General features: G+C 49.0%; 1 protein-coding gene across 4 annotated transcripts; it reads left to right on the plus strand.

Moving 5' to 3' along the window:
• Positions 1–18215: 18215 nt before the first annotated feature.
• On the plus strand, positions 18216–101423 carry CPLX2 (complexin 2). Of its 4 annotated transcripts, XM_060635074.3 has the most exons (5): positions 18216–18453; positions 29825–29905; positions 96586–96705; positions 96842–97017; positions 97779–101423. In XM_060635074.3, exons 3-5 carry the CDS (start codon positions 96675–96677, stop codon positions 97974–97976), a joined length of 405 nt encoding a protein of 134 aa, XP_060491057.1. In that variant the 5' UTR covers positions 18216–18453; positions 29825–29905; positions 96586–96674; the 3' UTR covers positions 97977–101423. The 4 variants fall into 4 exon arrangements, with proteins under 4 accessions (XP_060491057.1, XP_060491058.1, XP_060491056.1 ...); XM_060635075.3 differs by lacking the exons at positions 18216–18453; positions 29825–29905 and adding an exon at positions 88885–88988; XM_060635073.3 differs by lacking the exons at positions 18216–18453; positions 29825–29905 and adding an exon at positions 89393–89680.
• Positions 101424–144179: the final 42756 nt, after the last annotated feature.

The following is a 144179-nucleotide window of genomic DNA, read 5'->3' on the forward strand; positions in this document are numbered from 1 at the left end:
TGGAACAGGGCCCTTGGTGATTAAAGCGCCTCGGGACAGAAAAGCTGAGCTGAAACATTCATGAAAATACAGAAAGGAAAACAAAGCAACAGCATCAACAGAGACACCCAGGCGGGAGTACAGGAGCGCGGCTGAGGACACAAACTCATCCCAGTGCCCAGGAGGGCCCCCTTCTGTATTTCCGGTACCCCAGGACCAGCCCGTTGGCCATCATTATCAACAGTAGTAGCATCATCCCTAGAGTCTTGGGGTCGGGCATCCCTGGTCTATAGCCCAGCTCTGCGAGTTCTGGCTGTGTGACCTTGGACAGGTAACCAGCCCCTCTGAGCTGCAGTGTGCCGGGCTCTGGTTTCCCAGGGCCACTGGGGATGGGGAGTTTATGGGATGATGTATGTGAAACCACAGCAGAAGACCCTGCCTGTTACAGCCCTACGAAGCAATAGATTTCTGTTCTTCCTTGACATTCGAAAAGCCCTTCTTACATGCACTACAGGCCAGGGTGAGCATTTGGGCTCTGAGTAGACTGTCGGCAACACGGCCCAGCTCCAACTGTGACTACCTATGATTGGGGAGAAAGTTATATGACACTCTAAATCCTCATCTCCATGTCTTTTAGATGGGGCTAACAATAACTCCTACCCCTAGGTGGGTGTGAAGTTTAAATGGGAAAATACACGCAGGGACGTATCACAGTTACTGATATGGGACAAGTGTTCCATAACTGTCATTGTTAATATTTGTCATCTTTCCAACATGCCTGCTTGGTAGTCAGGATAGGTACCTTTGCCCTCATTTTACAGATGACAGAACTGAGGCTCAGGGATGTAAAATGACTAGGCCAAGGTCACACGGCCTGACAATGGCAGGGCTGGGACCTCTGCACTGGGCTCCTGACTCGGTCAGTGCTCTATTATAAGAGTGCTAAGGTTGTTCCATTCAACAGGACACTGTGGTCTTGGTCAGCTCTGCCCAAACAGAGGGACTGGAAAACATCTTGGGGGGGGGGGGGGAGGGGGGAAGCCTCGTTCACAGCTTCACACTGATCTGGTTTCAAACCTTCTGCCTTGCTGTGTGACCTTGGCTGGAATTGAGCCTCTCTGGGCTTCAGGTTCTCCTATTTAATTTGGCAGTCTAATTACTGCCTTAGTCCTTGGGGTCACTGTGAGCAGGAAATGAGGATGGGTGTAAAAGTGCCCAACACCGTGCCAAAAGCACAGCGAGAGCTCCGACAATGCCACCGTTCCCTCCCCTGCCCCATCGGTGCATCTGTCATTGCCTCCCCTAGGGAGCCTGGCACCAGCTTCATTCCCTGCCGGAGGGACCTGCGTGACTGACGGCCCCTGACATCCTGGCTGACAGAGCAGTCTCTTCTCCACAGTCCTGCCCCAGCCTCCCCAACACGGAGACCTAATAAGGCCACTGGGGGGTGGGACGGGCCCAGCCCAGACCCACCATGTCCTGCCTTTTTCTCTTTCTCTCCCCCATCCTTCTCTCAACTCTGATTCCTCTCTCCTACCTCTCACCACCCCTGACACTTTCAAGGAAGCAGCCCCAAGGCATCTGACCATGATCCAAAAGTTACCTACATCAGAAAAGTACAAGATGATTTAACTTCACAAACTCTTAATGCATTCTTACTCTGATCCAGGGGTGCTGAGAATACAAAGTTGAACAAGGCGTGGTCCTGCCCTGGGGGATCTCCAGAGGAAAATGCAGCACCAACGGAAATATGCAAAATAATAAGATGTTGCATAATAAAGAAGGATTATAACAGCTGCCATTTATTTGTTCTGAGTTTCATATGTGTTCCTGTTGAAGGTCATAGCTCAGGTGCAGAGAGGTCATGAGTATTGGACCCACTTCCTGATTCGTGGTCAGCACTTTCACTCTGTGTCCTCACTTGGCGAAAGGGGGCAGAGGAGCTCTCTGGGGTCTCTTTTATAGGAACACAAATCCCACTGATGAGGGCTCCACCACCATGACTTAACATTCCCCCAAAGGCCCCATCTTCTAAAAGCATCACATTAGGCATTAGGATTTCAACATATGAATCTGGTATCTGGTAGAGACACAATATTTGGTAGGGACACAAATATTCAGAACATAGCACTACCTAAACATCCTATTCTAACATAAAGCATGTAAATGTGCGCGAATCTGAGCAATATTTGGATGGAAGCCTTCGAGGCCTTTAAGAGGAAGTCTGTTGATGGAGTTCTGCATTCTCTTTTTTTCCCAACAAAACACAGCCACAAGACATCTAACATTTACACTTCAGACATCCTCAAAGTAGAACAAGAAAATGCAGCCTGAGTGCAGAATCCTTCTGGATTTTTATGCTCATTTCCCTAATGCTTCACGGGTCTTTCATCCACACGTAATTCGACAGAAGTTTTTTTAACGCTGACCTTTATGGAGTGTCTTCAAAGCATTCAACTTAGTTCTCATAGAAATAGAGCTTTCTTTCCTATATTTTACTTGTATTGAACGCATGATTGTAATTATGTTATTTAGTTAAGTATGATGTGAACCGATGGAACATGAGCACAAAAAAAGAGAAGGTGGTTGTTCTGAAGAAAGCTCAGCTGAGTGCTTTGGAAATACTCCATAAATATGAGTTATTGCAAGGCAACAAATATAACTGATTCCTGTAAACTGCAGCTCAGGTGGCAGAGCATAAAGACGTGTGTCACCTCCGCTGGAGAGCAACCTACCAGCCTTTGTCTTCCACCTGCTCCCAGCATCAGGGGATAAGGAAGTGTCATTTATCGAGACAGGCAGGTAAGTAGAGGCCACAAAGAGACAATTTTCTATTTCCGAGCCCCCTCCCACAGTGTCCATGAGGGGTGGGGACCTCTCCCAAAAGGTTCTCCCAAAAGGAAGGGAGGAATTAACTAGCAAGATCCTATGACGCTGAACTTACTAAGTTTCCTAGTGGGCTGGGTCACTGTGCCAGAAAGGGACAGCTCGTTGTCACGGCTCTCTCTCTCCTTTCCCTTCCCGTGATCTTCGCTCTTGTCTCATGTCTCGTACTGGTGACAGGAAGTCATAAGAGCATCTGCTGCAAGGAGATGGCAAGAGAGGAGGTCCCGGTGGAAGATGCAGGTATAAAGTGGGCAAGCATCAGTCTGTGAAGATCTTGGACACCGGGCTAAGGCATCCGGACTTGATCCTACAGGCAATGAGGAGTGACTGAGGTTGAATCTGTGCTATAGAAAGGGTCACTCGGACAGTCGATATGGAGAATGGAGGCAGGGAGACCATCAAGGAGGCTGCTACAGTCACCTGGGCCTAAACTAATACGGGGAGCCCAGGTGGAGGTGGGAGGCAGGTGGCGGCCAGACCTCACAATGGATTAGACATGAGGAATGAGGAAGAAAAAGACTCTGACGAGGCTTAGGTGTGTGTCTTGGCCAACTGGCCCCACCCAGAGAGACGGAGAGGACAGGAATTCGAGCAAGATGAAGCCCTCAGTGTTGGCCATTTGGGCATGTGTTGTTTGAGAGGCTGCCAGAAGGAGAATTCCAGGAGCCCAGAGACACTCAGACCTACTGAGGGGACAGCTCTTGGAAACGAGCTGCTCTAGCTGCTTGAATCAGGTGCAAAGCACCCTCTGTCTTGAGGCCGTAACTGGCCTCAATAACTGGCAGCAGAACAGGTAGGGTGGCAAAAGCCATGGCTTTGAGATCATCCCGATCTGGGCAGAAATTCCTAATTCTGCTGGTATGCGTTCTGTGAGGCTTTGGATGTGTGATTTCATGCCTGTGAGCTCTGTTTCGTCATCTGCGAAGTGGAACTGCATAAAAATACCTTCTTCATGAGCTATACGGAGAATCAAACGAGACGGTGGAGGTAAGCACCAAGCTAGTGCCTGACACATAGTAGGTGTTCAGTAAATGGTGTTACTAGAACTAGCGGAGGTATCTTATTGTAATTTATAAAATACCGTCTATTATTTTCTTAATCCTACAGAAATTAAAAAAAAAAAATTGCAATTCCAGAGTGGAAGGTCTAGTGACTCCAAGGGATTTGAGAAAGAGCTATGGTATTCATCTCAGTTCAACACGACTTTGTGGGGCTCTCCTGGGTGCCCAGGCCTGTGATAGGCGCTGAGAATTTAGGAGGAGCTTCCTGAGTTTGCCGTCTTCTCTCCCCTCCCCCGCCCCAAACAGACAGTCACGATCACCAAGGAGGGGGGCTCCCCCCAATTGCGTAGGAGCTCTGAAGAGTTGTGTTAAACAGACAGTCCACACTGGGCACTGGGCACTGGGCACATAGAGAAAAGTCGCGCCAAACCTGTGCCCTGGGGGCTTAGAGCCCAGTGAGGGGCATCGGTGAGTCTTGAATGAGCTTTTTCTCCAGGAACCAGTGTCCACCCCCGCCTTAGGCTCCCTGCCCAGGCACAAGGCTGCCAGCCCATCTGTGTCCTTGAGAACATGCTGGGCTCCTGACCCAGGCGGCAGCTGGTCCACTACCTGCTGCCCCTGACCCGGCACCTGTCCAACGGCGAGGCGGGGAGGGCAGAGAGAATCGGAGAGCTGGGAAGGAACGTGGAACTCATCCAGGGCATGGGATGTGCAACTCGCTCAACCTGGAACAAGAAAAGGCCTGGATTTTCAGCGAGCTTGGCCCTTTGCCAGCCGTATGGGTTGTGGCAGTTGCTTTTCAATCGGAACCTCAGTCTTCCTAACTATAAAAGAGGGATAATAAATGTCTACCTCACATTTGTGAGGATTGCATAGGAGATACATAATTAGGACCCTTTTCATGGAAAATGACAGGCACTCATTGAATGCCAGCTTAAGGGGAAAAAAGAAGGGGGCATTTATTGGTTCGAGGTGTGGCTGGAAAGTTGAAGGGTGAAACTAACTTCAGAAACCAGGTGCTCAAACAAACATCAGAAATCTGCCCCCCTTCCCTCTCCCTCTCCCACTCTCGCTCTCCCTCTCTCTCTCTCTCCCACTGTCCTCCAAAATTGCTTTATTTTCCTATAAGTCTTCCTTTGAAGCAGCCTTGGGCTTATATTCGACCTCAGCAGAAAGGGAGTGTTTCTTTACCAGCAGTCTGCCTCTAAGACCGCCTCTAACTGGGTTTTGCTCGGCCCTCTTTAGGTTAAAGTCCACGCCTCAACCAGTCACTGTGGCCAGGGAGATACCCTATTCCCACTGGCCAGGTTGGACCATTTGTCCATGTTTAGAATGCTGGATTCCAGGTTGGCTCATCCCCACCCAGATAACAAGGACTGACTGTGGAGAAAGAAGGATCCAAAGGAAAATCCAGATGCTGTCCCAGATAAAAAGGGCAATGGATACTGCATGGATATGGCATGCCAAAACAACATCCTGAGCATTACCAACGCCACAGTCACCACCGTGACAGGGTCACAGTGTCTCACCTGTGTGTTCCTGTGACCCACTCCTCCCCGCGTGGCTTCTTCCACGATCATTCTGTGCCTAGAAGACTCTTGGCACTCAGGCAGGTCCTCTGGGAGCCTGAGGCTCTTCTGCTTGCCTGCCCCCCAGAAATTGTTCAGTCCCTGCCTTCATCCTGTCTCTGCATCCTGAGATGAACCTGCCCCAGTCATGGGCTCTGCTCTCACCTGCACCAGACGCCAGCCTTTACTCTCTCATCTCCTCATAGCTGAGGCCCCCTGACGACCCCTCTATGGACCCAGTTCTGCTCCAGTTGTGGACAAAATCAGGAAGTTTGAAAGGACCCCAGACCCATTCTTTAAAGCCCATCACACAGAGTACCACGCTTCTGCCCCTGACATTAGGACCTGTTTTCATTGCTGGAATCTATCCTTGGCCCTATATCCTGAGTTCCTATCTGGCTATCTTCACTGGATGAGTATATCAGCAAACTTTTGGTTGCAGAAACAGAGACGCTCACTCAAACTGACTTTTTAAAACCACATAAATGTGTTGGCTGAGGGGCCAGTACAAAAAACCCAGAAGTAGTTCAAGCTTCAGGCAAAGCGAGATCTAGCAGCTCAATGACATCTCCTAGGATCTGGTTTCTTCCCCCTGTTAACTCTGTTGTCTCAGTGTTGACCTCATCCCAAGGCTGTTTCCCTAGTGGTCCCAAGATAGATTCAAGTAGCTCCCAGGCTCTATGTTTCCACTTTTATAGCCAGAAGGAAAGAATAGTTCTTTGTCCCAGCATTCCTAGCATAATTCTAACAGATTAATTTTGATTGAACCAGCTTAAGTTTTGGAGTGCTTTATTATGTAGCAAAAGTAGCTGGAACACCATGCAAATGGGTGCACAGGCACTTCAAAAGAGAATAATTTTGATATCAAAGTATTAAGAGACACCCTCGGGGAAATTTTTTTTAATCCATGAATATTTGTTCTAAAGAAACCTCTTGATAAATGTACTGCAAAAGTCAAATGGAAAATAACAAATGTTGTAATGAGCTGTTCAATTTTACTGGAAAACATACACCCTGAAAAAATTGAATACTTCATTCAATTTCTGTTTGTCCTTAAAATCAGTACATAGTTTCAATTATGACCTATGATTTGTTAAATATAGGTTATCATCAATTTTATTTCATTTTTAAACTCTTGACAAAGTCCAAATCAAAGCTATTAACTTGCATTTATGACAAAATTATAGTCCGTCCTTGAAGTGGTTCATATTGAGTGGAATATTTTTTCTGGTCCCCAATTATTCTCAGGAAACTGAGATTCTCTTCTATATGTCTGGACCATAACCATGTCAATGTTGTGTCCTTTCACTGCTGGACTTGCTTTTGCCTTAGCGCCAGAAGAAGGGGAATGTTCCCCAACCTTCCAGAATCTCCTTCTGCCCCATTCTGCCCATTCTGCAGTAAATTACCAGACTCAACTTGCACCCATTGAGAAAAGGCATCAAGGGCTGCTGCTTCTTCCCATAGGCCCAACCACACCAGTGCTACCTCGCCCCACCTCCCACCGTGCCTTTCCATGTGTCTCCACCTCCTTGGTTTTTGTCTCTCTTCACCCTCTTCCCTTTGCTCTCCTCTGCTCTCCTCTTCATTCCAGATGGATACTTGCATTATATCAGCCTCTTCGAGGAAATAGCCCAGACCAATGCCACTCAGTCCCCGACACCAGGTCATAACGCCGGCATTTCTGCCAGACTCACCTCATTTATCACCAAGAGAAAGAAGCAGCAATTAATAACCACCCATTCTCAAAGGCAACTGAGATTGACAAACCTCACACTCCTTTGGGGAGCTGGGTCTTGGGGAGGGAAGCTTGTGGATGGGACTTCCCACCAGGAAATTTCAAATGCAATCTTTTTTTCATCAAACTTTGGGGCTCAGAAGCCACGACCTAGTGGTTAGAATTCCTTGTGTTGAAGGTATCCGAACATCCAACTCAAACTGGTTTAAACAATAAAAGGAATTTGTTACCTCATATACCTGAAAAGGGCAGAGGTAGGCCTAGCTTCAGGTAAGGTTTGGTCCAGACGCTCAACCGATGCCACCAAGAATCCAGTTTTATTCCGTCTCTCCTCTGCCTAGTACAACAGTATCCTCACTCTAAAGCAGGCTTCTCTCTTGGCCACAGGATAGCTGTCAGTATCTCCAAAAGTCAGTGAAGTCCACTTACCAACAGATCAACACAAGTCTCAGAAATGAGTCATTATCATTATATTAATTCAGGCTTACCAGAGAGGCCATGATCCTTCCCCCAATACTCTCTGCCCCTCTGCCCTGGCCCCGAGCATACATGCACACAAACCCTGAAAATACAGGGATGAAAATCAAAATACAAACACCTGACCCACCATTCAGCTAATCCTGGCATATTAGGATGTTTTTTCAGCCTTTTAAAAACTATCCATATATTTATATCTATATGTGCTAGATACAGAGAAAGGTTGATTATATATGATTATACATAAAACTGTTATATGTAGTTTGTGCTTTTTTAATCGAAGTATAGTTGACACACAATATTACATTAGTTTCAGGTGTATACATACTTTATACACAACAAAATATTTACACATTCACTTTGAACTTTTCCCTATGTTAATTAATATTCTCTTACAATACAATTTCTTTTTTTTTAATGTTTATTTATTATTGAGAGAGAGAGAGAGAGAGAGAGAGAGAGAGAGAGCATGAGCAGGGGAGGGGCAGAGAGAGGGGGAGACACAGAATCCGAAGCAAGCTCCAGGCTCTGAGCTGTCAGCACAGAGCCCGATGCGGGGCTCAAACCCACAGACCACGAGATCATGACCTGAGCCGAAGTCAGTCACTCAACCAACTGAGCCACCCAGACGCCCCTACAATACAATTTCTAATGGTACCATCTCAGAACAATCTAACTTCAAATCAGCAATCAGCATTTATTGGAAGGCTTCCTAACCACCAGTATTCTTATTTGTAATCCCTTGCCAGTGCTTCAATCTGCTATTGACAAAAGGAAAAAAAAAAAAAACCTTTTTAAAATTATTGTTAATTTAATTAGTTGTGATAATGGTATTATGGTCCTATTAAAAGGAAGAAAAAGTCCTTATTGATTAAGAGGTACATACTGACAAATCAAATGTAAAGATATCTGGGGTTTGCTTTAAAATATTCCAGAAATAGGGGCACCTGGGTGACTCAGTCGGTTGGGCATCCAACTTCGGCTCAGGTCATAATCTTGCGGTTTGTGAGTTCAAGCCCCACATGGAGCCCACTTCGGATCCTCTGTCCCTTGCTCTCTGCCCCTCCCCTGTTTGTGTTCTCTGTCTCACTCAAAAATAAATAAATAAATAAAATAAGTAAATAAACTTTAAAAATTCCAGAAATAAATAAAAGTGGGGAGCAAGGGGTGGGATTGCTCAACAACAACAACCACAACAAAGAAGTGAGTCTAATTGGCCCTGATTGGCTGACTTGAATTATGTCATTGGCTGATCCTCCTGTAATCTCTGTGGCCAGAAAAATGAGAGATACTGTCTGGTTTAAGCTAATTGGGTCCACCCTTTGGTGTTGAAGTCAATGCCAACTAAGCCACATGGATGAGAGGCAAGCTACTCTTAGGAAGACAGAAATGGATGTTGGAAGGCTAAAAACAGACTCCAGACCACAAGTCCCACATACTTCCTGGATGGAGGGCATATTAAGGTACTTAACTGTCCCCAAGATGGCAATAACGATATGTGTCTGCACACCTTTTCACAATTTGCCAAATTCCTTTCCATCCATTACTTCCTTCGAGCTTCACATTTTCTCTGAAAGGTAAATATTAGTAACCCTGATGTCCAAATAAGCAAACTGAGATTCAGGCCAAGGACACATAACTGGTCAGTGGCAGAACTCCTAAATTCTGTATTTCTTCATGGTAATGCCACTGACTTCCTAGGAGATGAGTTTCTAGAAAAGCACATTCAAAGCTGCCCCCAAATGGCAAAACACGGTCCAAGCCCAAGTCCTTAACCCTCCAGCTCAGTACACAAAAGGCCCACCAAGACAGCCTGTTTTATGATGTTCATGCTTCTGGAAATCCTGAATTCTCCCATCTGTGAGACAAGGGGATGACATAGCCCCCCTAAGGCCCTGTGACAGTACTAATGTTTCCCATTGGGCAGATTCTCTGGTCGTATCCCAGCCAGCGCCGTCATTTCCTCTGTTCCTGCCTCTCTCATCCAATGTTAATCAAATATCTACTAAAGCCCAAAGTCCTCACCATGGCAATCAAGCTCCCCTACCTCTATTTCTCTGACCTCCCTCCAACCACTTCTCTTCACTCACTCCTCTTCCTTTGAGTTTCTGCTTAAACGTCACCTTATCATGAGGTCTTCTCTGACCCTTCAGAAAAAAAATATCAACATCCCCAGCACTTCCTAATCTCATCTCTGTTTTAATTGGTTCCATAATAATTATCACGTCAAATGTCTTACACATTTATATCTGTATTTTGTCTCCCTTTCCATGAGAAGGTGAGTACCTCAAATTCAGGGATCTTATCTGTTTTGTTCATTGATTCTAAGAGTCTGGAACTGTTCTTGGCACATAGCACGTGTTCAATAAAGATTTGTGAAATAGTGAATGCTATCAACACAGCCAACTAGCCATACTCTCTTGCCTTTAGAGTTTTCCAGACATGGATGAATACCAAGCTAAAGGCCCCCCAGTGTCAGAAGACTCAGACAAGACTTTCCAGGGGGGTGTCCTCAGAGCCCTTCTCATTCTTAAGGTGTTCCTCTCTCTCCCCCATGACAGTGGCAGGGCGGGGTGATAACCAGAACACCAGTAACTTCAAACAAACTCTCTCTCCTCCTCTTTAACTTCAACCTTTTATGCCCTCAAGGCTGATAAGGTTACTTCAGAACTGATTAGTATAACCTTCACGGGTAGAATGGAGCCTCACTTTGCCTAAGGGGACCTGGCACCTATATTTTATTTCTGGCTTCTGTGGCCTTAGCTGAAACTAAGATAGAAACAATCCATTTTAACACCCTATTACACATACATCATGTCACTGAATGTTCACAGTGACCCTGCAACACAGATGTCTTTATCTCCATTCTGAAGATAGGGAAACTAAGGCTCAGAGAGTCCTTCCTCTCTGGCCTCTGAGATTGGATAAATGTTCACAAAGTCCTCTTCTCTCAGTTGCCCTAGAGCGATATGGGTATTGCTGTCCTCAGGATCCCGTCATCTGTTGTGTTCTCTGTAGGACTCCGCCTCTCACCCAGTTCTCTAACCCCAACCAGGCAGCACCCAGAGGAACTGCTGACCCTGATCAGCTGGACCTCTTGTCCACCGCTGCCATAAGCAGCTTGGTGGGGAGATAAATGGCTGTGATTATTAGCCTCAAATGAGGTTTAGGGATTATCTGTGGATTTTCTCTATCCCTGTGGCAGGCACAAGGGAGAGGGGAGGGGCTACGATTTCAGAACCCAGAACAACCAGAACATTCATGACTTGAATTGTACCAAATCTCGAGAGTCAAATGGGTTTGCGTTTGGATCTAAGCTCTGTGACCTTGGACAAACCACTTCACCTCCTGGAACCTGTTACTTTTCTCTGTACAAGGAAATGGAGACATGCTAAGAATGTTCTTCCACATCAGAAGAGGATCGCTCTCCAAAGCTCTGGTTTGAAGGACTGTGCTCACAACTGCAAAGCTCTACATCAGTTACTTCTAGCATCTTATCCCCTTTTGCGTCTCCTCAACAATGTCTTGAAGGAGCAAACTGAATTACTATATAAAACAACAACACCAATACAAGCAGCCAACATTTACTGAGCTTCTTATATGCAAGCACTTTACAGGCCTGTTACTACTTAATCCTCGCAATAAGCTTAAAAAATAGCTTCTATTTCATGCAAGTAAATTTGGTTTCATGCAGCTTGCCCAATGTCACAAAGTTGGTGAGGGGAAGACCAGACGGAGGACCCAAGTTCTATTCCCTAAAGCCAATATTTAAACTCTCTGCTTGGGGCGCCTGGGTGGCTTGGTCGGTTAAGCATCCGACTTCAGCTCAGGTCATGATCTCACGGTCCGTGAGTTCGAGCCCCGCGTCGGGCTCTGTGCTGACAGCTCAGAGCCTGGAGCCTGTTTCAGATTCTGTGTCTCCCTCTCTCTGACCCTCCCCCGTTCATGCTCTGTCTCTCTCTGTCTCAAAAATAAACGTTAAAAAAAAAAAAACCTCTCTGCTAAATGTCTCAATGGCATATGCCATGATTTCTGTAGGATATTCTGCTGGGGGCCTGAACTGGTGTCATTAGAGTAATGTTTATGCAATCTGATTGAACTACTTTTATGAGCACATACCACACTTGCCTCTCTGAGTCCCTGTTTCTTCATCTATAAACTGGAGGTGATAACACTTCCCTTCAAAAGGCTGTTTTGAGGACTGAGTGAAATATAATAACAGTTCAAGAAATATCCGTTTTCCTTCTTTTCCTCTCAAAAATTAATATAAATTGATTTGTTGAAATAATGACAACTGGGACTTAACATCGATACAAACAGGAAAATAAGTCAGGTATGAAATTGATAATGTTGGAATTGTCTACCTACCTACTCAGTGTGTCACATGATTCTGCAGCTTTTGAGATGCTGTGCATTGCTCTGACATGAGGGCTAGACGATACGGAAAACAGAGTGGAGAGGTGCCATTCTCACCGATTCAACAAACATTCATTGAGCCACTTTCCGCAGCCCTGTGGTTTCGGTGAAAAACGCAATCGACACAATCCTTGTCTTCATGGCGATTACATTCTGGTGCGAGAAGCAGAATAAATAAATAAATAAATAAATAAATAAATAAATAAATAAATAAGATGTTTTCAAAGAGGAGCAAGTGTTATCAAAGACAAAACAAGGTAATCATCTAGAGTGTAACTTGGGAAGAGAAGGGGCTATTTTAGAGAATGTGGGCAGAGAAGCCTTGTGTGACAAGACATTTGGCACAAAAGCCTGCAAGCTGGGAGCTGAGGCCTCTAGCTAGGAGTGAGTGGTATGTGTTTAAGGAATGAAAAGAAACTTTGTGGCTGGTGTGGAGTGAGTAACAGGTTAAGTAGTAGAATAACATGGGGGCCAGACTGTGCAAAACCTTAAAGGGAGTTTGAGTTTTATTCTGAGTTCAACAGGAAAGATGCCATTAGAAGTTTAGCAGACTAACAACTTGATCTGTTTTATACTTGTATTTAGTTTATTTTATTTTTAAAATTTTTTATGTATTTATTTTGAGAGAGAGAGAGAGCAAGCAAGGGCAGAGAGAGAGGGAGACAGAATCCTAAGTAGGCTCTGCACTATCAACACAAAGCCCAATGCGGGGCCCAAACTCGCAAACCAGGAGATCATGCCCTGAGCTGAAATCAAGAGTTGGACCCTTAACTGACTGAACCGCCCAGGCACTCCTGTTTTATACTTTTAAAAGCTACATTGGACCCAAACGAATATGGACACTTAGTTTATAACAAAGCAAGCAGAACAGTTGGGGGGGTGGGGGGTAGTTTTTTTTCCCTTTCAATAAAGAGTGCTGTGTCAATAGAGTAGCCGTATGGCCAAAATATACTTAATCTTAATCCCTGTTTCATACCCACATTAAAATCAATTATATATGGAGTGTAAATCTAAATATAAAAGGTAAAACAATAAGGATTCTAAAAGATAACAAGGAGAATGTTTTTTTGACCTTGGAGAGACAAAAGTTTCTCTAAGCAGAACACAAACAGCACTAACTGTAAAGGAAAAAAATGATACATTGACCTATGATAAAAGTAGCACCTTTTGTTCATCAAAAGACACCAACAACAAAGGGAAAGGGTAAGCTGCAGCCTGCGGGAAGATATTTACAATCTATATGGCTTCAAGGGATTCCTACCCAGAACATACAAAGAAATCCTACAAATCAATAAAAAAGCAACATATCAGAATAAAAGAATTGACAAAAGACAGAAGTAAGCGCTTCACAAAAGTTTTCCAAATAGTCATTAAACATGCGGAAAAGTACTTCATTAGTCATCAGATAAATTCAAATTAAAACCTCTACATACAGAGAATGACTAAAAGTAAAAATAGATTGACCATACCAAATGTTGGTGAGGATGTAGAAAAACAGAACTCTCATGTCCAGCTTATGGGAGTGCAAACTGGTATTCTCCACTTCGGAGAACTGTTTGAAAGTGTCTACTAAAGCTGTATATATGCACACTTTACCCGTTTATTCCATTCCTAGGAATACACCCAACAAAAACCCTTACCCATATGTATCAAAAGATCTATATAAAATTTGGAAACAACCCAAAAATCGATCAAAACACTGAGATACAGTCATAGAGTGGAATACTACACAGTAATAAAAAGTCAGACATTGCTGACATAGGCAACAACATGAATGAATCTCACAAATGCGATATCAGGCAAAAGAAGCCACACACAAAAGCATACATACTTCATGATTTCGTAAATCAGTAGCATTAATCTGTAGTGTCAGAAGTCAAAACTGTGTTACCTTTGAGGAGGAGTAAGGGGGTAGCAACTGGGGTGCCATGATGAGGACTCATGCTGTTCCATTTTACTATCTGGGTGCTGGTCGCACAATTGTGCTCATTTTGTGATAATTAATTAAACTGTTTATAGGACTTGTGCTCTTTTCTTTATAAGATATATAGGTTAAAAATCACTTTGAGAAGCAAGAATGAAACCAGAGAGACCAGTTAAGAAACTTAACAGCAGTCCAGGCAGGAGATCATGATGGCATGGAAGGGAGGAATGTGGTGGAGAGGGAGAGAAGCAGACTAAGTTAGGATGTATTTTGGTGGAAGAGTTTAAATGATTTGCTGACGGATTGGATGCTGAGAGAAAGGAAGAATTCTATACTGCCCCCCTGGGTTTGTGGCCCCAGTGTCTAGGCAGATGTGGAACCACTCGTCCACATGAGGAAGACCAGGAAAGGAATCAGCACCATTGATATACTTTCATATGTTGCCTCATTTATTTCACCCAGCAACCTTCCTTGGTACCTATTTTTTATCCCCATTTTACGGAAAAGGAAGCTGAGGCTCTCAGAAATGAAATTATTTATCCAGGCTTACACAGGTCTAGGAGGAAACAGAATGGGAAGACTGTACCCAGGAGACAGTCAGATAAAGTGTTGGAGCCTGCAGACTCAAGTCAAACAGCCAAGGTTTAAACCTGCCTCTGTCAGCATGTAACCTTCAGCAAGTCTCTTCTCTTTTCTATATCTGTAAAGTGGGGACAAGAATCATACCCTCCTCATAGGGTTAATATATGTCAAGAGCTTTAACGGAGCCTAATGCAAGTCAGCCATCTGTAAGTTAGCCATATCAGGGTCCATGTGGACTTCCCAGAGGGGTGGAGAAACAGAAGGTGGAAGCTAGTTCTTGAGCCAAGATTGAGTTTCATTAGCATGGTGATTGCCCCTTAAAACACTGAAACAAATGACGGCATATAATGTTATTGCCACATAATAGAGACCATCGGGACAAAACTCCAAGAGCCAAAAGACATAAAGTGCATACAACAGAGGAAATCCTGGCTTGGATGGGTGTTGGCCACCTCGGGGCCAATACACTTTTCTTTACTTTGGAGAAGAAAATTGTTGCAATTATTTAGCAACCATTTTGGAGGGCTAAATTCCAGCTTCCCCAAGGTGCTCCAAGGTAGAGGGCAATAAGGTTTTACTTTCCAGAGTCAGTAGTCAAAGAATTCTGCACTCTTGGATTAAGTTATACTTCTCATCACTTCTCTCTTATTTGAATTATTTTTTTTAGTTGTTCTTTTTTTGAGAGAGTGCAGAAGGGGCAGAGAGAGAAGGGGAGAGACAGAATCCCAAGAAGGCGTTGCAGTGCCAGCACAGAGCCCAACGTGGGACTCGAACCCATGAACCATGACCTGAGCCAAAATCAAGAGTAGAACGCTCAACCAATGAGATACCCAGGTGCCCCTCTCTTATTTGGGCTATTGCAGCAGCCTCTAAACTGAACTCCTCCAATTTCTTCCTCTTCCACAAGTACTTCCTTAGCACCTACATCCGTGGTCATTGCTGGGTGCTAGGGAACAATAAGAACAAACCCATAGGTATGATGCCCTCGTGGAGCTTCAGGTCCACATCACTCCAGAGTGATATTTCTGTTACTAGAAAGCACTTTACAAATTGTAAAGCACTGGTCCAATGTCGCTACTGTAGGATAATCAAGGTAATGATAGCAGCTGTTAAAACAGAGCTCTTGCCTTTCAACGTGGCTGTCTGCTGCCTGTAGGATAAAGGCATAAGCCAAGTCCAAACTGGATTCCAGCCTCATTTCCTAGCCCCCATCCCTTATCTCAGTCTCATACTCCATACTCACCAAACCACTGAGAGTCCCTTTATTTCCACACCCCGAGGCCCTTAAATATTCCATTTTTTTCTGTCTGAAATACTCTTCACCTACTGTCTGCCTACAAACTCCCACTTAATCCTTCAAGATCCAGTTCCAACCTCTTGCAACTCCTCCCTCCATGCAGGTTTATCTCTCCCTCTTCTCCTTTTTGCAGCACTCTCCGTATGGTTGTTTCTCAGTAGAGGTTAAGATACAACAGAATAACCTAAGAATCACCTTCAAATCTTGTGCCAACCCTGCTCACCAGCCATCTGGATTCAGTATGTTTGGGGTGCATTAATGGCTAAGAATTCAGGGTTCAAGTCAAACAAACTCAGATTAAGCCCAAGCTTAGCTGTTTACCAGCCTCATGACCTTGCCCAGGTTACTTAACCTTCTCAAGGTTCTGTTAACTCCACAAAGTGGGAATAGAAATAGGAAGGAATGATCAGTCAAGACAAAGTATGTAAACACTTAGTACAGCACCTGACACCTGGGAAGTGTACAAATTGTAATGGTTATTGAAAGAATTTTGGTTTATTCTGACCCTGGCAGCCTATCCATTTCTTCCCCACCCTACCCATCTCCAGGTTGAGAATCATTGCTGAGAATTCATCAAATTGTACTATAATCCATTGTTTATGCACCTGTGTCTCTTACTAATGTGAGCCCTGGAGGGCAGGAGGCATGTCTTAGTTCTAGACGCCCAGCACGTAGCACAGTTCTGAGAACAGCATCACCGCTTGCAAGCTGTGTGATCTTGGTCAAGTCGGCCTGCCTCTTTTGGCCTCAGAGGTTTTCAGTGAATACCAAATGAGATTATGGATTTTAAAGTGTTTTGCATGTTGTGAAGTGAGTTGTCGTCATTATGGTCATGCCATCCAGGGTGAGAAGGGGCTGTCATGTCACAGCCACGTACCTGTGGCCCTCCGTTTCCTCTTCTTTTTCATCCCATAGAATATCAGTGTGACCCTTTTTCCTCAAACATTCTTACTTGGTGTATACCTAATAGTAAATCCCACAATGACCTGCATAATAGCTTCAGCCTTTTCAGGGAGAGAGGGACTATAGATGCCCTGGTGTGAGGTAAGCTCCTCTCAGGATACCAGCCACTGAGAATACTGCAGCAAGCAAGACAGACATGATCCTTGCCCCAGTAGAGTTTTAATTCTAGTTGAGGGAAAGCCAGTGATAAACAAATAAATCCATAAATAAAACCATTTCAGAGAGTAATAATTACTAAGCAAAAAGAAGTAGATAATGTTACAGAGTAATTGGGGGAGCAAATATTATATAGGGTGGCCAAAGGTCTTTTCAGGAGTTGACATTTGAGCCAAAATCCAAGAGACAAGAAGGATTTAGCCATGTAAAGACCAAGGTTAAAAGAGTCCTAAGTAGAGAAACGGGAAAAAAAAAATTAAGCAACTTGGTACAAAATGGTGGTTACTGCAGATGGAATTACTAAGTCAGGAGAGAGTTGGTAGTGATGAGGTAGGAGGGTTAGACAGAGATGCTCCCACGTGAGGTTTTACAGGCTGTGATCAAAAGAGAAATGGGAGTGGGGAGAGGGAGAGAGAGATGAGATTGGGAGAAATCAAATGAACACTGAAGGAAAGGAAGTTACTTTGACCTCTGCTTCTCACGTGTGCATACATTCAGCAGACACAATTCAACATCTCTTGTATGTCAGTCATTGTGCTAGGAGCTGGAGATACAAAGAAAAATAAAATATGGAACCAGTTTTTATGAGCCTGGTAACTGAGAATATAGATGCCTAAGTAATTTAAATACAATATGATAAGAAGTCTCCTAGAGAGATGTAAAGGCTGAGGGAGATTAAGGAGGGAGTGACTGTGCCTTAGGAATCAGGGAAGTTCTCACTGAGAATGAGGACACTTTAACTTACAAATAAAGTGTAAGTAGTACGGGGGAAGATGTTTCAGCCCCAGGGAGCAGCAGATGATAAGGCACTGGGGTGAACCTGTTCAGAATAAGTGATTTTCTGTCCTTTTGGAAACAGCTGGAAAGGCAGCCTGGGTCTTCCTGGTGAAGGACCTTCAGTACCACACCAAAGAGATTGTATTTTTTATGAATGCACTGTACATATGGAAGGCTTGGAAAGCCCTCTCTAGGACATGGTACTACAGGTACTTCAACAGAGCAAGTACAAAACCTGCCTTTGGTTAACTGGTCACAGAAATGGGGGCAGGGAAGAGAGACTTCCAAGGCAGGAAGCCCTTTGTTCTCTAAGTGACAGGACCCTATGTTCCCAAACTTCAGGGCAGAACTGACTCTATGGGGAGCTCCCCCCATGTCTCCCTCTTGATTTCACTGCTGGCGCCCTCTCTGGTCCCCGTCGCCAGCCCCCGCCTCCTATCTCAGGAAGCTTGGGTCTCCCTGGGAGCGGGTCTGCCCTTGGGGGAGGCCTCTCGGCTTTGTGCCCTGCAGCTCGGCTGACACTCGGGGCGGACCGAAGAGGGGCTGGGCGCCCCCGGTGTGCACATGTGCTAGCCCAGGCAGGAGGGAGCGCCTCCGCGGAGGAGTGCAGGAAGGGGGAAGGAGACGCGCGCCAGAATCTCGGTCCCGGGCGCCCTGGTCGGCCGCGGAGGAGCTGCAGCCTCCAACAGGTTCGTAGAACGCACGCTCGCTCTCTGCTGCTGAGCCGCCACCTCCTCCGCTGGAGCAGGTTCGCCGGAGAGACCCTAGCCATAGGCCCCGCGCCGGCGAGCTCCCTGAGGGTGGCTTCCTCCGGTCCTCTTTCCTTCTCCCGGTAGCTCTCAGCCGCCACCGGCTCTTCCGGGGAGAGGCGGAGGGAGCCACGGGCCCCTTCTCGCTTCAGCACCACCTCGGGGACAGCTCCCCTCGCCCAGCTGGGTCCTCTCCTCAGGTCAGCACTGCACCTGCCTACAACGGCCATCCGCCGGCTCCTCTCCACGTTGGGTCCGGGTTCAGTGCCACGGCCTCCGAGGACAGTCCCTCGTCCCCGTGGACTCCGCTCCCCGCGTCAACACCGCGGTGGCAGACAGCTCTTACCGGCCGCCTGCTTCCTGGCGAGCCGCGAACAAAGCCGAGGGGCTGGGGCCTCCCGCGTTCCTTGCGGGTGGGTGGTTGCATCGATCGGGGATTTCGGCTTCCCCAGAGCAGTGTCTGGGGCGAGCTGGGGAGGGGAGCTCAGTCACAATCGCGCGTCTCTGGCTTGGGTCTGCAGTTCATCAAGGCCTGGCCGTGCAATGGCGGGTCCCAGTTGGAAGTCGGAAAGAGGGTGGAAGGAGAGACAGGCACAGAAGGGTCCAGGACTCCAGTGGGGCGGCTGGGCCTAGGCTAGAAGGGAGGAGTGCGCTGCCCCTTCTTCCCTCCAGACCCCCACTTCCACCCTAACTCAGGACCATGGACTTCCTTCAGAGAGCCTAACACAGATACCCGAGGCTGACAGCTGCAATCACTGACTCAGGCTGTCCCCGGAACATCCCTAGAAAGTGTGAGGCTGAGTTTCCGTGGGGGGAGGGGGCCGAGAAACCGCGGGGAAGCCTCACGAACTGGGCAGCTACTCCGCTCCCCACCTCCGGAGTGATGCCGGAGAGGAACGAAGGGGGGAAGGGAGAGACCCCAGAAGCAGCAGGTTGTGAACTAGGCTTGGCTCTGGGAGGCTGCAGGTAGTAAGAAAAGAGGTTGAAGGAGTATGAGAAGCTGGGAGGTTCCCAAACAGAGAAGCCAGTTCAGCGGGAGAAAACCAAATGTGGAAGAGGAAACCTTTTCTCTGTGAGCTGAAGCTGGGAGGGCCCTTGCCTCACGTGACCCTCTCAATCCCGGGTAGTCTCAACCAGAGACCCGGGAGTCCGGTATAGGGGGCAGAGGTGATTTGCCCAAGGTCACTTAGCAATTAAGTAGAATTGGGCCTAAAGCCCGAGCTCCCAAAATCCTGGGCCTGTTGTATAACATTCATGGGGAAGTGTTTTAAAACCCCAGATGCCGGGAGAAGAGCAGAGTTGTTTCCATTCTGAGTCCAAATCTCAGCTCTGTCACTTACTAGCATGTGACCTTGGGAGAGTGACCTTCTGATAAGACAGGTTAATAGTACCCACTTGTGGTGAGGATTTAATGAAATACCTATATAATAAGCTTAGGGAAGTGCCTGGCACATAATAAGTACTCAAAAAATGAGCTATCCTTTCTGCTACTATTCCCTCTGTAAACATGTGCTGAAGACCTCTTATGTGCACTGGCTGTGCACTGGGGAGTCAGAGACGTGTCCTGAGGACACAGACCAGCAAAGGAAGCAGAAAACAGTTGCAATATGATGTGATAAGTGCTATACTAAGGTGAGTACACAAGGCTATATAGGATCTCAGAGGCAGGAGTGATGAGCTGTGGGGAAAGGAGAGGAAAGGTACCTCAGACACTTGCAACTGTGTGCAAAGGCCAAGAGGTGTGAGATCAGAGCCACCAGCGTGATGTCACTGCGCCAGAAAGTCCTTAAGATGGGGAGTGTGAAATGAGAGTAGAGAGAAAAGCTGAAGCCAGTCTCCAAAGGGCCTTCTTCTGTGATGAAATATTTCAGTGATACTTTAAAAAATAGAAAGAATAGTATAATAAACCCCCACATACCCGTCATCCAGCTTCAACGGTTGGCCAATTTTGTTTCATCTTTACCCACACCCACTCTCATCACACTCAGACACACACACACACACACACACACACACACACACACAGAGGGAGAGAGAGACATATCTTGAAGCAAACCCAAGACATCATATCACTTAGTGCAGAAGGATTTTAACATCAACAACAACACCCTGCCATTCAAATATTGTTCTACCTTAGAAGTCTCTACCTCAAACTCTGACTTTCATTCCTCAATCTGTTCTGAACATTCCTGTCCTTAGCAGAAAGTGTTGCGAGAGATCCACCCTGAGATGATAAGTCATGTGCATTAGAGAAACTATTTCAGAAAAAAATGGAGGGTACATCAGCCCTCAACAGATTTTACAAAGCCAGAATTGTTTATCTCCACTGCCTACACTGTGGCTAGAGGCCAGTACTATTTGAAGACAATAATCAAAAGACAAATTGAGCCCATAAAGAAAAAGACAAAAGCGAGAGCTTCTCTTTCAAAGTAATCTGAACTATAAGCTTATAAGGACAGAAGGCTTGAAGTCATGGAAATCCTGGATTTGGAAATCATCAAACCCAACAGCCACTTTTTACAGATGAGGAAGACAAGGGACAGAGATAGGAAGGAGTTTGCCCAAAGCTCCACAGTGCTGAGACTGCAGCCGAGACCTTTGAACTCATAATCCAGAGTTTTTGTCAGTTCACCATTCTGCCTCGAAGACTGGGTCTTAGAGTTTCTCAGCCCCTAAAACTGGGATGCCATTTCCTTCCAGAGCTCAAAGAGGCTGGAAGGAGGAGGGAAAGTGGGGCAAGAAATGTCCTTCCTGCTTCTCAAGAGGATGACAATGTGTGGCAGTTGGTCTTTGAGATACCTTGACTCATTTCCCTTCCATATCCTTTCACAGAAAGTCTACAACGGTGGTACCTATATTCTGGCCACTGCATGCATCTTCTGTCTCTCCCCTTGGTTCTCATTAACACATTTCTGCAGTCAGACACCCAAACCTTATTTCTGCATTTTTGCTCATCCTGCCTGTCTTAACCAGATGAATATGAAGTCTCTCTTTTCCATTTGCCCCCAACTGGGCTGCACATTCCTCTTAGCGACAGACCGCCATTTCTCTGAGATATGAGTAATGTTTGGCCCAAGTCCTGACAGGACGCAGAATTCTTGTGCCTTTCTGGAGCATGAAGTCTCTCCTGTTACTGATGAAATGTGATGGATGTGACGGGTATGTGTGCTCCCATCAGGCTCTGGGCACTTCACAAGTCAGCATTTTGCTTTTTAGGGATGCCCCTGCCTGCAAAATGGGGAAGGCAGTATCTCACAAGTTTCCCTGAGTCTTAGGTGGACAATTAAGGCACATGTTAGGAGTTCTAAGCATCCCTCGTGAAGGGAAGTCAGCAGAGAATGGTCAATAAAATTGCCTTATGTCTGGGAGTATGATTGCAGGCAAGGTGATAAAGATAGTGAATTTCAGCTTATGAAATTATCCCAGCTTTTAGCCTGAGGTGAGACCAGTTCAGATATATATTATGTTATATTATGTTATGTTATATTATATTATATCATATTATATATTGCATTATATTATATTATATTATATTATATTATATTATATTATATTATATTAATACAGGTTTTTCCACACTATCTGAAAGTTCACTTTATGTCATATCACTTTTATGGAAGACCTATATTAGTACCTGTTTTCACTAGCCAAAAGAAATTTGAAAAGGATTTCACTTTTACAAAAAGATAATTGCTTCTTTGCTTTACACCATTTGGGTTTTAAAAAGGTTTCATAAGAATGCTCTACTTTCAAATAGCAGGGGAAACCTGTATTATATTATCTGGGCCTAGGTGAATTTCAACAGATAAGCATTTATACTTCCTCCAACATTTACTCTTTGAGTGGCTACTCTGTGTCAGGCATGGTTACAGGTACTGAACAAGACACCTCAGATCCCTGCTTCCATGGGGCTTATAAACTTGCAGTAGACACAGTCATTAATAACAATTAAAAAGTAAGTGTGAAGACTTTTAAGCATACAGAAGGACAGATAGGGAAGGTCTGTCTGAAATGGCAACATGAAACTAAGGCCCAAATAATAAGAAGTCAATCACGTGAGGATATGGGGCCAAACATTCCAGGCTCAGGAAACAGCTCTGGAAGAGTCCTTAAATGTGAGCCTGGACTCTTTGGGGACAGGCAGAGGGCCAGTGTAGATGAGAGTGGAGAGGGGGCAGGGACCAGTCCATCATGCAGAGTCTTCTAAGCCATGGTCAGGATTTGGGATTTTGTTCTAAATTCAGTGGATTATCACTGGATGATTTTAAGCAGGAGGGTGATAAAAACTGCTTTTACTTTAAAAAGATGCCTCTGGTTACTGCATTGAGGAATGGGTGATACGAGTATGCTGGGCTGGGCATCGAGCAGGCAGAGAAGGTGAGACACAGCTTCACCCCTTGAGATGCTCAGCATCCAGCAGAGGAGACAGGACATGAACCAGAATACAGAACCCTGTGGGAAGGGAGGCCATGGGGAGGGATGTGCAAGGCATTATGGGAACACAGAGCCAAGAAGAACTCATTCAGTCTGGGAGGCACTGGGCAGGGGTTTGTGGAAGTGGGCCATGGCTGTTGGATTGCACTTAGAAAAGGAGAGGGTAGGGCTGGTGCCCAGGACAGAGGAAGGCAACTTAGCAGCAACAGAGTGCCTGAAATGCGAGCCAGGCTGCCCGGGTTCAAATCCCAACCCTTCCATTCAGTAGCTTTGTGGACTTCCACAAGTTACTTACTACTCTGCGTCTCGATGTCCTCATCTTGAAAATGGAGACGATGAGAATCACAATACTAATTTCAAGGGATTTCTGTGAGGGTTAGCCAAGTTAAATTTTGGGAAGCACTTAGACAGTGCCTGGAAAGCACCTAGAAAGTGACATATGAATAAATAAAAATGGAGCACGTCCGAGAGCAGGAGCCTCTGGCGGAAAAGGTCGAGTAGGAGCCCAGCTCTGAGGGACCTTGAAGACCAGGCCAGGCATGCTCACCTTCTCTGTATGCAACAAGGAGCCATTAAAGGACTTTAAGCAGGGGATCGTGGGGAGGAGAATAAGCTAAAGCCCAAAGGCCTTGAGAGGGAAAGGGACCTATCCACAGTCACACAGCCAGTTATAGGAGGGACGCTGTCCTCGGTCTCCCTGACTGATTCAATATCATAGCAAGGGAAGGACAGTACGTATTTTGTTCCCCCGTTTCATTCTCAGGGTTAGAAGGAGGCCTCAGTAACTCACAGTAAGTGTTTGTGGAACACACGACTAAATCAAATCACGCAGGGAAAGTCAGAAGCCTTGGATTCCCAAGAAGGTCAATGCGTTTTGGACCGTGGAGAAGCTGCTCTCAAGAAAACAGACCAAACTCCTAGAGATGTTGACCTGGGGGCCTCCAGCCCTCTGAACCCCAGGTCCTCCTGTGACCAAAGACACTGCCACCCACGCTGCCCCAGACACCTACTCAAGCTACAACGAGCATTGCTGCATAGGTTCAGAAGTTAATCTTGGTGAAGTGCCTGGAAGATGAAAAGCGTTCCCCAGACATCCAGTGTGGTAATTGCCACTGCGGAGAAAATACATCTCTACATTTGCAAGAGGCAGGCCTTTGTGTTCCACCAGAAAACAGCCATTAGAATTCCTGTCCCTGACTCGTCACGAAGCTGTGACAGCCTGGCGGGCAAGGAGGGTCTTGCAGTTCAAGCAGCAGATGGCAGGACACTCAGAGGAACTCGGATGCAGCTATCCATTCCTGAATGCCTGCCTGCTCCAGGCAGGGCGTGGGGCCCGGTGCATCCTGGAGAGAGCCCCAGCCCCAGCACATCCTGCCAGTGACTTTGGGCAAGTCCCATCGTTTCTCTGAGCTTCAAATTCATCACCTAAACAATGGGGATAATACCACTGGCCCCACTGGGTCATTTTGTTTTTGATTCTGACCATGTGGGGTTCAGGTTGTAATCCCATTTCACAAATGTGGAAACTGAAGCCCAGGGTATGGCTCACCAATTCCTCAATACTCACTGAGCACCTGTGATGGGCCAGTAGCTGTTGGAGGAGCTGGAAAGACAATGAAGAGTAAGACAGACAAGATAAGGTCCAGGCTGTCCCTGAGCTCACGTTCTATTCGAGAGACAGAAAAGAAGCAAGTCAACAATAAAATCATTTCACCAAGTTATATAAGTGCTAGGAAGGAAATAAGAGAGGGGGTGTGTCAAGGAGGCAGGGGCTGTTGGGGCTGTTTATATAAGGCAGGCAGGGCTTGAAGGAACAGGCATCAAAGCTGACATCTGGACAAGGAGAAGCAGCTGGCTATGGACAAGTGCAAAGGTCCTGAGGTAGGAAGAAGCCTGACAAAGGTGCATGACGGAAGTCAAGCCAGCGAGGGAGAGGGTGGTAGGTATAAGAGCAGAGAGGTTGACCGGGGCCAGAGTAGGCAGGGCCTTGACGACTGGGTGAAGCAGAGGGGTGGCATCATCTAAATCGTAGTTAAGAGTCTTCTCTCCGTCTCATCACCGATACGGGGCCTGGTAGGGCAAAGCCCACATCAAAGTGACCACCTGGACCCCCTTCAGGCCTACAGTTCCTGCTGCTATCTCTAGAGCAGGTCAGCCAAAGGGCAAACAAAGTGATGGGTTCCCCTGCTGGGAAATAAATGCATCGGTCAGCTGGCTAGATGCTGGATGGGCACCGCCGTGCCTTGCAGGCGGCATCCCTAATGCTATGAGGCAGCGAGGGGAGGGAGAAGACATAAGGCCGCTGGACTAGGGGGTTAGGCGAGGGAGAGAGGCACCTGCCTCAGGTGCAAAATGTAGAAGCGTGCCAAAAAATGCAGCCGTCAAGATACATAACATGTTGTGCAGTATTTTTTTATAAACAAAATTGGAGCCAAAGAATCCATAATGAAGAAAATATTAAAATGTTTAAATGAGGACAGGATTCTAAAAGAGCCAGTTTGGGGGTAAGACAAATGGGGTGAATCAGACACGTGCAGGATCTAATCCTGACCCAGAGATGTTCGCTCAACTGCAGGAACACTTCCTGGGCCGGGGCCCTGTTCCCACCGGAAGCCAGCATCCAGAATGGGACGGCTCATGACAAACTGAAAGTAAGAAACAGTCCCTAGTAGGCGCCTCAGAGACCACACTCCATCCTGGCTATGGGGACAGAAACCCAAGCGGGGACCCACAGCCGGGAGGTGTCGCTTGGCAGGCAGCCCTGGAGCCGTGTACCCCCAAGTGGACCAAAGTTCAAACTCACCCCTTGTATGCTCTGGGACCCTGAGTGAGGCTCAGTGCCTCTCAAGCCTCATCTGCCCCATCTGTGACCCCAGGGCTAAGAAGACCTGGTCCCCAAGAGTCAATAAGGAAAGATTTGTAGCCCTCTAGCACCTGGCTACTCCAAGTGTGGTCCCTGGACCAGCAACATCAGCGTCTCCTAGGAATTTGTTAGGAAGGCGGAACCTTAGCTGCATGGCAGACCCACTGAATCAGAATTCGCATTTTAATGGGACCCCCAAGGGATTGGCAAGCATGTAAAAGCCTGAGAAGCTGGCCAATTCTTGGCACTTTGAAGATGCTCAATAAATGATGCGTTGCCCCTTTGCCCACCAAACCCCGAGTTAGATCCTGACTTCAGGCAAGAGGAAAAACCCAAGAGAGGGAGAAGAGATCCCGAGGTGGCCAACTCAGTACATTTTAAACGGTCAAGTTGTAAAGCCAGGGAGTCTGGCTGGGCTCTTATACAAAACCATTTAGGTCCTCCATTATTTATCCGATAAATGGGAAAAATAATAGCAAATACCTTATACGGTTGCTGTGAAAATAAAATGAGATAATATGAGTAAAACCTCAGCACAAAGCTCGGCACGTAGTAAGTGTTCAATAAATGCTTGCAATTGTTGCTGGTGGTGAGAGGGGTGGAGGGGGTTCAGTAAATGGTTACTGAGTACAGCCTATGTGATGAAATAGATAACATTTGTATAGCTCTTTGCCATTTATAAAGCACTTTCATCTATACCATTTCAACAGACTCTTATAACTCCCTGGGTAAGACAGCATGAAATATATTCATTTTACAGAGGAAAAAAAATCAAGGCTCAGAGAGGTAGTGATTTGGCTAAGCAAACCAGGATTTAAACCCCTAGGGTCTGAAACCAAAATCTGTGCCAGCAACAGAGCATCTAACAATAACCATGGGAAAAGGTTAAAAATGGAATAAGATAATATTAGACTCTAGAGATAGTGTTATTCAACCCCCTTATTTTACAGAAGGGAAAACCTGAGGCCCAGGGAGAGGAAGAGACTTGTCCAAGGTCACTCAGACAGAGCAACAGCCCTGGGTCAGAAGCCAGCTCACAAGGGTTCTGTCCAGAGTCCCGTCCTGTGTCCAGACCCACCTCCTGCATCTGAATGGCCAGGCTCCACCTGACGAAGCCAGTGGCACCGGCTGTGGGCGGCCCCGGCTGGTTCCCTGGGCATGTCTGCTGGACAGTAGGCATCCAGATCTGCCTTCCTTTCCAGCCTAATCAGAGGAAGGGAGTGTAGAAGCTGGTGTTGCCAAGGTGAGAGCTGTGAGGTTGCTAGGACACAATTTGGGAGCAGTCAGGTGGCAGAAGAGGGCTTTGCTGAGCCTGGGGTAAAGATGAGGACCTGTCGTCAGGACAGGCTCCTCACTGGGGCCTGGAGGAGGACCTCTAACTCCGCCGGGTAGGTCAGCCAATGGGAGAGTTGAGTCTCCAGACCTTCCACCTCTATGCACCGCCCCAGCCAGGAGGCAGAGTCTACTTCTCCCTCTACCCCAGACCTCATCAAGCACAGGTCCTGCTACCTATCCCCCCAATCCAGACCCTGCCCTCAGAAGGAGCTCCCTAGGGCACAAGCTGAGCCCTGCAGTGGCTCTCCATCACCCTCTGGGTAAAGTCCATGTCCCCCTAAAGCTCCTCATAACTGACCCCGACAACCTCCCAGCTTCATCTTTGTCCCCAAGGATCTAGCTAAGTCACATTCCTCCAAGTGGGACCATGCTCTCTCCACACTTTTGCAGATGCTGTTCTTTCTGCCTGCAAAGCCTTTCCTGCTCCTCTGTCCTCTAAGCCTCAGCTTCAGACTCACCTTCTCAGGGAAGCCCTCCCTGAGGCCTCCGGGCAGTGAGGCACCTCTGACGAGCCTGCATTTCCGGGGATGTCACCTTGTGTGTTAACTATCCGCTTTCCTGTTTGTGTCCCCATTAGACTGTGGGCTTTTTACATCTCACTCCTAGAGCAAGACCCAGGTTCCAACTGTGCAAGATCAAGACTTCTCTGAGTCTCTGTGCCCTCCTCTGTGTGATGGGGATTGTGACCTTGGCCTTGCCAGGCTAATGGGAGTATTAGAGATCGTGGATGTGAAGGGCTTGGTACATCACAGATACAGCGAAAGTGCGGCCGTTGCCCTGTTGTTTATGTCAGTGCCGCCCGTGCCCAGCCCGGCGTGCTCGCTAACACGTGCATGCTCAGTGTATCCGTCACCTGCACCGGGAGAATAGTAACCGCTGTGCGAAAGGGCTCCGAGAACAGTGAAGCCCCGTTCAAGTGTACGTCATCATCATTCTGATCGTCAGCACCCTTGATTCTCACCAGCCCCTAGACCTGAGTCATCCTGACATACTCTCTGCCCAGGCATTGAACAAACGGGTTCATTCACTGCACAAAAGAGTATCTACTCTGGGCCAGGAAATGTGCCAGCTGTTTGCAACTTAGCAGTAGGTAGACATTCAATACTTAATTGTGCCACCGTTCTCTCCTGGGCTTCTTAAAGGTCGGCCTCCCCACCTGGCGTGCCTGTGGCCCTGCCTGAGGCCAGGGAGGTCACTCTTTGCTCTAAGATGCTCTGTGGGCAGTCAGGGGGCCCACTTCCCCACCTAGCCAGTCAGAAAACAGTAACATCTGTCCTGTTTCTAATCCAGTTGCTTGTTTTAAATTCAGCTCTGAGAGCCGGAGCATGCTTGTCCTTTTCCCTGCGGTGTCCCCAGCTTTTAGAACATGGCCTGACACAGCCATTCAGCCACTATTTACTCATTCATTCACTCACCCACCAGATATTTGTCAAGTCCCGCTAAGTGCCAGGCCCTGGGGAATCAGCGGGGCCCTGCCTCGCTGAGCTCCTAGTCTAGAGGTGGGATTGGGGGTGGAGGACATTGTGTAGGGAGGCAGCAATGCCCTGGAGCAGTGGAGGCCAAAGGGTTAGGTACTGTGGTCCCAGAAGACGACCGGTCACGGAAAGGGGCTTGAGTGGGCTGACTGTTGGAGTCCCTGCTTTACCTATACTGTGTCTATCATCCCGGGCAAATCCTCAGTCCCCACCTCTGGAAACGACACAAGAGTCTCCCCTTTCTTGAGTCACAGCAGGACTGTGGTTACGGGAGGAAGGGAAAACAGTCGAGGAGGTGGCACCAGGTTGTACACAGGCCCCTGAAGTTGCCGAGGCTTCGGTGCCCAGCCAGGAGAGGCCCTGACTGCAGCAGGGGGCAGAGTGGGGACTGAGGGTTCTGATCTGGCTCCACAGACTCCCCCGGTGGGAGGTGGAGCAGAATGGCCTCCCCTCTGGGTGCCTGTGTTCTCGTCTGTAAAATGGGAGAACATCAACTTCACTAGCCCTAGCTTTGTGAGAGCAGACCTAGCAAACTGAGCACCGCTCAGTCAACAAATGTCTAATGGGTGCCCACTTTCTGTCAGGACTTGTGCAAGGCTCGGGATACAGTCATGGAATGTACCCTTGAATGCTTGGTGCCTCCTAGGAGAAAGCAGAGGCAGGTAACTAAAATTTGAGGGTCTGCAATGTAATAGATATCTTCACAGATATTTTTAGTCAACACTGACAACAGTAATTACAACCAGCATTTGTACGGCATTTAATGTAGGGGGTTGTGCAGTTAGTAGCCCCATTTTATACATAAGGAAACTGAGGCTTGGGGAGACGTAATGGATTTTCCCAAAGCCAGAATTCAAACCCAAGTATGACTGACAGTAAATCCCATCCATTGACATAGTCAGAGATCACATTTAAGCCAGAAAGCAGTGTGGTCAGTGGTACCATACAAGAGTTGCCTGAACCAGTGACCAAGATGGGCAACTGATGTCAGGGGAGTAGGTGAGGTGGGGCCCGGGGTTGGGTCTGATGCCAGGTAGAGTCCCATCTTGCCCAGCCCCTTGATGAAACCCAGGGGATCAGTAGTGGCCTCAGGAGAAGCAAGAGTATGTCTTTAGTGGAGCCTGGGGTTCAGTGCCCATTCAGAAAGCCAACCACCCCAGAAGTCCTCTCCCTTTACCCCTCAACACCCTCTCTTCTCTTCCAGGGATCTGTGCATCTCTGGCATGCTACCTGCTCTGCTCATTGACTGAAGGCCCCTACATCTCAGCTCAGCCAAGAAGCAAAGGTAAGAGTACTGTCCAGGGTCATTCCATGGATGGTGTTCAGGCCTCCCCACTCCTGGGGCCCCAGTGAAGGGGGTCATGATGACATTTCCCCTCTGTGATCACCAAGACCACTCCTAAGTAGAAAGCAGCTGAATCAACTGGGCAATATGGTGGAATGGTGCTAGCTTGCATTTTCAGAGTCGTTTACAACAGAGAAACACTTTCTCATGCATTATCTCCTTCCATGATGCTCCCCCCAAAAAAAACCTTAGGGGGTATTATCCCCAATTTACAGATAAGGAGACAGACGCACAGAGAGGGGAAAGCACTTACAGCTGGCAGGTGGCTAAGCCTGAATTCCAACCTACATTTTCTTGTCTGTTATCCCCATATGGCCTGTGCATATTGTCTGTGCTTGCTACATGCTTGATGAATGAATGAGTGAATTAATGAACTGACCAAGATCAATGGCAGGGCAGAGCAGGCTGGAATCTGGCTCTCCTGTTACCCCAGTTCCTATGTTTTTTTCTGCTAACTGTGGCTTTCTGCGTTGATGAGCTCAACACTATCCCAATCCCCACACCCCCACCCCAGGATTTCAAGCATCTCATGTGTGGTGTCCACTACCCCTCCTGCTGCAGACAGAAGGATAAAGGTGGAGTGGTTGGCCTCAGCCTCTCTGTCGGGTGGCCCCCAAGCGCGGATCACACCCAGCAGCCCTTCATCCACATCGCCTCTTCCCCACCACCCACTACCAGTAATCCAATGTGCATAGTTGTAAACTTGTTTCTTTAAATAAACAGTCTTGAGTTTCATACCAAATAGTCTTTTAAGAGGAGGAACGTCTCCAGGCCACCTCGTATTTAGCATACAGTGAGCCACATATTTGCACAGAGAGAGTGTGTGTGGATATAGAGATCGCTTGATCGCTATAGATATCGTTGCTCATCCAGATGGGAGCTATTTATGATGCTGAGTCACTCGCAATGAATGCCACTGAGGGATTCCAGGCTGGGCTCTGAGCCCCAGCATCACAGACCTCATGGCTCTCTGCCTCGTCCTCACTGTTCACAAATGAGAGAGACAGAGAGACAGAGTGGTCCCCCATCTCAGTGCAGGGACAGAAGGAGACATGTTGGCCACAGGAAAGAGAGACTTTCTCATAACCAAGTTCTATTTCAAATCATTGTCCTCCATCCAAAACACCACACCCTTACAGAGCATCGAGTCCAATTCCTTCCTTGTATAGATAGGAGAGAAAACTGAGACCCAGAGAGGGAAGGGCCTTGCCCAGGGTCACACAGCGAGTCAGTGACAGAGCTGTTCCGAGAGCTCGAAACTTCTGATTGCTGCCTGGGGCTCTTTCCCCTTTCCCAGCCACCTTCTTCAGCTTTATCTCCAATGTCTTGGCATTTCAGCCCCTCAGGAGCTTCCTGTCTTCTGAAACCTTGGAGATGTCACTGAGCACCTCTTTCCTTGAGCTCCTCCAGGAGGGGAACTAAGTCTGGTTTGGGGGTTATCCCCAATACTTACTGCAGGAACTGCACACACTGGGCACTCAATACATGTGCATTGGGTATTATATAAGACCAAACTCAGCACCAATTCCTGGGGAACCCTAGTTCTCCATTTGAAAAAGCACCCATTTATCCCCACCCTCTCTTTCTTGTCTCTAAGCCAGTTCTCTATCCATGTAAAAATAGACTCCCTCCCACTCACCACCCACCTCTGCCCAACTCTATAATGAATCAATTTTATTAATAGGCTTTAGGATAGAAACTTGACAAAGGCTTTTTGTGAAAGTCACCCTTTATCTCCCTATATAGTTTTCTTCTCAAAGAATTCTAATAAACTGGTCAGATGAGATTTTGCTTTACATAAAATATTCATTAATCCACTCCTTCCTTCCATATGGAATATGTTTGTTTAAACATTCGGTGATCTCTATTCTTTATTATGGATTTTATCCAGTTGTTCTAAGAGACCATGGAATGACATGGAAAGCGTATGGGCCTTGGAATTAGGGCTGGGTTAAATTCCAACTGACCACATACTGGCCCTGCATCCACATGGATTGCTATAAAAATTAAATGAGATAATGTCTATAAAGTGTCCAGCACATAGTAAGGGCTCAGTGCAAGTTTGTGAATAAATGCGAGACTCAGAACCCATATGAACCATATCCTAAAGAGTAAGGGACCAACTGACTCTGCAATCTGAAATCTTAAAATCAAACAACCCCAGAAGGGTAGTTTGAGAAGTCTTGAAGAGCAGACCCCAAGAATTACACTGTTGGTTGGGATGTCTCCAGGCCAGAAAATGAAGCTTTTTCTCCTGCTCCTTGTACAAGGAGTTCCCTCAGCTCAAAGAAAAGTCAGAGTCTGGAATCTAGGAAAACAGAAAGCTCCTTGAGAATAAGCATTGTGTGCTGTTAACTGTTGGATTCTACCTCTCCCAAAACTGGAGCCTATCCATAGGGTAGTACAGATAGGCAAAGATGGATAGGCAGCTGTTGTATTCTACCTCTCCCAAAACTACCCTACCCGTAGGGTAGTATGTATAGTCAAAGAGATACACAGTAAGTATGCATTGGGTTGAGTTGAGTTGAGTTGAGTTGAGCTAAGTTGACTTGGCTTTAATTGACTTGAGTTGTTTTGAGTTTGCTAATGGACCCAACTTTAGGACCTACCAAGGGAGAAGCTTCCTGGAACTCAAGCTTAGCTTAGACTGGGACCCACAGCACAGGGGAGACCCCAAGGATGATGTCCTGGGAACATTCAGGGCCTTCCAAAGATCGAGGTATCTCAGAGATAACCAGAACCATAGATAGGACTGAGAAAAAAAGGTAGAAACCTTGGCTTGGTGGGGGGCACCACAAAGCTGAATTTCCTTTAGAAATCTTTACAATATATCAGAACTTGGACTGGATCTTCCTTTATCTTTAGAGTGACAGATTCTTCTCTTCATGGCAGAGAAGGGCCCTTTAGTGGTACCCACTTCAGTGGAAGATCTCTAGGTTGGGGGCATAGGCTGCCATGAAGGGAGAAAGCAGCCTGAGGCCAGGAGCCCGTCAGAGCTCCATATTGCAGATGCTGACACAATTGTAAATTGATCCTTCTATTGGAGTAAGGGTTTGGGGGTCTGATTAAGGTACGATTCAAAGTCCAGACTTACATCAGGCATCAGTTGATGAAGGGAACGGTGACCCAGGAATCATAATGGGGAATCAGACAAGACCTCTGGCACCAATGGGGTCCCTTCACTGGCCCCATCTCAGGCACTGTTCATCACAGGATGCAACCAGGTCCCGAAAGGAGCCAGGAACAAAGGCAACAATGAGACTCAGGTCAACAGGGGCTGCTCCAATCCTTACTGCATTTGGCTGTGTCTGTCTGTCTCCTACACTGGCTTGGGAACCCATCAAGGGGACTACATCTATTCTTCTTGTGTCATCTAAAAATCTGGGTACAGGTTAGACATCAGCGTTTGATGAATGAATAATTAGGTCAGAGTAAGCCTTACAATGCCAGTGGAAGATTTCAAGAGAGTAAGATGGAAATTTTTAAGATTTTAAAATGGCAAAGGTCCAAGAGAGAGATGCCCAGCCAGGAAAGATAACATAGACCCAGAAGTTGCCCCTCAGGAGTTTGGCTCACAGGGAAAATTGGACTAAATGAAGTCAAGAGACAGAGTGATGCCATGTGGGTCAAAATAACATTCCTCAGAGTCCTGGGCTTCTGCGACAGTTCTCAAGGGCCACTGTAGAATGGATTTGGTCAAGAGAAGTTTTTAAAAAGGAATCTCTGCACCCAACAATCCTATTTGAATAATTTTTAAAAGCTCCAATTTTATCTGTTTCATATATTGGATTTCCAAACACATTTTCATTTTTAACAGATTCATTGGATTTTTTAAAAATCTATTTGGAAAGGACTAGTGTTGAAAGAGCCTTGGCATTTGGAGTTAGACTGTCTGGATTAAAATCTCAGCCTCAAGCCTTTCCACCTATGGGACTTTAGGAAGGGACCCCTTTGAGCCTCCATATTCTTATCTATAAACCATCCTTCTAGAAATAGGTGAGAATTAACTAAGGAGCTACAGTATTCCCCAAGGGCTGTACATGGGTGATTGATGGTGTACACGATGATTTTAGGTAGTAGATGGATGAACATTTATTATTTTAATAGCTCACAATTGTGCATGTTAGAAAAACATAACTGACACACCAAATTCTGTGATTTATGGAAATAATATAGCATTTCCTTTTAAAAGAAAATTCAGAGCTTTTTAAAAGGCAAATCAATTTAAAGAAAACTACAAAGTAAATGAATAGTAGTGATATGGCAGAAATCACGAAGGTGGTACAGGAATGACTGAAATGTGGGGAAAACTGAGATAATCTGTGTAAAATACCTATCCGTGTCTGTCACTCAGGAAGGGCTCTAAAGAGTTAATTCTTGTATCCTTCTCTCAATTCCCTGAGATGGCTGGACCTAGAACCAAGCTCATCCACTGGGACAAGATAGGCGCCCAAGCCTGGTCAGCCCGGAATACAGTGTATGGTGGGTACGAGTGGGCAACCATGGCCAAGTCCAGGCGGGCAGCCATGGCCAAGTCCAGGCGGGCAGCCATGGTCAAGTCCAGACGGGCAGCTAGCCACAGGATCTCGGAGCAGGCACAGGCTGAAAAGGCAATGTTTTCCACAGAGTGGGCACCAGCCATAGTTTCTAGCAGCTTCTAGCTGAAATTAAATAACAATGTTGTATTTTCCACATCCTCGTTTTTACCATTACCTTCCACTTATAGAATAGGATAGAGCTTTCTTGTTTTTGCGAATGATGTCATATTCCTTTTAGGAATACGTGTATTAAAGGTTAAGAAGTGAGTGTGTTGTTATTGTTCAGCATAAAATGAGTAATAATACAAGAGAATACATGCGTGGAAACAAGGTAAAGGTGATCATGACTGAGAGAAAAGCCAGTCTGGCAGAAGCATGGAAAGGGGTCCTGCATCTCCAGGGCCCATGCTGAGCCCACAGACAAGATGTCTCCAGACTCATCCGCTGGCTTCAGGTCAAGCCTTGTCCTGGGGAGGCAAAGGTAGCCCCATCCTAAGGAGCCAGCTTTCTGGGCAGGTGACCTGGAGCCTCCAGACTGAGCTGGGAGTCCAGGGACCACGACAGTGGCCCAGCAGCAGTCATTATGGTCAGGGCTGCCCCCAGAGGGTGTGTCTGGAAGAAATCCCAGTCCGCTGGTTTCTGGTGAGGCTGGGGCTGCAAAGGATGACCCAGCAGCTCCAGAAGAAGGGGAGGAAGGAGCTGAGGGTAAGGAAAAGCCAAAGCTTTTCTCTGTAGCTGACTCTGTAGCCTGTGCAAGCTTGGCCTGGCATTCAGGGGAATCCAGTGTGGACCCAAACAGTCCACACCGGCCTATGAGAGGTACTGTGCATCGGTGTTAGTAGCAAACAACAGAAACCAAATCTGCCCCAATCAAACAGAAGCAGGGGTTATTGAGAGGTTATCAGATAACACCCAGAAACAAAAGGAAGCCTGGCGATCAGGCTCAGGAAAGGACAGGAACCAAAGCAGACCAGGGGTCTGGTAGCAGGAATGAGGCCAGTTTCTTCAAGTCTCCCCTGTGGGACGCATCAGCCACAGTGTTTGTTCCTCCTTGCATCACTCTACGCATGATTCAGAGCCCCGGGAGGGGCACTAGCTGGCATGGCTTGGGTCCTGTGTCCTCCTCTTGGCCAGCAGAGAGCATGGAGCTTGATCAGATTCCCTCCAAGACTTGAACACTGAGGAAGGGGTGATTCTCAAAAAGAAAATCAAGGTACTATTATTAAAGGAGGAGAAATGGATTCTGGCCAGAATCCCAAACCAGCAAATGTCTACCATGAGGAGCCAAGGGAGGACCAAGGGTTCCTGGATCTTCCAATGAGCTGAGGGAGGGAGAAAGTTGGATAAGGCTGTTCCTTGACCCCAGAGCTGAAAAGGATCTGCTGGGTTGAGGAAGTCTAATGAGAATTACTCACTCAGGGGCCACAAACTCACTGTCTGCAGGGCTGGCCAGAAATAAATACATGAAAGGAACTATGGTGATCTGGACTATGCCTGTCTACAGGGGCAGCCCCTGCTGGGTCCAGCCAACTGTTGCTATACAGACTCATGGCCCCAGTGTTGATCGATATCCTGATTTTTTTTAATGTTTATTTACTTATTTTGAGAGAGAGAGAGAGAGAGAGAGCACGCATGCACCTGTTCATGAGCAGGGGAGGGGTGGAGAGAGAGAGAATCTCAAGCAGGCTTTTTGCTTGGGGCTCAATCCCACAAACCATGAGATCATAACCTGAGCTAAAATCAAGAGTCAGATGCTCAGCCAACTGAGCCACCCAGGCACCCCAATTTAAGTAAATCCCCAAATCCAGATTTTTTGTGAGACTCCTCCTTTTCAAGTATTGTTAACTACCGAAAAAAAAAGTTTAAATACTGTGCTGACCAGACAAGGCAAACCACCAGTTTGTGACCACTGGACTAACTTCTCTTCATCCACCTCAACGCACCTAAGAAGTCACTTCCTCCAGGAAGCCTTGTGTGACTTGCCCCTCCCTCTGCCTTGCCACCCTCTGTTTGGATTCCCACAGACCCAATATTTCCTCCTATCACAGTAACGACACTCTGCATTATACAAACTCCTTTGCTTCCATCTGCTGCCCTTTAACTGTGCTTCCCAGAGGGTGAGGGTGCCCACCACGTCTGACATCTATGCCCAGCATAATGCCTGACACATTCGAGGCACAGGGCACAAATGTAGGGACTGCGGTTGTCAAGATGGCTAGGTTACACAATGGTGACAAATTAATCCTGAGACTTCCGTGGCTTAATACAACAAAAGTGGGCGTCTCCCTCATGCAAAGTCTGCTGTGGGCCCAGCAGGTCTCTGGGTAGCCTCCTGCCAAGCGGTGACTGGGAGACCCAGGCTGGCTCCACCATTCGGTGGCAGGGGAGGAGAGCGAGCAGAGAATTCCCACACACTCCAAACCGCAGCCTACAAGTGCCTTTTGTTGGCTCCCTTCACAGAACATTGGCCAGAACTAGTCCCATGACCTGTCTCACTCCAAGAGGCACAAACCCTGGGCTGCAGGCGACAGTGCTAAGGAACCCCAGGGTCCAACAGGTAGACTCCAGCTGCTGGTGGGCAGAGGCAGCCAAGGCCCATCGTTCATGGGAAGCAGCAGGACTCCACAGGTCATGTTTAACTCAAGACATCTGGAAAATTGGGACGAGAGTGAGGAGAGAATTTCATCAGCTTGAGCTTTCCACCTCTCCTTATTTTTCCAATCAGTAAACATTAGGAAATGAAAATCAAGTTGATGGAAAAATTGAGGTCAAATGCCAATGAGCAAACCATTTAGAGTGAAATCGCCACCTGGCCCCGTGACGACCTGGGAGTGACTGCAGCTGCTTGCAGGGCCTCTCTGCTGCGATCAAAAGCCAGCGCACTCAGGGATCCTGACCCCTGCTGTCAGCCTTGCCCAGAACCTCAGCCAATGGCACCCCCAACTGCAGCCCTCTAGTTTCCATTTGCATGCTGCCGGTGACAAGAAGCTCACCACCCCACCCCCACCCCCAAATCATCCCGCTCCTCTTTCAGACCACTCCCATGGTGTTTGTGGTGACAGGATCTGATGTCCCTAGGGACTAGCGTTTGAGGAAAGTGCCTGGCCCAATTCACCCCTCTGGCTGACCAATCACTGCCTTGGCCCCCAGGAGCTGTCTGGGGAACCGAGTGCAGTAAGAATGAAGGAGGTGAGGCATTCAGGGTAGGGGAATATGTGTCCATTTCTGGTTCATAGAATGAAGACAGAAATCCATTACATGGGAGATAGGATCAGAACCAGAGACGTTTATCCCAGAGAAGAGAAATCTCTGAGAAACTGTCATAGGACAGTGATGGAGGTCCAGCCTGATTAAATGAGGGGGGCAACAGAGGGGCAAATAAGATCCCCAAATAAGAATGTCTTTTCCCGGGGCGCCTGGGTGGCTCAGTCGATTAAGCGGCCGACTTCGGCTCAGGTCATGATCTCGCGGTCCATGAGTTCTAGCCCCGTGTCAGGCTTTGTGCTGACAGCTCAGAGCCTGGAGCCTGCTTCAGATTCTGTGTCTCCCTCTCTCTGACCCTCCCCTGTTCATGCTCTGTCTCTCCCTGTCTCAAAAATAAATAAACGTTAAAAAAAAAAAAAAAGAATGTCTTTTCCCTCATTCATTCTGCAAACATTCACAGTTTGTCTACTGTGCCAGGCCCCATGCTGAACACTGGGAACAGAGAGACTAATCAGTCACAGGCCCTGAGCTTGGGTGAGTGGGCAGACATGTAATAATAATATTAAATTCACATGGGGATGGCTGAGATATAGTGCAGGATGGAGACTATGGGAGATCAGAGAAGGGGTACCTGGCCTACCTGGAGGTGGGGTGTTCAGGAAAGGATGAGGGGGCATACAAAATGGGAAGAAAAGGATGGTGGGCCAAGGGCAAAGGCCCAGAGATGAGAAATAGCCTGGCGTGTGAGAAGACCTACCCACTGTCCTGTTGCTTAAGGCAGGAAGTGATGACAGGGAGGCCAGAGCAGGCAGCAGAGGGCCGTGAATTGCCAGGGAGCTGGGACTCTGGCCTAGGCTAGGAGAGAGCCATAGGCAGTTGGGGGGTGGGGGGGAGGTTGCAGAAAAACATATCCTACATTCCTAACAAACCTATGTTTGTTACTGAAATATAACCTACATTCATAAAAGTACTCACATCATACATTTACAGCTCAATGAACTTTCACAAAGTAAACATACCCATGTAACCAGCCCCCAGATCAAGAAACAAACTTCCCAGCTTGCCAGAAAGCCCCTTTTGCTCCTCTCTTCATCGCCCCCTCCCTGAAAAAGAACCACTGTTCTCCACTATTCTAACTTCTAACCTCATCGACTAGTTGGTTTATTTTTGAACATCGCACAAATGAAATCGCGCATTCTTTGGTATTTGGCTTCTTTCACTCGTTATGTGTGGCATTCTCTCATGTTATTCATTCCCATGGCTAAATTATATTGCAAATATAATTATATTTGGAATTACATATATTATGTTATAATATTAATACATAACATATTTGACAACACCAAAATGCCTTCATCCATTCTAGTGTTGATGGACATTTGGGTTGTGTTCAACTTGGGACCCGTGAAAAATGGTTCCATTAAGATTCTTGCTTGTGTCTTTGGATGAACATATATACGCATTTCTGTGGGGGTTATGCCAAGGAGTAGAATCAGTGCATTATAGGGGATGTGGGTTCATCTTTAGCAGCTACTGTCAAATGTTTTTTTCCAAAATGGTGGTCCTAATTTACACTCTGCACTGTACTGTATGAAAGGTCTAGAAACTCCATGGCCTCACCTACATTTGACATTTTCTGTCCTTTCCATTTTAGCCATTCTGGTGAGTGCACAGTGGTGATTTGCATTTCCCTAACGACTAGTGAGGTTGACCACATTTTCATCTGCTCACTGGCCATTTGGACATTCCCTTTCCTGACATGGTTGTTCATGTCCCTGGAAGTTGAGGAACAAGGTGTACACTTTATTTTAGAAAGTCATGTCAGGCGGCCAAGTAGGGTGACTGGGATTGTAGAAGTAGATTCTCTTGAACCTCTGGCTAAAACCAATGGCATCTCACTTAGGCACAGGGCTTCATCTGCTTCCTCTGCCTCTTTAAATTCTTACAGCCTCCTTGAGAGGTCAAAATTGTTACCAACAGGGGCACCTAGGTGGCTCAGTGGGTTAAGCATCTGACTTCAGCTCAAGTCATGATCTCACGGTTCATGAGGTTGAGCCCCACCACGTCGGGCTCTGTGCTGACAGCTCAGAGCTTGGAGCCTGCTTTGGATTCTGTGTCTCCCCCTCTCTTTCTCTTTTTGCCTCTCTCAAGAATAAATAAATGTTAAAACATTGTTTTAATTGTTATCAACATCTCAACACCTCAAAGATGAGGTGACTGGGAAATTACTTGTACAAAGTCTCACAATCGGAGCTAAGTGTAGAGCCCCAGCATGGGGGGCCTCAGCCCTGGGTTTGTTTCCTCGTTAATCTCAGACAGGAGCAGGAAGCCTGGGAAGGAATAGAAGAGAAAGGAACAAAAAGAAAGGTAAAGAAACAGCACCAAGAACATCTATTGCACTCTTATATTTTATCTCACAAGAGGAGATTCTCCCTCCCTTTCCTCTCTTCCTTCCTCTTCCCTCCCCTCTCCCCACCTCTCCCCAAAAGTCCTAGCAGAGGTGAACAGCCATCAGAAGCCTAGTGACCCCCAACCCCATTATTGTGTTGGATGCCCAGTGATGTGAAGGGAGGACTGGGGCCAACCTGAGTTGCCTGACCTGCTACCACTCACTCCGTGGCCCAAAACCGGTCACTTTACCTCCCTGGGTCTTCGACTCTTTGTCTGTTTCAACAGTCCCTTCCTCAGAGCCTTATGGAGAGAAGCCAATGAGCCAGCATGGGGCCTGGTACAAAGCAGCCCCTGGTTTAGTCGGTACATGCTCGTTCCCTCCCTGGCCACATCCAGGACTGGCGTGGCTCCGTGTCCTGCCTGCAGCCCTGTCCTTTGGCTCTCTCCTCCCTGAGTAGCAGGGCAGCACCCTTTTGTCTCATGCAGCGACAGCAGGCCCCTAGCGGTTTCGTCACTGCCAGAGAGCAGGTGTGGCAGGGGCAGGAAGAGCACCCCTCCCCCAGGACCTCCCTGCAGCTGCCTGCACTCTGGCCAACAGCCAGACAATTCGCCCCAGAAGGGCCTTTCTCTTCTCAAGGGCTCTCATCTCAGAGCCCAGACGCCTTTATTTTGGGAGCCTTGCTTGGTAAAGTGCTCTGTCAAAGCTACCTCCGAGCAACATCCCCACCCCCACCGCACACACACCACACACTGCCATCCTGCCTGATCTTCCATTCATTAATCTACACGGTATTTGGTTAGCATCCCAGGCACCCTGCTAAGCCCTAGGAGACCCACAAGGTCCCTGTCTTTCTGGGGCTTCCCCTGCAGGGTGTGGGGAGGTGGGTAAGAAACAAGCAGATGGATACAAGACATAGGATCATTTTGGGATGGTGCTCAGGGCTATGGATGGTGAAGTCCAAAGCTGTAATGGACCACCCTGTCCCCGAACAGAGTGGAGAAATTTACAGGCCTGCTGCTGGCAGGGGTGTGTCCTTCTCTGGTTTGGGCTCCAAAGTCAGCTCCTAGAGGGAAGGGTCACAGCATAGCTACCACTGGAGAGGAGGTCCCAGGAGGTGGCTGGAGAAGCTTCTAGCTGCCGCTGACCCCCAGCTATCCCGCCCCCTCCTTTCCCTCCCTGCAGAGCCCTGCCAGATCCTTCAGATCCAGCAGCCCTCATAATTGTCTTGTCTCTCCCACCTCCTGAGGCAGCAAGAGGGGTCACAGGAGCTCTTCCTTGACTCACCAGCTACTCCCCACCCATCCCATAGGGTTTGTCCCTCCAACCCTACTGGGTTCTGACCAAGCCACGCCCTTTCCAGATGGGTCCCTTACAAAACACCAGGAGTGGGGTGCCTGGGTGGCTCAGTCGGTTGAGTATCCAACTCTTGATCTCGGCTCAGGTCATGATCCCGGGGTCATGGAATCAAGCCCCGTGTCAGGCTCCTCCACTCAGTGTGAAGCCTGCTTAGGATTCTCTCTCTCTCTCCCTCTGCCCCTCTCCTTGACTCACATGCTGTCTCTCTCCCTCTCTAATACATACATACATACATACATACATACATACATACATATATACATACATAGAAAAAGAGAGGACAGAGCTCTTCTCTCCTTAAAAAAAAAAAACAAAAAAAAAAACAGGGCGCCTGGGTGGCTCAGTCAGTTAAGCATCTAACTTTGGCGCAGGTCATGATCTCACAGTTCGTGGGTTCAAGCCCTGCATGGGGCTCTGTGCTGATAGCTCAGAGTCTATAGCCTGCTTCAGATTCTGTGCCTCCCTCTCTCTCTGCCCCTCCCCACCTTGTGCTCTCTCTCTCTCTCTCTCTCTCTCTCTCTCAAAAATAAACATTTAAAAACAAACAAACAAAAAACACCAGGAGTAAGGTCATCTGAACCCTAGTCAAGGCTGGCAGACTTCCCCAGATCTCCACCCCCAGAATTCTGTCTCTGGCTCTCCTTCTCAGGCCTCCCCTATCCCTGTCTTTCACCTTCTCACTGACTCATTCTCTTTCTCTGTGCATCTCTCTCTGTCTCTGTGTCTCATCTCAATTTTCCTCCCTCTGTCTCCCTATCACTCTGATTCACATCCTAAATGCACTTCTTATCTGGACGTTAATTTACTTCAAACACTTACTTTAAAAAAATGCATTGAACCCCTACTGGGTGCCAGGCATGGGGCAAGGAGCTTGGGTCTAATCAAAGATGAGTAAAGCATAGACCTCCCTGAAAAGAAGATGAGTCATACACGGAAAGAAGTGAAATGGAGAGGCTGAAAGTGACTGAAGCTATAAAAGAGACGATGGGAGCTCAAGAGTATCAAGGAGGGGGTTTTCTGAGGGCTTCATGGAAGAGGTGACTCTTCAGTCAGATGTTGAAACATGGTCATGCAATGGAATGTGGGCTGACTGTGCAGAGGAAGGTCCTCTCCTGTGGTTGAGTTCTTCAAGTGCCCTCTCCACTCAAAGCTAAATCCTACTCTCCAGCATCCTTCTTGTTTAATCTCCAAAGTACCCTTAATAAAACATGGACTTTGATGTCTTACAGACCTGCATGCGTCCCACAGACTCAACTCTCTGAGCTTTCGTTCCACCATCTGTAAACAGTCCTCTAGGGCTGTTGTGAAAATCAAATAAGACAAAGGATGTGAAAATGCTTTCCTACTGTTAATGAGACTCTTTACTCTTAATGAGGGCTCTTTCAACTGCAAGTGACAGAAACCTAACACAAAACGACTTCAAATAAAAAGAAAAGTCTGACATTGCTGGTATCAGGCACACCTGGATCCAGGGGTTTAAATGACTCTATGTCTCTCGATTCTGCTCTCAGGCAGACTCTCTCGCTCAGAGGAGAAACACAGCAACTACTTGTCCACAAGTTGAGCGAGTCTAGTAGAAATAGGATACCGCAACCCTAATGGTGCCAGCAAAGTTCTAGGGTTGAATTTCAGTGGACAGAGCCCTAATCCGTCCCCATAGCCAGTCCTGGGTCACACACCCACCCTGGAGCTGGTAATAACATGGCCCTCCCACCCAATCCATTAGGGCCATGAGTAGGAAAGGGGTAGGTACTCCCAAAGAGGTGCTGTTACACTGTTACAAGAAGGAATGGGTGGGGGGGTGTCAATCACCTTGGGTAATGAAGACAAGGAACACACAGGGAAAGAAGGTTTACTCTTTCTTATCTCTCAGATCCAAAACAATCTGTCTTCTCCAAAAAGTCTCTGATCCCCCAAGGCTGTGTTGAGTACCCCCTTCTGTTCTCCTGCAGCAACTTATACTTCCCTTATCATCATACTCATCGCATTTATTCTCATTTTCCATTTACTCATCTGTCTCCTTCACAAGAGAGTATTGGGAGGTCAGATACGTGCCTGTCTTGCATGTTGTTGTACCCACAATGCTGACAAATGCTAGACACCTAGGAAATGGTGGATGGATGGATGGATGGATGGATGGATGAATGTATGGATGATTAGATGGCTAGATGGGTGAATGAATGAATGAATGAATAGATGGATGGATGGATGGATGGATGGATGAATGGATGGATGATTGGATGGCTAGATGGGTGAATGAATGAATGAATGAATGGGTAGATGGATGGATGGATGGATGGATGGATGGTTGAATGGATGGATGATTGGATGGCTAGATGGGTGAATGAATGAATGAATGAATGAATGAATGAATGAATGAATAGATGGATGGATGGATGGATGGATGGATGGATGGATGGATGGATGATTGGATGGCTAGATGGGTGAATGAATGAATGAATGAATGGGTAGATGGATGGATGGGTAGATAATGGATGGATGGGTGGATGAATGGTGTGGGAGAATACTGGTAAGATCAGTTTGGGACATACCAAGCCTAGGCTCCCTGTGAACACACAAACACGGCTATCCCTCAAGCGGCTGACAGGTGGACCTGGAGTTGAGGAGAGAGGTCTGGGCTGGAACCGAGGTTTGGGAGCTATTAGCACGGAGACTATAATAGAGGCCATGGGAAAGGATCAAGATCACTAGGGAGGGGGCAAAACTGTATACCCAAGGTCACACATCATGTAAGTGACACTTGAACCCAAGGCTGTGCAATGTCAAAGTCTGATCTCATTCCTTCATTCCAAGGCAACGGGGCCACTACTTGAGGTGGCAGCACACAGTTAATGTCTCTCCTTTCTCCCCACCCTCCCCCTCCTCAAAACACTCAGCCAGAAGGGAGCAGCTGCCTGGGAGGACAGAGAGACAGATTATGTAAACTGTGATTGCCACCCACAGGAGGAGGAGGAGAGTGAATAGGTATTGAAATGCGCTTTCAATAATGCATGTCCTCCCCCGCAGAGGCCTGGGGCTTGGTTGCAGGGAGAAGAGCCTTAAAGGGACCGAGCCTCCTATCCCTAGCGGTGGCACCCACAGACCCCTGGCCACACAGGTCTTCTGTCCACAATTGGAGGGCTCCATGGACATCCACCACAGGGATCTCCAACCTCTCTCCATCAAGGACACCTTTTTTTTCCCCCTCCTGGCCCCATGGATTTGAGTTTTTAAAGATTCTGTTTCCCAAACACACTGCATTTAAGTCATGATTAATTCATTTCCTCCATTTTTTATTAATCAAAGACACTTAACTGCCAGTCAGAGCTTTGATCAGCAAGAGGTAAGCCATGAGGTGATATCACTCCAACCCAAGGCTAAGGAATATGACAACACTTTTAGCCAGGCCCACCTTGCTACTCGAAAATGTCCTCTCTCCCTATCCCCATTCATTACTGTCTTTGGAAGACCCCAGGTTGGGGAACAGTGATCCTGCCCAGCACTCTCATTTCACAGAGAAGAAAACTGCGACCCAGAAAGGTGAATGGACTTGCTTGAGGTCACAGGATCAGTAGGATCTGAAGGCTGAGATCTGACCTCTCCTGTTTCAACTGACTTAGAACTTAATAACATGATAGCTCTGATAGGTCATCCACAGGATCCGAAAGTCCAGAGAAGGACAAGAAAAAAGCCATCAGAGCCAGCACCTTCACTGCACCTTTACTATGAGCCAGATGCAGTAGATATATTCTCCCACTTTGTTCTCACACAAGGGCCATGAGAGGTGGGACTGTCATTCCCATTGAGCATATGAGGAAACTGAGCATCAGAGAGGCTTTGTGGGTTACATAATCCACTGGGCCAGAAAGTGGAGGACCAGGATTCCAGCAGGCTTGCCAAGAGCACCAAAAGCACACTCCTTTCACCTCTCTGGCCTGGCTGGAATGAAGGTGAGGTGGTCATGTAGACCAGATTTGAAGTTTTGCTCACCACTTACTAGCTGTGTGAATTTCACTAATGATCTCACCTCTCAGAACCTCCAGTCCCTCACCTGGGGAATGGGGATAGCACCTTGTTACTTGAGTGATCATGAAGGGTAAGGAGAGATGATGGGGTTCAGGCACCCAGCACAGGTTGTAGGGATGGCACCTTCTCCCTCTCGTCTCCCCTCTCCTTGTTAAAAAGACTCCAAGCTGGCAGAAGCCAGGATGAGAGATTTGATTGCTTATGTCTTTGGGGATCTCCTGGGCTGGGGATAAGGAAAACATTGCCGTGTTCTCCCTCTGTTATTAATTAAAGGGACTGTCCTCTCCTGGTCCAGTAATTCTAAGACAAGAGCCAAGGGTTGGATGAGGCTCTCCCTCCAGCAGGGATGTGCTCCTGGTCATCACCATCTGCTTCCACATCTGGTTTTGTTGGCATTGGGACCAGGATGCCTTGAAAATTCCCACAGCCCTCCTGGAAACTCATTTCCTCAAGGCAGCCTAATGAGGGTGGTATGGAAATCTCAGCTCCCAGCAACTAGAGAAGGTGACCTCCTAGACTTGCCACAGTTGCTCCTCTGGACACAGTAGAGGTTGAATAACTGACTCTGTGGTCCCCATTTCCCCTGGAAGTGGTTTTAAATGAATAAGTACCAAAAATTAAAAAAAAAAAAAAAAAAAAAAAAAAAAAAAAAACTCGGCAAGTGAGATGGAGCATTAAGCAATTTCCTGGACACAATGAAGTGAATCAGAGGTCTGTGAGGCACCTTGTGTCAGGCACCGGCTAAGTGCTGAGGACTCCCAATGAATGGGGCCTGGCTCTGCCCTCAAGGAGCTCCCAGTGCCGAGGGTAGAAATGGACACAAAGACACAGGCTAGGACCACTGGGCAATTGGGAGACTGTGATGGAGCGATGTGGAGGGTGCTATGGGAATGCAGGGGAGGGTAGGACTGACTGAGTGGGGAGAGAAGCATGAGGAGGCTTCACAGAAGATGCACTTATATGCTGAAGGTGGTGAGAAAAAGCCATTTCAGATAGTGGGACAGGTGGAAAGACAGGACCCTGTGATAGCATTTTAAGGAGGGTGAATGGATTGAATTTGGTGGCTGATAGGGTGTGTGGATGAGAGAGAGGAAGGAATCTCCACATGCTTTTTGGGCCCTACCTGCCCCTCTACTCTGTGTGGGTGGGAAGACAGAATGCACTGATAAGCAGCCCCACCCAGGTTCCCAGGGAAACATGGAGAGGGAGAGCTTCCTATCAGCACTCTCCCTCAATACTGAAGAACTTTGCCTCTTGTACTCTCCTATCTGTCAACATACTGTCAGTTGCAAGTGAAAGAAACTCAACTCTAAGCGTCTTTAGCAAGAGGGACAATTTATTGGCATAGTGATGAAAGGTTCAAGGATGATTGGTTTCCCCCACAGCTCAAATGAGGAGAGCAAACCTCAGTTTCTCTCCATGTCTTTGCTTTGCTTTCCTGTGTTGGTTTCATGTTCAGGCAAGTTCTTTTCTGACAGTGGCTCCTGAAGCTCCAGACTTAGATCCCGCTAGCTTAGCAACCTGCCACAAAAGGAGGCTTTCCCACAGCTCCAGCAGAAATTCCAGAACTGAGTCTCATTGGCCTTTCTTGGGTCACATGCGCATCCCTGAGCCAATTGTATGTCCAGAGGACTGCACTGATTGGTAAAACCCTAGTCATGTGCCCTCTTGGATCCCCAGGCTGGGAGCTCAGTACACAAGCCTAAACCACATGGAAGGAGACTGGGGGAGGAGCAATTCTCCCAAGGGAAACTGGGTGCCATTATTAAAAAAGCAAGATGGATGCTTGGAATGCAAAACCACGAGCTATCCTTTCCATCTCCTTCCCACAGTAGCCTGGGGCTGTCCAGAATGGCTGTCATTCCTTCCAGTGTTTAACATCCATACCACGGTCTTAAACCCAGGACCGCTTAACATACCTCTAAGACTCAAGAGGTGAATGAGCAGGGAGAGGCACTTGACCTTTTGTACATTCAAAATAACAACAAACTGAACCTGTTCGTTTGTGTACTCATTCATCTCCTGTGTGTCCTAGCCAGCTCTGGCTGCTGTGAGTGATAGAAAGACCCAGACTCTGCCCCCGAGGGATTCACGGCCAGTAGAATCTATTTTAGGAATAATTCTCTGATAATTAAGTAGAGTCAGACTTACTCTCCAAAAAAATACATTTCACTGCATATTTTTTTCTGGCACTCAGATGCTTTTATTTGCTTTTAGATTAACTGCCTCCCATGAAAAATCACAAATTGAAAAGGCCTTTAAAATTTCCCTTTTACCTCTGAGTCAATTTTGTCTTCACTAATAAAAATTCCTAATTGCTATTACAGTTATTGAACATTCTCATTGAGGCAGCCTCTGGTGTTTTCATGATTTATTCTTTGGAAATCTGAATCTGAGTCCTGAGAAGGTATGGTGGTGCCTTCACCAACCAAGAGGGCGAGGGTCCGGAATCTGTTCTGTTAGAACAGGGAGCTGCGAAATTGGGAGTCCTGACAGCAGATGATTCGGGGCGTGCGATCTCTGATGGTGAATATCTACCTGTAGAAGCGATGCATACTGATCCTGAGGGCCTAGGTTGGAGTGCTTGGGAGTAGGTTTTCAGTTCAATGTGAGTGGGGAATGTCCAAGGACCAGAGCTGTTACAAATTAATAAGCTGCCACAAAATACGGTAAGCTTCTCGTCCCAGCAGGTGTATAAGCACAGACTCTTAGCAGGGAGGTTAGACCAAATGATTTCAGCCTCTTCCATCCAAGAGATTCCTGAACCGTGGGTTGTAGCTCTGGCTCGGTCACAATCTTGCTGTGTGAACAAGTCACTGTCTTCTTTGGGTAAGCCCTGTCCCTCTCTGAGTCGCAGTGACCTAGATAACCCTGTAGCTCCTACTTTTTCTAAATGCCTCTCCTCAGGCATTCACGCCTGCCTCTGCACACTCAGATGATTTCTGTCCCATGCATGTTTCAAGGCTCCCATCCCTAAGTGAAGCAGCCCCGAAAACCCGCAGGTGTGAGGCATCTTCTGTTCCTAGAGACACTGTGATTCACAGCCATGGGGATGCCTCCCCCATCTGACAGGTGGAGACAGTGAGGTCTAGGGAAAGAAACCAGCCACCAAGACAAGATGCACCCACGCGCACCTGGTTGGGCCCCTCGCACTGCATCATCTCCCTGCCCTGGGACTGGCCCACATCCACAGATGATCTTGGGAACTGGCCTCGCCTCACCAGGTCGGGCAAAGGGCAGCAAAGGCAGATGCAGATACCAACATCAAGGAGGTAGAAAGTGTGCTTCCCACGGATCTTTCCAAGGGCGGCCTTAGGCTTCTCTCATTTGATTTTTACAACAGCCCTGCAAGGGAGGGATTACCACTCCAAGTCAGGGACCTGAAGCCCAGAGAGGCTGGTGAAGGTCTGAAGCCAGCCAGCAAGTAAATACTGGAGAGGGCACTGGGCCAGGTCCACCTGCCCACACCGGGGCCCCTCCCCATGATGCTCAGAAGCTCACCCTCCGGCAAGAGGCATCAACTCCTTCTAGGAGGGTGCCCTTTGGCCAGGACAGTTGGCTGGAGCCAGATCAGACCTTCCAGTCCCTCTGTCGGTGTTTGCCAGAGGACAGAGAGGATTGGATGGGCCCGGAGTCCTACCTGCCCACTGAACTCTGCTGGAGTTTTTGGAGAGACCGCACTACTTCCAGGTCTTAATCTGGGTGGGGATAATGCCTTCTGGCTGTACACAGGCTGACAGAAGCATCTTCCACCACCACACCCCCCGCCCCCCCGCACCGGTCCCCTGAGACATGATGACAGAGGTCCCACTCTAGAGTGGAAGCAACAAGAGGCTGTATCCTGTGCCCAAAGGCACACAGTCAGAAAGTCTCAGAGCCAAGGAGGAGGCCTAGATCCTTAACATCCTGGCCGTGACTGCCCAGAACTCGCACCGACTTAGCCCAGGGCCTGCGGCCACAGGCTTCACAGATGGAAGGTTCAGCCGGCAATGCGCTTGTCAGCCCTGGGCGCCACCCGCCGCCAGCTTCCCCATCCCAGAGCTGTTCTGAAGCCTCATTTCTGCACCATCAAAGGTGCTGAGGTAGTACCATGTCACTGCCTGGTGGCCCCTATGACCCCCCCACCACCACCACCATGCGTGCACACGCACACACACGTGTGCACACACATACAGCTGCATCCCATACTATACTCTCTGGGGTTTCCAATACAGAAATACACAATTCCTGGTTATCCAGGAGAGAGGCACTATGGGCAGAGGAGGCCAGGAAAGAAGGACAATAAGGGAGAGCAGGCCTGGGGATGCCCATGTGAGCCAGGGCCCTCCTTATTTAGGGGGCGGGGGGGTGGGGGAGACCCACAGCCAAACAGGAGACAGACGTCTGCACCTACCTTCTGTGGCTTAATTTTCACAACTCACGAGAAAGAAAGAGGGGATTAGCCCCATTTTTCAATTGAAAACAATGATGCTCAGAGACATAAAGCAACTTGTCCCAGGTTACACAGCCAGGGAGTGGCACAGCCCACGTATAAACCACTAATAGGTCATGCTGCCTCCAGGAGGTGCGTGATGCCCCCACCCAGGATGGCTGAGCCAGCAGCTCTCCTCTGGGAGCGGAAGGTTCCGCCGGGAAGCAATCCCCCTACCCCCGACCCGCCTCAACCATGCAACCACCTTAGGTGTCTTCCTCCTTGCTGCGGGTTACATGGCACCACCAGGGAGTCTGGGCGGCGCTGGTGGTCTCCTGGGGAGACCCTTGCACACAGCTCCATGGGCAAGCAAGGAACAAGCAAAATCCAATCTCTGGAGTCCTTATTCCCCAGAGCTTTCCTGGAAGCAGCAGGAAGCTATTTTTAAAAGCGGCATCTGCGGGCAGTAACCTGGGAGATGAGTCCCCAGCCCAGTCCTCACCCCTACAGGCCGAGGGTAAGTTCACCCTGCTCACCTCTCAGCCCCGAGGCCAAGCAGCTATTCTGCCCAGCCCAAGCCTAGGAGAGAGGCCAAAGAGACATGTCACCTGCCAGGGCAGAGATACGTGTCTACCTCAAGTCACCCCCACTGCGGCAGCTTGGATCCCCAAAGGGAACGTGTGTGCTTGTGCTCATACTCCTGCAGGTACCAGTGAGACTGTGTATCTGTGTGAGTATTGAAAAGTCAAGTCTCATGTATCTGGGGGGATGTGTGTGTACAGCAGCCCGAATGTCTCCATATCCCGTGCAAGCGTGACATTTAGGCCATTGTGCGTCTCTGGGTCTCTGAAAGTCAGTATATTGATGTGAATCTCTGTGTGTATGTGTGTGTGCGTGTATCTGGGTAGGCTGTGTCTGTTCTTGCGCGTAGGTGTGTGTACACGTGCGTGTTTACGTGTGTCTATCGGTCTCTGAGAAGCCCAGGAGATAAATGAATAGAACTTTAGAAGGAGGAGGAACACCAGCTAGCTCTCGAGGACAGTCTCTTCTGTCCCCAGTCCTCTAGTCACAGAAGGAGAAGTCAAAGCCCAGAGAGGGGAAGGGACTTACCCAGGGTCGGGCAGTGGCAGAGAGAACTGGAACCCAGTGTGCTTCCTGGCTGTCAGAGCCACCCTTCTACACAGTCACCCCACACAAACTCCACTTCCAAGGCCAGCAGCTGCAACCTCCGGGGCGCCATGCAAGCAAGGGCCAGCTGGGCCTGTCATCTCCACTGGGCTTTGAATTGGCTGCTGAGAAGGAGGAAGTATCCAGACACAAGTGCTTCTGTTCTGGGCTCTGAGTAGAACATTCATTAGTTCAACAGACCTTTGCTGGGGAAGAGAATGAGCTGAGCCTACTGGTTGCAGAGTCCCAGAGCCATGGAGATCCTGAGACAGGCCAGACATGGTCCCTGCCCTCAGGGAACCCACAGGCAGGCAGGAGGTCAGTCAGGTAAACCAAGAACTATGACCTGGGATTAAAAGTGCACAACAGAGGCATGAACAGAATCCTTTTTTTTTTTTAAGTTTTTATGCATTTATTGATTCAGAGAGATAGTAAATGTGCACACACGTGTGAGCAGGGGAGGGACAGAGAGAGAGGGAGAGAGAGAGTCCTAAGCAGGCTCCAGCACTGTCAGTGCAGAGCCCGACTGGGGGCTCAAACTCATGAACTGTGAGATCATGACCTGAGCTGAAACCAAGAGCCAGATGCTTAATGACTGAGCCACCCAGGCGCCCCATGTACAGAATCCCAAAGGGCATCGGCCCAGAGGGTAAAACAGAGCTACTGAGAAGGTGGCATTTCAATTGAGATTTAAGAGACAGATAAGTATGTCAGACATGGAAGCCAAAGGGAATTGCAAGCTGGGGCACAGCTCATGCAAAGGCATCTTCCCCACTTCCTGATAGTTTGTTCTAGGAAAATCTAGCTCCTTCCTGGTCTACCGTTAACACCCTGCTTAGTCTTCCTTTCATACCTGTTGGCTGTGCTCCTGTTTTCCCACCATTTGGAATTTACCCATCCCTTCAGCAAATGTGTCCTAGAGACCAAAATGGTACCTGGCCCCAAAAGTGGTATAGGAGATACAGATGGAGATCAAGCATTGTCTCTATCTGAGAGCGGGAGATGGTAGTAGTTAATAGTCAACCACCCATGGCTCCTTATGTTCTGTGTGCCTGGCCCTGCACTCAGTGCCATGAGAGATGAGGAGACTCTTGAGTGCCCTGCTTTGCAGGCACACATCCTCACAACACAGAAAGGTAGGTCCTGGTTGCCTCGTTTCCAGGAAAGTTGAGGCTCAGAGAGATGAACTAACTTATTAAGAGTGAAGCCAGGTCTGTGGGACTCAAGTCCAGGTTCTTTCTACTGGGCTCGGCTGCCTCCCTGCACAATCAGAAACGTGGGCTTTGGAAACTGCCATTTTTACTGTTCTTTTGCCTGTTGCTGTCTTTTTACTGGGCTCCTAAGCTTTCAGTTATGCTCCTTCTGGAAATGTCAGCTTAGCTGGAAGGCCCTAGACGGCAGGAGGCGTGTTTGCCCTTGGGCTCAAAGAAGGTAGGGTCAAACTGCCCCTCTCTGAGGAGCCAGTGTGGACCCAGCAGGTTGGAGTCTGAGTGTGGAGGGACTGGGGACACAGTCCCCATGGCTGGACCCCTCAGTCTTCCACACCTTCCAGAAAAGCACCTCTGACCCAAACTCTTCACTGCTCAGACCAACAGAAGGAAGCATGTGCTGAGAAGATCCAGTGAGGCCACACACATGAAACCTTTAGCACTCTGCTTGCCCCAGAGGAAGCCCTCTTTAGCCTCAGCTAAGAAAAAATGACCATGCTACATTGCATGTCAGCTATAACATGAGGTTTCTGAAATCTCGCTTATGACTGAATCTCCACAATCCACCCCATGATTAGGAATTGCCACCTCCAGTTTACAGATGAGAAGCATTGCATACTACAGATGTGGATATGAGGAAGACAGTCCTTGCTCTCAAAGAAGCAGAGTCAAGAAACATGAACACACAGTGAGCCTCTAAGGCATTTAAGTCTGTGATAAAAAGAAGCGTGGCGGGGAAAGTGGGACTCCTTTCCTATATAGACAGTCAGGGAAGGCTTCCTGGAGGAGGGGGCATCTAAGCTGAGACCTGAGAACGAGTCAAAGGTAGGCAGGCAAATGGAAACAGGAAGAAATGGCAAGCCAGGGAAGAAAGCTTTGAGCCCAAAGCCCAAACCCCACTCCGTGAGCTCTTAGAAACCTTGGTTTCATACGTGCATTAGGTCAGTGTGTTGGAAAAAGCTTTGGCAGCAAGGATCTGGCGTGGGGACGGGAGGCTGGGGAGGGGATAGCTGAACCCACATCCACAGTCCGTTGGTCCCCAGACAGGAGGGAACTCTCTCTACCCACTCCTGCCATAGTCAGGCCCTGCTTTGGAAACCCTGCCCAGACCTTGGGCTGGGCCGCTGCCTGCCTTCTGCTGTCCGGTCCAGTTTCCCTGCCCCCTGTCTCTTTTCCTGGGAAGCTGTGGACCCATCTAACCTGGGAGCCCAGGCTTCTGCAGGGCACGTGGCTCCAGCCCCCATCATGGCCCAACACCCCTTTCTCTCAGTGGCTACAGTTTCAGCACAAGATTTCACTTAGGGGTAAATGCTAAAACGTTTTTCAAATAGCATCTCAGCATGTGACTGAGAGGAAGGGGAGTCACTGGATTTGGAGTCAGGGAGACCCACCTTGGCATGCCAGCTCTGTCACTTGCACAGCTTGGCAAGTCCCTGTGCTTCTCTGGGCCTCAGTGTCCCCATAAATATATAATCGGGTGATGCCACCAACAGCACAGAATTATGGTGGAGACTCAAATGAGACAAAGCATGTGAAAACGCTTGCAAACTATTCAGAGGGATGTGCACGTAGAGGGGTGCTTATTATCGCTATGGCTGTGGACACAAAGAGCGACAAATGTTTATTCACTCAATAAGGGTTTATCAAGGGCCCACGTGCCAGGCTCTGTGCTCAGAGCTGGAATCTTAACAACGACCTGAGTGGATGCAGGGTCCGCCCTCAAGCACTTCACAGTCTGGGACAGAGACAAACAGAGACAAGTTCAATATAATATGACTCGACCTTGGGTAGGGGGAAGCCCCGGGAGTGGGCAGAGCCAGGTGCATCACCTAGCCCAGGCTGGGAAGCCAGAAAAGTTTAGTAGAAGTGGTATCCCAGTGGAGCAAACCAGGGCTGGGGCAGGGAAGAGAGCTCCAGGCAGAGCAAAGCAGGGGCAAGCCGGGAGGCAGGTGAAGGGGTGGATGGAGCTGAAAATTAAGCAGGGTATGTCAGCTTTAAGAGAAGATAAATATTAAATGCATTATGTCAATTTAAAAAAAAAACAGATGGCAATTTGTTGGGTTTTTTTTTTTTTAAGTAAAAACCACAAACCCATGACACATGAATTTAGATTGTATTACGTTATCAGAGGCAGGAGCAGCTGACAACAAGAATTCAGGTCACAAAATTGTTGGGGAATAGTTCAGCCAACCTCAGACAGAAATCGTGAACAAAACAGCTCCTCGTTTTTTAAGATAATTTATAGCATCACAAATCTGCATCATGCTTCACTGGCAAATCCCACCGAACACTTAAGGAAGAAATAACACAAATTCGGCACAACATCTTTCAGGAAGGAACCTTCCCAAGTCATTTTACAAGGTCAGCATCAGCCTGATCCCATAACCAGACAAGGCATTACGAGGTCGATATCCCTCAAGAACACAAACACAGAAATGTTCACCAAATGTTAGCAAATTAAATCTAAATAAACACCTGCACCTTATTCCCAGAGGCTGCCATATCCCCCTTGTTGAAAAAGGTTCTGCTAGAACCAAATTATTCATTGTGGGTGAGTCAGTAAGACAAAAAGTTGCCAGTGGTTTTTGAAAGCTCCAACTGCCCTTAGGTAACAAGAAAAAGGTAAGGTGGTGGTTTGCCCAAGACGCACGCACACCTGGGTCCTGGGTCCTCATGGCGTCATCAGGAAGTTAGTTCCCTCCGCCTCTCTCAGCCCTGCCCTCCGCTGGGCTGTCCAGTGTCCTCGGGCAGGCTCTCTCCAGGGGGTGGCGAGATGTCGCCATTGGCACCGTTGTTCGTCCGAGAGCTCCAAGTCACCTGCAAAGGCAGGACCTCTCTCCCGGTAGCACTCGCGAAGGTCCTAGGCTTCATTCCCATTGGTTTGGTTTAGGTCACATGGCCTCCCTCGACCAGAGGAATACAGCGATCTCGATCTCGGACCGCAGAGCTCCGGCAGTTCCCCAGCTGCTGTAACAAGGGGCTGTTACCGGAAGAAGGGGGACCAAAAATAGGAAGGTGAAGATAATCCACCAAGTTAGTAGCTGTTTCCCCTTCTGCTCTCCTTTGAGAAAGCTCAAAGTCGTCCCAGGAGGCATTGTGGCTTTGGGTTCAATATTTTCTCTCATTTAATTTGATCCTTGCTATGGCCCTTTCTAGAAGGGTGCTATAATTCCCATTGTACAGGTCAGAAAGCTGAGGCTTAGAGAGGTAAAGCCCTGTGCCCAGGGTCCCAGAGATAAAAAGGGGCAGATTCCAGAGATGAACCCGGGGCTGCCTGACTCCCCAAGCCCATTCTCTGCACATCGCCAGCATGCCCCGGTGGTCCCTCCATTCCCCCAGTATTTCGGGCACGTGAGGCCTTTTTTCCCAGGTCTGCGGTGAGTTTCCCTAATTGAATGGGGGCAGGAGGAGAGGCAAGGACGGAGCCCAGAAGTGGGGCGCAGCCAGGGTGGGCTACAGGTGGATTTGTCCCCACATGCTATCTCCTCCACACTCCCCCTCCCCTCCACAGCCCAAAAGACAGACCATGGGGCAGAAAAAAGAAGGAAATAGAAGCAGTCATTCCCATATGTACCGCCCTCTACAGTTTCCAAAGCCATCACCTCAGCTGATCTCCAGCCTGGCAGAGCGGGCACCATGGTATTGCCCATTTTGCAGATAAGGAACGTGAGGAGGTCACACAAGGGGTGGAGCCTTAGCTTGTGTTCAGATCTGCAAGATGCCGCCACCCCAGGGTGTTTTTAACTTTTTTTAAGTTCATTTATTTTTTTGAGAGACAGAGAGAGAGCTTGAGCGAGGGAACGGGAGAGAGAGAGAGAGAGAGAGAGAGAGAGAGAGAATCCGAAGCAGGCTCCAGGCTCTGAGCTGTCAGCACAGGGCCGGATGCGGGGCTTGAACCCACGAGCCATGAGATCATGACCTGAGCTGAAGTCAGACACTTAACCAACTGAGCCACCCAGGCGCCGCAGCCCCCAGGGTGTTTTTAATTCTCAGAGAGTCTCTCCAGAGGAAAGGAGACCCAAGCTTGGGTGTCCTAAAGGAGTCCTGTTCATTGAGCATTTGCCATGGCCGGGGCACCAGGGCCAGCGCTTTCTCAGTTGGGTCTCTTGTACTCCTTGTCACAAGATATCCTTGATCTGAGACTTTGAGAGGAGCCGTGACCTGCTCAAGGTCACACAGCTAGGAAGGGGAATTCAGCCCCCAAGCTGTGCTTTCCCCTGACCTTCACTTGGCTTTTAGGAGAAAGACCTCCCCACAGCCCCACAGCACAACGCCCCGGGCTCGCGCATCAGGCAGGGGCTAATTGGAAGCCAGAGAGCTGAAAACTTCCCGCTGGTGCCCAGCGGCCCCGCCCTCCCCTTCTCCACCTGGAGCCAGGACCATCTGTTCCCTTTTGTTGGGATGCAGGAGAAGATGAAACTAAATTTAAATACTAATAATACTTAACATTTGTCTGGAAAGTGTTTTGCACACTAATTGCTGATTAATCCTCCCCAGGCCCCAGAGAGATCCTGTCTTTGTGTCCCCATTCTCAGACAGACTGATGGGACCTGGATGGGAAGGCTGGAGGGTAGATTCCCGGCTTACTGGGCCAGAATTTGGTCAGTCTCCATCTCTACTCAGCAGGATAGGGGTGGGTGAATAAATTCATCCAATTCATTGCTGCCGCACAGCTAACAATAAAGCCAGAAGCTGGATCCAAATTGTGGTTGGCTGTCTACCAGCTGCTTAATCATGCTCTGCCTTAACCTCTGTGAGCCTTGGTTTCCTTATCTGTGAAATGGAAACGATGTTCCCTTTTGCTCCGGTCACTCATTGACCAATGTTTGCTAAGCACCCCCCATGTGCCCGCCGCTGCGCTGGGCCTTGGGAGCCCACACTGGGTGTGACAGTCAAGGTTCCCGTTCCCTCATGGCCCACAGTCTAGTTGGGGAGACAGATTAGACAAGATAATTGCAGCTGGTGATCGTGAAGTTGTTGGCAAACAATTTGTAAACATATTTCTTAAACCACAATACCCCTCAGAAATGCTTCTGGGTAGGGAAATGACTCTTCTCTTTCTTGCAATGTTCATTTAGAAATGAGAGATACGTTCCCAAGTGGAGGGAATGGCTGCAGCAGACAGAATCCTGGGTCCAGGAATGTTTTGGGGAAGGGGGCGCCCTCACGCATCCTGGCAAATACAGGGCACCAGCCGCGCCCCACCCTCACTGTCCAGCTACTTCTCACCCCCTCACATCCTCCTCTTGTCAGTCACCTTTGGGCTTCCCCAGGGCCTCCAGGGCTGTTCCCCCACCCAGGCCGCAGAGCGGGGCCTTTCCTGTGCAGCTGGAGCCTGGGGCTGGGGCCATGCATTTCCAGCCAAGCACAGTGAAGCCCCAAGATTCCGCAACAGTCCCCTGGGGGCTACCTCGGAGGTGAGAGGGCCCCCACCCAGGGGTTTCCAGGCCCACCGCCCTCACCCCAGCCAAAGCAGCCTCATCCTAACCTTCTTAGATTCCATTTCTTTAAAAGAGGTGGAAGAAAACAGGGACGCCTGGGTGGCTCAGTCAGTTAAGCATCTGACTTCAGTTCAGGTCACAATCTCATGAGTTGGAGCCCCACATTGGGCTCTGTGCTGATAGTACGGAGTCTGCTCTGGATTCTCTCTCTCTCTCAGCCCCTCCCCCACTTGCTCGCGCACGCTCTCTCTTTCTCTCTCTCAAAATAAATAAACTTAAAAAAAAAAAGAGGTGGAAAAATAGCCGTCTTGGTGAAGGTGACTTGAGGTTAGAAGGCCAACACTCAAATCCGAGTCTCTTGCTTAACAGGTGGCCCTGAGCAGGCTGGATGCCTAGCCTATAAAATGGGCTGCCGTCTGACCAGGGGAAGTGAGCCCACACAGTGACAAACCCAGTGCAACGCTCGGCTCCATGGAGGCACTCGGGCTTTTTTTTTTTTTTTTTAATTTTTTAAATGTTTATTTATATTTTAGAGAGAGACAGAGACAGAGCACGAGTGGGGGAGGGGCAGAGAGAGAAGGAGACACAGAATCTGAAGCAGGACCCAGGCTCCGCACTGTCAGCACAGAGCCTGACGCGGGACTCGAACTCAGGAACCTTAAGATCATGACCTGAGCCGAAGTCCGATGCTTAACCCACTGAGCCACCCAGGAGTGCTTTAAACTGAATAGAGCTGGGTTGCAATGCCCAACCTCACCACCAGGTGGGCCCTGCCTGAAAAGACCACAAGATCTGCAAAACAAACACCTTCCTTTATAAAGCCTACAGCTTCAAAAATTCTGTGCATTCCATTCATTTTAAAATAGGAGATGCCTCCCTTTTTAGTTTAAGAGCTTAGTGTCTAGCCTTCCACGGAGGGTGAAAAATCAGCACAATTCATCTCAAGGCAAAGTCTAGAAAGCCCACACAAGCCATGCTGTCCCGATGCCAAGGTGTGCAGTTATTCTGAGTCATGCAGCAGGTCTGAGAGGATCTCGCCTCTTCTGCATTAGTTGGTGCCAGAGAAAAGGATAAGCATGGCCAGGAAGGAAGGAGACTGTCTTGTAATGATGTCAAGGAAATAGCCCCTGCTTACACACATGGTTTGACAACACTTCTTTCTATAGCACGTTCAGCTCAAAGAAACTCCTGTGCACTGGGCACACAGGTGTCATCTCCGGTCGTTACAACAGTATGACAGAGGAACCCTGGGCCCGGGAAAGTGGGTAACTCACCAGCCTCCCGCACAGCAGATGGTACAGCTAGGATCTGAGCTGAGAACTCTCTAACTACAAAGTCTGTGCCAGAAATGTTTTAAGGTAGAGACAAGGAAAGCATTGAATTTCATTACGTGAATGATTCTAGAAGCAGAGATCTTGAGGGGACAGTGAGGCTCAGTGGCTGCTGGACACCCCTGTCTCCTCTGGCAGCTTCTCACCTTACATCCCAGCCATCCCACCGCGCCCCGCGCCACAACCACACACATCCCCCCGACACTGCAAACTTGTACAAGGATACAAACACTCAGATGCGCAGTCAGAACTCATGGCTGCACAGGTGCGCACTTTGTGCAAACCCCAGCAGGTGCACACGTAGGCTTACACACGTGCTCATGTGGGTACAAACACAGTGATGCACAGAGGTCCACCCAGGGAGCGGGTGCACACATGGAAACGGCAGCTACACACAGGAGATGCACCAGGAACACACGCCTGAGCCTTCTAGTGGAGAAAACCTGAGCACGGAGCCACTATGGTCCTGCTTTGTGCTGCGGGCTTCTGGGGTCCAAGCTCCTGCTGCTGGCAAAAATCCTATTTCTAAGCCCTAGATTCCAGGGCCCCCAAGCCTCCTCTACCCTGCAGGCTCCAAAGGATCCAGGTCCCACCAGCAGGGACACATGGGCACCTCTACTGCAGAGGCATCCTCCAAAGTGGCTCTCAGACACCGGGAGCACCTTGGTACTCAGGCATGGGGGCCAGGGCAGTGGTCTCCCTTCTTTGCCTTAGACCAGAATGGAACAGTGACTAGAACCACAGATTGGGTGGGACTCCTGCCCAGCTGTGAGTGACCGTGAACTAGTCTCTCTTCTCTCCGAGCCTCAATTTTCTCATCAGCAAAATGGGGATATGAAACAAAGTTTTAGTGAGACATGAGACAAAGTAGGTAGAACATCTAGTAAGAACGGAATACATGTTCATTATCTTCCCCTTGACCTTAGTCCTTCCAGTGCTCACTGCTCGGACTGGCATCATTCAGTTAGCCACAAGCATTCCTCCCAAGGTCCCTCCTTTCCAGGAACTCTGGGAGTTACGGAGAAGATATGGGATATGGACTGATAATGACGGTCCAGCAGATAGTGCCGTGAAGGAGGGGGACATGGGCGCCCAGAGCAAGAAGTGGCAGAGCAGACTGCCCAGAGCAGGGGCCACATTTCCATCAAGAACAGCAGGTGTCTTAGCACCCTTGCTAATCACTTCCTCAACCACTCCCAGTGTTGACACTTACTGAACACCCACTGTGTGCCTAGACGCTTTACATACACGTTCCTGTCTGATGAATCACTGCTCCCAACGACATAGCCAAGAAGCTAGTATTATCTCATCTTACAGAAAAGGAAACTAAGAGAAGGGGCGTGACCTGCTCAAGGTCACCGACATCGGAATCAAGCCTGACTCCAAACTCTGAGCTCTTTCCACGTGTTCCCCTCTCCCAGCCACTGCAACAAACAGCCCCCCACAACCCGACTGTGCTTCCTCCCCGGTTCACGGGAAGCCACACTGTATCCTCACCACCAACATCTCTTTAGACTCTCAGTGCCTGGGGAAGGATGGCCATGGAGTCACTGCTCCCTGGCTCCCAACCCTCCTCCTCTGGCCCTGCCTAGCCCTCTGCCTCAGTGGCCCGGCTTGCCCATGTGCAACTGCAAGATGGCTCTGCGGAGGCCACAGCACAGGCTTGCACCTCCGGGTGTTGAAGCAGCCTGAGCATCTGTCGGCCCCGCCCTTCTTAAACCCTCACTATACACCCACCTTGTGACAACCATTCCACAGAGGGACTAAGGCAATAAAACCAGAGGCCCCGGAGATGAGTGCCAGAGGCTCTGGGGAGGCAGTGAGTCTGAAGGCCTAAAGATCCTTCTCACTGCATCCTGGGAATCAGGAGTCATGGCTCCAAACAGCTAATAGCCCACAGGCTGAGCTAGGATTTAGGCAGGCTTTCCGGAGAACAGGCTGCTGGGAGAGATGAGTCACCCAGCCTCACAGGGTCAGCCAGCCAGTGACTGGGAGGGTCAGCCAGCCAGGCAGACATCGTCAGCCACCCAGTGTCCGGCGGGCAGCCTGAATCAGCCCAGGGGGGTCAGTTGGTCAGGCCTCAACAAGCTGGACTTGGCTCCCACCTTCCTCGAGGCCTCTCTCCCCAGTTCTGCCTCCCCGTGAGCCTTGGGGGAACACAAGAAGCTCAGAGGCATCGCTGTGATGGCCTGACCTTCCTCAACACCTACGGGAGCTCAGAGCATCAGCCAGAAAACCCTGAGCTGTCAACAATGAAACTGTAGCCCCTAGGAGCACACACTGTGTTCTCTCTCTGTCTCTCACACACACACATATACACAAACACATGTGTACTCATGGTGTAATGTCACACATATGCACATACGCAGAGTCATGCACACACCCATCACACACACGCACACGTATTGTGTAATATTGCACACGCACGTACTCACAGAGGGTGGTGCATGTCCACACAAGCACACATGCAGATACACACACACACACACACACACACACACACACACACATGCACACACTTACTGCCTCCTTCCTACTCAACATTTTGTCATGAAGGCACTCAGGTTTTCCCCTGTGGAGGGGGTTTCTGAGCAAGGAAACACCCTAATCCCTGCCTAGTCTGTCACCTTAGGGGACTGAGGAAGCCTTCAGGGGGAAGGGATTATTCCTCACCAGCAAGGGGTTAACGAGGGAGCAGGTAGCTGGCTCTCTGGGGCCCAAGGTCACATACTTTGGGAGCTAAGCAGTGACTCTTCAAAATTATACCGATTTTTCCTCTCATCTGGGCTCCTCTCATCAAACCAGCAATGAAGATGGTTTTCTGGGAGCACAGGACTCTGGGGAGCCCCTCACCCTCTAAGGCCTCCCCACACCATTCCCTGCACAGGAGTCCCTGTTTTACTGCGTGTTTTAATCTCAGGTCTTAGCTGTGTAGCAGATTTGAGAGCAGAGGCCCTGTGTGCCCACCCTGGAAATGACCCTCACCACTCTCCTGAACTCAGGCACACTCAGCATCTCTCTTGACCTTGGTCTCCTCATCTATGAGATAAGGTTAATGAGCTTGTTAAGAGGAGGTATGGGGTTATATGCAATGCTGTCTAGGGAGCAATTTGCAGACTTCTCATGAAGCTACCAGCCAGGTATAGAAAAAGAACAGCCCAGGCGTAGCAAATGCAAAGGCCCTGAGGTGGGAATGAACTTGTTACACATAGAGGAAGGGAACCAAACCCCTCAGAGCTGAAAGAACACAAGTGGCTTAAAAAGAGGGGAGAGTAGAGGGGCACCTGGGTGGCTCAGTCAGTTAAGCATCCGACTCTTGATTTTGGCTCAGGTCATGATCTGAGGGTTTGTGGGTTCAAGCCCCACATCGGGCTCCGTGCTGACAGCACAGAGTCTGATGGGGATTCTCTCTCTCCCTCTCTCTCTGTCCCACTTGCTTTCTCTCTCTCTCTCTCTCTCTCTCTCTCTCAAGATAAATAAATAAACATTTAAAAACAAAAGAGGGGGCTAGAAAAGTGCCTTTGCAGAGGGAGGAAGGCACCAGATTATGTAGGGCATTTGAAGAGAACCAATGGGATGTTTGTCAGCCGCAGGGATTAGGAAGATGGGCCTCTGTTTGGGGGCTGGATTGTCCTTTAGGGAAGCATGTTTCAATCAGCAGCCTCAGAGACAGGACCCCAGAGACAAGTCTCAGTGGGCTCCCAGCCACCCCTCTGCCTAGAGCGTCCCCTGATGAGGATCAGAGATGGGGACACCCCAGGCAGGCCTGCGCAGTGGCTCCAGGAGGCCTTCCCAGCACCCATGACAGAATATGCCTGCAGGTTCCACAGCCAGCAGCTCACCCTCCTGTAGGTTTTCTCCCTTCATCTTCATGCCATCCTGCGTGAGAGTCCACTCCAGACCTCTTTCTTTTCCAGAACACAGAGCTTCAGCTCCAAGATGTTAAGAGGCTGCACACTTCTTGATGTCTCCACTGCCCTGTCTACACCATCACCTCTCTGGGGGAGCAGCTACACCCTTCTAGCCCATCCCCCACTTTCAGCCCTCTCCCCTAATCTGTCCTCCATGCAGCAGCCAGAGGGGTCTTGTTAAATGTCAGTTGAACCCGTTCCTCTGCTGCTTACAGCTCTGCAGAGAGCCACTATTCTCAGACTAACATCCACAGTCCGCACTGGGACCCTCAAGACCCTGGGCGGCCTGGCCCCTGCAGGCCTCTGCCAGCTCATTTCCCCAACTCTCCCCCCTGTTCCCCCAGCTCCAGCCACATCAGCCTTCTCTCTACAGCTCCAAAGCACCAAGCTCATTCCTGCCCCAGGGCCTTTGCACCTGCCTCTCCCTCTCCTTGGCAGATTATACATCATGCAAATGTCACCTTCCCATGAGGGCTGCTCCCTCTAGAGTAACCCCTCCCCACATCTCCTCCCCTGACCACCTCACACTGTGTTATTTTCTTCAGCATATTTATTGACATCTGAATTATTTTGTCTTTGGTTTGCTTAAGTATCTGTTACCCATTCTAGACTGTGAGCCTCCTGAGGGTAGGGATCTCATTAATACTGCCTGGCACAGAATAAGAGCCCAGGGGATATTTATGGAAAGAATGGACGGGTGATGTGCCCAAGGTCACATGACAGGTAGACAGCAGAGCCATGATTTGCACCCTGGCCTTTGGCCTCCTAGGGCCAGAAATCTAGGGCTCTGGTAGTGCGAGGGAACCCAGGATGGTGGTGCCGGTACCAGGGGAAAGGAGTCACTAGTGTGTTCATCCTCAGAAGTCTGACTGGCATGATGGCCTGTCTCGCCCTCTTGAAATCAGGGGGGGACAGACTTCAGACAATCACGCCAGCCACGTGGCTGTCATGGCTCTTCTTTTATTTTGAGGCTCGGCTTACAGCCATTCACTACTGAGCATGCACGCACACACCCACACCTCACCCCGGTGCCTGGCCGGTCCTCCCTGGGGGTAGGCACGGGGCCACCAGAATCCCAGTCTGCAACTCCACTGGACAAGCACATCACACCAGTTGGCCACTCCTGTGGGTTCCCAGGAGCTCAAGGGCACATGTGGTCGGTGGGACGCAGACAGCTGGATGAGCAAGTGAGAGACACAGGCCCCAGCCCTCTCCACCTCCCTCCAGCTGTGTGACCTTGGACACAGCACTCCCCTCCTCCAAGGCTCAGTTTCCTCATCTGCAAAAGGAAATCAGGGTGGATTTACGGATCTCTGAGGACTCTTCCAGCTCTGAAGAGAAAAAAGAAAATAATTTTTTCGATGCTAGGCATTTATTAAACACCTGCTGTATACCACCACCATGTTTTACTCTCACAGCAAACCTATGGCTACAGCCCTGGATGCAGAGGGACAGAGGCCTGTCCTCACGGCTGGTGGGTGGCACAGCTGGGGCTTGCACCAGTCTGCCACTTCTCTCCTCCCCAGCTGCCCGAAGTGTTGTCGCTACCTCAGGCCCCTCTCAATGCCCGCCTTCTCCATCTGAAAAGCTTGCTTCTGCGCTGAATCCCTCCAGGGTGGCTGGGGTGGTTTGCCGCCCACAGCTGGAGGTCCTCGGAGCCCCACCAAGGCAAGCCCCACCCTGCAGCCTCGCTGAGCTCAGGGACCCCAAAGTTGAGGGGTCTCCAGGTGCAGTTAGGCCCCACCTGGATGGCCTTGGGCAAGTCGGTCAACCTCTCTGAGCGTCGTCTTCATCATACATAACACAGGAAGGATACTTCATATCTTCGGGTGACCCTGACATGACTCACTGACAAGAATACAAGAGGAACACTCTAGACCAGACCCTGAACACATAAACAGAGCGACGTGGGGGCTGCGGAGGGCCTCGGGTGCCAGCAAAGGAGCCAGGCTCATCCCAGGCAACGTGAGGTCACCGCAGGAAGTTTCTGAGCAGGGGAGTGATATGATGTGAGGAGTATTTTAGGAAGATTCTTCTGGCAACGCAGTACAGGTTGGCTAGGAGGAGCTGTGTGGAGGAGTGTGGGCGGCGTTTATGCCTGGAAAACACTTGCAAATGAGGCCCCTCTCCCAGCCCTCCAGCATCTGAGGCGATTTGAGAAGCTGAGCGGTGTGCTTGCGTGCGGAGGTCCCTCTTACCCTCTTACCCTCCCCACACTGCACTCACGACCCCAGAGCCGTCAGCAGGCTCCAGAGAAACTCAAGCTTCGCTCCTCCTCCGAGCTGCGTCAGCACCTTTGCCATGATAAAGTGCTTTCCTGTGTGTCCCATTTTGTCACGCCCGTCTAGCTCAGAGTGGCAGCGAGAACGGGAAGCTGGGATTTGAACCCAGCTGTAGAATGCCAAAATCCAGTGTCCCTCCACTCAGAGTCAGAGGTGCTCTGGGAGGAAACAGGCCATCCCCGGAAAGCTGTCTGAGCCTCAGACGGGCACCGCCTGCCCCACCTCAGTCCAGGGCAGGATCGGCTGGGGGGGGGGGAGGGATGCTCAGCCTTGCTCAGCCCCAGCCCTCTCCCCCAGGAGGAGCCTGACTGCAGAACTTCCCAGACACAGACAGGGCCTGTTACTTGGTACCAGTCACAAAGAGTCAACCCCAGCTTCACCAGGCCCCGCGAGACAGCAGAGGGAGCTGAAAGCCACAGGCAACCACCACAGAGGAGAGGAGGCCACCGGCCCCACCCGGTCCCTGATCCGTGGTTGCCCTGAAAGGCTCAGGGCGTCTCCCTGTCGGAGAGCTTTCTGGCCCCTGGTACTGGCCATATCGCTCTAGTCCCCACCCGGTAGCTGCCTCGAAGGGCTGATCATCATGCCCCTTCCTGCAACAAATCCTCTTCCATGCTTGCTTCGCGCCAGGCCCTGAACATTCAGATGTGGCCGAGCCTTCAAATAGCCCACAGGCTGGTGGTAGAGGCCAGGAGGGTACAGGGCAGGAAGGGCTGCATGAGATACAGGCAAACACAGACGATGCAAGAGACGGTGCTGGGGGGTGTGGGGGGGGGTGAGTTGGGGGGCGGGACTCAGCTTAGCCAGGTGCAGGGGGAGGCAAGGTTGAGAACAGTGGGGATCGCTACTGACAGGGCCAACATACCTCTTGGGTTCAGGACATGCACCTGGTGCTGAGGTGAGTCTTGCCAGGGATAGAAGAGTTAGCCAGCTGACAAGAGGAGGTGAAGGTGCTCTAGGTGAAGGGAGGGCCAGGTGCACAAGGGCAGAGGCAAGAAAGGACAGGGTATTTCCAGGAGATCACAGGCGGGTCAGCATGCCTAAGGGAGAGGGTGGGAAAGCAGCTTGGAGGGAGCAGCAGAGATCCTTGTCCACTGCATTGAGGAGGTGGGGTTTGTGAGTGCTTTGTGTGCCCTTGGGTGACCTCGGGCAGGTCACTTAACCTCCTGGTGCCTCAGTTTGCTCATCTGTAAAGTGGGGATGTCATCCACCAATAAGTGGGAGGGCTGGGATCTGAACCCCAGCCATCAGCCCGAGCCTGTATTCTAAAGCACTTCCTTGTCTTCCTACTCAGAGAGCAAGTCTCCTGTGCCACCGTGGGTGTTATAGGCAGCAGGACACAGCAGTGAACAGGGCAGATGAGGTTTCTCTCCTCCTGCAGATTTTATTCTAATTGGGGAGACAAGCAATATACACATAAACATATTTAAACAAACAAAATAATTTCAGACAGTGGCAAGTGTTATAAAGGCCATTAAACAGAGTAATGAGATAGGAACTGACATCCTCGTTTAAACAGAATTTAGAGAGTAAAGGAGGGACAGTCTCTTTGAGGAGGGACATTCAAGCCCAAAAGTGAATACCAAGGAGTCAGCTAAGTAAGGATGGGGCGGGGGTGGGGGGAGACAGTGTTCTAGGTGGAGGCAATAGCAAGTGCAAAGGTCCTGAGGCAGGAACAAGGTTGGCAGCTTGAGAAAGACAGAGTGCCTGTGGCTCAAGTGGAGCAAGGAAGGGGAGAATGGTGGGCAAGGAGGGTAGAGGGAAGAGGGGGCTTAGCTCATGTGGAGCCTTGGGGACCAAGGAAATGACTTTGGACTTCATTCTAAGTGTGGTGGTTTTATTCTAAACTACTAGAGGGTTTTGAACAGAGGTGTGACATGATCTACTTTGCATTTTTTCAGGATTCCTCTGCATGCTGCAGGGAGACTGTGTTGGTGTGTGTTTTAATGCCAACTAGTATTGCTGTGTAGCTAAAATGACATCCACATTTCAACAGTTTGCTTGTTTGCATAGTGCTGACCTGTCTGTTGCCACCAACCACCTCCTGTTGGGTGTTTGTGGCTCAAAATGATGCTTAGTCATCTAACAGGAGTCACCTTTGAACGAGAAGATGATAGGACTTATCGATTCCATAGGAATGCATGATGGTAGGTTTCAAAGCACTGGACCTCAGTCCTTATCTTCCTAGGGCTATTCCCATGAAGACCTAGAATCTTCCTCAGGCCAAAAAACATCTATGCCTCACTTCAAACGCATAACCTCATGCATGCAGCCAAACTCCATGCTAGATATGGGAGGTGCAAACACAAGTAAGACTTGACCTTGAGGGGCTCCCATGCTGACGGGGAGGATAACTCACAAGCAGAGGCTCTGCCCAAGCAAGCACGGGAGTGCCACGCTGGATGGGAACAACGGCCCGGCATGGGGAGCCCCGCATAGAGGCAAGGTGGGCTCCTGGAGGAGAAGTCCTCTGACCTGAGTCCTGACTGGGGTCCAATAGGAGAAGCAGCTTTGGCGCTGCTCTCAGCTGAGTTCCTGCCTTGGTGTTACCACTTCCCAGCTGGGTGGGTCCCAGCAGGTCCCCCAAGCCCTCCCAGACTCCAGCTCCTCCCGGGAGCTCCTCCCCCCGGCAGGGCTCCGCCCATCAGAGGACATGACGTGTGTAAAGCATCAAGTACGGTGCTCTGTTCCAAGCAGCCGCTCAGTAAACATTAGTCCCCTCCTGCAATATTAATGGCATTGTCCCTTCGGGGGGGCAGCTGACACGGGACCAAGCATGTTCATCCATTTTAGCTTTGGGTGCTGCCCATTTGCCACGGACTCTGGGGCTCTTTGGGGAACGCTCAGTCCATGCAGTAGGACCACAGCCGCTGCATCAAGCGATGTCAGTGGTTAAGGCGCACCATGAAGGAAAGACCCGCACTGATGCTGATTAAAATCACTCAGGTTTGCAAGTGATTTTATTTTTTTTTTAGCAAATTAGAGTGGGTCCAAAGATTTCTGTATAATAATGTCACATTCAGTGACCTAACGTTGGCCAGACTGGGGCCCACGGGGCAAGAGGAAGGCGAGAGGTCTCCCATCCTGCCATCACTTGGGAAGGCTGGAGGAAGGGTTACATTTGGGCTGGGCCTGGAAGGAAGAGCGGCTTGGGATGGAGGGAAAGAGTGAGTCTGGCGGGAGGATGAGTGGGCGGCAGACAGAGGCAGGAAAGCAGCAGCAGGCACGGGGAGCGTCCGGAGGTTCTTTTTGGCTGGAACTTTCTGGATGCGACTGGAATGGGCAGAGCGGCGGTGGCAAAGGTGGGCTCAGCCGTGCCGTAAAGGACCTCGAGTGCCAAGGTCAGGAGTTTAGGCTCCAGCCAACAAGCCGGCATTTCCCGAAGCGCGTTTTTCAGAACACCCCTTCCCTTGATGCTCCCCATTGAAAGCTTCCATGATCAGATAAGCTCTAGAAATGCTACACTCTGTGTCACCTCTCTGAGAATCATCATCCACAAGAGCACATTAAAGGCCCCAAAACCTCCTGAAGGGAAAAATCTGCTTGACTTCATTTAGCCCAGCAGTCCCCACTCACCTGAGCGAGGGCCTCCTATGCACACAGCCCCCGTTAATACCTGCACAATCCACTTTGGAAAATGTCAGCAGAGAAAAGGGTGAGCTGCTGACTGTTTTGAGCAGGGTCAGAACTGCGTGGTCAGAGCTGGGCTCACAAAGGATCTATGAGTCAGCCCCATGCGAGGCATGTGAATGGAGACGGGACCGCGAGAGCTTGGTGGAGGTGGGGAGACACGACTGGGAGGCTCGGTGGTGCAGGGAGGAGCCGGTAAGGTCCAAGGAACCCACGGGCAGGGGGCCCAGAGACAGGAGATGGCTTGGGGCCAGTCATCTGGACTTGGAGCTGGACATCCACACTGACCAGGGCTTTGAACCTGAGAAGCCAGGGAGGTTGCAGAGCCCCACCTGTGCTAGCCCTGGTGGGTGATGAATGAGTCCGATTCAGGACGTTTTGTATGAAAGGAGCTGCGAGCAGGCGGCTGTGCCGCTCGAGAGCCGTGAACCTGTTTTCTTGTCTCCCTGAAGCTGCCCTCAATTTAGGGAGCCTGAAAGAGGTCCTATATCCTATCTTCCTGACTGAGTGCTGAATCAACCCGGGTGGTTTGAGCTGGGGTGCCCCTCGGTGAAACACTCCATCGCCATTCACTCTTTCGGTAAACATGTTTCAGGCCCACGCCGGGCAGGCGCCTGCCTGGCCCTGTGCCAAAAGGTGCTTCCGCCCCCTCTCTGACAAGCAGCCCAAGTTACTGGGCAGGCAAATGAGGGCCACCACGGAGCCTGCACAGAGTCCCAGTGAGGCAGGGACTGACTGTGCCCAGAGGAAGAGACAGGTCTCCTGGTTTGGGAACAATTCTAGGAGGAGGAAGGGCATCCTAGGCAGAGGCCACAGCAGCTCAAAGGTGCAGAGCAGGGCTTGGAGAAGAGAAAATATGTGGCTGGGGTGAGAGCTCATCCCCAGAAGTCACTCTGTGGACTGGGCCTCGGTTTCCCCACCTGTGAAATGGGTATGAGAACGCCCACTGCAAATTCCACAGAGGAAGGGCTGTGGACACTCCCCCTTCCACTTGCCAGACTCTGCCGGGCCCCGTGCCAATTCGGAGGACCACAGGGACGGATGAGCCTGGAGACCAAACTGGGCTCCTTCGTGCCACTGACATAGGATATCTATTTTCCGCCCTCTAGTGCTTGGAAGGTGGTTATTGTTGGAATCAAAGCCAGGGCTGTCCTCGGCTCCCAGGGGCCCGGTTCCAGATGTGCACGTCTGGCAGCCGTGCTTTGGTCCTGGCGAGAGTCTGAGGAGCCGTGGGCTGCTCCAGAAGAGGCAGATGTATTTTGACAAGGCTGCCACAGCTTCTGCAGCAACCTGAGTCAAAATAAGCCCTTCTCTTGGGCAGCCCCTGGGACGGGCTATTTCTGCACCACATTCCTTTTTTCCACATGGGGGGCTGAGCGGCAATGATTCCAGCTAAAAACAGAAGCTGCCTCAGCTGGAGCCCACAGTGTTCCCCTCCACGACAGAGACATCCGCTTGCCACCTGTCGTGAACTCCAGAAGTCTTTCTTGTGGACTCAAACTCAGATAATTTCCCCTGAGGTTATAGGCGGTCACACCCAGGCAACACTCCCGATAACCCTCCCTCGCCAGAGGATCACAAATCAGAAAAATAAGTCCTTACGTGTGCGCAAAACGTCACCCATGACAAAGTATTTCCTTGTCCATACAGTGACTTGCTGAGGAGGCTGTGACTGTTCCCATTTTGAAGATGAGCAGACTGAGGCTCAGAGAGGTGATCTGACCCTGGAGGGGATGAAAGAGAGAAGATCTGAGCCCAAAGCTGTCACACTCTCTAGGTGAAAAGAAAGAGCCTGCAAGAGAGGAAAGGGTCTGGAGGCAGACAGCTGTGGCTGCGAACAGAATTTCTAAATTTGAGCAAGTTGGGATCAAAGGGCAGGAAGGCTCGCTGCCCGGGTACCGGGTACCAGACAGCGTGCGGAGTCACTTTGACACATAGTGTCTCATTCTAATCTTCCAAAGAGCCCTGGCAAGAGGAAGTCATTATCCGTGTTTTCTAGACGGGGAGACAGAGCCTCAGAGAGACAAAGGCCTTGCTTCCTTGGTGTCGGTGGAGCTGAGGCCGAGGAGAGCTCAGGCGGGAGGGGAAGTGAGGCCGACCCCAGGGAAAGGGGTGCGTTTTCCAGAGCACGGAAGCCTCGGTACCTCAGCCACTGGCTCCAGGTGGTTTGGCAGGTACCGCTTTCTACAGCAAGTCAAACACGGAAACACGTGGTCCTCTTTTTCGGTTCTTTTACAACAACTTCAGTTGCATCCAGGAGGAAGTCTCAGGCTGGTGCCGGGGGATCCTTAACACCTCTCTGACATCAGCCCCCTCCCTTTCAATGACAAGGGTGCTGGCCTGAGACCCAGGGCGGGTGTCAGGCCCCCAGAGCGGGGAGCTGGACGTCGGCACGCGTTTCCTTTCCGTTGTGTTTATGCGCCTGGTTACCCTCTGTTATAGCAAGTGACACTGGTTTTCTGGTGTGAAGTAGCCAGCCGAGGTTTCCTTTTTAAGTAAACGCAGTGAAGGGTTTTATTTTTGCAAGTGCGTGAAATTAGAGGGCAATGTTAAGTAAATAGCAGAGGTGGTGTGGAGACTGGCAAGGCTGCGGAGGTGTGACTTCGGTGAGCGAGGCGCCGGTGCCTTACCTCTGGGCCCCTCGCCAGCCCCCCGCACGACATCACCACGGTCCGCTGAGGGGACCCCTGAGAAACCTGGCGCCGGCACCCCTTCCCCCATCTCCTGCCGAACGGGCCGTGCCAGCACAGGTTTGCTGATAAATGTCTACTGCCCCCCGAGACCTGCTCGGGGGAGAAAGGGGAGCGGTCCCTCAAAGGTAAAACCAGGAGCACAGACACTGGCCAAAGGAGGCGAGAGTACAAAGTGAGCAACTGTCTCTCACTGATAACCAGGTTCCAACCCTGAGAAGGCCAGAATGGTAAGGCGGAAGTTCCAGAACCACACAGCCAGAACTCAGATCCAGCTGTCTCGTATGTGCTGAGCGACCCTGAGCAAACGGCTGCCCTGTTCTGCCCCGTCTCCGCCGCAGAATGAGATCCTCAAGGGGCCCTCTCCCAGGGGTTGTTGCGAGGATGACCCAAGTTCAGGAAGATGACGGGCCGCAGCCGCCTAGGCAGGTAGCCTATGCCACATACACAGTGCCCGTGACTCTTTGCCAGGCACTGGCTAGGCAATTTCCAGGTGTTAAGTCAAGGCTGGCGTCAGCACTGCAAAGTGGGCTCAGAGAGGTGCCAATGCCTTGCCGTGGGGTGCTAAGGCCAGAGCCTGGCCACACAGCCAGGAGGTGCTGAGGCCAGAGTAGGAGCCCAGACTCCCCAGCCAGAGCCCTTTCTCCAACACCCCTGAACTCTCCCTCAGCCTCGGCTCCCTCGCCCTGAGGGTTCCCCTCTCTCCTGGATGCTTATCTGCCCCCCTTTGACCTCTGCAACAAAGACTCTCCTCCTTTCAGCAGGGCACAGCCAGGCCTTCAGCTGCTGAGTCAACCTTTTAGCTCTCCTTCAGCCTTCATGCTATCCTCACTGCCTTCCAGCCCGGCCTGGCAGGCTCCCATTAAAGTCACCGGTAAAAACAAGTTCTCTTTTGATTGCACCAGGCAGACCCTTAACTCAAACGGCAGAAGCAAAAGAGCCACATAACCTCCTGAGCCTCAGTTTGCCCTTAAGTATAATGGGGTCATAACAGTACATTCGCATGCAGTTGAGGTAAGGATTCAATAAGGCAATGCGTGTAAAGCCTCAGGGCTGTGCCTGGCAGATAGTAAGTGCTCCTCATTAGTATTATTCCTTGTATCATTGTTAGTATTATTACTACTCTCAGTGGATGATGGTCGGAGACGCTGCCCCAGTCTTCAAAGAACTCACTGTCTTGCAGGGAAAGCCAGGATAAGGCGCGTCCGGGATCACAGGTACCCTACAATACAGCAGAGTACAAGCGAATTTTGCAGTGTCAGAATGATATAACACTGCAGTCAAACAGGTGTACAATGATCCAGGGCCCCAGTGGGAGTGAAAAACTGCACAATCCATTTGTTCGGCAAACATTTACCAGGTGCCCACCACGGGCCAGGCACTGTGCCAGGCTTCAGTGCTGCAACAATGGGCAAACAGACGTCATCTTTGCCCCTGTGGGACTCCCACCCAGCGGAAGAAATAAACCTGGAACAAATCATTATTGAAGTTCAGTCGAGCTAAGAAGAAAAGTACCTTGGGCCATAAAAATGTCTACCAGGAAACAGAGTTTAGTCTGAAGGTGTAGCCAGAGAAGACTTCCAAGGAAGCAGGGATTAAAGGGGATGAGAGTAGAAGCAGGGAGAGCAGTTGGATGTGACTTGGAGAGGAGACATTTCAAGAGGTATTTGGGGGGCGGGGGGAACCAGCCTTCCTGCCATACAGCAGGGTGATCAAGGTGCAGTCTAGAGTCAAAATGCCTGGGGTCTAATCCCAGCTGTGCCATGTACTGGCTGTGACACCTTAACCAGCAGAATTCTCTCTGAACCTCAGTTCCCTCATCTGCATAGTAGGCACCATATCAACTACCTCGTTGGATTAAATGTAATAACATACATGGAGTAGTTAGCACGATGCCAGCCAATCCTATATAGATGCAGGTGATAGAAAAAGCAAGCAAAATGCTTCAAGGGCAAAAAAGGGTTCCATTACTTCATGTAATTAAAAAATTCAATGGCAGATTCTGGATTTCAGGAAGAGCTTGATCCAGGAGTCATACAATATCCTCAGGGCTCAGTCTCTCTCTGTCTATCAGTTCTGTTTCTCTCTGGCTTGGCTTCTCCCTTATGCAGGCTCCTTCCACACTGTGACCTTCCAGCTCTAGGCTCACACTTTCTTAGTTCAGTAACTCGAACAGAAGAAGAATTTTCCTAACATTTCCAGAATAATTTCCATGACTGAGTCTTACTGGACCATCTCAAGTCACATGTCGAAAGCTTAATCCTAGGCCTGGGTTATGCACCCGTCTGTAGAGCTTGAACAAGGAGAATTGGAGGACTCTATCCAAACCACATGGCCAGAGAATAAGGGGAGGGTGAATCTCCAAAGGAATATTAAGGAGCTGTACAGAAGAAAGGCTACAGGGCAGACTAAGACAAACTTCGTCCACCATAGCAACTACACAGAGACCACAGGGTGACCACACGGCAGCAGGCAGTGACCCACAGAGAGTGCTCAATAATCACTTAGTGTCTCCTCACCCTCCACTCAGCTGCAGAGTGAGTCCCATCTCCCATTCAGACCTCCTGATCCCAGAAGAACAGTGAGGCAAGGGCCACACAGCCTGGATGCAAATCTTCCATGGCACCTTCTAGCTGTCTGGCCTTGACAAGGTTCCTGGCCTCTCTCTGCCTCTTTCCTCCTCTGTGAAATGGGCATAATACTAATTACTCACTTCATAAGGTTGTTGTGCAGCTTAAACAAGGTAGTGCATACAGGGCGGATAGCACAAAGTAGCTCAGCAAAGTTAGCTCCTGCTCTTACCATCATTCCACAGGCTCTGGACGTCAGGGGGTCATGTTGATTCGCCCCTCCCCATTAGTAAAGCCCCTTCCCACTTCTTCCAGAAGATCTACCAAAAGCCAGTGAAAGACCGCATTCGACTTCTCCCTTCCACTAGGTGAAATGAAATGTAAATATGAAACTTTGGTTTGGCAGGAAATCTAAGTGGCTCCTGCAATCTAGGGGAGCCTGCATCCGGCCCTGAGTTGGAGGGAGACCTTAGAAGGCATCAGAGGCCCCTAGACAACCCAGGCCCACATCCTCCCTGTGACGGGCCTCCCCCAGGTTACCGGCTCTGTGCAGGTCTGCTTGGGAAGCCGGCTTCTTCCCATGCCCTTCGTTAACAAGGAGCCCAGCAGTGTCCCCTCTCTGTCACGTGTCTGGTCCTACCGGCATCCGTGTGTGTGGACCCTGACCTCCCTCCAAAACATCTAGGACGCAGAACTGATTAGGTAAGGAAAAGAGGGAAAGGAGAACGAGAGAAGAGAAGAAAAGAGGAACCAGTTTCATTAAGCACGCGAGCGTGTTCCACACTCAGCCGGACACCTGTGTACAAGTCCTCGTCTAATCTCATCACAGACCTTAGCTACGATCCCCCCGCACTCCCAGTGAGGAAACTGAGGCTCAGAGAGGTGAAGTGACCTACCGAAGGTCACCCACCTAGTGAACGAAGGCGCCTGCCCGCCCAGGCCTGCAGATGCGAGTTGCCGCCACGCTCCGCACTGAGCCAAGCCGGGAATCGCACAGCCCAGCAGCCCGAGTCCAAAGAGAAAGCAGGTTTCCAAGGAGAAGGAGGAGAGGTGTTGGGAACATGCAGTTATTTACAGGGTGCCGTGTGGGCTGTTGCGGGAGGAGGGAGACACGTCCTGAGGTGAGCAGGGAGTGGGAGATGCTGGGTCCTCAGTTTCCTCATCTACAGAACCGAGATGACAACAACAGCCTCCCCAGGAGAGGGAGCCCAAGAAAGGAGAGAGCGCATGCGCAGGGCCCCCGCAGGGCACCGGGAGCGCTACAGGTTCTCAGTGTGCAAGGGGGTGGATCCCGCAGGTGGATCTGGGCCTGACCTCTGGGACTGTGGGCCGCGGTTTCCCTTGAATTGAGGGCGGAACCTGCTCGGATTCTCAACAGAAGCTCGCAATTCTCCAGAAATGGCAATTTGTTAAAGAGACTGTCTGGGCAAATGAGGTCGGAGAACTGGGGACTGGAGATGGGGAGAATTCACCCAGAGACTCGCTGTGTGTTGCACCTGCTCCTTAAAACCTCCTGATGGATGGCCCTTATTCCACTTCTATAACATCCGGGCCCCTCCCCCTGGCTGACAAGGACCCGCAGGACCTGGACAGCCCACCTCTCTGACTTCCGGTACTACCACTACCGCTCTGCCCTTCACCTCCCACGCCACCACCACCCCATCCTGGGCTTCACTCTGTCCCAGGAATGGACCAAGTTCTCGCCCAGCTTGGGGGAGTGCCTTTTGGGCCAAACCTTCTGCCCCAGACCTTCACACAGGCCTCTTCCACTTTTTCAGGTCAAGCTCTAATGTCATCTCCAGGAGGCTTTCCCAGGCACCCTACACCATCTTTCTCTCTCACGTCACCCTGTTTTATTTCTCCAGAGCACTCACCACTCCCTGAATTATCTTTCTATTTATTTGTCAATTGCCTGTCCCCTCCTGCCAGAAACACTGCACAAGGCAGAAACCTCCTCTGTCTTGTTCACTCTGTATTCCGCACCAAGACATGCCTAGCCCAGAGCAGGTGTTCAGGGAAAAGTGTTAAAAGAGTGAGTAGATGCTGATCTTCCCAAGGCATGGATGTGATGGTTAATTCTAGCTGCCATTTCCTGCAAGCCTCTGGTGTGCCAGGGCCTGTGCATGCCCTATCTAAGCCCCACAGTGCACCTGCAACATAAGTGGCAATACCCTTTTTTTGCAAGTGAGGAAACTTAGCTCAGAGAGGGAGATTGGCTTGCCCGAAGTCACACAGTGAGGACCCAGCAAAGTCAGGACAGGAACCTAAAGCTCCTTGCATTCTGCTGTGCCCTGGGAGAGGAGCTTCAAAGAGCAGTATGCCATAAGAGGTGTGGGGACTCATTTGGAAGGAACTTACTGGGATCCCAGAGTGTTCCATGCCAAAGACTGGGAGCTGTTGGCCTGTGGTGGAGGCCAGAGCACATCCATACCTGTCGTAACCCTCTCCCTGAGCACAAGCGGCTCCGTGCTTCCTAGCCCCTTGCAATCAGTTTGCCCAAGGCACTAGATCTGGCCAATGAATGGTGAACATAAGTGTCAATATCAGTGAGAATCCTGGCAGGAAACACGGAACGTTCCATGTGGACCATTTGAGGAGAGCTTCATTAAGGGGCGGGCAGAACTGGCAGATTTCACAAAGGCTTGCACAGTTCTCCAGGGCCAGCATTAGTGCAGAGCCATTACCACCTCTAAGCCTAAAGGACGAGGAGGGAGTGGTTGCCAAGCCTGCAGAGGGGACATGTGTAGGAAGGACCACTGCCAGGAGCAGTGGCCTTCAGCCAAGGGACACTCTGATCTTGTTGTCCTCCTGCCTCCAAACCCTGCTGGGGCCTCCCATTGATAGAACCCAACCAGAAGCCAGAGGACAAAGGGAACCTGTTGATTGGTCCATATAGACCAGCCTCCTGGGCACAGATATGGTGGGGGGAGCAGAGCCGGAGAAGCAAACAGAAGCTAACCTGTAAGATCATCTCCCAGCCGGGGCTGTGGGGAGCTATGTGACACTCCAACTCTCTCTTCCCACCACAGTGACCCTAGAACCTACATGCTGAGATGGTGGCATCCCAAGATAGCGTAGGACCTCCTCCCTCCTCCAACCACAGGCCAGCAGAGTCTGATGGTAACAGTGAGAAAGAAAACAAAACAAAGCAACAAGCTAAGGAGAGGCTGTTACAAAGAAAAAGGAATCTTTTGGAAAATCTTTAAAAACTGATGACTTAGAATCAGGAAGCCTATCTGGGGCAGTGAGGCTTTGAAATGATGCAGTCCAAAGACACCCAAAAGTCACCTTGAGATGGACTGTAGGGCCAAGAATCAGCGATTTTTCAAGTCCATCAAATGGAAAGCAGGTCAGATAAAGGACCATTGAGATGCTTGATGATCGCAGCTCTGGGAGAGAGTTCAGAGATGAAAAAAAAGATATCTAGAACATCTGAGAGCCTCAGCCTCAGCTGTGACTGAGGAGGACCTCAGGGCAATTCCTGCTCCCAAATTGTCTTTTGGAAGTAGGGGCGCCAAAGGCACTGCTCTGGCGGGCAAATGTTCCAACTCCAGTTGACAAACAAGATGCAGACAAATTGCCAGGAATGGATGGCACCCGCCCAAGAATGCTGATGCCACTCAAGGGTGAAATTGCAGAGCTGTTGGCAAAAATATGTGCATTTTTGAGGGGATGTGGATATATGAACTGGGATCCGTGGATATGAAATTTGAACTTTGGCAAAGCTTTGAGTATGGACCCAGAGTGTGAGCCCCTTCTCTCCCTCAAATCAACACGACCATGGAATCATGCTATACAGGTGAGGAGGCAGCTTAGAGATCAAGAACTGGGACCAGGATGATGGGTTCCTTCTTGGAACATTGAGACTATTAAACGAAGGGTCCTTCCAGAGTCAGGTCCTGCTTGATTAGAAGTTTTGTGAAGGAAGGGACACACAGCTTCAAAGTTACAGTTTCCAGCAGGTTTCTCCTAGGTGGCAGAGACAGAAACCTCATTCAAAAAAACTTAAGGAGAAAGGCAACATTTATTGATCACATAATGGAAAAGTACAGGAGAAGATGATGCTTAAAGGCACATCAGGAACTGGGCACTCAGACACTGTCATCAGAAATTTGTCTCCTATCCTCCCCTTGGCTCTGCTCTTCTCTGTGTTGGCATCACCCTCTGGCAGGCTCTCCCTGGGTGACGGCAAAACAGCCCAGCTGCTCAGGCCCACATTCTGCCAGCTCTGCAAATCCTATAGAAATAGAAAGCATCTTTCCCATTGGTTCTAGCTAAAATCCCAGAGCTGGCTCTCATTGGCTTAGCTTGTGTCACTTGCCTTCCCTGAGCCAATCACTGTGGCCACAACTAATAATGTTCTAATTGGCTGCTATAGGTCTATTGCTCACCCATGGAAGTGGGGCATGGAGTTAACTCCACTCAGACCATAAAGCCTAAGGGTACGGGAGGACAGGGACTCCAAAGAGATACCAAACAAGACAAAAATGTATATCAACACAGCTAATAACACCAAAAATATCCCAATGACAAAATGCCACAGTGATGAGGCCAAAGCATGGAAGGAAATCATGGGATTAGGTGTGTGGACTAAGAATGAAAAAAAAAAGGGGGGGGGGGGTGAGAACAAGTATAAGATTTAAACAAGAATGCCAGAATTATTATTGTGGTCTATACCCCAATAAGGGGACTAAGTCTGGCCCTGAGATGGGGACCTCAAGACTGATGCGGCAGGACAAGCCACTTCAATCCTAAGCAGGTGGGGCAATGTCATGCACAGATTTTCACCTCTGGAAAGATTTGTTGAGCATTCACAGTGGAGAAGGCCTTGGGTTTGGTGCTGGAGACTCAGGGATGAGCAAGATATGATCCTTGCCCTCAAACAGCTTATGATCCTGTGGGAGAAGACATCCAAGGACGTGTAAATTAATAGAGGAATAAATGAACACCGGAGGTGTTGAGTGCTCCGCAGCAAATGAGTGCTCTGTAGGAGAGCAGTCATGGTAAACAGGCTGCAAAGGAGGCGGAAGTCAGATCAAGGGAAGCCCTTGTGGGTCTGGACTTGATGCTGTAGGCAATAGTGAGTCATCGAAAGCTTTTGAGCATGCGAGTGACACAAAACAGGATGAAGTCTCATCGTCTTAATGGTGCCAGATAAAGCCCAGAAGAGTCACAGAGCTGATCAAAGGTCTGGCAATAGGCCTGTGGAGGAGACAGATGAGTGAGGACTGGAAAGATGAAGGCTAGTGGGAGCCTTGATCAAAGTCAGGGAGAGGAGCGCACGGCTTCCTGATGCTAGACCAAGACAGGGATGGAGCCGCACCATGAAGTCAAAGAGAATGTGGCCTTTGTTCAACTCCCATCAGGAAAGTTGTGTTGTACACATAAAAAAATGTCATTTATATAACTACACCCCAAGAGGGGGTGTAAGCTGAAAATGGGAAATAAATGACTATCAAAGAGGTTCTGGTAGAGTCCTGAGTTACTGGTAGAGTCATAAAGAAAGGCTGAGGGGATGTTCCTTATTCATTCATTAAATGGTCACTTCCTGAGGCCCTGCTTGGAGCCTGGCCCTCCTTTAGGCTCCAAGCCCAGAAACATGAAGCAGGCATCCCCTTGTATTATTATGTCACAGCCCTACCGCTTTCTGAAATGACCCAGACCCCCTGTGTTTACTCAATCGGCGTCTGCTTCCCCTGCCAGACAAGAGGGAAATTGGTACATTTGTTCACATTTGTTTATCCCCAGCACCTAGAGGAGCCTCTGACATGTAGTAGATGTTCAGTCCATATTTGCTGAATGGATGAATCCCTCATCCTCAATGAGTCTCCATCCTCAAAGAGTTCAAAATCTAGGGAGAAACTCAGACAAGGAATCCAACCTTAAGTGTCAAGTTTAGTTTCATTGGTGCTACAGTGTAAAGGTCCACGTGGGAGCAAAGAGGAAACTTCTGCTTCAGTCCTGTTTCCCAGGAGGGATTTCTTTATGCCTTAGCTGAGCCTTGATGGTCAAAGCAGAGGCTTACCAAGAGAACAGAGCAGACAAGGCCATTCCTCAGGGGGCAAACAGCATGGGCAAAGGCTCAGAAACACCAGGTGATGGCACGTCCAGGGATCAACATAGAAGGTGTCTGGAGAGAGAGGTCAGGGTCTGATCACCGAGAGCCTTAAAATCCAATTTAAAGGACTTGAACTCTCTCCTGAAGGCAACGTGAACACATCAAAGGATTTGTGTATCAGTTAAGATCCTTTTGGTTGCACATAAAGAAAAACACAACTCAAAATAGCTTTAACAAGAACAAAAGGGAAGGGTTAGTTATTGGCTCACAAAAATGACAAGACCCAGGAGAGCTGCAGGCACAGCTTGATCCAAGGTGTAAACAATGTCACCAGGCTAAGATTTCCCTGCTCTCCTTTTCTTGACTCTGCTGGCTCTAAGTTGATCCCCATTCTAAGGCTCCGTGTGGTGGTTCCTGAGAACCTCAGTTCACATCACAGTGGAGCTCAGAGGAGAGTCCATTTCCCTTAGCTCAAGCCAAGTCCCAAAATTGAGTCTCTCTAGCCCTGACTGATCTGATTTTGGTCCTGTGCTTATTGCTGAACTGATCTGGGGGACCAGGGGAACCATACATGCTGATTGGCTCAGCCCAGGTCATGTGATCCACCCACAGGTTCAAATGAAATACACACTTTGGCTCTCCCAAAGCTGATGCCACATAAGGGAGGAGTGGGTGCTAAGTGGCAAAATAAGCTGTGACCACCATGTGTTTTAAGGAGGGGAATGCCACAGTCCGACCCATGTTTTGGAAAGCTATGATTCTCCTACAGTTCTGGAAGCCAATTAGAAAGTCAATCTGAAGGCAGGAGCAGAGGCAGGAGCAATGGTTAGATAGCTGATCTTAAGAGCTAGGCTGCAGCAAACCGAGCAGAAGTGAGCAGAGGGCTACCACAGAAGGAGATTTCTTACATAAATCCTTAGGGCATAATTCAGGGGTCCTGAGCTATAGCCCCCATCACTTTTGATCGCCTTCAGACCTGGAACACTCAGGCTCATTAAGGACCAGCCTATGGCAAGATCCCCATATAGGCGTCCTAGCAGGGTCATCCAAACTCTGGGACCAGTTGCCCCAAAACTGCAGGCCCAGGCTCAGCTTCCAGAAACCCATTTAATCTCCCTTCGGAAATATGGCCAGCTGCAGAGCTACACTAAGCTCAAATGCTGATGCCACTACTTCTTGGCTGTGTCACCCTGAACACGGTGCTTAACCTCTCTGAGTCTGAATATCCCTATATGAATATGAAGTAGAGGTAATGACATTTAAGGTAATGGAGGCATGGTGCGGAGATCAAATCAAATAAAGACTGTGAATCACCTCCTACAGCGAGAGGCTCAGTGAATGAAAACTTCTTCCTCTTCAGCCCTTCTTTTCCCCCAGCTTCATCTTCCCAAGACTTCACCAACATCTTGTTTGCCAAATAAAAGGTGGTTTGGTTTTATTTTGTTTTCCTGCCAGAAAAAAACAACTGGAGGTTGAGTGGCACAGAGCAGCCATTTTTAGATTTGTGGGTGGAAAATTCCTCCCGTTCTTGGGCCTGAAGTCCAAGCCCCCTCTGGGCTTCCTTCAAGCGGTTCCTGTTTGGGAACACAATATCCCAATCCCTTGTGTGCCACAGAGGAAGGGCGGAAGCCCAAAGAAGGGGCGAACAGGTAGAAGAAATATCTCTCCTATTTTCCTCTAAACTTCCAATTCTTTTCGTTCTCATTGCAACTTAAACAAACTCAAGGAAATCATGAGGCAGAGTTTTCTGACCAAGATCACTAAAAGGTTTTGTCTAATGGTCGCATTGCCCAAAACTCCAGAGGAAATGCCTACCTTACTCAGGTGTTGGAGGGAAAGAGAATGAATGTTTGCTGAGACTACTGTGCTGCTGTTTCCTAAACGGTGCCTTTATCTAAGCCTCACGATCGCCCTGGGAGGTCGGGATCATCCCCCCACTTCACTGAGGAGGAAACTGAGTCTGAGAGAAAAGTCACACTGTCTGGTTTCGGGGGTGGTGCTGGGTGCAGAAAGCTGCTGAGCTTGAACCCACGTCCCTATGCGGCCAGAGCCCAAGATGACTTGGCCGCCCCGGAGACAGCCACCCTGTCCTTTCCCCACTTCGGGCTTCCAGTCCCATCTGGCTTGCAAGCTGTGTGTATTTCATTCTGCTCCCCAGAGCTGCCTCTTCACTAGGACAGCCCTTAGCATGTTGTATTATCATCAACTGTTTGCGGCCATCTCTCCCCCGCTTGCTTTCTGAGTGCTTCGAATCGGAGGCTCCAATCTGAAGGGATCTTGAGCGCGTGAATTTGTCTATGTGCTATCCCTCTGTGGAATATTTGCACCTCTCGTTGTGGACTAAAGAGGGGAAAGAGAAACTCTGAAACCTCCTATACATCTTTGTCTGTCTAGGAGAGTGCCTGGCATGTTTTGATGAATGAATGAGTGACAAAAATAGCTGCTACGTAGGGTTGTGCAGCTGGAAGTGCTGACATCTGTAACATCCCTAAAACAATGCTTGGCACGCTGGACATGTTTTAAGAAGCGTGGAGCTGTGTGCTGAGTTGTAACTCAGAAGGAGTACTTACCCAGGAGTTAGGAATTTCACTAACCAGCTGTGTGGCATTAAAAAAGTCCCTTCCCTTTTCTGGGCCTCTGTTTCCCCGCTTGTAAATTGAGAACACTGGGTTAAATGACCAGAAAGTTACCCTTTCGTTGCTGATTTTTCATGTATGTTTCAACCCCTTCCCTTCACTCCACTCCCCTCCAAACACACACACACACACACACACACACACACACACACACACACACACGCACACACGCCCATCAATCTCCAAAATAGCATTCGGCTATCCCTCGGCGCTCTTTCTCTTTCATTTCCTTGACCAGAAGCTCCATGAGCTTAGTAACCTCTGTTGTCCGTGTTCCTCAAATATGAAACAGCAATAATGTCCCCTCAGATTCATTTTATCAAAGAGCAAGATCTATTTTGTGGGCCAGGGTGTGCTGGTCCTAAATGAAAAGCAGAAGTCATTTCCAACTCACTTGCTCCATAAATGCAGGGGTTCTGCCAGCTGCCTTTGCACCAAGATGGAAAGAACATTTATCTTCACAAATGTAGGCGACACCGTGGAGGCAGCCCTGCAAGGGACAGGGGAAAAAGCCTTCCATTCCAAAAGGAGCGATGAGGCTGAAAAAGAAAATTTCCTCCTAGAACAGGAACAAAATCGCACTCCAGGGTCACTTCAAACTCTGTAATTCTAGGCGTTAAGATTCATGGAATTTAAGATCCTAAAGTTGTGAGTGAATGTGTGTAATTAGTTGAATCTAAGCTTCTGTGAATCCTAAAATATTCTATGATTTCATGATTCAGTATTTTTTTTTTCTATAAGACTACGGCCCAGAATCATATGATTCTCAGATTCTAGTGGCCCAAGGCAAGGGTTTTCCAACTAGTGGGTATATCAAAACCACCTGGGGGGCTTGATACTGTTGCAAACTCCTGGGATCCCATCTCAGAGATTTTGGTTCAGTCCACACGGGAAGATGCCCAAAAGTCTGCCATTTTTTTAGCAAGCCCTCCACCCCAGTGGCTCTGAGCAAGAGTGGGCCATACAGTGTTTAGAGAGCCTATCATTCTAGATTCTGTGATTCTAAACGTTATCCTAAAAAGGCCTTTGGCTTATGATTCTAGTGTTCTGGAGCTCTGTTATTCTGTTTCCATGTGCCTAAGGATAGGATTCTAAGGTGTAAAAAACTGTCTTTCTGAGCAGGGCTTCATATGGGGGGAGGGGGAAAGGGACCAAGTGTCATAAGGATGGAGGGACATTCTGGAAGGGGAACCTCCTGAGGACACAGAACAAATTTTGATGCTTCACCTATTATGACTGAGCAAGTCTAGCACTAAGACTCAAATGAGGAGTCTTGGTGGGATGCATTGTCTTGGCTCTGGGGTGATACGAGCATCTAGGGTCAACGGGAAGAATTTCTGATGGAAAGATTGGTCCAACCACATCCTCGAGAGTTGGAAGGGCTCAGATTGGATGAGGGGAGGCAGAAGTCCCAGTAGAGAGCTGGAAAAAGAACCAGGCAAGGGAGGAAGGATTTACCACCACAATATCCTCCCTGTGCCGGATGGTGGGGGAACCTCAGACTGGTGTGGCAGACATGAAAATGTAAGGTTTCAGGAAAGCTCAAGATGGGAGCGAGCTAACTGTGTGGGGATATCCCAGGGTACAATGCGTGGGCTGAAAAAGGACTGCTTTGACATGCTAATGAGTGCCTGGATCTGGGTGGGGATGGGATGAAGGGTGGCAGAGGACCTCCAAAGAGCTGGTAGGAGGACGCTGGGCTGGGGAGGAGCTCTGACTTGGGGGCAGGGCTCTGGGATAGAGAGGGGCTCCTCAGGGATCCCCACACACACACTATGTGCAACACCAATGAGTCATGGTTCAGATGGGGAGCCTGGAACCCTCTTTCTGAGAAACAAAAGTGGATAATGGAGAATCCGAAGGTTTATGCAGCTTCCTGCGTGGGGCAAGAGCTAGCAGGTTGGGCTACCAAGGGTCTCTCCAGTGGGGGAAAATGGAAAAGGAGGGATCAGTCACATTCAGTGACGCATTTCGCCTGTATGCCTGCGCAGTGGGGATAACACACTCCTGGCTGCACAGACACACCCGTTCGGCCCCAACAACGACAGTGACACATGTGCCAGTCCATTGTGACACACTTACATTTACACTCTTCCCACCAATGATGGCGCCATTTCACGTTGACGGTAACATCCTGTCACCTGTATCATCTCTCGTTGACAGTGACACCTAGACATACGTCATTACACAGAAATGGTGGCATGTCCCTAGAGCCTTCGCATCTGGCACAGTCTATGTGAATAGTGCCTTCTGTGGTTGTACACTGCACAACCTGCACAGCTATACATGGTAACGATGTCTTACACCTAAACCTTCACACAATGCCATTACATATCCCACTGTAACAACAACCCTCTTGGCTTTATACCCGATGATACAGTCACACCAGAGACACTCCACATCAGGAAGGATACACCACCACACGCTGTGGATCACATGACGACAGACCTACATCTGGCCTCCTAGCACCTATGTCCCTCCACATGGATGCTGTCCACTGCCACCTACACGGTCCCACACTGGTGGGCACACGCACTTATGCACCATTGCACAACAACGGGTTTGCCTTCACGTTGCCACTCCATGTTGAAAGAGACAGACTGGGCCCCTGGCCTTACATCCTGACCGTGGCACCCTCGCCATTATCAGTGACAAGATGGGAGGCACTCGTCAGATGAGCAAGTTGGCCTAGAGCCCTTCCCCTGTGCGCCACCCCCACAGTTCTGTTTCTGCCTCTGGCACACAGCCACCCCCTCAAACCAAGACCAATTCTGCCCCTCCAGGCTCAAGCTAGAATGGCAGGTTGTGGAGTCAACATCTCCAGCACTCAGAAGCCTCCCTACACCCACCAGCTCAACTCCCAGCTGAGGTCAGCCCAGCCAGCAATCTCTTCCTCACATCCCACACTGCATCCAGAGTGCCCTCTGGGCTGAGACAACTGCAGGGAAGAAATGGGCTGACCTTTGGACAAACGCCGTTCTCACTGATCACTGCATTTATGGTCTGTAACAGTTGTCATTCTTCACACACTGTTCCTCGATCCTCACACAAAGTACTGACATTAGCTCTCTTGATTGGCTTCCTAGTGAACAGTCAAGGCACGTACACGTAATTTTAAAAATCTGTTCGAATCTGGCCCCCTGCCCCAGACCACAGGGCTCACAAATAGAAGTGGAGATCCAGCACAAGCCAGGGTGAGACACCTTGCAGAGCCACATCCATATTTTACCAGGTGACTCTTAGAAGCTGTCTACAGAGCAGGCTCCACAAGACCCTGAGGCTGGCTGGGGGAGGGGGACTCACAGCGGGCTGGATTAGAGATGCAGGAGATGAAGAAAATGCAGACAACCCACATGACACAAAGACCCTAATCTGGGTGTGAATTCAAGGCAGTTTTTTGTGTTTTTATTTTTTTTAAGTGAGAAACTGGAGAACAGGGAGGACGATAAATGTCAATGTGAAAAACATCTGAAGAGCAAAAGTTACATTTCCATAGGCTGTGGGATGTGTCAGAAGAGAAGCAGCGGGGTGGTGGGGGGGGGGGGGGGGGTTAAAGGACCCCAGAGCTGAGCATCAGGCAGGCCTGGGCTAGAATCCTGGCTATGCCAAAGACTCACTGCATCTCCCAGGAGATCGACTTCCTCATCTTGGAAACAGAGGTTTGTGTGAACTAAAGGAGAGAATGTAATTTATGCAAAGCACCAAACTAAGTGCCTGAGATATAATGGGGGCCTGATGGTTGCTATGACTAGTAGTATTATAATCATTAGAAAATGGTTATAATATTTAATGACTTTTCTACATTGACAGTAGAGTATTTAGGAACTATGTCTAGGCTGGCAAGAGTGAACAGGGAGCAAGTATTCAGCTGTCCGCCATCTTTCTTCAACACAAAGTATCAGTAGCTAAAGTGCCCTGATTTGCCCCTAATCATTCAACAGGATGAAGCCAACAAGGCTTGACTGAGCTGTCCTTTTATTCACCAGTAAGATTTTCTGCAGCTGACATGATTCATGTCAGCTCATACAGTATTTTATAGATTCACAGAAGCTTGGGTTCAAAGGGGGCTTTAGCTGTCACCTGCCACCCAACTGTCATTTTCCAGGGAATGGAGAACTCACTACCTAACATGAGCCAGTCCACGCTATGGCTAGACAGCTCCAACTGACAGAAGATTTTTCCTCTTAGAGCTTCTGTCTGCCTCCCTTTACCTTTCCCCCATTGCCCTAATTCTGTCTTCAGGGCTGATGAAAACAATAGTACTCCATTTTGCTTGCAGTGGTCATTCATTCAACCACAAGCATTTCCTTAGCACCTACTTTGCCAGGCACCATGCTAAGTGCCAGAGTTATAAACTGAGCAAGACTTGGCCCGTCAGCATTCTCTCCTCCAGATGAAACACCCTCAAATCCTTCAACTTTCACCCATGTGACATGATTTCCAGACACCTGCCACCAAACTACCCTTTTTTTCCCTAAACATATGCAAGCTTATTGAATCCATTTTTTAAAAAATATTTTTAATGTTTATTTTTGAGAAAGAGACAGAGACAGAGTGTAGTGGGGGAGGGGCAGAGACAGAGGGGGAGACACAGAATCTGAAGCATGCTCCAGGCTATGAGCTGTCAGCACAGAGCCCAACATGGGGCTTGAACCCACGAACGGTGATATCATGACCTGAGCCAAAGTTGGACCGACTGAGCCACCCAGGCACCCCTAAACTATCTTAAAGTATGGTGTCCAGAACTGAGCTCAGTATTTTTCTGAGGGCTAAGTTGGATGTTTAGCCCAGCTTGGTTGATGTCTCTATTTTTTTAATGTTTTATTTATTTGAGAGAGAGAAAGAGAGAGAGAGTGGGGGAGGGATGGGAGAGAGGATCCAAAACAGGCTCTGTGCTGACAGCAGAGAGTCCGATGCAGGGCTCAAACTCACGAACTGTGAGATCATGACCTGAGCCGAATGAAGTAGGAGGCTTAACTGACTGAGCCACCAGGGCATCCTGGTTGATGTCCATGTTAAAGACAATGCCCATTGTGGAAAAACCCCAGCTGTAAGTAGAGTGCTGCCAGCCAGGTCCCATTCACCGAGCTTCTGCTCTGGAAGAACAGGAAGAAAGGAGGGAGAAGGAGAGAGAGGAGGAGGACTGTGAGTCTTAAAATGGCATAATATCAGATCTCCCTGCCCAGAACTCCCCTCAGGCATGAGTGGCAAGTCTAAGTCCCTCTAATCAAACAGCCTCCCCACTGCCCACCCCCCATTAGTGTCTGCCTCAGGAAAAGGAAGAAAATTAAAAATGAGCATGCTGATGGCCCAACACAGTGTTAAACAGAACTCAGCCATAAATGAAGGGCTTTCCCTATACCAAGCCCCATAGCCTATAAGGGGAGAATAGAGATGAGCTTCAGAAGATGACTCTCCAGGTAAGAAGGGTGGTTCCGCCAATGGCCTCTGACCTGTGGAAGTCCCTCACTTTGAGGACTCTGCTGTGAACTTGTGTAAAGGAATAGTCCCCTCCTTTTGGAACAAAAATCACACAAATCACACCTCCTTCCTCTCCCAATCCTGTCCCTCTGCAGCTCTTGCTGCTTCCTCCTTGGAAGGAAGCCATCCCCTTACAGAAGCAGAAGTCATCTACACTCTGACATAACCCTGATTGATGCACAAACTCCTGCAAATCTTTCAAAGGCCTGATACAAGGCCCCTCCTCCCCTAAGTCATTTTCTTACAGATCGGTCTGGATTAAAGGAAGCATTTTAGAGCCAAAAGATGGCAGGCAGAATGGAAAGATTCATTAGGAGAGAGTAATAAAATGAGAAATGAGTGTAAGTGGGAGAGGAAAGTCTTGAGGGATATGGACAGATGTCGCCCTACCTCTTGGAGGTCCCTTTTCCTCCCTGGGCCTACAAGAGAAAGAAATAGGCTTCTAGAATAAAGTTTGCGACAGATTCCTTATTCTGCACAGGATACCAGATCTACAAGGGATTGGCAATCAGCGAATTTTGCAGCAATCTTCTCCCTCTGGGTCCACAGGAAGGACTCCTTAGCCCCTATTGGAGCCTTACCACATGATCCATCAATGTTTCTTGAGTACTCCTGTGGCAGGACATGATGCTGAGGGGCCGTAAAGATGGTCTGATGGTGGCCCTGTCCTATAGGAGCTCACAGGCAAGAGGTAAGCAAAATAGAGCAACAATTGCCTCTGAAACAGCCATGTGTCTAGGAATGGCAGAAACCCTGAGAAGAGTGGGACCAATTCTTCCTGGAGGAATCAGGAGGACTTTCCCAAGCAGGTGATCTTTGAGTTTTGCTTTAAAGAACCCATCCCCTGACCCATCACTGTGCCCTCAGTGCATTGAAGCAACAAGCTTGTGGTCCTAAGAGCTTTGGCCAGGACAAGTGGCTGCAGGGGGGGATTGGCGGGGGTGTCTTCCGGGGGCGGGGGTGGAGGGGACAGCGAAAGGTGGAGGAGGAAGGAGAGTAGAGAGAGAAAAGAGGGGAGAAGGAGGAAGAATGGGAAAGGGAGAGGAAGGGGGAGGAGGAAGAGAGGAGAGGGGGAGGAGAGAGGGGGGAGAGAGAGAGGAGAGAGTGGAGAGGAGAGAGAGAGAGAGAGAGAGAGAGAGAGAGAGAGAGAGAGAGAGGTTTGAATTTCCCATCTGGAAGGGGAGCGGTAGCACGTCAGGGCCTGGCTGAGGGGCGTGATTGGAGGGCGCCTCAGGCAGCCGCCCGCGGCAGCGGCAGCCGCGGCCCCAGCTCGCCTGGTGGAGTTGCACGAGGCGGCGGCGGGAGCTGGAATAGCAGAAGGAACCGCCTCGCTGAGTACACCCGGAGCCCTGCAGTGGCTCAGACGGTTTCGTGGACCGCCAGGTCGGTGCTGACCACGGGCCGGGAGGGCGGAGCCGGGCTGTGGGCAACAGGGTCCCGGCTCTCGCCGTGAGGCTGCAGGGCAGCCTGGGAAGCTGGGGAGTACGGCTTTCGAGGGGACAGCTCCCCAAGACTGGCCAGGCGCCGGAAAGGGAGGCTGAGCGGCAGCAGCTGGGACCCTCCTGGGCGCGCTCGGCGTGGTGCTGAAAGGACAGCTCCCCGCGAGGGTGGAGCGAGCAAGCGGAGGGAAGAGAGTTAAACCTGGGCAAACTGGGAAGGAGGAGTGGGCCCCGAGTCGGAGACCTCCGGGCAGAAGCCCAAAACAGCCCTGCTCCCGGAGAGCCAGGACCGCCCCGAGGGCGGCGGGAGACTCAAGTCTGAACCTAGAGAACAACTTCGAGCTCGCGGGGGTGGGGATTGGGGGGGGGCGGGGGGAGTCGATCTAAGCTACTTCAGGTTGTGGTTCACCCGGAACCCTCCAGAGCCCTCTTCGCCCCGGAGGAGGGAGCCGCCCCCGAAGGGGTTCAGGCTCCTGGAGTGAGTCAGAGGGCGCCAGGAGGGGGGCGGAGAGGCCGAAGGTGGAGGGGAGGAAAGCTTAAAACGTCAACTGAAGGTGAGGGGCCAAAGGGACTATTTGTCCTCAGAGGAGGAGGAGCCAAGGTTTGGCCAGAGCACGTTCTCTGCCTGGGGTAATAAGTTACCGTCCCTTCTAAGGCCTTCGCAGGCCCCACTCTGCCCCCTCCCCCATCAAAGTTTGATACCTGGCTGGGTCTTGGGGTTGAAGCTTTGTGTGTTGGGGGAGGGGCGCTCTCAGCGGCCAACCGAGAGCTCCAGGGCAGAGATGCTGGCTCGTCTCCGCAGGGGAGCAGGAGAGGGACGCCTAGATTCCTATCCTCTTCTGCCGAGGGAACGCTAAGTCCCTGCCACTTCCGCTTTTCTGAGGGAGCCGATTCCCTATCCCCTCCCATCCTCCACTGCCCCTTCCCCTCCCCCAGTGCTTCTCTTTTCCAGGGGCGTATGGGGGGGGGGGGAGTGGAGGGGGAGGTAAGGGGCATCCTCTGTCTCTGCCATCGCCATTAGCGTAGGGTTCCCTGCGAAAAGCAAATGAGTGTTGGATTGAGTTGCGGTGAATATAGGCTGGACTTGAGCCATAAGAACAGAAAAACAGCCACAAGGACAAACACTGCAGGTGCCCGAATCTGCATGTCGGATGGCGGGGCCCAGTCCCGAAAACCGGCTGGGGCTCAGACGGCCAAGCCTGAGGAGGTGCCTCCGCTGCCTTCGGGTTGGGACAGGCTGGAGAAAGTCGAGGAGGGAAAGCTGAAGATGTGTCCTAGGTCCTGGGCGCGCTAAAGGCACGGAAACGTGCTGCGGCGGCAGCCCTCCCTCTCCCCCTTTTTGTCTCCCCTCCCCCAGCCCAGCATCACCACCACCCCCACCCCACAACCACCACCACCACTACCACCACCCTTCCCGCGCGGGGATAGACCAAGGTTTCCCGCAGAACCGCTGAGGAGCGCCTCCTGGCGGTCTGGCCAAAATCCTCAACTGCATGCAACCTGCCCGACCTCAGCACTCCTACAGGCATATGGCAAAATATCTACACACACGCCTGCACACACGCTCACGCAGGCTCACACGATGCCTAAGTTCAGAGTTAGACATGCAGGATCATACTCTGAACGCGTAGACTCTCACATACTCTCTGACACACAACATTAAATTCAACCTAGCAAATACGTCATGAGGCTCTACCATGAACCAGGAGATATTGTGGACTCTGGAATAAGGGAAATGAACAAGATACAAGCCCTCCCCTAAAGGGAGCTCAGAGAGATCTGGAAAGGAAACACACACAGCTGGACAGAGCACATGAGCTGGAGGCAGGCAAGGCTGCAGTAGAAAAGTACCCTGGGACTCAGAAGAGGAAGACACCATCACATCTCACCCAGGAGATCCAGGATATTTCATAAAGGCAGTGATGTTTGAGAGGGCTCTTTGAAAATTAATATTGCTGCTGCTGATGATGATAACAGTGATGATGATAACCATGATAGTGATGATAGGTTATATGTATTAGCACCTACTATGTGCCAAACACTAGGCTGAGCACTTTATTTGCATTATCTCATTTAATGCTCACAACATGTCTTGGGGATAGTATTGTCTCCATTTCACAGATGAAAAAAGATTAAGTCATTTGCTCAAGGTCACTTAGTAAGTAGTGGAGTCAGGATTAGAACCGACAGAGATGAAGTTAAGGGGTTCCCAGGCTGTAAAATGAACAAATACCCAGTGGTTTTTAAATAGAAGCAGAGCCACATGCAAAAGATGAGAAATGAATGGCAAGGCAGGCAGGTGCTAGACTGTGCAGGATTTGAAGGTCAGCACAAGGACCCTCTGGCCAGTTTAACAAGACCATGGGGAGCCATTGCAGGGTGTGTTTGATGAGCAGATCTGCCCTTTAGGAAGATTAATTGGACAGCCATGTGGAGGATGGGTAAGAGCTGAGGGAGGGACAGACATAGAGGTTATGCACAAATCCAGAACCTTGAAGTCCTGAGCCAAGACATTAGCAGCGTAGGAGAAGAGGGTGTGGATGCAGGAAGCACCATGAAGCTACAGTCTCTGGACTCCTCTCTAGCATCCCCTCCCAATTTTAACTCACCAATTCCTTGTGTGGTCTTTTGTCCGGTGTCTCCCTCCCCAGCTAACTGAGTGCTGTGAGAACAAATGTGACTCCCTTGTTCCCTGCCACAGCCCCAGCACCGAGAACAGTGCCTGGCAGAGTAGATGCCCAAAGAATATTGGGAGTGAGTGAGTGAGTAAGTGAAGAAGTCACTGACTCTAGAGTTTTCAGTTGAGGCGACTGGAACAAGACATGCTGGAAGAAAAGGTGGTTGGGTGAGGGAAGCAAGGATAAGATCGATCTTTGGATAGACTGAATTTGAGATTACCCATGTGGCAATATCCAGCAGAAAGTTAAATGTGTGAGTCTGGGGGCTGGGGGTGGTCTGTGACTAAAGAAGGGCATAAATCAATAGGTTTAGGTGAGATTCCCAAGGGAGACAGTGGAGGAATAAGGGACAGTAGGAGGAGAAAGAGGGAGAGTGATTGCTTGGATAACATCTACATTTTAAAGAAAAGAAGTCAGTAGAGGGGAGAAAGATTTGTCTGAGAAGTAGGATGAAGACCACAGGAGTGCCGTCCTAGAATTCAAAAGATTCAAGAAGAGGGCTGAAAAATAGAGGGATGAGGAGAGAGTAGAGTCATCACCAGTATCTGATGCTACAGAGGGTTGGATGGAGGAGCTTCAGAGCAGTGAAAACACTCCAGGATCTGGCATTCTGGAGGCCTCTGGCGACTCCGACGAGGGCAATTTCGGTGGCAGTGCAGAGGCAGCAGATCTCTGATCTCACAGAGCTTCAGGGCTGACCTGGAGCTGAAGAAGTGGAGACACCAAATGGACACCCCTTCATCACAAAGGTAGAGGACAGAGATTAAGGGAAAGGGGCAGGAGTTGGAGAAGGAAGCGGATAAAGAGACCTATCCAGGAGACTGAGGATGTGAGGAAGAGAGAGCACGAAAAGATCAAGTAGGAGGTGTAAGGAGAGAAGATCTGCAGTACCGGTGGATAGATTAACTTCAGCAGGAAGGAGGGGGACCTCGTCCTCAGAAGCTAGGAGGGAAAGTGGCAGGATCTCATACTAGTTGGCATTAATCATTTTGAGAGTGATAGCAGTCACCATGTACTGAGCTCCCCACTGCCACCATGTGCTAAACACATTATTTCTAACCTTTCAAAGTGGCACATAATCCTCACTGTATGAAGAAAAGAGGCTAAGTCAATTACTTACTATCTCACAGCTAAAAAGTAGCAGGTTCAGGATCGGAGTCAGGTACGCCTGACCCAGGGCTCACAAGTCTTCCAATGCACCTGTGGAAGGAGACAGAGTAGGAGGACCCTGGGCCTTGAGAAATTGGTTGGGAGAACCTCAACAGGGTGAACGACAAATTACTTAATAGCCGAGAGAGCCACGTTGGGGGTGAGCAGCAGGACTTTGGGATGGACCCAAGAAGCTGCTAAATAATCCCAGCAGGCCTCACTCAACAAGGGTAAGGGGGCACCTAGAATGACAGGGATGTAAGTATCCAGAAGACTCGGGCCTCAAATGAGTAGATGTACTTTGCATATTGGGGGGCCGGGAGGGATGGTAATCAATGTTTGCTGAATGAATGCTTAGAAACAGAAGAGTCTGGAGAAGGAGATGGTGCGGTGATAGAAAGATGTTATGTTAACTTTGAATGGTGCCATGGGACATCCAGAGGGAGGTGCCCAAGAGGAAGGCAAGTGCATATCTTGATTTATTTGTTGTCTATTTCCCTGTGCACAAACACACACACACACACACTCACCGCCCATCCCCCCCCCCCCCCCCCCCCACACACACACACACACTCCAGAATGTAATCTGCATGAGGGCAGGGTTTTGTCTGTTTTGTTTACTCGTATATCCCCGGTGCCTAACACGCTGGTACATAGGTACATAGGAGATACTCAATTAATATTTGTTGGATAAATGACTACAGGGGTCTAGAGCCCACATAAGATGTCTAGGTATCATTAAAGCCCAAGAAAGGATGAGTTGCCCTAGGGAAGCATTAGAGAGGAAAAAGAGACGGGAGCTAAAGTCCGAGTCCTGGGGAACACTCTTATTGAAGAGCGGAGAACAAGAGGAGGCAGCAAAGCTGGGATGGGGAAGGGCGAGGAGCACTAGGAGAGGAAAGAGAGCAGTAGGACATGGGGGAGAGGAAAGAACTGAGTCACCGAGCCAAGACAGGAGAAGGATTTGAGGATACAGTGGGGGTGGCCAGCAGTTCAAAGGCTGCAAAACTGCTCCAACCGAACCACTGGGAAGAGGGCCCAGAAGATCATCTGGTTCAGGAGAGAGACTTGCCAGAGCAGCAAATTAGGGATGAGACTGAACCTAAAGCCCAGGTGCCCTGTGGACCAATTTGAAGCATCTCAGATTAAAGTCCCATGTCTCTACTACCACCTGCAAATTCCTTGAGCTGCGTGTAAACACAGAGGAGGAACCCAATAGTTCCTGAAATCATTTGATTATTAAATTGTTCATTTCCTCTTCTTAGAAATGCAGTTTCTTTACAATGTTTTTGAATCCAGCAAAAACATCTTAATTGACTGAGCTGAGCCGCCTTCACACTCAGAATTCTGGGTTGGGGTGGGTTCTCTTACATTTCCTGGAAACGCTGCTCCAACACGTCCTCACAAATATGCAGTCAGCTATGGCCAACATTAAGGAGCAGCTGCTACATACCCAGTCACTTGACCAGTGTCTCCTCTTCTTCAAACACCAGTACAAGGGTAGGCTTAATACTCCCTCGCTGTCCTGGAGCAAACTGACACTTCCCCAGGGTGGCCACAGCCAGGGAGTACTGGAGCCCGGACTTCTAACCAGGTGTGTCTGATGCCAAAGCCCCTGGGGATGTTTTTCTACTTCGTCATGATTTGCTCTCCTCAAAACAACCTGTCAGGTGGTATGATCATGTACAAATCCTCAAATAAACTCTCGGGCTCCATTTGATAGAAAGATCTCAGTCTGTTGATATGTCTTCTCATTTTGAAAGAAATGAAGAAAATCATCCACAAACAGCCAGTGACCTTGAACTCAACCTGGTTGAGATATCCAGCCTGCTTCTCTGCCACCATTTCCCTTTTGTCTCCCAGCAAATCATAAAGCCCCCAAGGCTGTGTGGGCTGAAAGGCCTTGGGGAGTAGGCCTCACCCCAGGTGACCACATCACCCTTTAGATAGCTCAGGGATGTTCCCATCTACACCCAAAAAGTGATTTGTGATGGCTTTGTCTATGAAAAGCCAGTGATGAAACTGAATGGTTAAAATAAAAAGGAAATCTCTCAGAGTTACAGTATCAGGGTTCAAATTCTCAAGGATGTGGGGGGAACAAGGTAGAAGGAGGTCAAGGATGGAGGGAAGCTCCAAGCTCTCTACCCTCCCCGCCCCACTAACATTGGGATCTTGCATACTGAGATTCTCATTAAGATTTTATTTGGAGAAAATCTTCTGAGGCCAAAAAGGAAAGAATAAAAAATATAATAAAAATTGAAAGTTGGTAATTTAGAGAGAAGAGGAGGACTAACACAAGCTGAGTGCTTACAAGGCCCGTGCTCGGTACTTTAAAGGCCCTAAGCCCCAAGAAGATTATCATGTCTCCAACCCCCATGTGTAATTCAAAATAAAAATCAATATTAAGCTATAAAACACAAAACTTACATGTTTCCTGAAATAAAAGTAACTTATTTCTCCATTTGCCTAATTTCAGAAGTCTGGATATGTTCATCCAAGCTGACTGTTCTCAGTTTTTCACCGGCCTCTGATTTGCTGGGGCCCTAATCCCCTGCTCATTCCATCTAGTGGTTGGCCCAGTGGCCCAGGCTGGAATTTTCTCCAGTCTCCACAGTAGCCCTGGGAAAAGAGGCACTGCCATTCTATCTTATGGAGGAGGAAACTGGGGCTCAAGGAGGTTCAGGAACTAGCTGAATGTCACATGGTGAATAAGGAATGAGGGTGGCATGAGAACCCAGCTCTGCCTGACTCCAAACTCCCCCTTCTTCCTAGCACTCCTGGACTCAATCCAATTAAAGCCATACGGGCAAGATGAAGGTTTTAAAATCGGAAGCAAAAGATATTTGGCCACACGTATGTGCCTGGCACGCAGCAAGTACTCAGGAAATAGCCCCTTTCCATTGAGTGCCAGAGCACTGGGTCTTGGCCTGGGCTGATGCAGCCTGGGGCCCGAACCAGGGTGAGGCTGCTGTCTGTCTGTGCAGAGGCCTCTCCCATCTGATCCCTGACTCCACTTTTGCAGGTTGACACATATCTCTGAGCCAGGCCTTGTCAGGAGCCCTGCATGCAACCTTGGCTGCGGGCTAAGGCACGCTAACTAGAGCCGGCGTCATGGACTTCGTCATGAAGCAGGCCCTTGGAGGTGAGTCCCGCACCCTTCACTCCCCGACCTGGGTCTCAATCCAGGCGGGAGGGGCCCGCAGAGCACCAAGTCCTTCTATCCCCAGCCCTGGTCCCCCCTGACCCCATCCTCTCCTTCCCCACCCCATCCGATTCAGGGGCCACCAAGGATATGGGGAAGATGCTGGGGGGAGAGGAGGAGAAGGACCCAGACGCGCAGAAGAAGGAGGAGGAGCGACAGGAGGCGCTGCGGCAGCAGGAGGAAGAGCGTAAAGCCAAGCATGCGCGCATGGAGGCTGAGCGTGAGAAGGTCCGGCAGCAGATCCGAGACAAGGTCAGCATCACCCATCCGCGTGGGAGAGTAAGGAACTGAGGTCAAGCCGGTCCCCCCAAACCCCGGCCTCAGGCTCCCCCGAATCCCTGCTCTCACCTTAGACCTAACTCTCACTAGGTTTCTTCGTCATAGGGAGAAAGGAGTGTCACAGGAACACCTCCCTCAAAGGAGCGTTATGGGGATTAAGTAAGATAATGCACACGATAAGCGCTCCCGAATGTTTGCTGCTATGGTCCGCAGTCTTGTGCCCAAGACTGGAGACCAAATGTTTGCAATCCAGAATTTGGGAATTTGGGGAAAGTACCGTAGTGCCCTAAGCACCTATTATTGTTACATGTCGCTCTCAATGGGTCTGCAGCTGCCACCTGATGCCAAGCAGTTCCATACATGTCTAGTCTCACCACTGCAAAAAAACAAGGCTATAAGTAGCCTCCCATCAGCTCAGATCAAGTTTTGTCATCGAAACCTATGGGAGGACTTTCAGATGCGAAATCTTGGGGGATGTCAGAAGGGCAGAGAAGTTATTATGGGCAGGTATTAATTTTAAAGGAAACCCTATGCACCGACTCTCTTTTCTGGAACACCTGCCGAGAACAGGCACAATCCCATAAGGAAGGCATCCTTATCCCTATTTTATAGATGAGAGGACTAAGGCTTGGGGAGTTTCCACGAGTGGCGGCCCCGGATGAGCCAGCTTGACCTTGAGATCCAGCTCTCTCCTTGCCCCATTCATGTTCATGTCTGCCCTCCCCCCTTCCCAGTACGGGCTGAAGAAGAAGGAAGAGAAGGAGGCAGAGGAGAAGGCAGCCCTGGAGCAGCCCTGCGAGGGAAGCCTGACCCGGCCCAAGAAGGCTATCCCTGCAGGCTGCGGGGATGAGGAGGAGGAAGAGGAGGAGAGCATCCTGGACACGGTGCTCAAATACCTCCCCGGGCCACTGCAGGACATGTTCAAGAAGTAACCGGCCCTCCTGCCCTGTTCCCACTCCACTTGTTACTTTTTTTTTTTTTTTTTTTTTTGGTTCTTTCTTTTCATTCAGTTAAGTCTCAGTTCTGAAGGGGAAAACCGCAGTTGACCTCTGCCCCCCTTCCCTGGCCAGGACTCCTCCCCCTCAGCACTCCCTCACACCCCCTTCATCCCAGGGTATTCAGCCCCCACCTCACTTCCCAGTTGCTTGAAAAAGGGAAGACAGCTTCCCCCAGCAGGGGGCGTTGAATCCAGTGCCAGAGGCACTGAGGGCCCCCTCCAGAAGCCTAAGGTCTATGCTAGTGTGGTAACCCCCATACATTCCTTCATGCACCCCACTGCCAGGAGGACCATTGTCCCCAGCCAGCCAAAGTAATGACACATTCCAGCCCTGCCCAGCATGCCGACCTTTGGCCTCTGACCCACAGTGGGCCTCTAGGTCAGGGTAGGGGCACTGAGTGGCCTGGTTCTAAGGAAGGGAGTCAGGGTAAGCCTGCCCTGTGAGGGCCCAGCCTGAGAGGCCCTGTTGTATTCTGGCCAGGCCTAGGTCTGGGCAGGAGGCTGGGGCTCTCCTTCTTCCCTCCCCCTGAGATGACACCACCCAGCCCAGGAGCACTCCTCTCCCAACCCCCACCTGAAGAGGCATGGCCCCTGCCAAGCCAGTCCCTCCAAATGGATCCTCTTCGGACTTTAACTCATCTGTGGAGAGGCCCCAGGGTAGAGCAGCCCCTTGTCTCCCCCCTCTCTGCTTGGGTCCTGGGGCCCCACTGCCAGGCTGGGCCCAGTTTGCCCAGCCAAGGGGCTTCCCAGGCCCCCCAGAAAACACTTGGAGCCATTGGGCAGCAATGGCCCATGCCATGGGACCTCACCATTGGTACAGCCAAGCTGCCCCCATTCCTATCCACCCCACTTCCCCAACCCATCCTGTTCATGTGCTTCCAGGGCCCCATGGTCCCCAGGAGGACCCTTCCTGGCCAAAGCCCCAAGCCTTTGGGGAGAAGCCAGTTCCCACTTGACAGAAGGCATCTGTCCATTCATCTCATTGGCCAAGAACAAACTCTCCTCTGGGATGTGTGAAAATGGCATTTGTTCCCTCCACCCCAAACTGTCAAGGCCTCCTGCTCAGTCAGTTGTGTGAGAACCAGGGGGCCTTGGAGAAAATGAGAGAGGAAAGTGTGCGTCCATGCACACATGCGTGTATGTGGCAGAGACTGCATCAGCAATTGTGCGTCCAAAGATTGTACATATGGGTGCATTGTCAGTGTGTGTGTTGAGACTGTTTGTGTATGTTAATCACACCCTTGTGTTAGAGATTGTATATGTTAGGCAGCCTTGTGTGTGTGTGTTTGTTTGAGGGGGTACGTATGAATTGAAATTGTGTCATATCTGTTTTCTAGCCATCTTATATGGGTGGTCAAGTTTGCATGTGTTAGCCTGTATCTGCATGTGTTTTCAAAATAGCAGGAGTGTCTGCAGCAATGGGTATGTGTTAGAAGTTGTACAGTGTGTGTCTGAGAGACTGTCAGATGTGCTGAGAGTGTTGTGTGCATGTGTGGCTCTGAATAGGCACTTGTGTGCAGAATGTGTGCTTCGGGAGAAAGAACATAGGTAACATACCCCCTTCTTGGCCTCCAAACCATTGGCCATGGGTGGCCACATCCAACAGGAGACCTTGTCCTTGGCCTAGAGTCCTCCCGCCCTTGGAGGGTTCCTGCCTGAGGTCCTCAGAAGTCCACTGAGACTGACCCTGGCAGTGCCCCAAGAAGCCATGCTGGGCCCTCATCGGGGCCTACCCCAAAAGCAGGGCCCAGGGAGGGGGCGACTTGCCTGCCCCCGAAGCTCCTGCCTCATTGACCCCAGTTTGCATTCTGCAGGTTTTCCATTTTAGTGGATTTATGCTTTTATTTCAGAGACAGACATGTGTCTTCTCTGTCCGTTTCCAATAGTTAAAGCCATATCAGTTAGACTGCAATACTTTAAAGATGAGACAAAACAATCCATATGTTTAGGGAACTAGAAAAATCCCCTGGTCTGTCCCTTCTCTAGGGAGCAGGGCTCCAGCAGCTCTAGCTCCCTGGACTTGCCCTTCTCCCCCGCCCCCTCCCCCTCCCCTGTGCCCTTGTGTCCTGCCCCACCAAGGGGCCTGTGTCTGTGCCTGTGTCTGTGATGGGGAGCCACCTCGCACCCCTATTGTCTGCTTGTCTGTGTCTCTAATCCTGGGCAGGATGGTCATTCTCTAGAGCCCTGGGGTCCTGGGACAGAGATAGGCAGGGCGCAGTCAAGGGGCCCCAGGCTTCCCCAGACCCTGTGTGTGAGCCCCAGACAGACACAGATGTAAATCCCAAGTGTTTGAAAACGTCTCCCCCTTGACAGGGGCCCACAGATCTCAAAGGTGGTGCCAGAGCACAGAAAATGACAGATGGGCAGCAGAGACTGAGGCCCAGGGAGCTTCAGATGAGCAGGGGAACACAGCCATGCAAGATATCCCAGGTGGACCTGAGGGACACCAGACCCTCAGAGAATGTCCCTGGTGGTCTCCACAGCCCTTCTGCACCCCCAGCGGGCTCTGGATTTTTCCCATACGAGAGTACCCTCCAGGCTGGCTGGATGAGTCTGGCAAACGTCCCAGACTCTTCCAGAATCCTCAGGCCTACCCCTGAGCAGCAGAACTAGAGGTCATCCTGGAGGCAGGAGCAGGGGAGAATTTCGGCATGGGGCATACCTGGCTCCAACCACGGCCAGGTGACCAACTTCAGGTCCAGAGAGACATGATGACTGTCATTCCCGATGCAGACCTGTGGAAAGAAGCTAGTGTGTGACCCAGTGAAGATGTTGTGTGCAACACACTCAGGTGGAGGGAGAGGGGGAACAAAATATGTGTGGGGTGTGCTCTAGCAGGGAAGAGATGTTTACGTGATGTACCTGGGGTGGGAGGTGTGTGTGACCCACTGGATGGGAGGGGGATGAGTGTGTCACACCTAAATGGGGCAGTGCATGTGATACACTTAGGAGGCTGGGGTAGGGAGGGAGCAGTCCCAGAATTCAGTGCACACATGCAACATACCAGGGAGACATTCTTCAGCTAGAGAAATAAGAAGGAGCAATCATTTGTATATGGTGAAAACAATGAGATGCAAGGGAGTGGGCACCACCTGATGTGGGCATGCGTGGTTGCCAGGGAAGGCCACTGCCAGGCTTGCGTGCCTGGGAGCTCATCCTCAAGAAAGGAAGGAGAAGCCTTCTCTGGATCGCCCATGCCGGTGCTGGCAGCGAGCCAGGATTTCCACACATGGACATCCTCAGCTCCAGGTTCAGAAGCTCCAGGAAGTGGCAACACTGTGTGGGGTCTCCTCCAAAGGCAAGCAGGAAGTCAAGAGACCCTCTTAAGTATCGGGGTGTGTGTGTGTGTGAGAGAGAGAGAGAGAGAGAGAGAGAGAGAGAGAGAGAGAGAGAGAGACATGGAGACAAGACAGAAAGGGAGAGAGAGAGGGAGGGAGGGCACAGAGGGAAGAGAGACAGAGAAGGGGAGAGATAGTGAACTGAAGTATTTCAGCAGCCCAGGCCCCTCTCAGGTGGCCTGATGAGGAAAGAAGCTACCCCCACCAGGCTATGGCCAGAGCCCCAGTCCTGAGAGTCCTGCCCCTAGATGGCAGGGTTGCCCACCCCACCGCCCAACTGCTCCATCCTTCGAGGGCCTCACAGGCCCTTGACTGGACAGGCAACTGGGGATCAGATGGCTCAGATAAGGGTATGCCTGAAGATATGCCTTCCCCCACATGTCCCCTACTTCCCTCCCTGCTCCTGCTGCCCACCTTCTTCACTGGGGAGAGGTTGGAAGGTGCTCCCACTGGCCCTGGGATGGGGGTGGGGGTCCTGAGACCCAGGTGAGGACGACCATCCTGCTCTCGCGGGGGAATCCCTTTCCCACATCTGTGCTGTGTCCTTGTTGCTCTGCTTTCTTTAAATGTGTCAGTGCCTGGGGGGAGGGGAGGGGCACCCCCTCATGCCCCCTGAACCTGACCAAAAGCCATGGCTGTTGCTCCCCCCTTTGTATGACGCAGATGCTAAGATGTACCAAACCAACCATGACAACAAAGAAAAGACCTTGTACAGCAACTCTTAGTCTGTCTGTCCTTTTCTGTCTGTTGGCACCACCAGGGTTACATGGGGCACCAGCTAAGGCAAGGGGGGCTGACCTGCAATGTTCAAGAGGTCTCAGAAAACCTCCCATTTTACCCTGACTTCTGGCTGGGACATTGGAAACAAATGAAGGCCAGAGTCAGGGCTCGCCCCCAGAGATCAGCGCCACTCATCTCCCGCCCTTCAAGTTCAACTGTACGAAACCCCCCCAGAGCTGGTGTTCCAGCCTGGTCACAATACCCCACACCCCATCTCTGGCCATCCTTCTCTAAAAGCTCCCTGGGATATGGCGTGCCGACATGAAGCCAAGAACCGTGGGTGGGCAAAGGTCTGTTACTGGTCACCCACCAACACCGAGGGAGTTCCTACTCTCTGCCAGGCCATGTGTGGGAGCTGGTGCCACTCAGCATTGTTCCTGGACACAGACACTTCCCAGACCTTGTTGAGTCAGGACAAGACGAGAACCTTCTTTCACCCTCGGCTGTCCCCACCATTGCCCTGCCTTAAGCTGGGCCTCACTTTTTCTCTACTTGTCTAGGCACCTCCCATTCCCCACATACTAGTCTCCCAGCTTCTGCCTCTTCCCTCTGTCCATCCTCTCCCCATCACCCCACCTCGCCCAGAAGACTCATCAAAACACAAACTTAACCATGTCACTCTCCTGCCCAGCACCCTTCAGTGGTCAGGACAACAGCAAAATCGTCAAAATGGCCCTGTAAGATATGACCCCAACCTACTAGGTTAGACCCACACCCAACTCTGAGCCAAGCACACATGGTATGCACATGCTGAGTCTTTCCCCTCTGCCTGGAATGAATGGTACCCTTCCCCTCCCTGGTGTACTCCTGAAATTCTCAAGATCCAGCAAGATGTCACCTCCTGTGTGACGCCCACCCTGACACAGCCCCCCATCCCCCTTCCCACAGCAGGGTTTGTTGCTGTGCTTACAACACACAGAGCATCACAACTATGTGCTCAGGCAGCCCTGGGTTTGCCAGAGGGTTGTCACCCAGCAGAGTGATCTTGAACAAGCCACTTAACCCCTCTGAGTGTGTGCTTGCAAGTAAAATGGGATAATAATTGTTTTGACCTCCACAGTTGTGAGGAAGAAATGGGGTCACACATGCACACTCTTAGCACTGCATGCCAACCATTACTGAATGGCACCTTATAAATCCTACTACAATTTATGCCGCTGCAGTGTCTGTCTCTAACTTGGGAGCTCTTCTAGGTGTCATGCTGGCTGGTGCCCCAATGCCTCCCAGCACCCACTGCAGAGTCTAGCCTGTAGTGGGTCCTTAGGAACCCCAGTGCTGACTCAGGATCCAAGTGACCAATCTCCCTCTCCTCTACTTGGTGGCCACAGTCACTTTTCCTCCAGCTCTCTGCACCTACTGGGCAATAGGGGGAGGGGAGGCAGAACCTGACCCCTTTCTCTCCTATGCCCTAACATCACTCATCCTACCTTTCTCCCAGATCCCCCCATAAGTCTGGGCTAGTGCACTAAGGATAACAGGTCTCCTCGCCTCTCAGAGTCAGGGGAGAACAGTGTGCACCGGGAGGCTGTATTAGTTATCTACTGCTGCATAACAAATTACCACACACTTGGAGGCTTAAAGCAACATGTATTTATTATCTCACAGTTTCTCACAGGAGGCCAGGGTTCTCTGCTTCAGGGTCTCTCACCAAGCTGCGGTCAAGTGCAGGCCAGGGCTGGGGTCTCAACTGATGTCAAGGGTCACTTTCAAGGTCACGTGATTGTTGCCAAGATTTAGTTCCTATTGGATTGAGGGCCTCAGTCCCTGGCTGGCTGTTGGCCAGAGGCTGTCCTTCATTTCTTACTATGTGGGCCCCTTCATTGGGGCAGCTCACAATATGGCAGCTTTCTTCATCCAAGTGTGCAAGCCAAGAAGGCAACAGAGAAGGCTGATAAAATGGAAGCCTCAATGTTATGTAACCTGATTGGGCAAGTACATCCCATCACTTTTACAATATTCTATTGGTTAGAAGTCATAGGTCCTGCCCACACCCATAGGGAGAGGTTACACAAGGATGTAACAGGACAGGGATCACTGGGGGGGCATCTTAGGGTCTGCCCCCATGGAGCCTGATGCAACTCCCCCCTTCCCTACAAAGAAGCAGGAGTTGAGCAGGACCTCAGAGGAGCCAGAACCAAACCTCATCTACCACAGGGTCCCAAGTGGAGGAGGAAATGTGTCAGAGCAGAATAAGGGCCAACAGTTGGTTCCCCTCAGGCCTCTGCAAGACTGAGACCATTCCCAGAGTCAGTGGCTAGGCTCTGAGGGCCTTCCAAGGATGAAGATTGGAGAGAAATGGAACACAAGGTCTTTGGGCTTCCCTAGAAGTCCATCTGTGTGCTCTATCAGCACACGAGACACTGTCCTTTCAAGACTCAGGTCCCTCCTCAGTAAACAACTCAGCCCCAGACACTCAGATGCTTCTCCTCTGCCCACTTTGCCCCTCCTTGACACTCAGTGGCACCCCACAGAATCCTGTGCCCAGTCGGGAAATGACAGCATCCTCTCACTGTTAGTCCCAAAGGTCTTCCCCTCATAGTCTTAACCCTTTCTTAAATAGCACTTACTGAGCTCCTACCACTTGCTAAGCAGCAAGAACACCAATCACACACTAGACACCGAGAACACCAATCACACAGCCCTTTCTACCAGGAATCTACCTGCTAAAGGAGGAGACAGGCAGATAAATAGGCCAATTAGCCACCATAACATGTGCAGTGATAAAAGCAAACTCAGGATGCTTGGGGAAGGCTCCCAGGAGGAGGCAATATCTCAGATGAGTCTTAAATGAGAAGTCAACCTGGTAGAGAAGGAGGGCACTCCAGGCAGAAGGGCTGGCATGAGCAAAAGCAGGGAGGAGACAAAAGTAGTCTGAGCATGGGTGGTGGGTGCCAAGGAGGGAGAAGCAGGGGACATCTGCAGGAGCTTATTAAATTCTTGATGAAAAGCTGAAAGCTGGGGACATCAACCAGGGTGCCAGGAGATGGAGCTTGGGCTCTCCCTGCAGACCATGGGGAGCCACTGAAGGGTCTTGAGCAGAGGTGTGATGTGATCAGGTGGGCAGATTGAGAAAGATCATTAGGGCTGGGAGGAGAATGAACTGGGCTCCAAGAAGGAGCTAGTACAATGTCAAGGCTGGAGATGGTAAGGCCCGACCTTGGGCAATGGCAAAGGGCCTGAGAGAAACAGATAAATTGGGGGTACTACATAGGGGGGCAAATTGGCAGGACTTAAGGAGTGAATGTGTAGGGCATGGAACAGGAAGGGGTTGAGGCCAAAGCCTGTGTCTCCATCTTGGGTGGCTCCATTCTTCAAAATCTGAAAAATTTGCGGAGACAGGTTTGGGGGAAGATAATGAGTTTAGTTTGGGGCTTCTGTGTTTGAGGCACCTGGGGAGAGTCTAGTGGCCATTCTGCTGTCCATGCTGGAGAAGGACAAGAAAAGCACAAACTGCACTGTGCATGGGCTGGCCTCCAAATGGAGCAATGTCTTTACTACTTCATTTACCACAGGGATCAAAGCATAGGACATCACGAATCCATCCTTCCATGCAACCCAGGAGTCCCTCTTGTGCCATCTTTGGTGGAGGGCACTCTCTGCTTGCATTCCCCACAGTGTGGGGGAGCTCATTACAGACAGATGCCTTCTTTCTCCTAAACCAAAAGTTGCCAGGAGGCAAGGGGTTAATGAAGCTTCCTCCAGCATCCCTTTAATTGACTGCAAAAGTCTGCTTCCAGACCACTCACTTAGCACTTGTAATTAATTGGGATTTCTTGCCTGATCTAAGAGATGATTCAATATCCCTCCCCACCCCCCAACGTTTTCTCAGCTGGGATCCTCCAGCTGGAGCCATCTCTACACAATGGCCTCTCCACAGGTACTGACCTAGGTTTGAATGCGTGTTCCTTCCTTCCTTCATCTCTGTGCGAGCTGGGGCAGGAACAGGGCTAGCACAAGGTAAGGGTCAGTGGGTAAGCAAGAGCTGCTAGTGCTACCATCTCCTTGGATTCCAGACCCAGGCATGCACCCCGTCCATCCTGGGGCAGGCCCATCGGTCTCATCAACTCCCTGTTGGTCCTGCAGTGACAGGCAATGACATGACCCTGTCTATACAAGGGCTAGGATAGCCCATCGTAAAGTACATAAGTGGGGAGGGGAGAATAGGAAGATCAAGGAAGCCTCCCACTTACTAGGCCCTCGCTCCATGCCATAATAGGGTTGTTGCTCTAAAGGCACCACCTTTGCTCATCCTGACAGGGATCTGTGAGGTCAGAATTATGCCCATGTTACATATTACAACACTGAGGCTCAGAAGTAGAGACGTATAATGGAAATGAGCATAGGCTTTGGTTTGCAGACAAACCTGGCTTGGAATATTGATTCTTTCTGTCTGGTCTTGGGCATATGACTCTCCGGACCTTGGTCTCCTTATCTATTTAAAATAAATGAGTATATTGGGGCGCCTGGGTGGCTCAGTCGGTTAAGCGTCCGACTTCAGCTCAGGTCACGATCTCACGGTCTGTGAGTCCGTGAGTTCGAGCCCCGTGTCGGGCTCTGGGCTGATGGCTCAGAGCCTGGAGCCTGCTTCCGATTCTGTGTCTCCCTCTCTCTCTGCCCCTCCCCCGTTCATGCTCTGTCTCTCTCTGTCTCAAAAATAAATAAACGTTAAAAAAAAATTTTTTTTTAAATAAATAAAATAAAATAAATGAGTATATAATGTATGTTATCTATACTGGAATTAAAATTAAAAAAGCAAAATAATAGAATACAATAATGACTAACCCCACCACCACCCATTAAGGGAACTAAATTAAATAATGTCTGTGGATCCCCTAACACAGTGCCTGGTGCATAACAGTTACTTAAAAAATGACAGCCATTACTACAAAATGCTACTCTTACTATGGCAAGACTGATGAAGACAAGAAAAAAGGATAGGAAAGGAGGGATAAAAAGTAAAAAGGGATAAGGAGAAGAATTAATTTCAATAAAAATCCTCAGGTCATCCAAATAGTAAACTGGGAACCTGGATTTAAAGCCAACTCTCATGTCTTTTTATTGTAATACATACAAAATAAACTGAGAGGCAGGAGTCACAAGTGAGAAAGGGGACAGGAGGGGGAATAAACTGCCTATTCCAGAAAGCTCTCATCAGCTCAAAAGAGACTTAGCAATATGCATGAGTTATCTGTTGTTGCATAACAAATTATCCCAAAACTTAGTAGTGTGAAACAAACATTTCTTTTTCTCTCACAGTTTCTGAGAGTCAAAAAATTCTGTTGTAGCTTCATGGCTATTTATGGATTGGGGTCTCTCATAAAGTTGCAATTAAGATGTCAGCTGGAGGGCACCTGGGTGGTTCAGTTGGTTAAGCATCCAACTTTGGCTCAGGTCATGATCTCACAGTTCATGAGTTCGAGCCCTGCATCTGACTCTCTGCTATCAGCACAGAGCCTGCTTTGGGTCTTCTGTCCCCACCTCTCTCTGCCCCTCCCCTGCTCTCTCCCTCTCTCTCTCTCTCTCAAAAATAAATAAACATTAAAAAAAAAGAGATGTCAGCTGGGGCTGAGGTCTCATCTGAAGTCTTAACTAGGGCTTGAGGATCTACCTCCAAGACGCCTCCATCACATTGCTGCCAAACTGGCACCGGCTTTCTGGCAGAAGTCTCCCTCTCCAAAGGGCTTCTGAAGTGTCCTCGTGATAGGGAAGCTAGTCTCTCCCAGAGTGAGTAATCCAAGAGAGCAAGGTGGAAGATGCAATGTCTTTCATGACCTAGCCTCGAAAGTCACACCATCACTTCTCCAGTATTCTGTTGGTCACACAGACCAGCTCTGATTCAATGTAGGAGGATACTACACAGGGCATGAACAGCAGGAGGGACAATCACTGGGGGCTGCAGGCCATCATGGAGGCTGCCTACCTCACAACGCATACCTCATCCCACCTTCTGCCCCTAGTCAGCAACTACTCTTTCATTCATCCATCCACTCAGCAAACATGTCCTCATTCCTTTCTTCCTCCAGCAAACTGCCCATAGCCAAACACTGGGATAGGAGCTGCCTTTTAAACCTGAATCTGATATGGTCATGAGAGCTCAGAGTCCAGACATGTACACGAACACACAACAGAGCATCATGAGAAAACATTTGGGTTTTTCCCAAGCAGACCTGGTTATAAGCCTGACTTGTTATGTGGAAGCCATTTGATCTTGAACACATTATTTTACCTCTCAGGGAATCCATACTAAAGGATAATAATACTTGCATTGCCCAATTATGGCAACAAATGTATTAAAGTGCCCAGCACATACAAGTCCTTAATAAATGATGACTAATACTATTAATATTGCTGTCCTAAATAAATGGAGATTGCACTCCCAAAGTGGACAGCCGCCCCATCTAGGCTTCCCATGTCCCCCAGGAGAAGGCTGGGTTCTTGGACCCCAAGGCTGGTCCCAGGTCCTGCCTGCCACCTCCTCTCAAAGGCCTAGCTGAGTCCTGCCATGGCTCTGACAGCCAGAGGGCTCCCTGGCTGCCAGCCCTAATCAGCAGCTCCAGCAGAGTCCTCAAATTGATTTGCCATCGTTTAGCTGGGAAGCGAGAGCTCTTCTTGACTCCCGGCCAAAATCCATTTTGAGAGCAAAGTAATCACCTCCGTGGCGGGTGTCCAGAGAATGTGATAGAGATCTAGGACAAAAAGTCTCCATCCTACCACCCAGAACCACTGTGTGTGTGTCCTCATGAGGCGGCACATACTCCCCACCCCACACTTCACGTGGTCTAATGCAGTGAGCACCTCTCAAACTCTGCAGCAAGTGGGACTATCTGGCAATTTTTTAAAAATACCAGTGCCTAGTTTGGTCCCCCAGATATTCTGACTCAACTGGTAAGGGCTGTACCCTGGGCATTGGGATTCTTATAAGATCTCCAGGTGGTTCAAATGAAGGCAAGGTTGGGGAACTGGCAATCTAATGCACACAGCATTGGCCTCACCTGCATGCACATACCTCTGCATTATTCAGAAAACTATTTATTGAGCACCTACAATGTGCCAGGCACTGTTCTAGGAGCTAGAGAACAAAGTGGTTGTCCTCAGGGAATTGACATTCTAGTAAAAGGAAGCAGACAAAAAACAAAAGAATAAGTAAAATATATAATATGTTCGGTGAGAATAATTGAGAAGTCACAGGTGGCCAGTCACTTTTGTGTGACACCTGGCTCCCCCATATACCGGTTGGCAGCATCTGCCCTGTCTCCTGCTGACCAGCTTCTGATCCCCAGCCTGGACCCAGACTGAGTCTTTACCACAGCCACACAGTGATGCCAACTCACACAACAACCCCAACCGTGGCCACGCGCTAAGCTCGATACAAGCAGAGTGAGGTTTGACCCTGGCAACAGATAAACCCTAAGTCTTGATAGCCACTGGCCATTTGCTCAGGCCCCCAACTGTCCCATGAACCCAGCACTTCACGTGCTCTAGCCCACCTCCCTGGCCCTGTCACAGATCCCAAACTTGGCTCCACTCTGTGCAGCTTCCCCTACTACTTCTCCGACTACCAGGTTTTCTAAGGATCTTTACCACTAGTATCTAGACTCACAAGAAAACAGATGGGCTAAACAGATGGGAAAGGCCTCTGAGTCGTAAGGTCCCTTAGAGGGCATCCCACCTCACCCCCTCATTCTACAGTCAGGCCCAGAGAGGTTAATAAGTAACTCGCTCAAAGTCACACAGCAGCAAGTTAGCAGCGGAACCAGAATCAGGACCCAGGTCTCTTCTTAATCCTGTCTCCCTAAGAGAATACAGGGAGCATCACCCATCGGGGAAAACAGCCATCAGAATTTCCTTTAGGAACCCACTCTTCCTCTGTTATCTACCCATGATTTGAGTGAAATCCAACCCCCTGGCCCCATGATTGGTTGGGAGCTAGACTCAAGACCCAGTCAAGGCAAGGCAAGGCAAGGCAAGGCAAGGCAAGGCAAGGCAAGGTAAGGCAAGGCAAGGCAAGGCAAGGCAGGGCAGGGAGACCTGCTGAGGGGTGGCAGTTGCTCTGGCTCACTTAAACCTGGAGGCTGGGGGTGGCAGTGACTGCTGCTATGTTGCCATCTCATGTGGACTGAGAATAAAGCCAAGCTGGGATTGAAAGGAGATTTGGGAGGTGGAGGGAAGTGGAGCTGTGGGACATCCTCTGACCCCCAACCCAGCTGTTCTTGGAGGAATTCTTACCTGTGTGTGATGTTTTAGTCTCATGTGTCAGTAAATCCCCCTGGTCCTTAAAGCCAGTTTTGGCTGGGTTTCTACCACTTGCAGGTTTGACCATGACAGGCAGAAATCCCTTTCTGGCTCTCCCAGAACTCTCTTAACCTGCATCAAATCATCCTGCTATCTGACCCTAACTGTCCTTTTGCCCTTGGTGTCCCCCATTCTTAGAGTCTCACAGAGGGGTACCTCTCCCCACATGGCAGTGGCTTCTCCAGCTTCTTCCTTATTGTGATGGGCAGGACAGTGGCCACCCAGAGATGTCCATGTCCTAATCCCTCGAACCTGTGAATATCTTGTTAATTTACATGGCAAAGAGGAATTAAGGCTGCAAATGAAATTAAGGTTGCTAATAAGCTGACCTTAAAATAGGGAGATTACACTGGATTTTCCAGTTGGGCTCAATGTAATCAGCAGGGTCCTTAAAAGTGAAAGAGGGAGGCAGAAAAGAGAGATGGTACCATGAGAAGGACCCAGCCCAACATTGGTGGCTTTGAAATGGAGAAAGTGCCCACAAGCCAAGGTAAGTGGAAAAGGCCCCGGAAACTGGAAAAGACAAGGAAATAGATTCTCCCTTAGAGCCTCCAGAAGAAACCCAGACCTGTCCACCCTTTGATTTTGGCACAGTGAGACCAGGCCCCATCAGATTTCTGATCTCTAGAATTGTAGACTAAATTTGCATTGCTACTAAGCTTGTAGTAATTTGTTACAGCAGGGATAGGAAACTAATACATACATCGAAAGACCCTGATGTTGACATTTGAGAGATTGGTAGACATTTCATTTCTTCTGCAGCCCTGCTTAAGCATATACCACAGGCCTGACTCAGGTGGATGCTAGAGAGCACGACCAGCAAGATACCCAACCTTGGCTCTCCAAGCTCCCACAGCTAGCAGAGGGCAGAAGACAGATCTGCAGTCAACTGTAACTGAGAGTACTAAGCGCCATGATGTAGAAGCATGTGGGATGTTACAAGAGCCCACAACAGAGACACCTAGACCTGCTGAAGGCGGGGAGTGGGCACACGTTCAGGGAGCATTTCCTGGAGGAGTCAAAAGCTGAGTGTACTTACAACCAAAAGTGGGGAGAGACATTCCTGGGAGAGAGAACAGCATGAGCAAAGACTCAGAGTGGAGGGAACATGGCGCACTGTGGGAACTGGAACATGCAAAGTGTTGGAGGAGGTGTGGAAGCAGAGGCTGCAGTAGGGGCCAGGCCACATGGAGCTCAGAATGCTAAGACAAGGAGTACAGATTTCATCTGGGGGTGCTGGGGGAGCCACTGAGAATTTTAAAACAGGAGAGAGCTATGGACAGGCAGCATGGATGGTCAACCAGGGGCTCAGAGATCAACGTGGAGACTCCAGGAAAGAAGGAAAGGTGAGTGAACCAGAGCACAGCCATGAAGAAGGTAGTTAAAAGAGTTGGTGGAAAGCTAGTAAAGGTTTGGCTTACCTGTGGTAGGTCAGGGGAAGAAGAGAGTTGGGAGCGACTCTGTGTGCCCTGGGCTGGGCTAGTGGGCAGACAGCGGAGCCCTTCTCCAAGATGGGATGCCACAGAGGCAGAGCAGGGTAGGCGGATGAGAAGCGGTAGAGTCTGTGGAGCCCAGAAGCACCCCTGGGAGATGCCCAGGAGGCAGCTGCTCAGCAAAGAGTCTGAGCTGCAAGTAAGGTTTAAGTCATCACTGATAACTTTCAAGGCCAAGGGGCTGGTGGGAGAGGAGAAGAGAAGAAGTCTGAGGGAAACTTAACAGATTTCTTTCTACTAGAGAAAAGGGAAAATGATAAGGGAGATGGGTCTACAGTATGGGAGCAACAGTACGTAGCCTCAAGACTACAAGTAGGACTGGTGGGATTCTCAGAGACGGGACAGAGGGTAAGGGTCCAGTAGATACCACAGCCTTGGCCCAACCACCATAGTAGCCAAGAAGCCTCAGTGGGGGAGTGCACCGTCAAGGTGCCCTAGGAACCAGCATTGGCATCAGTTCAGCTCCTTTCCTGCATCCAAGGATGCTCATGACACTGTCCCTGCTGTCAAGGAGGGGCTTGCACCATGGTGACAGGTTTAGGCCCTGGAGAACCTCAGCCCTCCCCTCATATGATGAAAAGAAGGGATCCCCTGGTCCAGAAGAGGCAGAACCAACCCCAGCCCACACCCACAACTCCCATGTTGTTTTCTTCCCTCATCTGCCAAGCTCACCATCCTAGGGAGTGCCTAATAACTGGCTGCCAAGTTCCCTGGGGACAGACTAATGAAGCTGCCTCCCTGTCTCCCACCTCCTCTGAGTCCTTGGGCTCTACCCCTCCCCGCCTACTCCCACCCCTCTTGTCCCTCTCTGAAACCTCCCATCCTCCCCACTGAAGCACTCAGGCCTAGGGGCCTCATGTGGGCCCCAAATTGCCAGGCTTCAGATAAAAAACGAAGCTCTGGACTCTAGGAGAGGCCACAAGGGAACTGTCTGGGGCAGGAGACCCTGGGACCAGAAAGTGAAGCCCCATCCTGTGCCTCATCTTTGAGCATCCTCAGAACATCTGCCGAGTAACTGTGGGAGACATGCAGCTCAGCTCACCTGCCACGTTTTGGGGGCGGGGGTGGGGGAGTGGGTGGGTTGCAACTGGGTCTCTGGTCCCCAGCATCAAAGGAGGCCCAGCTCAGAAGAACCAGGGCTTGGACATCAAATGGGCAGCATTCCCTCTTAGTATGTGATCTTGGGAGAAGTTTCCTAACATCCTTGAGTCTTGGTTCATTTGTCTGTAAAATGGGGACAATGATACTCCCTCAGTGCAGGGAGGATGAAAGGAGGTCATATATGTAAAGCACTTGACACAGGGCCTATACCACAGAATGTTTGCAATAAATTATATACCAGAATGTTTCAAATTGCCCTCCTTGGCAAGGTGAGATGTCCAATCAGGATGTGGTGGTTACCCTGGAAACAGAGGTTTCTCTGTACAATGGTTAAGTGGATGCTGTGGGGACTGGACTCCCTATATGGTTTCCCCTGGGCTGGTTCTGTCCCTCCAGGTGTTGGTACTAATTTGTAAAACTCGTTTCCTCCTCTTGCTTAACCACGGCGAATCCCTGGAAGGCCTGGTCAGGTGGAGCCTATGGCCAGCCCACGAATCATGGAAGCTCAGATGCTTCCATCATAACTGTTTGCTCCAAACTGCAATCAGGACAGCGTGAGGAGGGTATAGGACACGGCCCACCCCATCCACAGAGTTGACCATAACCAAACCGGTTCACTGGCATAGCTCCTCCACTGTTACCGACTATTGTACTGCTATGCATGCTGCTGCCTGGGGCCAGATGCTTTTCACTAAAGGGCTCCACGAAAGCGTTCCTGATCCCTGGCTCAGGTGTCCCAGGCTTCCCTCAGCCCCAGGTCATAAGAGACGAATGGATGGGCCTGTCTGGGGCTCTATGAAGAACATCCACTGGGTTTGCCAGCCAGCCATCTCCCCCTTTACTGGATGCAGGACCCCAATATCACTTTGGGGGACCACCCTTCCTCCACTCTAGACCCTTGTAGTTCTGGCTCCTCTGGTCATGTGAGAGGCCTGATCTGTGAGAGGACTACATTCCCCTAGCCACTTGATTGGTTCAGTGCTGGTCATGTGACCCAGGTGTGACCAATGAGAGGGCCACATCTTTTAGCCACTTGATTGGTTCTGTGATGGTCACGACGTGACCTAGGAGAGGTCACTTCGGCCTTAGTGAGAAGGCCACATTCTCCTAACCATTGGCCGACTGATAGCCTTGCCACCCAAGGATGACCAGTGAGAACCCTGCCTAGGACTTTAACTGCAACCACTAGGAGGGGCGCCTGGGTCGGTTAAGTGTCTGACTTCAGCTCAGGTCATGATCTCACACTCCGTCAGTTCGAGCCCCCCGTCGGGCTCTGTGCTGACAGCTCAGAGCCTGGAGCCTGCTTCCGATTCTGTCTCCCTCTCTCTCTTCCCCTCCCCTGCTCATGCTCTGTCTCTCTCTGTCTCAAAAATAAATAAAAACATTAACTGCAACCACTAGGAAAGGGGCTCCCTCTCTCCTCTGCAGTAGCTCTCCTGGCCCAGTTGAGCTGCCAGCAGCCATCTTGCCACTTCCTGGGGGAAACTTGCTTGGGAGCAGAGCTTACATAGAAAGCAGAGCTCAGAGAAGGTACCCGGGTTTGTGCCCTTGAGCACCAGGTGATTTTTCTTCCTTCAGAGGGCAAGGCTGCCTCACATGCCACAGCAACCCAATTTATCAGCCCTGAGCTACAACACAAATAGGTCTCGAGAATGATAGTACACATGTTCTAACTTGAGCATTAACCACCGGGGTCAGAGTCAGACAGAACTGGGTATGGAGCTCTGCATTCCTGCATGCTTGACTTTAGACAGGCCACATCTTCTGTATGAGATTCAGTTACATCCTCCTTGAAACTGAGTTAACACCTGAAGGCAAGCTAGAAGACCCCATACTATTTCCTGTGTTAGAACGTACTATTTCCACTTTCTACCTTGTGAACTCCTATTTAGCCTTCAAAACCCCACTCACCGCCACCTCCAAGCAGTCTTATTCCTTCCACTATGCCTCGACAGAGATAATACATACCAGTGTTTACTATATGACAGGAACTGTTGTTGCATTTATCCTGCACAATAATCCTAAAAATAGGGACTAAAATATCCCTGTTTTGCAAATGAGGCATCAGAAACTCAGAGTTTAATTAGTTTACCCAAGATCATACTCTCTGCTCTGGTCTTCCAACTATCCATTTGCTTCATTTTGCTCTCCTGCTGCCAGTGAGTCTCTGAACTCCTGGACCTTGTTTATCCCTGCAACCCTATCCACTTACCAGAGAGCTTTTAAGCCAGACCAAAGCATCCATGCACATGCATCCACTCACAAGTACTACCTCCTATCCATCTCACCTCCCTTGCCCCAACATGCTTGCCCCCCTCCCCAACCTTAGGCCTTGGCATCTGCTGAGTGTCTCCAGGATAGATGAGGAAGACTACAGTCTGGTGTCCCCAGGGGCCCAGTGGGTATGCAAGGAAGAAAGCTGGTATAGGGAGACTTCAGTTAATGGGGAACCTGTTCCCCCCTGGAGGGCCAGCATCTCTCTGCAGATTTGGAAATATCTGCTAGACACATCATTAAGTGATCAAAACAAAGGCAGAACCTATTTTAAATGAGAGAGTTGAGGTGTATCTATTCATATTTGTTTGTGTCTGCATTTTTTTAAAAAAATGGAAGGAAGCATGAGAATGTAATGCAGGGCTTTATTTGTGGTGAAGGGCTGAGAACAGAGTGGATGATGACAGGTGTGGGAGTCAGACTTTTCATTCTATACTGTCTTGTATTGTTTTGATTTCTGAACCCTAAGAATGTATGATCTATTTAAAACAAATAACAAAAATAAAGCAAACAACAAAAGGGGAAAGTCCTACTCATCTCCGGCTGACTGTTGCCACGCAAAGGTGCCAGCCCTGGGTTGAGGAAGTATGCAATTATTCAGAAGAAACCAGGATACGGGAGTTTAATATGAAATAGCCCCATTTTTAAGTGTTGGTAATTACTGTATGTCCTCATTACTCGGCAGCACATTTTTTCATATATAAACATCATTAAAATTTGGGGGTTCATCTTAAAATTGTTGGCATGTCTCTCAATGGTACATAAAATGGAAGCATACTTTGCAATAAGTCTCATAGCAGAGCTGATGAAATATTACAGTAATGGTAATATAAATAAATCTTTTTAAATGGTTGTCGGCCAAAGAGAACATAGTTGAAGGCCAGAGAGGCTCAGGGGCTGCTGGGCCTGGTCCCCCTCAGCCATCTAGCTCCCTGCTGCTATGTCCCATGGCATACAATGTGGCTGAGTCCTCAGTTACCCTGAGTCCTCACTGGGGAGGGGCTTTCAGTCTCTATCACCAGGGTCCCACACTGGGCTGGCAAAAGTAGACACTAATAAATGTATATTGACTGGCAGAGCGAATGATCTAGAAGACAAATTGGAATTGAAAGTTGCCTCTCAATCCACCTGGACTTGGCCTCAGTCCCTGGACCCAGTAGATGCACCTCAGAATCATGGCTAGTGGGCCATGCGGCAAGTTTCCAGGCAGCCACATGTAGACGTGTGAGACATATTCTTGAACATAGCACATGGCCCCACATAGGCAAGATCGGTCTGACGCCCTTCTATTCTCTAGATGGAATAAAAGAAGCCTTCAAGGTGGACAGGGTGTGGATGTGTTTTTTACCATCATCTGTTGACTTTTATTTGCTCACGGCATCTCAGTTTTCCTTTGGGACACTGCCTAACCCCAGCTTCCCATCAAGAAGGGCTGACCTCATCCTCCCCGCTCTTGAGAGGCCCCATGACCCAGGCCTGGCCAATAAGTAGGATTTATCCTAGAACTAGTCATCACTGGGAGGTTTTGGCCCCCTTGTTCTGCCAGTGTTCCTGAGCTGGCAGGATGTGGGCCTGGAGCTGTTAGGGACCATCTTTTCTTCTCTCTCTCTCTCTCTCTCTTTTTTTGTTTCAAATTTTTATTTAAATGATAGTTAGTTACCATATAGTGTAATATTGGTTTCAGGAGTAGAATTTAGTGATTCATCACTCACATACAACACCCAGTGCTCATCGCAACAAGTGCCCTCCTTAGTACCCATCATCCATCCACCACCCACCTGCCTCCACCAACCCTCAGTTTGTTCTCTATAGTTAAGAATCTCTTATGGTGTGTTTCCCTCTCTCTTTTTTTTCCTCCCCATATGTTCATCCATTTTGTATCTTAAGTTCCACATATGAGTGAAATCATATGGTATTTGTCTTTCTCTGACTTGTTTCACTTAGCATAATACACTCTAGCTCCATCCACATCATTGCAAATGGCAAGAGTTCATTCTTTTTGATGGCTGAGTAATATTCAGATATAGATATATATAGACATAGATATAGATACAGATGATATAGATATAGATACATATATAGATACAGATATACAGACAGATATAGGTATAGGTATAGGTATAGGTATAGGTATAGGTACAGATACAGATAGATATAGTGCCCCCCCACCCCCCGTTGAGGGCCATTGTTAGCCTTCAAGGGCAGACTGCCTGAGAGTGAAGCCAACTCAGAGGAATTGGGGACTTAGAGATGGAAAGACAGATGTGTGTGTGTGTGTGTGTGTGTGTGTGTGTGTGTGTGTGTGTGTGTATAAAGAGAGATTGAGACCCATCCTGATGAAATTCTTTGAGCTCCTGTATCCATCCATTCCTGAAGTCATTTCCATGTTCCCAATTATGTGAACAAGTAAACTCCTTTCATGACTTGAATTATTTTGAGTTGAAGTTTTATCACTTATAAATATCCTCAAATAACTACCTATAAAGTATGCAATAGCTACCATTTATGGAGACTTTATCAATTAGCCTAGCAATAGCTAGGACTTTTTATATCCGTGTCTTACAGATAAGTGAACTCACAGGTGTTGGGGTAGATGCTCCGATAGGAATAAAGACCCTATTACCCCAGCTGCCATCAGACAGTCCTCAGCTATCAGTACCATCAGAGACTGCTTCAGCAGAAGAAGACCACGTCACCCGAGGTCACCAGCCTGTTCCCAGGACTGCCAGGGCCTTTTGCCCTAACTCAGAACAGCTCTAAAAGATCACACCACCTTCAGGACTCACTGCAGGGCCAGCTGAGGCTTCAAACAGTACTATGGGGCAACTTCTCTCTCTGTTCGATCCTGTTTCTGTCTCTTCCCCTCCACAGATGTTGATCCTAAGAATAATTCTTAATAAATACCCCACATGCTGAATTCTGTCACAGAGCCTGCTTTCTGAGAACCCAACCTGTTACATACAGTTGGTACCAAAAGTGGGTCAGGAAAGCAGACACCAGGATGGGAGTTTGGAGCAGAATCACCTGCCACCCAGCTGGTTGAGTGATGAATGAGGATGGCAGACTGGTGACAGGGAATCCATTAATTAGAGTGATGTATATAAGAAATATGGAAGAAACAGTAACTACAAGGACAACCAAACTGGGTAGCTGTTGTTAAACCTCACTGATCCTGAAAACAATAACACAGAGCTGAGTATGATTAGTCAGCAATTAAAAGCTAAATGTGAAAGCCAGAGGGCCTTCTGTTGCTGTTTAGAGAGGTGGTCATCTTCCACCACAGAAGGACAGAAAATGTGAAAACTTGCCCTAGGCTCAACTCCAGCCAAGACACGTCTGCTCTGCCAAGGTCAAAGCCCTGGTTAAGAAAGAATGAAACCCCGACACGCAGTATGGGGACATCTGGGTGGGGATATTGCAAAAGCCCAACTCTCCAGATCCCCCTGAATGCTCTGAGTCTGCAGGAGCTTGCCCCTCCCTGCTGGGAGCTAGCACTCCCTCCTCACCTGAGACTGCAGAGGCTTTTCCCTGCCAAGACATGTCCACACTCAGGATCTGCTCCACTTCTGCTGATGTCATTAGGCCGATAACTAGGGTTAACTCACACATAAAGTAGCTGTGGGCACACTGGGCCCAATGTGGAGAAATGGGGGCTCTACCCCAAAGGGGCTGCAGCACCTAGTCAACATGGCTCTGGATTGGGACGGAAGGTGAGTGATCAACAGGGCCAGAGCACAAAGCTAGATAAAGGGAGCATTTATCAGTATGGGAGCACCCTCCCAGGACACAGGATTTAACACCCTCACGAGTACCCCAGGGGTCCCCAGAAGCATGGGGAAAGCAGTGGCCCAGGTGAAGTTAAAAGTGCCACCGCAGATGTTGGAAGAAGGCACTGAAAGGCTCAGAGAAGTGGGCACGGCAGAGGGGATGTCCTATACTATGTAAGGCCAGAACTCCCTCCAGAGGCCTATACTGCACACAGAACCCAGAGGACATACCATTTGCAAGGCAGTCAGGAGTGCCACTGGCGAGTGGCCCCAGCATCACTTGGAAGTTCAAGGATGGCTCTTCTCTGGAGGCTGGGGCTGGCAGTAGGAGATCCCATTGCAAACCAGGCTTACTCACAGCAGTGGGGGTGACAGGGCCCTGAAAACACAGAAACCACCTGAAGGCAGGAAGACGCAATTCTGTGGTGAGTGGTAAGGTGGAGGGACAGCGAGGAGAGCCTGACCTGCAGAGGGTCATGGAGTTGCTAGAACATAGCATCAGCCAACCAGGATACTACTCTATCTGCATAATAATAATAAAAAAAAAAAACATCTAAGATGGGCTGTCGGGAGACTGAAGATAGTCACCCCAATAAGAAGTAGCAATCCCTTCCCTAGTTTCATACCTGAGTAGGTTTTTAGACCTGGAATCCACTGGTTGAGGGAAAGCCTGTGTCCCCAGGAGGAAGGACCCTGCAATAATATGCAGCAATGATTTCCCCAGTCCTTCCCCCAAGTTACTCAGGTAACTGAATACTGAGAAAAGGGCAATAACGCAAGCATTTCTAGGGCAGTTGGGCACGGAATTGAAGATCACTTTGCTACCTCCAAGCATCATCATGGTCAGGGGGCAGGTGATAAATGGAGTTCTAGCCCAGGCCCTGGTCACAGTGGGCCCACTGCATCCCACCCAGGAGTCTCCAAATGTATAACTGAAATAGACATACTTAGTAATTGGCACAAACCCCTTTATCCTGTGAGGTAAGAGTGGTCATGGTGGGGAAGAACAAGCGGAAGCCTCTGAAACTGCTCCTTCTGGCTAAGGTGGTAAATCAAAAATGGTATTACACCCTGGGAGGATGGCAAACATTAGTGCCATTCTTAAAGATCTTAGGGATGTAGGGGTAATAAGTCTTATCATGGCTCCACTTAATTCACCAGTCTGCCCCCCATGGAAGCCAGGTGAAACCTGAAGAATGTGAACTCGGGTACATATTATGAAGTCATTTATTTGCTAACTGTATTCTCTATCTCAATCCAGAAAGAAAATCAGGAACAGCACACATTCACAAAGAACTGACAACAACATGCATTCACCATTTTCACCAAGGCTCTGTCATGGTAGTCCAAGGAGATCGGGACCATTCGGACACACTGCAGAACATACACCAATCCATTACACTGATGACATCATGCTGATTGAGCTGATGAACAAGAGGCACCTAGCTTGCTGGAGGCCAGAGGGTGAGAGAGAAAACTGATGAAGATCCAGGGGCCCACTATGTCAGTAAAATTTCTAGGAATCCTGTGGTCTAGTAAATACTTGGACCCACCCCCAAAGTAAAGACAAATTATTTCATCTCTCACCTCCCATCACAAAGAAGAAAGCACAGCACCTGATAGATGGGTTTGGAAGCAAAATTATTTCATGTCTGGGAGTACTGTGATATGAGGGGCTACCAAGGCCCAGAGCGAGGAAGAACTCTGCAGAAGGTTCAGGCTGCTGGCACCATCAGCCCTGTCACTTGGGCCGACCGATTCAGCAGACCGTATGGTATGAGACACATAGGACAGTGATAGGAAAGGATGCCCTGTGAGGTGTGACAAGCTCCCCGGGGAGAACCACAATGGAGACCCTGGGAATTCTGGAGCAAGTACATATCATCTGTAGTGAAGAATTCTACATCTTTTGAAAAACAGGTTGTGGCATGCTCCTGGCTCTGGTAGAGACAGAGCGCCCAATTATGAGATGCCGAGTGTTCACATACCCAGAACTGCCCATCATGAGCCGGGTCTGTCAGACCCACGAAGTCAGAAGGTGGGTACATCCTGAGTTGAACATGATCAGGACTTGAGTTCACCAGCAAGCTGAAGAGCAGGTAAAAGAACCCTGTCACCCACCACTGTTTTACCAGTACCCTCAGCTCACACAAATGGCCCCACTAGGGATCCTGTGCCACCAGCTAAAGAGGAGGACAAAACCTTAGATTCGTTTGGGTCAATATGTAACAGACGACTACTCTGGACCCCTCCACCCTGGAAAGACCAGGAATAGAGACATGTTCCAGACACAGATTGGCCTTCCTTGTCCACAGGCTGTCTATCCAAGGGTGTATGAAGTGTTGAATCCACAGGCATATGATACTACATAACATCACGTCAAACCGAATAACTCATCTTACAGCAGTAACCCATGGGGTAGGGGAGCGGGCTGCCATCGTGTACCCCATTACCCAAAAGGTTCTGGCCAGGTGGGGCAGTGTAACAGCCTGCTAAGCTGAAAAGCCAACTCAGAAACAGTACTTCATGAGGTCTGGGCACCATCCTCCAAGATGCAGTATCACTTTAAATCAAATACCTTATATGGCACTGTGTCCCATACAGTGGGATACATGGGTCTAAGAGGAAGCTTAAGTGGCCCAGCTTACATCCCTCCCAGTGACCCATGTAGAGAATTTGTGCTTTCCATCCCTCAACTATGGGTTCTGTGGGCTCCTTGTTCCCAAAGGGAGGGTACTTTTGCCAGTGGACGCGGTAAAATCCCTTAAACTATGGGCTACAGCTGCCTCCCCCTTGGCACTGTAGGCTCCTAGTGTCAGGGAACCAGCAAGCATGAAGAGTTGCCATCCTGGCCAGAGCAATTGACCCTGGTCATCAGGAGGAAGTCACCCTTGGGGACAGGGAAGAATATGGTGACACATAGGTGATCCCTTTGGGTGCCTCTTGGTGCTCTCTTGCCCATATTGATGGTAAACTGACAAGTGCAGCCATCCAGGCCTGAAAAGGGCATGGTGACCAGAGTCTCCGTCCCCACAGAGATGTCACCTGAGAGTGACAGGGATCTCTGGTGGCTAGTGGAGGAGGAAGTTGAAGAATGTTGGTTGCAGCCCCTGATACCACAAAACCCTTAGCAGGAAGAGGGAGGGGTGCTATAGTTCATCCACTAGCCCTCTTTTTCACTCCTAGAGGAGCCTCTCCCAGAATAGGCCCAAGGAGTGGACTGTGGTGGGCTTTGTGAGGCACCACCCAGGTCCCCCTGCAGGAGTAAAGGACCTATTCCCCCAGCTTCTGTGGGTGTTGCTGGCAGATGGTTGTCAGCCCCTCACACTCCATTCCTGGAGTGACCTACAGACAATGATGGATCAACATGGAGTGCAAAGGCCCAGCCCTTTTGCCTCAACTCAGAACAGCCCTGAAGGGTCATCAACTCCCTGCAGGACCAACTGAGCTTCCATAAAGACAGCATGATAGGTTGGCTTCCTCCTTTGCCCAATCCTGTGTCCGTCCCCTCCCTTCCAAAGATACTGATCTCAGGAGCATTCCCTAATAAACTCCCTGCATATTGTATCGCAGAGCCCAGCCCAAGATTATATACTGCGCTTGAGTAGCAAAGACAAGCCAAAAACTCATTGCTGTCCCCATCCAAAGCCCATCCATGCTCCTTCCTCTAGAGCTTCTCTGGCCCCTTTACCCAGAGGTCCCAAAAGTCAGCACCCAGAAGGGGAGACACAGAGCAAGCCTCTTGATGGGATTCCCAGCACTCATCCAATTACCTAAGCTCCTCCACAGTGACTGATGGCATTGCTGAGTCCCCATTCCTGGGATGGGGGAGGGTAGATGTTCAGCCTCAGTTTCCCCAACTCCAAAATGGGACCAACAAAGATGCATTTTGAGCAGCTTCAAGTTTTGTACCGTCTGCAAGGCTCCTGGCATGCAGACACCTCTCCGTGAATGTGGCCATTATTATTCAGGAGCAGTGGAGCTAATTAGCCTCACGGCTGATGCAACAGGAATTCACAGCCGGCAACTGGCCTGTGAGGGGAGGATGAGGCTAGAACATCTCATTTTGACAAATGGCTTTTGTTTACCCACGACTGGCAAACAAACGCTCCACGACGTGCGGCTAATCACCTAAAAATAACAGCACATATGTTCCCTCTAAGGAGTGTTCCTTGCTAACAAGCACAGTGGCCGTGGGGTGCTGGGGGAGAACCGGCTCTGCACTCCTTTCTCTGCCCACCCCCCCGCAGCCCTGCAAGAGCCTGAAGGCTCTGGACATGCATCTTCGACTCCCCACATCCAGTCTGCCACCTAGCCCCATCAGTCCCACACAAACCCACCCTCTCTTCTGTGGCCCTGGCTCTGACCCCCTGCTGCTGTCCTGGTCAGGCCTCCCCCCATCTTGCCAAGACTGGCACCCCAGTGTCCTCACTGCCCTCCCAGCCCCACACAGGGGACCCCAGGTTCCCCTCCGCCCTGCCTCAGATCTAACACACAGATCTGGCACAGCACTCCCCTGCTTAGTACCCTCCATGGCTTCTGGTCCTCAAAGCTGAGCCAACCTCATTTTCCACACCAATTTGCCCTAGCCATCAGCACTCAACCCCTCTTCGTACCCTGAGTGCACCCCAAAGCCTCAGGCCTTTGCAGATGCCTGGATCAGGGCCCCTTCCATCTCCACAGCATCCTGGTACTCTCAGCAGGCACAGCTTTCAATGACATCGTACTAGTGACTAACAAGGGTCTTCTCCAGAAGCCCAGGCCCATGCGTCCAACCGTGTACTGGATGCCTCCTCCTGGTTACAGAGTAGGTATCTTAACAATGTGTCTAAACACACACACACACACACACACACACACGCACATGCACACACATCTCATGCCATCATCTCAGTATTTCCGGTTGCTCAGGCCAAAGGCCATTGAGTCTTCTTTGTCTCCTCTCTGTCTCTGCCACCTCACGACCAACCTGTTAGCAAACAGGGTCACTTCCGTCTTCCAAACATGTCTGGCTTCCCCTCATGTTTCCATACTCCCACTGCCATACTAGCCCCCATCTCTCACTTCCCATGCCCCACCCGCAGCTTCTGCCCCTACCTACTGCAGTCTGATCACAACAGAGCACCCAGAGGATCCCCTTAAAACTAGTCACATCCTATCCCTCCTCTGCTCCAAATCCTCCAGTGGCTTCCATCTCAGAGTCAAACCAAAGTCTTACAGAGGCCTGACACTAGGCTAGCTAAATTTAGCAAAGGAACACACAGGACACCCAGTTAAATTTGAATTTCAGAGAAAGGCAGTTTTGCATGGTTCATACTTATTATACTAAAAATTTATTTGTTGTTTATATGAAATTCAAATTTAACTGGGCGTTCTGTACTTGCCCAGCAGCCAAACCCACAGGCCCACCCCTGCTCCCCGCTCCGCCCCCCACATCCCTGCATGCCCGCCACCCTCCCCGCAGCTCTAGTCTCCTGGCTTCTCCCAGGGCCCAGCAAGGTTCTACCTCAGGGACTGTGCACTGTGTTCCCTCTGCCTACACTTTTCCCCCAAATCCCCATCTGGCTCACTCCCTTGCCTCCTCCAGGCCTCTGCTCAAGTGGCACCTGTCACCAAGCCCTGTCCTGAGCACCGGATACAAAACAGCAAGCACCATCCCTGCTCTGCTTGTCCTTTCTCTAGCCCCCCACCAGAAAATCATCTCCTTGAAAGCAGAGATTTGTCTGTTTTTTTTCACAACTGTATCCCCACACTTAGAACACTGCCTGCCACACAGGAGGTGTCAATAAATATTTTTAATTAATGATGTCCCACTGTCCCACCCCCCAGGCTAGCTGGTAACTTCTCTAACTGCAGGGACAGCCCCGTGTCCCCGCCTCTGAAAGGCTCTCCTTGATGACACACGTGTGCTCCAGGCAGAGGACGTCACCCCTCCTCTGAGCTCCCAGGGGTTGGGTTGTCCATTGTCACAGCATAACCTAGCCTGTCCTGGCTAATTCCACTCCCACAGCACCAAAGAACTGCAGGTGTATTGTTACGTTTCCTAGATAATAAAAAAAAAAATTAATAAAAAAAAAAATAGTGATGGAGATAAGCAATGTGTTAATGAGGACCGTGAGACCATAGATTTGAAATCAGAATGTCTGGACAAAATCCAGGCTGCAGAGCTCCTGAAATCAACAGCCCTCCCTACCCAATATCATGGCAATGATCTCTCCCTTAACTGGCATCCCCACTCGAGTGAGGGCCCCACTGAGGTGGGAATCGTGTCCCATCCACCTTTCTATTATCCCCAGTACCTAGTCGATCGATGGTGGCACATGGGAAGTGATCAGTACATGTGTGAGTGAGTGAATGAATGGAGTGAATATTTGAGTGAGTGAAGAAATTAATAGCTTAGGAAACAGAATTCTATTTCTGAGACTTTCTGTAAAGGCTGGTTTGACTCCCATTGTCCCCAAAGGCACAGAGTATTGTTGGTTAACACCACTAAAGAATACCTTGAAAGGGAAGCAGAAGAGGAATATGCCATCCCTTCCCTCTGATTCACACTCCACAAGGCACGTCCACATCCGCCATCATCTCACCAGCCCTGAGGGGCCGCTGTTACTACCCCCTGGTCCTGATGAGGAGACTGGGGCCCAAAGAGATGGAGAGACTTGCAGAAGGCCCCACCATGAGAGGTGAAAGGAGATGCAGCTGGGATCTGGCCACCACATAGTGCCACCTCTCCAACTGGCCCGAGGGTACAGTGACCCACTGGGGAAGAGGCATTATATTCCCTGGATTCCTCTTTGGACAGTCCAGGGAGGAAGGGGTTAGACTGCACAAGAGGACAGACCCTGCCCAAGTTAGAGCTGCTGTCTCCTCCCTTCCCACCGAGCATCTTGGGGACCTGGTCTTGTTCTCCTCCTACCACATCTGCACTGTTTCCTCTCTGCCCCTTACCACAGCTCCCTTACCCACACCAACTTCTGAGCCATCCCTATGCAGGCACCTTCCCTGAATCATTGCATTTGTCTCAAATTTTTTGGATATTAATGTCATTCTGTACTAATGAGTCCAGCCCACTTGGTCCCAGCTGGAGCCTCGGATGTCTGCTGATTAATTGGTACAGAGCTCTTGGAGGGAGGCAAGAGACGGGAGGTGGGGGGAGAGAAGAGTGGTTTCCAGAGTAGAACTAAGATTCCTCGGCTTACCAGTGATCCCCTCAACCCCATCCTTAAGTCTTTAGCTGGTTATGGGGCAGAAGCTAGAAGGCTACTCCTTTATCAGCCACTTGGTCCCCAGTTCAGGAAGAATGAGACATATAGACACTGCCCCAGGGTGCATAGGGGTGGGCTGGAGGACACAGGTCAAAAATTGGAAGATCTGGTTTCTGTCTCATCCCAGTTCTGCCCAGGTAAAGTCGTTGACTTCCCTGAGCCTCATTTTCCTCATCCATAAAATGGGGACAAAAAATCCTACCAGAGCAGAGAGTATAAAGCTCTCAGGTTTGATTACTTGGCTTCCAATTCTGACTCCTCCGTTTACAGGCTGTGTGGCTTTGGGCAAGTCACTTAACCTCATCTGCAAAACAGGGGGGTTAACAGCACCTACCAGAGTAGCAGGAAGGATTGAATGAGCTAGTGAAGATACACTGCTTGGCCTGGCATCCAGCAAGATCAAGCACTCAATGAATGGTAGCTACTGTCACTATGTCCGGCAACAGTCAAGTGGTTAAGCCTGTGGAATACCGCACAGTATCCATAAAGGATGCACACAAGAGAGCGTGGCCCAGGAAATGCCTCTGCACTGTACCTGTTTGAGGGAATCTGATCTCCATTTTACAGAAAGGATAGCCAAGCCTCAGAGAAGTAGCTGAGATTTGTCCTGGGTCGCAGAGTAAGCAAACAGCCAGACCAGGAAAGAAAGCAAGGAAGACCTGGCTCAGAATGCAGACTCTTTCCTCTTTGCTACAATTCCTGCACATCGAATCTTTAAAATTGATTTACTAAAGTCTTGAGCCTACAGGCATTTCATTCTGGTTTCTGTCCATGTGATCATGATGTTTCTGTGCCATGGATAATCACTTTTTAAGGCAGATATTAATGCCTGTCCTGTGTTCCCCACCTGGCTGATGTGCAGATCAAAGGAGATAATGGTTGTGTGAGGGCTTTGGAGACAGGAAAGCACTGGCCCAGGGGAGCATTACAGGACTTGGGTGGTTTGGCTTAATGGTAAACAGTCACTCATTCATTCATTCATTCGTTCACTCGACAGGCATTCCTAGAGCCTAAAGGTACAAGTTCTAGGCTTAGAAGACACAGCAGTAAACAAAAGAGATATACCTTGACTTTTTGTAGCTGACATTCCTGTGGAGGAAACAGACAGTAAGCAAATAGAAACAAGTATTACAAAAGAAAATAAAGCAGGATAAGAGCACTGGGGAATGAGGCTCTTTTGTCTACAGTATCATGGAAGGCCTCTCTGGTAAAGTGGCATTGGAGGCTGAGATTTAAACAAAGTAAGGAGGTAAATCATGATTCCAAGGAGAAAGCTTTCCAGACAAAGGAACAGCAAGTGCATTGGCCCTGCAGCTGGCATGTCCCTTTGGTGTTCAAGAAACAGCAAGGCCAGCAGGGCTGAGGTGAGTAAGGGGAAGGTGACAGAAAGCGGAGGCAGTTGAGACAGCAGATGATGAGGGCCTTGCAGGTCATTGTATGAACCTCAGAATTCACACTGTTCAACTTGAAGAATCTAGTATATCATCTTCTCACTGTATTAGTTGCATTTCCTTTATGTTCCAACAATTTCCCATATCTGTCTAGATAAAACCAAACTCATTGGCACGGCATTCAAGGCCTTTCAGAGTCCCAGCCCGGACATAACTTTCCAGCCTCTGGTCTCTTTGCTTCCTCCCCCACCCCAACCCCCTCAACCCTCCATCTCACCTCTGTGCTTTTGCCCATGCAGTTCCCCCTGCCTGGCTTTACTCAGGCCAACACTGAAATATTCGGTGAGCACCTATGAGGTGCCAGGCTTTATGGAGGAGATGGGAAAACCGTGGGGAACAAAACTGTCTCTGTCCCTGCTCTTCTGTTAGATGCAGAGAAGACAAACACTAACCAGGAAAGTGTGAGGAAATGAAGAGGTGATTTCCATGAGCTGTGGGGCCATGGCTACCACTAACAGGGCACCTACCCACTCTGGAGTGGGAGGTGGTCAGGGAGACCCAAGAATGACCAGGAGTCAGCCCAGGGCAGAGGTGGTTAAAGGAAGACCTGCCCCTCGCCCAGCCCCCAGTGAGCAGCACACGGAAAGTCTGCAAGAGGAGAGAGGAAGAGGCCAGTCTCACATGACCCCAGGGCCTAGTTAGGACTTTATACTGAGGCCTGTGCAGGGTTTGGCTGCCAAGGAGGCACTCCCAACTCCCCACCTGCCACATCCTCTGTTGTCTCATCTTCCTCCTGGGCACCTAAGCCAGGCCAGGAATAGAGCTCAGCAAACAGGCAGTGCCTGCCCGGCTCAATGCTGGGTAAACAGGACTCTGCCCCGCACCTGCGGTCTCCACTCAGCCCGCAGCTGCACAGGAATAAATATTTGCCTACAGCCCCATCTCGCCTAATGAGTGCTTGGGCATCCGCTAGGCAGGCCTGGCCCAAGGGGACCTGGCAGGAAGGGGGCCAGCCCTGGGGGACCCCAGGACCTCACTCCCTAGGGCCCAGCAGTGCAGGACCCAGACCTGGAAGGCCCACAGCCAAGGCATCCCTGAAGGTCTTCACCAGCATGTCAGTGGGATTTCAGGGGGCCTGATGCCTGGAAGCCAAAGAAAGAGAGTAACCCTGAGAAGGGCAGCCCTATACCAGGCCACAGAGTAGCAGCCAATGCCCTCCACCCTTCCCACTCACTCTCTTCCCCCTCCTCCTGCCAAATACAATAAATACATGCTAGGAATACATTTCTTCTCTATCAGGGAGCTGGAGAGGGTAACTGGAAAATTGTACAACTCCCTTTGTGTCTTTTGAATGTTTTCACTTTGTGCATTATTATTAATGGTAGTCATATTAGGGGCGCCTGGGTGGCTCAGCTGATTAAGTGTCTGACTCTTGATTTCAGCTCAGGTCATGATCTCATAGTTCATGACATCCAGCCCCATGTTGGCTCTGAGATGACAGCACAGAGCCTGCTTAGGATTCTCTCTCTTTCTCCCTGCCCCTCCCCTTCTCACACACACACACTCTCTCTCTCTCAAAATAAACAAATAAACATTTTTTGAAAAATGATAGTCAAAATAAAGGCAATCAAATAAGTAAACAAAATTGCAAGGTAATATATGTTCATAATTTTGAAAAATCAAATTGTAAAGAACAGTTTATAAGTTAAAGATAAAAGTCTCCTAATCCTTTATTCCCACTTTCCAACTGAACTTCATCTTAACTTTGGTAAGATTTCATTTTTGTTTCAACACAAACACCATCATGCCACGCATCCTTTCCTCCCCTACCAACATGGTATACCCTGGACACCTTTCCACACCCACACGTCCAGGGCCACCTCATTCTTCTCTTAGCAGCTGAAATTTATTCCACAGTTTAGATGTACTGTGATTCATTTAGACAGTCCCCTTTTTAATGGGAATTTGTTTCTGGTTTTTGCTGTTACAAATAATACTATACTAAACAGTCTTTTACTTGAATCTTTCCATATTTGTTGGTGTTTACCTGTACGATAAATTTCAAGCAGGAAGCAGGTGTATTTTCACATTCAACAGACATTGCCAAATTACCCTCCAAAGAGGCATGTGCCAGCTCATGAAAGTATCTGTTTCCCCATCCCCAGGTATTAGGCAACATTCAGCTCTTTGACAAACTCATGGGTGAAAAACAGATCTCACTTTCTCTGTCTTTCTTAATTATTAGTGAGCTTGAAGATCTTGTCATTGGTATTCCTTTTTCTGTGAACTGCCTCTTCATACACTTTGTACACTTTTTTGTGAGGATGTTTTCTTTGCTTCATTTCAACAATGTTTGAGCACCTACTTTGTGATGGATGTTATGTTCAACAACCCTTTGTGAAACTTAGGATAAAATATGTCCACACTGAAGTGGGAACTGGAGGCAATGAAGAGTTCCCATGTGGGGCATTCCCAAGACAAAAGAGAGTCACCAAGCCTTGAATCTTCCTTACCAGTAAAATAGAAAAACATAGTAATTCCTGTCTGTTAGTGAAAAGAGCACAAAACGGTTTGTAGAAGTCTGAATAATTTCAGATGCAAATGACAGAAAATCAATCAAAAATGGCATAAACAGAAAAAAGGAAATATATTGGCTCCTGTGACTAAAACTCAGACTTCAGGCATGGTTGGTTCCAGGTGCTCAAACACCACCATCAAGCATAATCTGTCTCTCTCCATCTTTCAACTCTGCTTTCCCCTGTGTTAGCTTCATTCTCAACCTAGATGTGCTAAGACAGCCCTCAGCAACCAGAGACATATCCTATTGGTTCAACAACCTATAAAGAGTGACTATATTTCAGTATCTCCAGCAAAAATACAGGGATTAGCTTTGATTTATCCAGCCTGGGTCATATGTCTATCATCAAGCTAATCAATGAGGCCTAAGTGATAGATTACATAGATTAACCAGGCCTGGAGATGAGGGATGAGAATAAGTCCTCCATGAAGCAGATGGCCTGAGTATGAAATGCGAAAATTCAATTGCCATTGCTAAAAGAAAGGGCAGACTAAGATTACAGATGTCCTTCAACTGGATTCTAGCCCTACCTCATCTGTGTGACATTGGACAAGTCACTGCTCCTCTCTGACCTGTGAGAGTAAGACATCAAACTCCACCACTGATTTTTGGATATTTTATAGTAGCAGAAAGTTTTACTTTTCAATTACTAATACATGGAACCAAATATAAACGAGATAAGAGCTATGTTTTCTTAGAAACTTTTATTTGTTTAATCCTGTATTAGGGTAGACCAGGATTTGTTGTAATAACAAATAAACGCGACATCCCAGTCGCTGAACACACATGTGTGCTGCTCATGTCACAGTTCAATGTAGTTCAGAAAGCATTTCATGGCAGATCTCCAGCTCCCGCAGTCAGTGACCCACCATCTCACTATCTTGTGATTGCCTATTTAAAAAATAAAGCCCCGACCTCTGCAGAAGGAGGGGGGCGGGGGGAGGGAAGCATACACTACTTCGGCCCACAGCCTGGTGGCCCTCAGCACCCAGTGCCTCTGTTCAAATGCAAAGGACTCTGGGAAGTGTAGTCTTCCTCTTGCAGGAAAAGACAAGTTTTGGTACCTCTGCACAAACTCTATAACATTTACTTATTATAAGGTCAATCCCTGAGATCAATAAGATTGTTTTAGTGAGTCAAAAGGAATAAGAAGTTTAGGGGTGGCTCGGTCGGTTGAGCGTCTGACTCTTGATTTCAGTACATATCATCATCCCAGGGTCTTGCTACCTGTGGGTTAGCCCACATTGGGCTCCGTGCTGAGCATCGAGCCTACTTAGGATTGTCTCTCTCTCCCTCTGCCCCTCTCCCCAGCTCACACACACGCTCTATCTCTAAAATAAATTTAAAAAAAGAATAGGAAGTTTAAAAAAAAAGAATAGGAAACTAGATATTATGGATGACAGACACAGTCATGTTTCAATCTCAGCACTGACTTTTTTTTTAATTTTTTTTAACGTTTATTCAGTTTTGAGACAGACAGAGACAGAGCATGAATGGGGGAAGGTCAGAGAGAGAAAGGGAGACACAGAATCTGAAACAGGCTCTAGGCTCTGAGCTGTCAGCACAGAGCCTGACGCGGGGCTCGAACTCACGGACCGTGAGATCATGACCTGAGCCGAAGTCGGACGCCCAACAGACTGAGCCACCCAGGCGCCCCAGCACTGACTTTTTAAAGCCTTACTCTTTTTAAAATTGTAAATATGAAGATAATCCCTAGTTGCAACAAATAGGAGTTGGATATGCTAGCAGTATTTAAAAGTTTGCTTTGCAATTTCAGTATTCTTTTCAATTATACAAACAGAGAAAAAAGAAGAAACTTGAAGGTCGAGCCTACACGTATCTGACTTAACAGCTTAAGAAACTATGCTGGCCATCTCCAAAATGCTAATATTTAGCATGCAACATATCTGACGTTCTTGTTGCATTTATTACAATGTTTAAATAGTTAAGTATATTTAAAATGTGAAGTTCAAGTGTGTTTGTGGAGGCCTCTGCTTTGGAGAGCACAGTGCCAGGTGACCTCTGAGCTTTACAGCCAGTCCAAATGAGTGGAGCCCCGCTGGGCATCGTCGGGCAAGATGCTTTACTTCCATAGGCCTTGGTTTTTTCATCTGTCATAGAGATGACTTAGCAAACTCAAGGGACTCGACCAGAGAAATAAAAATTTTAAAAAGCAAAGGACAGACCAAGGTGTGCCAGTATACCCCACAGGCATCTGTAACTCAGTTGGCTGCCTATAATTCAGCAATGTGCAAGGAGTATCCATTTGAAACACATGAAACTCCTGTTTGAACAGAGCAAAAACAGCCAATTATAAGCAATTTTGCAAATAATATACACTAATGTATGAAAACTGGTAGCCTGTGGTCTTTTTCTAGTCCATAGACATGTTTTATTTTAAAAACACTTACAAACTGAAATTTTTCACATGAAAAACCAATTTCTGGTCTCTCTTGGGAAAAAATTAATACCTCTACGAGCAAACATAAGAGAAAAATCTTTGTGATCACGGGTTAGGAAGACTTCTTAGATACAGCATGAAAAGAATGACCAAAAAAAAGTTGGTAAATTGGACATCATGAAAATTAAGAATGCCTACTCTTCAAAAGACACTGTTAAGAGAATATGAAGACCACATACCTGAGATGCTTGCAATATATTTGCAAATCATGTGCCTGACTTAGAAAAATTTGTATCCAGACCATACAAAGAACCCTCTTGAGGGAGCCACATATTACATGACTCCATTTATAAGAAATGTCCAGAATAGGCAAATCTACAGAGATAGAAAGTACATCAGTGGTTGCCTAGGCCAGGGGGAAGGGGAGATTATGGGGAGTTGTGGGGTGATAGTTAAGAGGTATGGGGTTTGAGGTGATGAAAATGTTTTCAAGTTGACTGTGGTGATGGTTGCACCCCTTGAGTGTAGTTAAAATCACTGAATTGCATACTTTAGTGTTTATTTTTGACAGAGAGAGAGAGAGTAGGGGAGGGGCAGAGAGAGAGGGAGACACAGAATCTGAAGCAGGCTCCAGGCTCTGAGCTGTCAGCACAGAACCCAACACGGGGCTTGAACTCACAAACCCTGAGATCACGACCTGAGCCAAAATCAGACACTTAAATGACTGAGCCACCCAGGTGGCTGAGTCATTCATTTCATACAATGAATGACTGAGTCATACAATTCAGCCCCCCTGAATTGTATGAGTGAATTTATGGCGTATGTTCCCCCTCCCCTCCTTTTCCTAGAAGGCTCTCCCTCCTGATGGACATGTGATGCTCTCCTCCATTCAGGTCTTAGCTTAATGGTCATCAGAGGAGCTTCCCTGAGCCCCCTATATAAAACAGTAGCCCCCTCCCCTACCCACAGCACACCTGTCCCCCTTACCCCACTTCATTTTGCTCCACAGCACTTACCACCTCCCGCAAGTATTTATTTGTTCACTACAACAGAAGATCAATGACAGCAGGGACATTGTTTTGTTCACTATTATGTACTTGAGTGCCTACAACAGTATCTGAGTCAGAGCAAGAGCTTGATAAAATATGTGTTGAATAAATGAATCCAATTTTACAAATGAGGAAATGAAGCCTCACAGCTAGTACGTGGCAGAGCCAGGATGTGGTCCCAAAGCTCATAGGTTTGACTTTAAAGGGTGTTCTTTTAACCAGGATCAAGTGGAGGGGGGATTCGGAGCACAAGCCTTGGGATCAGAAAGACCTCGGCTTAAGTCAGTGCTTCCTTACCATTGTGGAATTACTGACCTTGAGAATCTGTTGAAAGTTTTAGACCCTTCATTCTAAAAAAGGGACTGAGGTGCAAACGTAAACTATTTTGCAGATGACCTCAAGGAGCTCTTGGATTCTCTTTGATAGCTTTTCTGAGCTTCCTGGCTTGTGTCTCTGGACAAGTCACCTAAACCTTCTGAGCCTCAGTCACTGCACGAAGGAGGGGATAGTGAGACTGACCTCACGGGGTTGATGGAGGATCTGAGGACATCAGTATGAACATCTGGTGTTCAAGTACTGCCGGTCTGCACTGCCCCTTCCCTGCCCGAGCCACTGTGTGGCAAGGCAGGGGAAACGGACTCAAGAGACCTTGCCCCAGTCTGTGTGACTCTCAGATCCTTGCTTTTTATGAGCCTTGGTTGCACCCACCAGGAAAATGAGATTATTGCTCATTTAACAGATGGGATCAAATGAAATAATGAAAGCCCTCAGGAAACACTGAAGTCCTGGAAACATATCCCAAGACATTCCCACTTGGTGTTTTACTGTTTTACTGTTTCAATTTCAGCTACAAACTGTTTTACTGTTTCAATTTCAGCTACAAAAAGCATTCTGCAGACCCAGGCCTAAGGAGTTCAAGGATAATTTGGGCCAAATCCCATTATGCCAAATCCTATCACAGTGCCACTTTCCTGGGTAGAAAGCTCCTCTCACCATGGGATTATAGCCGGGCTAACTTGCCTCTGCCTCCCACTGGCCTAGCACAAAGCCTGGCACACTTTAGGGACTCCATTAGCAAAAACTTGCATCCATGATCCCAAGAAATGGGCTTTGAGAAAGAGACATCCACGAGGGAAGTCCTGAATTGGTTACTGGCCTCAATGTGGGGAGGGGTGGCCAATATGTCAGATGCCTGTAGTCTGCCGTGTGAGTACCAGGACGCTTTGAAAATACCGGCTGCTGGAATGCTCTGTTTGAAGAAGTGCACAGACCACACCGGGGCAAAGAAGGGAAACACATGGCTGCTGCAGTGAGCTGGCCTCTACTGTGGGCAGTCTGGCTGGCCACAGACGCCCCACTAGAAGCTGAAGCTCCAGTCGGAGTGTGGGCAGAAGAGCTGGATTAGAGAAAGGTACCTGGTGCCCATACTCCGCTAGCCGCAGGGCTGACAGACAAGATGGGAACAGACGTACCTGGTGCCTTTAATCCCTGGAGATTTTCCGGAGATGTGGGGTGCTAACTGGTCAACTTCTGGCCTTCCCCCATGGATGGCCTAGGTTTCTGTTTCTTCTGACCTGCTAAGATAGTTAGCATCCATCCAGTTTCTTTCCAGCAGTTTCTTTTGTTGCTGTTATATCCTCTCTTTATTCTCTTAGTCATTGTGAGCGAATACCCTTTAAAGCCTCCTTTGTCACTACAGGGCCTTTGGGGAGGGAGCAGGGGAATATGCACCTGCTCAACACACCTATCAGATCAGAAGTTCATCTTTGGGGCGCCTGGGTGGTTCAGTTGGTTGAGGGTCTGACTTCGGCTCAGGTCATGATCTCACGGTTTGCCAGTTCAAGCCCCATATTGAGCACCCTGCTGTCAGCACAGAGCCCACTTCCGACCCTCTGTCCCTCTCTCTCCGCCCCTCCCCCACTTGTGCTCTCGCTCACATGCATTAGCTCTCTATCTCAAAAATAAATAAACGTTTTGTCAAAAAGCCTAAAAAAAACTTCATCTTTGCTCAAGCTCATTAGTTTACAATTTTGCCACTTGTAACTAGGGTTCTGACCAATACAATTATCATTTCCCTTTGCAGATGAAGAATCTGAGGCCCAGAGAGGGTAATTCATGTGTCCAAAGTCACATAGCGGGCAGATGGGTGATGTCAGAATTGGATCTCATATCTCCCTGACTCCACAGCCAGTGCTCTTCCCCAGGATCTTCTACTCACCCCTCACCCAGTCCTACTGTGTCTAGCAATTAGGTCTTAGTAAATCATAAGTTAATGAAATGTGGAGGAAGTGAATCCTGGTGGGCACACATTTATACAGAAGTCTGACAAAAACCCAAAGTCAATATATTTTGTCCAACCCGGGTGGAAAGTGGTAGCTCTTTACACTGACTGGAAGGCTGGTGTTTGCATCTGAGGCCTCCCCTTTCTTAGAGTTACACAGTAAATGAGCCATAATAAAGTGTTGTAGACAGTATCCACAAATTCAGTCTGGGGGGGGGGTTGTCGACAGGCTGAATTGCAGTCTCCCAAAATTCATATGTTGAAGCCCTAATCCCCAGGTCTTTGAAATGGGACTGCATTTGGCGACAGGGCCTTTAAAGAGACGAGGCAGGTAAAATGACCAGACCAGCATTGGTAACTGCCCATCTCTGGCAATTTCTGCAGTGGGGGAGGGGAATGTGCTAAACGACCTTGCCCAGGCCAAGTGGTCCCTCTGGGATCAGAGGGCTGAGTGGAGTCAATGTGCTCAGAGGCACAGAGCCCTCTAAACAGAAATCCAGTTTGGGGGAGAGGGAGAGAGAGATGTCATTAGAACTTCCTATTTTCCCTTGCTTCTATCTGCATGTCTGCTTTACTTTTTTCAAGTCAGTGTCTCCACAGGGTGAAGAATGTGTCTGTCAAATGATAGCTATGCTTTGCTTTGCTAAGGGGATAAACAGGGTTGTCAGCTCTATTTCAAAAAAAAAAAAAAAAAATCCTAAGACAGGATGTGATTGGCCTGGTTTAGGTCACATGCTCACGCATGGCCCAATCACTGTGGCCAGGGAGACGGAATACCTGCCTGGCACAGCTGGGGCCAAACACACTCCCCCTGGAGAGGTAGTGCTGGGTTTGCAGCTCCTGCTTGTGTAGACAAAATGGCAGGAGTCCTCTCAATATCTACAAGGCAGGGTTGTTGCAAGACTATACCTGAAGTTTCCTTTTTTTCTTTGGCATCCAATGTGTCTTCAATTCCCTTTTCCTTTCCCAACCCACCACTCTCAGCTTGCCCTCCAGCTCCAATGTGCCAAGCTGAAGAGCAGGTCCCGGGAAAAAAAACATAAACAAAAACAAAAAAACCCACAGGTGAGTTCTGTCTACAAGCAGGCTCTGGCTCCCCCATGCACATCTCTCTCATTTAAAATAAACTAATCAGGGGCACTTGGGTGGCTTAGTTGGTTAAGCGTCTGGCTTTGGCTCAGGTCATGATCTCATGGTTTGTGAGCTCAACCCCCGTGTCAGGCTCTGTGCTGACAACTCAGAGCCTGGAGCCTGTTTTGGATTCTGTGTCTCCCTCTCTCTCTGCCCCTCCCCTGTTCACGCTCTCTCTCTCTCCCTCCCTCTTCCTCTCTTTCTCTCTCTCTTTCAAAAATAAACATTAAAAGTTTTTAAAAATAAAATAAAATAATCAAAGCAGAGAGTGCTTGAGTGAACCACCATGTCCCTGAGACTCAGATTCTTCAGCTGTCAAATGGAGTTAGTAATAGTCCCTACCTCAGAAAGTAATTGTGATACGAACTGAGTTGACGCATGTGAAAAGGGTTCTGAACATACAGTAGCCACTGAGTAAATGGTAACTATTATGTTCCATTCCATTCTATACTTTTAAAAGCCCAGTCAATAGGGAATCTCGCTAAAAATAATTGTCCAAGAACATTTCAAAGCCTCCCCCACAGCTAAGAAAAGGCCATATCACCTTCTTCCCAGGAAGGTCCTGTCCCTCGGTGTCACCCTCCGGTACCTCTACCTGCGACACTGCACACCCAGGCTGAGTCCCCTGCACCCTGGTTTCTGAGAGTTCAGATCTGCACATTCACCCCCTGCACCTCCCTCCCCCACCCTCCAGTCGTCAGTGTTGCCCAGCCCGGCAAGCTGTCTGTCTCTCTAACACCCCACCTGCTTCATTATTTTATTTCCCCACTTTTCCCATTCAGTGAAAGGAGGGAGCAGGGATAATCACACAAGGCAGGAGGCCCTGGCAGCCAGCTGGACACAGCCCCTGCTGCCAGGTGCCATGCCCCCACCATGCCCCTAACCTCAGTTCCCACAAGCCCACCTCTGGCCTTCTGGCACCTTCTTTTTCCTCCCCACGCCACCCCCATCACTCCCAGGTGAGCAACCAGTGCTTCCCAGTCCCCACCCACTTCCCCTCCCCCTCATCCCAAGATTGTTCACAAAGCCAGGCCGAGTTCCAGACCCCCAGGACCACAGCTCTGGCAAAAAGCCTAATTCTCCTCTCTGGCAGGATGCATTAGCTAGAAAACACACTTCCCTGTCTGTAGTAGGTGGAGGGGAGGTAGGAAGGCAGTAGGAAGACCACTCACTGAGACCCCCGGCCCTCTGCAAGCTCTAGGCTCATTAGCCCTGTGACCTTGGAAATATTATTCTCTGAGCCCACCTATTTATCCCCCGTCCCCCAATAAATACTTCTAAAAATAGAATACCAACCCTTACTTCCTGTGACTCCGTTTCCTCTCCTGGGAACTACGTGGGCAGCACAGTGAGTGGGGACCAGACTTAATCCCTTCTAGACTGTGTGATGTTGGACAGGTCCCTTTGCCTCTCTGCAGCTAGGTTCCCTCATCTACAAAATGGAATGATCTGACCCCCGCCTCACAGGCTTGCTTTGAAGAGAAAAACGATCACACGATGATGGGAACACACTTCATCAAGCTGTTGGTTGTCACAAAGGGAGGTTTCTTCTCAGGTGGATTTTGAAAACAAGGTAATGGAATAAAAAGGTACTTTTCTGCTCCAGCAAGTTGGAACATACTTAACCTTCCATCTGACACAACAACAACAACAACAACAAAGCATAGTAAAAATATGAAACAACCATTTTCAAGACAGTGGACATAAAGCAACAAAGGATAAAGACCCCTGTGAGGGAGAAAACAAACAAAGTGAGCCCTGAAGTTGCCCTACCTCACTGCCTGAAGGGAAGTCCAGGCTGTGTTTTAGGGGGCAGGAAGGGAGGAGAGGCTGGCAGACAACTTGAGTTGAAGAGACAAAGCTGAGAGCTGGGAGACACTAGGGTGTCTACAGGACACAGCACAGAATGCCAGGGAGGAGCCAGCACACGGGGAAAGATCTAGAGGCCCCTGGAGCATTTAGCAGAGCACCGAGCAGTACGTGTGGATATGTGTGGAAACTACCCGAGGCCGGAAAAGATTCGGCCTCCGACAGCGTTAGAGGGACAGCCTTGGGTCCTGGCACAGGCCGGGAACATTGCCTGTTCCTACCATCCAGTCTGTAAAGCCTCAAGCTTCACAGGGTTTGGGCAGAACACTCGCAGTCCTGCCTTGGTAACGAGGAATGATTAGCCCTTCACTGATACATAGTCTGGTCCCATGTAGTAATCTTGAAAGCAAGATACAGAAAATAAACTGTTTTCAAGTAAATTAAAGTGCTTTCCAAAGTAAAGCTCAAGAGTCTTTGTAGAAATATTAAAATAGCCAGCAGCCAACAAGGTAAAATTCACAATGTTTGGCATCCAATAAAAGATTTACAGGCATGGAAAGAAGCAGGAAAATATGACCCACAATGAGGAGAAAATCAGTCAAAATTGATCTAGAACTGACACAAATGTTAGACTAAGCAAAAAAGGACATTAAAACAATTATTATATTTTACATGTTATAACATTATGTATATTGTATTAATACTTTATAATATTCAATATATTATATTTCACATATTACAATGTATTGTACTTGATATAATATATATTTATTTTTTAAATATTCCGTACTTTCAAAAAGTTAACTAGAGGGGCACCTGGGTGGCTCAGTTGGTTGACCGTCCGACTTTGGTTCAGGTCATGATCTCACAGTTCATGAGGTCAAGCCCCGCGTCAGGCTCTGTGCTGACAGCTCAGAGCCTGGAGCCTGCTTCTGTTTCTGTGTCTCCCTCTGTCTCTGCCCCTAACCCACTCACATTCTGTCTCTGTCTCTCTCAAAAATAAATAAACATTAAAAAAAATTTTTTTTTAAAAGTTAACTAGAAACAGGGAAAACATACTTTTTTAAAAGACCCTAAATTTTAAAAATGGAAACTATAATATGTAAGGAAAAATATACTGAATGAGATTGTTAGCAAATCAGTCATTACAGAAACAAATATTAGTGAACTTATGGACATAGCAATAGAAACTATCCAAAATAAAACATACAAAGAAAAAATAATTTTTTTAAAGATTTTGTTTTAAAGTAATCTCTATACCCAACTTGGATCTCAAACTCACAACCCCAAGATCAAGACCTGATGCTCCACCAACCAGCCAGGTGCCCCCCAAGATAATTTTAACTAATGAAGAGAAGTGGCAGCAAACTATGGAACAACTGTATATATATAAATATTATATATATACTATATATATACATATATATAGTATATATATAATCAATTGGAATTCCTGAAGAAGACAGGGACGGAGAGAAAAGCTATTTGAATAAATGACACCCAAAATATTTTAAATTTGATAAAAAAACACACAAATTCAAGAAGCTCAACAAATTCCAAGTACAAGAAACATCAAGAACACTACACCAGGACACATCATAATAAAATTGCTCAAAACCAGTTAATGAGAAACAGAGAAAATTTGAAAACAGAGAAGAAAAGCACATCACATATAGAAAAACAAATATAAGAATAACACAGACTTCTCATCAGAAACAATTCAGCCAAGAAGACAATGAACAACATATTTGAAATACTAAAGGAAAAATCATAAACCTAGGGATACACCTTGTTACTGGGTTGGAATACTCAATATTATTAACATGTCAATTCTCCCCAAATGGACGCATATAGTCAACACAATCCAAATTAAAATATCAGCAAGTTTTTGTACAAATTGAGAAGCTAATTCCAAAATTCATATGGAAATGCAAAGGAGCCAGAATTCACCACCACCCCCCCCACACACACACACCTGTGAAAAAGAAGAACAAAGTTGAAGGTCTAAGACTATCTGAATTCAAGAATTATTACATTAATCAAGATAGCATGGTATTGGCATCAAGTAGCCACATAGATCAGTGGAACAGAAGAGAGAGTCAAGATATAGACCCACCCAAATGCAAATTGGTGCAGCCACTCTGGAAAACAGTATGGAGGTTCCTCAAAAAATTAAAAATAGAAATACCCTATGACCCAACAATTGCACTACTAGGTATTTATCCAAGGGATACAGGTGTGTTGTGTTGAAGGGGCACACGCACCCCAGTGTTTATAGCAGCACCATTGACAATAGCCAAAGTATGGAAAGAGCCCAAATGTCCATCGACAGATGAATGGATAAAAAAGATGTGGTATATATATACAATGGAGTATTACTTGGCAATCAAAAAGAATGAAATCTTGCCATTTGCAGCTACGTGGATGGAACTAGAAGGTATTATGCTAAGTGAAATTACTCAAAGAAAGGCAAATATCATATGACTTAACTCATGTGAGGAATTTAAGATACAAAACGGGGGGGGGGGGCAATATGGCGGAACAGCACGGAAGTTTTTTGTGTGTCTCACATCCATGAAATACAGCCAGGCCAACACTAAACCATCCTGCACACCTAGGAAACTGATCTGAGGATTAACACAACAATCTGCATAAACCGAACCACAGAATTCAGCAGGTATGTGGTGCAGAGAGGTGAACTGGGGGAGAGAGAAGCCACGGAGGGCAGGGAGGTGTTTCTGTGTGCAGAGAGAGGACAGAGAAGGTGGGGAGAATACAGGAAAAGCACCCCTCCCCAAAAGCAGCTGGAGAGAAAGTGGAAAATGGGAAACAGCCACAGGGGCTGAACTAAAAAGGGAGAAAGGAGAAAGGTGAGGGTTTAAATTCCATTAAGACTATAAACAGGGGGAACGCAGAGTCTGAAACTCCACAGCTCGATACCTGGTGGTGCTCTGGTGGAAAGGGCGAATCCCCAAGAGCAGAGTGGGGTCCAGGACTCCTTAGGCCACACGGGGAGAAGCGGTTCCACTGCTGGAAGGACATTTGGTACAGGCTGTGAGGCCACCTGGGCCCAGCAGACCCCAGAGAACGGCCACATTCGCTGGTGCTGGAACAAGGTCTTTAAGGCTGAAGCTTGGTGCAAGATGTGTGTTGTGATTTTCCATAATCCCTGAAACGCTGCTGCTACACTCTCTCGCGAACTTTTTCTGGGGCGGGCTGGCACCTGGCCACAGTCTCTGGGCATCGGCAGCAGCACCGTCCCGCGAATTTTCCAAGGTGCAGCCGGCACCCGGCATTGCTCAGTGAGACACTCCACAGAGGGACAGAACAGGTCAAAGCCACAGTCCCTCAGAAGTAAGGGGCCGGGGAAAACAGCCACATCTGAGACAAAACTCAGGAGAGAGGTACTTACTACGTGGGGCTTTGTCACAGACAGTGTAAAAGAGGGGAGTGGACAAAAGCTGAAGACAGAGGACGGGTGGGCAATTGTTGATCCGGGAGAACAGAGTTCCGATACTAGAGACTGGGTAGCTGGGTGACGCCATTTTCACCGATCCCGCGCATGCGTGTACGCACCTACTAGCGCCGCAATACTCCACCCCAGTAGGCTAGCAGCGCCATCTAGTGGAAAACGGAGCCATTACACTAAGCCCTGCCCAACTGGGCGAACCTCACTCTTCAAGAAAAGAAGTCTCACCACCTGCTTAGTTTATGGACTATAAAGCACTTCACAGTCTGACTTCTAGGGGAAAACGAAGTAATTTCAGACGTATTTTAGTCTGTTAGCAGGCCCGTCTATTCAATTTTCTTTCTTTCTTTCTTTTCTTTTTTCTTTTTTTCTTTTCCATTTTTCATTTTCTTGAATACAGAAACAGAAAAAACTCATTTTTATTTTCAATTTTTATTAAAAATATTTTTCTTTAATTTTTTTACTATATTTTTACTTATGTGTAAATTTTTTGAAATTCTATTTTACTTCCATCATTTTATTTTAGTCTACTTCAGTGTATTCATTTTTTCAAATTTTCAAACGATTTCTTTTTTTTTCTTTTTTGTTTCTTTACTTTTTCTTGAATACACAAAGAGAAAACAATCATCTTTATTTTTAATTTGTATTAAAAATATTTTTCTTTAATTTTTCTACTATATTTTTTACTTTTGTGTAAATTTTAAAAATTCTAGTTTGTCCATCATTTCATTTTAGTCTACTTCACTATATTCATTTTTTCAAATTTTCAAACAATTTCCTTTTTTTTTCTTCCTTCCCCTTTTTTCTCTAATCTATCAAGCCTCTTTCAACACCCAGACCAAAACACACCTAGGATCTAGCATCATTTATTCGATTTTGTGTGTGTGTGTTTAATTTATTAATTTTAATTTTTTTATTTTAATTTATTTTAATTTTAATTTTTCTACCTCATGAATTCCTTTTCTCCCTTCAAAATGATGAAATGAAGGAATTCACCCCAAAGAAAGAGCAGGAAGAAACGACAGCCAGGGACTTAACCAACACAGATACAAGCAAGATGTCTGAACCAGAATTTAGAATAACCATAATAAGAATACTAGCTGGAGTCAAAAATAGACTAGAATCCCTTTTTGTGGAGATAAAAGAAGTAAAAGCTAGTCAGAATGAAATAAAAAATGCTATAACTGAGCTGCAATCTCAAATGGATGCTGCGGCGGCAAGGATGGATGAGGCAGAACAGAGAATCAGCAATATAGAGGACAAACTCATGGAGAATAATAAAGCAGGAAAAAAGAGGGAGATTAAAGCAAAAGAGCACTATTTAAGAATTAGAGAAATCAGTCACTCATTAAAAAGGAACAACCTCAGAATCATAGGGGTCCCAGAAGATGAAGAGATAGAAATAGGGGGAGAAGGGTTATGTGAGCAAATCATAGCAGAAAACATTCCTAACCTGGGGAAAGACACAGACATCAAAATCCAGGAAGCACAGAAGACTCCCATTAGATTCAACAAAAACCAACCATCAACAAGGCATATCATAGTCAAATTCACAAAATACTCAGACAAGGAGAGAATCATGAAAGCAGCAAGGGAAAAAAAGTCCTTAACTTACAAGGGAAGACAGATGAGGTTTGCAGCAGACCTATCCACAGAAACATGGCAGGCCAGAAAGGAGTGGCAGGATATATTCAATGTGCTGAATCAGAAAAATATGCA

The sequence above is a fragment of the Panthera onca genome, chromosome A1, assembly GCF_046562875.1.
Source record: "Panthera onca isolate mPanOnc1 chromosome A1, mPanOnc1 haplotype 2, whole genome shotgun sequence".
Classification (NCBI taxonomy): domain Eukaryota; kingdom Metazoa; phylum Chordata; class Mammalia; order Carnivora; family Felidae; genus Panthera; species Panthera onca.

Excerpts from the sequence above, each read along its gene's own strand:
- CPLX2 (XM_060635074.3), top strand. The coding sequence starts at position 96,675 with ATGGACTTCGTCATGAAGCAGGCCCTTGGAG. Across the intron at positions 96,706-96,841 it reads CATGAAGCAGGCCCTTGGAG|GGGCCACCAAGGATATGGGG; the intron begins GTGAGTCCCGCA and ends CATCCGATTCAG. Across the intron at positions 97,018-97,778 it reads GGCAGCAGATCCGAGACAAG|TACGGGCTGAAGAAGAAGGA; the intron begins GTCAGCATCACC and ends CCCCCTTCCCAG.